Genomic DNA, 144,179 nt, shown 5'->3' on the forward strand with positions numbered 1-144,179 from the left:
TCTGCTTGTTGCATCATCTGCGCAGGCCGTCAGCTCTCCGTGGACACGGGCCAGCTTTCCTTTACAAGGAGGCCCCTGGATGTGAACCCAGGGCCTCCCATATGGTAGATGGGAGCCTAACTGATTGAGCCTCAGCTGGTTCCTCACAATTGGTTTTTTAAAATAACGTCTATTTCTTTTCTGAAACTTCCTATTTTTCATTTGTTTCAAGAGAATTTGTAGTTGTTTTTAGAATTATTTCTGTGATGGATGCTTTAAAATCCAGGCCAGATAATTCTGACCTCTACTTCATACAAGAATTAGCATCAATCCATTGTCCTCTTTGTTAAAAAAATTACTCTTTAATCATATATACATAAGGGGAATAAAGGGAAGCATCAGGCTGACTGGTGAAGGGAGCAAGATGTTCTCCCTCTGTCCCAGGGTCTGTTTGGCACGGTTCTTGAGATCACACATACAAGTGGAGGCAGGATGGGAAGTAGAATAAGAGAGAAGACTGAAAAGACAAAGGCAAAGGGGAAGAGACAAGGGCTTGCAGTAATCTCAGTTGATTGACTCCAACACAGACACAACACTCAGCATAAGGTCCCAGGAGTGTTCGGTCCCGTTGCTTATTGAAATGCTCCTGAGCCATATTTTCTGTAGGGCACTTTTTGAACTTCAACTACCCAAAGCTACAGTCTTTCACTGTTCCCTCCCAGACTAGTACATGTTTTTTGGTTTTCTTCACAGCTTCCTCATCAGATTTATCATCATCACCTCCTTTTGCATTAGGGGTCTGTTCATCCAACTTTATCCGATGCAGCTTAAGACACTTAAATTTCTTCTGGGCCTTGGGACCCCCTTCCAATACTACCAGGTTGACATCTGTGTGCAGTACCACCACCCCTGTCAGGTACAGTTGCCCAACTACTTTGTCGTACTGGTCAAACTTTGAACTCTATATACAGATATGCGTATCCCCCTGTGAAATATCTTTAAGCTTTTAAATTTTCTTGACCTTTCTCTCTTCTGCTCTAAGTTTTCAGGCAGCATTGGCTTCTTCGTGTGTTTTCTGTCTCTTTGTCATCTAAGCTCTGTCATGGGTTTCTACCTTCGTGGGGTCCTGAACAGCTTCTGTTCCTAATACATTCAGTTGGAAATCCTCACTTTGGGTTCTGAAGGAGGCTCCAGCCCCAGTCTGACTTTCTCCCGTAGAACCTTCTATGCTTCCCTCCTTCCTTGCCTATAAAGTTTGTTCTGTTACTTCTTGGTAAGATATAGCCCCAGAGTAACTGGAGTATTATTGTCAATTGGAGGATTGAGTTGGGCTGAATGTTCAAGATTTGCGATTCCAAAATAATCTTCCCTTTTGGGGTTTTCTTCTGTAAGGTCAAAATCATTTAGGATGGTATAAGAGTCCTGTCACTCAATTTCAGGGATATCACCTTCCTTTAACTTCTTTTTACGCACATGAAGGCCAGTTTATTTGAAGTATGGATATCTGTTTTTCAAGGTGCCTGTGATATCTCTGTCTACAACTTTTCCATTTGAGCCTGTCCATAATCATTGGGCAATATTCTCAAATTCGCATTTGCCATGGGATTTAAAAGTGTGTCTCTGGCTCTGGGAAGGGGCAACTGAGACTCAGGGGTCAAAAAAGGTATTGGATTCCATGTCTTCTGATGGCTTTTCTGTTAGCTGTTGTATGAACTGTTCCTTCTGCACAGCAGGAATACTGGTCTTCAGAGTAAGCATACAGTGTGTCAATTCAATCTCCTTGTCTGCTGCATCTATAGTGTGACCCTGCTCATCTAGGATCAGTGGCATAGGTTTAGTTTGAGCTTTTAACTCCACATTTGGGGGAGTAATGCCCATGGCATGGAGATTGGCCAGGCCCATCCTATTGGCCTTACCAATGAGCGCTGGTTTCTACGACAGCTGGGCTAGGATGTGGGCTTGTAATTCAGCTTCTTTCCTTGCCTTATCAGTTGTATCATTCATGAAAGTGACAACCTAGGGAAGCGGACTTGGCCCAGTGGTTAGGGCGTCCGTCTACCACATGGGAGGTCCGCAGTTCAAACCCCGGTCCTCCTTGACCCATGTGGAGCTGGCCCATGCGCAGTGCTGATGTGCGCAAGGAGTGCCATGCCACGCAGGGGTGTCCCCGCGTAGGGGAGCCCCACGCACAAGGAGTGCACCCCGTAAGGAGAGCCGCCCGGCGCGAAAGAAAGTGCAACCTGCCCAGGAATGGTGCCGCACACATGGAGAGCTGACACCACAAGATGATGCAACAAAAAGAAACACAGATTCCCGTGCCGTTGATGACAACAGAAGCAGACAAAGAAGACGCAGCAAATAGACACAGAGAACAGATAACCGGGGTGTGGGGGAGGAAGGGGAGAAAAATAAATAAATAAATAAATAAATCTTTAAAAAAAATAAGAAAGTGGCAACCTAAAAGGAATGAACATTGTTTCCAATTGGAAATCACACTGATTGAGAGGAAGGAGACTTAGGCTGAGGCATAGGGGATAGCTAATGAAGCTTAGCTGTTTTATCTTCTCCTGGATTTGCTGTGTTACTGCCTCCATCATCTGTTTGATCTGGAGCTTTGTCAGCATGCCAGAGCTCTTTGATGGAGGCTTAGGGATCACCTCTTGCTCCTCTTCCACCTTCTCAAAATGGAGTATCCATCATTTCTCTACTCCTGATGATTCCTTGGAGATCTCAGAGTCATCACCAAACACTTCCGTTAGCACTCGCTTTCTACTCCTGCCACTGCTAGACGTAGAAGGCCTAGAGCTTTGGTCTTTCCCCACAGCCTCAGTTTGTCCACAAACTGGAGATTAGAATCATCACGGGAAGATTTCAGGTGATCAGCTGCCTTCTTCTTGTCCATACCCTTCCCCACACAGTTCAGTGCTTTGGTTACTACTGTGGGCTCTGAGAAACCCAGCACCCTCTTCACTGTCTTTTCTATCCATGGTTTCAGCTCATCCAGCTCCCTCGTAGACAGTGACATTCTTTGAGAAAAGGAGAAGGATAGATGAAATAGAACTTGATACTGCACCTCACAAACTTCAACCCCTGAGATGGAACCCAAACATTACAGCAGGACTAGAAACACTCTGACCGCTCTACAGCCTGCTACTACTTACTGCCACCCAGTTGCTTGACCTCTCATTCAAAATTGTGACTTTCTTGGTTCCTTGTATGTTGGATAATTTTCCTTTGTATCTTGCACATTTTAGCTATTATGTTAGGAGACATTGATCCTGTTTAAATTTTTTATTTTAGCATGCATTAACTTTAAGTTTGGCATGCAAGCCCTGGCTTTTTATTATGGGCTGTGATTCTAATAACTCTAATTTTCGAAGCCTATGAGGTGCTATTTTTAAAGATTTTTTTTTAGTTTTAGATATACAGAAAAATCATGCAGAAGGTGCATAGTTCGCATATACCCCTGTGGTGGCTTGGAGTTATGTACCCCCGAAAAACATGTTCTTAAACTTAATCCATTCCTGTGGGTGTGAACCAATTGTAGATAGAATCTTTTGATGAGGTTATTTTAGTCAGATGTGGCCAACTGAATCAGGATGTGTCTTAATCCTATTACTGGAGATCTTATAGATAAGGTCACAGAGAGAAGCCACAGGAAGAAGCCAGAAGCAGGCAGTCAATGGAACCTGGAAAAGAAAGGACAAGATGCTTTCATGTGCACTGCCATGTGACAGAACAGCCAAGGACCAGGGATCACTGGCAGCCATCCCCAGAATGCCACAATCTTCCAGGACAAAGCACTGTCTTGCTGATACCTCTATTTTTGACTTCTAGCCTCAAAACCATGAGTCAATAAATTACCATTGTTTAAGCCAACCAATATTATGGGATTTTTTTTAGCAGCCAGGAAAGTAAAACAACCTGCCTCTCACACACATAGGTTTACCTATTTTTAACATTTTGCATTACTGCTCTAACTTTGTTTCAGCTGAGGAAACATTATTATTATAATTATACTATTACCTCTATCCCATAATTTACATTAGGATTCACTCTTTGTGTTGCAGAGTTCTATGACCTTTCTCTGGTAATATATGCAACCCAAAATTTCCTAATTTATCCATATCAAATATACAATTCAGTAGTGTTGATTACATTCAAATCTTGTGCCTCCATCACCATCATCCATTGTCAACACTTTTCCATCACCCCAAAAAGAAACTCCATACCAACTAAACATTAACACTCCATTCCCTATTCCCACTCGAGCCCTGGTAATGTGTATCCTAGTTGCTAAATTTATGAATTTGCGTATTCTGCTTATTTCATACAACTGAAGTCATACAACATTTGTCCTTTTATGTCTGGCTTATTTCACTCAACGTGATGTCTTCAAGGTTCATCTGTGTTGTAGCATGCATCATTCTTTTCATGGTTGACTAATATTCTACTGTATGTATATGCCACATTTTATTTATCCTTTTATTGATTAGTGGACACTTGTGTTGCTTCCACCTTTTAGCAATAGTGAATAATGTCACTATGAACATCAGTGTACAAATCACTGCCTGAGTCCCTGCTTTCAATTCTTTTGGGTATATACCTAGAAGTGGGATTGTCAGATCACATGGTAGTTTTATACTTAACTTTCTGAGCAATCGTCAAACTGTTTTCTACAGTGACTGCCCCATTATACATTCCCACCAACAATGAATGAGTATCCCTATTTCTCCACAGCCCATCCAACACTTACTTTTCATTTTTGAAATAGCTACTCTAGTGGGTGTGAAATGGTATCTCATTGTGTTTTTTGCATGCATTTTCTCAATGGCTAGTGACATTGAGCATCTTTTCATGTCTTTATTGGCCATTTGTGTATCTTCTATGGAGAAATGTCTATTTAAATCTATTCACCATTTAAAAAAATGTTTTGTTAATCTTTTTGTTGTGGAGTTCTTTATATATTCTGGATATTGAACCCATATTGGTTTCCAAATATTTTCTCCATTCTGTAGGTTGTCCTTTTACTTTCTTAATAAATTCCTTTGATGCACAAAAGTTATAAATTTTGCCCAAGTCTCATTTATCATTTTTTTCTTTTGTTGCTCATGCTTTTGGTGTAGTCTTAAACAAACATTGTCTAACACAGGTCCTAAAGAGGTTTCACTATGTTTTGACCTAGGGTGTTTATATATTGTGGTTTTTATATTTAGGTCTTTGATCCATTTTGAGTTAAATTTTGTATATGATGTGAGGAAGGGGTCCACCTTCATTCTTTTGCATACAGCTATCAAGTTCTTCCAGCCTCATTTGTTGATTTGTTGAAGTGACTTTTCTTTCTCCAATGAGTGGACTTGGCACCCTTATCAATAATCAGTTGGTCATAGATGTGAGGGTTTATTTCTGACCTCTCAATTTGATTCCATTGGTATATAGTCTGTTCTTGTGCCAGTATATATATATATATATATATATAGTCATTATGTATTTTTGGAGAGCCCTAAATAGTACACTGGGATAAATCCTGTTTGGTCATGTAGTAATACTTTTTACATATTGCTGGATTCAGCTTTGCTAGTATTTTATTGAGGATTTTTGTGTACACATTCAGATACAATATGGGTCTGTACTTTTCTTTTGATTTGTTCTTGTTTTGGTACCTCAAAATCCTGGCTTCATAAAATGAGTTGGAAAATGTTCCCTCCTCTTCTATTTTTTAGAAGACTTTGTGAAGAATTGCTATTATTTTTCTTGAAATATTTTGGTAGAATTCAGCAGTAAAGCCAATAGGACCTGTGCTTTTCTTTGTGGATAGTCTTTTTAAAATTATTATTACTAATTGAATCTCTTCATTCATTGTAGGTCTGTTTTTGTTTCCTAATCTGTTCAAGCAAATACCATGAAATGGTTTGACTTAAACAATGGGAAGTTATTTCCTCATATTTTGAGACTGGGAAAATGTCCAAATCAAGGCAACATTAAGGCAGTGCTTTCTCCCCAAAGACTTACATTCTGGGGTGGGCTGCTGAAGATCCTTGGTTCCTCTATCACATGGCAAGGCACATGGCAGTATCTCCTGATTTTTTTCCTGCTTTTTTATGCTCTTTTTCAGGTTTTTGCTTCTTGTGGCATACTCTCTAACTGAATTTAATTCTCTTGTAAAACACTCCAGAAATAGGATTATGACCCATCCTGATTGATGAGGTACACTCTTTAACTGAAGTAACATCATCACAAGTTCTATTTAGAATGGGTTTACAACCATAGGCATGAATTAAATTTTAAGGGCATGTTTTTCGGGGATACATACAACTTCAAACCACCACAAGGTCTATTTCTTTATTCTTGAGTTCGTTTTGGTATTTTGTGTCTTTTGAGGAATTTTTCTATTTCATATAAATTGTATTATTTGTTCACATTCAATTGTCTATAGTATTTCTTTATATTTATCATAAATTTTTGTAATGTTGGGAGTAATGTCCCCTCCTTCATTTCTGTATCTAGGATTTCAGTCTTCTCTCTCTTTTTTTTTTTTTTTTTTTTTTGTTAGACTAGCTAAGGTCTTTCAATTTTGTTGATCTTTTAAAAGAATCAACTTTTGGTTTCATTGATTTTCTATATTGTTGTCCTGTTCTCTATTTCAATAATTTCTAATCTAATCATTATTATTTACTTCTTTCTGATTAAGTATAGTTTGCTCTTTCTTTTTCTGTTTTAAGTTGTGAGATTATATTAATGATTGGAGATCTTTTTCCTTTGTCATAATTAGGCAATTACAGTTAGAATTTTTCCTCTAAGCATTGCAAATGCTACATCCTACAAGTTTTGGTATACTGTGTATACAATTTAATTCATCTCAAAATATTTTCTGATTCACTTTTTAAAATATATTTTTATTAGAGAGGTTGTGAACTTACAAAACAATCATGTACATGTGTTAAATTCCCACACAACAGCCCTCCACCAACATTTTACATAGTTGTGGAACATTAGTTACAGATTATGAGATAATATCAGAATATTATCAATAACTATGATCTCTAGCATACCTTTGGTATATTTTTCCCACATCCCCCTATTATTTACACAGCACATCTTTAGCATTGAAGGAAGAATATTAAAACATTGTTAATTAAAGACCATAGGTTACATTAGTTGTATTTTTCCTGTGCTTCTCCACATTCTTAACAACATGCACATAGTGATGTACATTTGTTCTAGATCATAGAAGGACATTTTTTACTTGTACTATTAAACACAATTCTCATTCATCTCTGGGCTCACTATGCTATTGAAACCCTAGATTATTCTCTAGCTTTCTTTCAATTGACATTTACATCCCTACACTACCCTTTTCGGGAACAATCCCATTTATAAACAAACTGCATTAATTCTACTGACTATAATGTGTTACTATCAACTCTATCCATTTCCATATTTTTGCAGACAAGTTAATTAAAACTTCTACATATATTAAGCATCAGTATACCTTCACTTCCCTCCTCTTATCGCCTAATAATCTATACTCTAGGTTTTAACTCCATGCATTTATTCTTCATATTTAGTACTTATTAAGGAGACCAAGCAATATTTGCCCTTTTGTGCCTGGCTTATTTTATATAGCATAATGACTTCTTCCATGTTATTAAATAAGTCTTAATTTCAGTTCTTACTGCAGCATATATTCCATCATATGTCTATACCATATTTTTTTACAATTTTTAAAATATTTTTAAAAAGATTCTTAGATTACACAAATGTTACATAAAAAATAAAAGGGATTCCCATATGCACTGTTCCCCACACCTCCCACACCTTCCCACATCAACAACATCCTTCATTGGTGTGATACATTCATTACAATTGATGAACACATTTTGGAGCACTGGCATTAAGCATGGACTATAGTTTACATTGTAGTTTACATGCTCTCACATATGATTTTGTAGGTTATGGAAAGATACATAGTGGACTGTATCTGTCATTGCAAGGTCATTCAGGATAATTTCCAAGTCCCAGAAATGCCCCCATATTACATCTGTTTTTCCCTCTTGCTCCCCTCAGAGCCTCTGTGGCCACTGCCTCCACATCAATGATATAAGTTCTTATACTGCTAGAATCACAATACGTCTATAGATTACCAGTAAGACCATTCTAGTAAATAGTTCATTTCCCAATCCTGAGGATTCTGGGACAGTGAGGCCCACTCCACCTCTAAGTGAGAGGGGGCTTCAATCCCATAGGATGGATGAATGGGACTTTTTTGCTTGCAGTTGTAGACTCTCGGTTCCTTGGGATGGTCATTGTCGATCATCACCTCTTTTTTAGTTGTCCTGGGCGAGACCAATGAACTGGAGAGTAGGTGTTGCAACTCTGTTGAGATTCAGGGCCCAGCTGGTACATGGACAGCCCAAAGATTTAAGTCTCTTGGATGTATACCTATCAACTCTAGTACTAATTATAGGTTCAAATACAAGGGTCAGAAGAGCCATGTGTAAGGAAACCACAACTGAGTCCAACTTGGTCACACTGGGAAGCATAAATTCCAAAGTAGGACCACTGGAAGGTTGACAAACTCCTGAGCCATCTGCCCTGACTCTAGTGTCTGGATGCCTCCAGAGACCTCAGGAGCCCTGCTATTTGAGGTAGTATTAACTTGAAAGTCAATGAGATCCTGCTAAGACGTGCATAAGCGTAACCTCTAGAATGACCTCCTGACTCACTTTAAAGTCTCTTAGCCATATAAATTCATTTGCCTTTACCTTTTCCCCCCTTTGGTCAAGGTCTTTCTCAAATTACATTGCTAGTTGGTGCTTGGTAGTAATCCCCTGGTGCCAGGGAGGCACATCCCCAGGAGTTATGTCCCATGTTGGGGGGAAGGTAATTCATTTATATGCTGAGTTTGGCTCAGAGAGAGATCACATTTGAGCAACAGGGAGGCTCTCAAGAGGTAACTCTTAGACACCCTATAATACTAGGCTAAGTTTCAGTTTCAAAAGTAAAAGTTCATAAGTAAAGTCTTCAATATCTATGACCCGTCAATGGACTATCCTCCTTCACTTGTCATTGCCCCTATACTCAGGGGTTTCTGACTGTTCCATTAGAGAATGTGACAGAGCTCCCCAGGAAGGGAATTCAATATTCTTTTGGTCATTGTGTGAATCTCCACCCAATGCTGCATGAACACTTGAAAACATTTATATGCCTTATATGTATTCCCCAGGTGAACCTTCTTCTATTTATCCCCCATCAATGACAACCACACACCAATGATCCTCTCCTGTTATAGATGTAACCCTTCTGTGATTCAAAACTTCTTAAAAAATGAAGCTAAAAAAATAACCAAATACAATTAATAAGAAAATGAAATAATAATGATAGTTTTAAAAATAAGAAATAAAATACAAAAAATTTAAAATTTTGGAACAATAAAAAAGAATGAAAAAATATTTTAAAATTTTTGACATTATGTCTTTCATCACTGTAAGATTTCTTGTCTTGTGTGTGCAGTGATATTTTCTTCCATTTATTCCTCCAGTGTCTTACTTTTTTCATTTTGTGTTCAAAGAAGTTTTAAGTTACAGAAAAGTCACATAGAGAATATAGAGAATTCCCATTTACCCAACATCTTTCCCCCTTTCCTCTTTCCCCTATTAATATGTGGATTTTACATTTGTTGCAATTGATGTACAAATATTGAAACACAGCTTCTAACCATCATCAATGGTTTACATTATGGTTTACATTTGGACCATACACTTTTATAAATTTTTATGAAATTTAACATGGCTTGTATCCATCATTGCAAGATCATTCAGAATACTTCCATTGCCCCCAAAATGTCCCATGTTCCATCTATTCTATTCCTCCCCCCTTACCTTGGGGCCCATGGCAAACACCAGGCTTCACTCCTTGAACAAGATTCATAGATATTTGCAACAACATTGAGGGATGACTTACTGGTCTATCCTCTTATATTAGGCACTGCCTATGCTCTTGAGGGACTTCTGCCCCTCTATATGAGAACAAAGCAGGACTCCCCAGGATGGGAGTCCAACACTTTCCTACTCATTATGTGGCTCTCCACCAACTGATACAACACACTATGATAAGATTAACACTTACACACTCCCTAGAACCCTGCCCAGGTAAGCCCAGTCCAAAATGCCTCCCACATCCAACACACTCAACAAGTAACCCTCCCCTACCATATTGCCAAAAGAACATTCACAACATTGTAGTTTCAACGACATCCCCGCAAATCCCCAGTGTTCACCTGTTTCCTCCCCCAACCCTCCCCCTAGTTCCATGGACTACTCACACTCCCCACCCTGGACCCCTGACAAACCTACACCACCCAAACTAATAATATCATTGCACCACTGTCATGCTCCTCCACTGCACAACTATGCACTTCCACCTTATCATAGATTTTGCCCATATGGCCAATGGTTCACAAACTTCTCCCTTGCTATCTTCTGTAATCCTATCTTCCAGCTTCTAGCTCTGTGAGTTTGCTCAATTTGCTTAATTCATATCAGTGAGGTCATGTATTATTTGTCCTTCAGTGCCTGGTTTGCTTCACTCAACATGAGGCCCTCAAATTCATCCATGTTATCCCAAGTGTTAATGCTGAATTCTTTCTTACAGGTGAATAATATTTCATTGTATGTTTATACCACAATGTGTTTATCCAGTCATCTGTTGATGGGCATTTGGGTTGTTTCCAACTTTTGGCAATAGTGAATGACGCTGCTATGAACATTGTTGTACATATATCTGTTCATGTCCTTGCTTTCAATTCTTCTGGGTATATACCCAGCAGTGGAATTGCTGGATCATATGGCATTTATATAGTTAGTTTCCTGAGGACCCGTGAAATAGTCCTCCACAATGGCTGCAGCAATCTGCTTTCCTATCAGCAGTGAATGTGGGTTCCCATTCCTCTACGTCCTCTCCAACACTTACAGTCCTCTGTTTTTTTAATAGCCACCAGTTAATGGGTGTAAAATGATATCTCATCGGAGTTTTGATTTGCATTTCCCTAATAGCTAGCAATGTTCAGCATTTTTTCATGTGCTTTTTATCCATTTGTATTTCTTCTTTGGAGAAATGCCTATTCAAATCACTTGCCATTTTTAAAAAGGTTGTCTTTTTATTTTCAAGATATAGGATTTCTTTATGTATGCTGGATATTAGACCCCTGTCAGATATATGGTTATCAAATATATTCTCCCATTGAGTAAGCTACCATTTCATTTTCTTGACAAACACCTCTGAGATACAAAAGATTTTAATTTAGAAGGTCCCATTTATCTATTTTTTTCATTGCTCATATTTTGAGTATAAAGTTCATGAAACTATTTCCTAATACAAGAAGCTGTAGATGCTTCCCTACATTTTCTTCCGAGATTTTTATGGTCTTGGTTCTTATATTAAGGTCTTTGATCTATCTTGAGTTGATTTTTGTATGAGGTGTGAGATGGTGATCCTCTCTCATTTTTTTGGATATGGATATCCAGTTGTCCAAGCACCATTTGTTGAAGAAGCCATTCTTTCTCAGTTGAGTGGGCTTGGTAGCCTTGTCAACTATCGGATGACTTTATATGTGAGGATCTATATAAAAACTGTCATTTGGTTCCATTGGCCAGTATGTCTATCTTTGTGTCAATACCATGCTGTTTGACCATTGTAGGCTTGTAGTTTTTTAAAAAATTTTATTCCCTTCCCCCACAGCTTGCTTGCTATCTGCTCTCTGTGTCCATTCACTGTGTGCTCTTCTGTGTTTTTGCTTATCTCCCTTTCTATTGTGTCACCTTGCTGAGTCAGCTCTCTGGCACTTATGGTCTGGCGGCTCTCCAAAGCACTTGTGGGCCAGTGGCACTCTGTGGCGCTTGAGGACCAGCAGCACTCCTCAGTGTGCTGGTGAGCCTGCCTTCACAAGGAGGCCCTGGGACACAAACCCAGCATCTCCCATATGGTAAACAAGAGTCCAAATGATAGAGCCACAGCTGCTTCCTTGTAGTATGTTTTGAAGTCAGGTAGTGATTCCTCCAATTTAATTTTTCGTTTTCAATATCTCTTTGGCTATTTGGGGCCTCTTGCCCCTCCAAATAAATTTCATAGTTAGCTTTTCCAATTCAGTAAAAAAAAAAAAATCCTGTGGTAATTTTTATTGGGATTGCATTAAATCTGTGAATCAGTTTGGTTAGTGTAGCCGTTTGATATTATTGATGAATTCCAAACAGAAATATTGGATTATATTTGTAAACTGAACTTTTCCTCTAGCATATTAGATTATATTGGACTCATAGGGTTACTTGATTAAGTAATTATGTAAACCTCTTGTGCCAATAGGGCATTGACAAAAGGCATGGCAAAGGACAGAGTTAATGGTTTTTGATGTTGGAGTTCTGATGTTGGAGTTTGATGCTGAAGCCTAAAACTGGAGTCCCAGGAAGTAAGCACACAGGAAAGAGAAGCAAGCCCCAGGAAGGGAAGAACCCAGGAAGCCTGAACTCTCACAGTGGTTGGCAGCCATCTTGCTCCAACACATGGAAATAGACTTTGGTGAGGGAAGTAACTTATGGTTATGGCCTGATATCTGTAAGCTCCTACCCCAAATAAATATCCTTTATAAAAACCAACCAATTTCTGGCATTTTGCATCAGCACCCTTTTGGCTGACTAATACGTTGGAAACTGAGGCACAGTGGTCTGACAAGGAGAGGTGATGTTTCCATGGCTATGCTTGCACCCTAAGGAATATGGTAATTAAGAGTTCCTGGCAAAGAGGATGAAGCTGTTAAAGGCTGAAAGAAAAGATGAGCACATACCTTTTGTAGTAAATAGAACACTTAGACTTTGTACCTTGAGATAAGATTTTTTTAGTTCCTTAGTAATGCTAATAGTTAACTGCATGTTGCTGCTTGTTGTCTTGTAGACTAGGGTATATAGAGAGCCCCTTGTAAACAATAAAGTTGTCTGAGGAGTCTCTACTCACAGACCCCCTGATCCCAACTCTCTTGTTCCTTCTCTCCTTCTCTCTTTTGCTCTCCTTTTTCTCTTTCTTTCATTCCTGATACCCTTCGGGCCCAAATCTCCAACATCTGGCACCCAATGTGGGACCCAAAGAAGTCAGTGAGTCTTCCAAATCAGTATTGGGAACTGCGGAAAAGATCTCGTCGAGAGTCGTGTGTGACATCCAAAGCAGTGCTACTTCCTTAGATCCTGTACAATCAGAGGAAGATGACGAAGAAGAAATCACTATGTTTTCAAAACCCATAGACAAACAGAAAATGGAGGGCCATTTGAAAGAACTAAATTCTGAACCAAAAGACTGAGGAGAATCTCCTGGCTTTATGTCTAATCCTAGTACTAATCCTTTTATAGATAAAAAGACAACTGTCTGCTCTAATGAAATATCCAATCTCCATATATCTCATCCAGGCACTTATCCTAGCTTATATCCAGTTCAGCCTATTGTGCCTGATGAGCCACTGCTATGGCTGCCCCGACCTCAGCACCCGGAATTTTTTCAGATATGGCAGATGCTTTACCCTATGTTAAAAATATAGTTGTTTCCAACCCCAGTCCTCAGACACCCTTGATGCGCTATTTATTGCAAGCATCTTGAGAAGGGGATCCAGAGGCCATGCAATTCTTATCAGCTTTTCTGGTTTTATCACGACCAACCCCATCAGATGCTAATAGTCCTCAAGGAGGTGCTGAGCTCCATCATGAACCAATACCTTTTAAACTATTGAAAGATTTAAAACAGGCTTGCGTGCAGTATGGGGTTAATTCTCCATATACGTTTGGCTTAGTTCAAGGCATGGCTCAGGTAGATAGGTTGATTCCTTGGGACTGGAAATGTTAGCCCGTCCTGTTCTTAGCCCCGCTGAATTTCTGCAATTTAAAACTTGGTGGACCGATGAGGCTAATATGACTGCCCGGCGAAATGCTAATCAAGACCCTCCGGTGCTTATATCGGCAGAACAGCTATTGGGAATAGGAGCTTGGGCAGGAGTTGGCAGACAAATGCAGTATGATGATGTAGCAACAGTTCAGGTTAGAATGTCCTGCTTAGCAGCTTGGAGAAAAATTTCAGCCCCTGGGAAACCTGTACAATCCTTTGCTAAAGTTATTCAAGGTGTAAATGAGCCATATGTAGAGTTTGTAGCTAGGCTATCAGATATTATTCAAAAAACGATAGAAATTCTGGATGCTAGAGACTTGATTTTATTAACTCTCACATTTGATCAAGCAAATAGTGAATGCTAAAAAGCTATTAGACCCGTTAAGGCAGCGGGATGGTCAATGCAAGACTATATTAAAGTTTGCCAGGACATAGGTTACATTACCCACCAGATGGCAATATTAGCTGTGGCAATAAGGGGCAATCAGAGACCCCAGACTAAAAGAGGAAGTTGTTTTAAATGTGGGAAATCTGGTCATTTTCAAAAGGATTGCAAAGCAAATTTCACTCAGCCACAAAATAATGGGGAAGGAAAATCCCCTTCTAAACTGTGCCCTGTATGTCAAAAGGGCTTTCATTAGGCTAATAAATGTAAATCTAGATTTCATAAAATTGGCTCTCCCACTTCACAGTCGGGAAACTGCTTTGCGGCCTAGCTCAAGGTCCTCAGACAAACAATATGAGCCTACAGGAAAGATACCCAGTCAGCAATGGCCAGCAGCATGCATCCCAGTTTCTGAATTACGGGCAGCTACTTGAGGGAGTGCTGCTGTTGATTTATCTTCTACAGAAACTAAACTTACTACTCCTGCTATGGGTATGCAAACTACTTACAGGCATAAAAGGCCCATTACCTCCTCAAACTGTTGGCCTAATTGTAGGTAGGAGTAGTTTAACTATGAAAGGACTGCTGGTACAAATTGGCATTATAGATAGTGATTATAAAGAAGACATTAAGGTTATGGTGCAAGCTGTTAGTCTGATGTGGGCTATGGGTGGGAGGCTCTTTGTCTCTTCAGAGATAACCTTAACCTAAGCTGTCTGTGACTTGTGGGTGTGGGATGGTAAGAGGCTGCAATCCTGCCCTTGGTAACCATGGCAACGACTCCAGTCCCAGGAAACAGTTTAGCAATGCAAACTCTATAAACTGTAAATATTCAGGAAAAATGCAAACCGAATGTGCTAAAAGCTTATCTAGAATATATGAAGTCCATGCTAAAGGCTTACCTAGGATGTGGAAGATATATGCTAATTCAAGGCTATTGAGAACTGAAACAAAAGAACCATTTGACCCTTCCTCTCTGTATAAAAGAAACTCAAAATTCTTGTTCAGGGTTCGGTTTTCAACAAAAAGCTCCTGAGTCCGACCGGCCATCAATAAACGATTTTTCCTTCTCAAAATCATTCCTGAATCCTAGCCTTTCTATACACAAATAATTGAACCTAGTATCAAATTCTACAACAATTCAAATACAAGTTACTTTGGGGCAACATATAGCTCAAATATTATTCCTGTCCTATCACAAATCTTGCACTCTTCCTTTTGCTAGAAATGGGGGATTTGGGTCTACGGGGAATGAGATTTATTGGCAAACTTTTGTAGGCAATGATCAGCCTGAAGTTACTATTACTCTTAATGGAAAAGTGTTTTTGGGATTAATAGACACAGGAACTGATGTGTCCATCATTGCTAAACGATATTGGCCTCAATCATGGACATTACAAAAAGTCCCAACAGTCTTTACTGGAATTGGCACTATAACAGATATTTATCAGAGTAACTCTATTTTTGATGTATTAGGACCTGATGGGCAAAAATCTATGCTACAACTGTTGTAGAATTGGAGAGAGGTTCAATTATTTGCGTATAGAAAGGCCAGGACTCAGGAATGATTTTGAGAAGGAAAAATGGTTTATTGACAGCCGGAGGACTCAGGAGCTTTTTGTTTCAAACCCGAGCCTTGGGCAAGATTTTCAAGTTCCTTTTATATGGGTAAGGGCTAAATCGTTCTTTGTTTCAGTGCTCAATAGGCTTGAATTAGCATATATCTTCCACATTCTAGATAAACTTTTAGCACATTTGGTTTGCATTTTTCCTGAATATTTAAAGTTTATAGAGTTTATATTGCTAAACTGTTTCCTGGGACTGGAGTCGTTGCCATGGTTACCAAGGGCAGGGCTGCAGCCTCTTACTATTCCACACCCACAAGTCAGGATTTAGGTTATCTACGAAGGGTCGAACAGCCTCCCACCCATAGCACACATCACAACCGTATGTGGCTGATGTTGGACTTAATTTATGGGGCCGTGATTTACTTAGTCAGTGGGGAGCTTTTTTTCACATTCCTACATTATCTGAGCGTGCAAAAGCTTTATTTGTGGATATGCAGTATAACCCTAACATACGTCAAAAAGGGGATCATAGAGGACTTGGTTCTGTTACACTGAGACAGGATTCAGAGACGCAAAATTTAACATAGGGGCCATTGCAATAGAGGGCATTACTATTCCCATAACCTGGCTTACAGAAGCACCAGTGTGGGTTGATCAATGGCGCCTGCCTGTGAAAAAACTCAATGTCCTTCATAGTTTAGTAAAAGAACAACTATCTCAGAAACATATTGAGCCCTCCAATAGTCCTTGGAATTCTCCAGTATTTGTAATAAAAAAAGAAATCTGGAACATGGTGAATGGTAACTGATCTAAGAGGTGTTAATAAGGTTCTGAGCCCTATGGGGGCACCACAACCAGGAGTTCCACAGTCCTCTATGATTCCTAAGAATTGGTCTTTGATTATTATAGATTTGAAAGACTGTTTCTTTACTATTCCTTTGCATCCTGCTGATAAAGAGAAATTCGCCTTTTCTGTTCCTGCTATAAATAATCAATCCCGTATGCAGAGGTATCAGTGGTGTGTGTTGCCTCAGGGCATGATGAACAGTCCTACCATGTGCCAATTATGCATTCATCAGCCTCTACAGGTGCTAAGAAAAAGATTTCCAAAAGCCATGATTATTCATTATATGGATGATATATTACTTGCACATTCTTCAGACAACAAGTTACAGCAATTGTTTCAGTATGCTCAAAAGGTGTTTCCTGAGTATAGGTTACAGATTGCCACTGAGAAAGTTCAGCAGAATGCCCCCTATTGTTATCTGGGTATGCAATTGGCAAACGGATGCATACGCCCACAGAAAATACAATTGAGACGTGATAATTGAAAAACCTTAAATGACTTTCAAAAACTTCTGGGGGATATTAATTGGATTTGTCCTACTCTAGGCATTCCTAACTACATGTTGCAGCACCTTTTTCAAACTTCAGAGGGAAATCCTGCCCTCTTGAGTCTGAGGAAATTATCCTCAGAGGCAGAAAAAGAATTAAATCTCATTGAAGAACAAATTTCACAGGGACAATTGACTCAAACAGATCCTGACAAAACCATAGACTTGGTGATTTCTTCTACCCTGCAATCTCCTATGGCCCTGTTCTGGCAAGATGGCATATTAGAATGGGTATTTATCCCCAATAATAAACAAAAAAGATTGCAAACATATTTACAAAAAAAAGGTCAATTATGGCTCATGCAACTTAAAGGGACTGATCCTGATCTAATAATATGTAGTCTGTCTAATGATGAAATTAAACATCTTTACACTACAAATACACAATGGCAAGTTGCTATTAGTGATTTTCAGGGAATTATTGATAACCGTTACCCCAATTCTAAGCTGTTAACGTTCTTACGGAGAACAGCTTGGATTTTACCAAAAATAGTTAAGTCATTTCCAATTGAAAAAGCACTTACCATTTTTACAGACGGCAGTAGCAATGGTAAAGCAGCTTATGTCACTCCTTTTACAGAAAAGGTTTGGCAAACACTACATACTTCTGCACAACGTACAGAATTATCAGCTGTTCTCATGGTCCTACAAACTTTTAAAGAGCTTCTCAATATTATTTCTCATTCTGAATATGTTTGCTTAACCATTGCTAAAATTGAAACTGCTAATATCTCTGTAACTGATGAGCTTTCTCAAATGTTCCTGCAATTGCAGGCACTCATTCGTCAACGAGTAAATTATCTGTACATTACCCATATTCGATCACATTCTGCTTTACCTGGCCCCTTATCCACACATAATGCGCAAGCTGATATTCTGGTAGGGTCTATACAGGATGCTGCCAAATATCATGCTCTAATTCATATCAATACTAAGGGATTGTGACATAAATTTCCATCTTTAACAAAATTACAAGCACAAGATATTATAAAACATATTTCTACCCGTGGCCTCTCGTGTCAGCACCATTTGATAAAGGCACTAATCCCCGAGGGTTGGCTCTAAATCAAATATGGCAAATGGATGTCACACATGTTCCAACTTTTGGTAAATTGCAATATGTTCATGTTTGTATTGATACTTATTCTCACTTTCTCTGGGCTACAGTGCACAGTGGGGAAAGATTTTGTCATATTCATTCACATTTGTGGTCTACCTTTGCAGTTATGGGATGCCCTGCAGAAATCAAAACTGATAATGGTCCAGCTTATTCTGGCAAACAGTTTGCAACATTTTGCTCTAAATATTCCACTGCTCATGTCACAGGAATTCCTTATAATCCTACAGGTTAAGCCATAGCTGAATGGTCGCATCATACCCTTAAGCAAATGTTATTAAAACAAAAAGGGGGAGATGATGGCATTATAGTACCAAAGGACCAATTGGAAAAAACTTTAACTTTAAATTTCCTTAATGTATATGATTCAATAACACCTGCTGAATGGCATTATGCATTGAATAAGAATAAAGAAAAGGTATTGTGTGACTCAGCTGAATATCAGCCAATATATTGGAAAGATGTACTAACTAACACTTGGAAAAAGGGAAAGGTTAAATTATGGGGGCGAGGATATGCTCTTGTCGTTACAGAAGACAGGGCACAAATTTGGCTGCCAGCTCGACGGATTAAACCACAGATAGAGGAGAAGAAAGAGAATTTTGATGATGATTTCTCCTCTCCTGGTCATGTTAATGGTAACTCTGGGTCATGCAGGGGAAAATCATACTTCTTGGGCATATATTCCTAATGCACCTCTAGTACCTGCTCTCACATGGAGAGACCCATCATTTCCTGTATTTTTTAATAAAACACATGTTTTTCCTGGGCCTATAGATGACAGATTACCCTTAAAACCTGATGAAGAAGGGAAAGAAATATATAATCTTATCCTTTGTTTTTATCAAAAACCATTATGTATTGGAAAAAGTCCTCCTTGCATGCAAACAAAAAAATCAGACTGTGGTTATCATGAAAAGTAATGTTACCAAATTATTAATAAATTTGTTTCCCTCATATGATTCTTTGGTAACTAAAAAGCAAAATTATAATTGTCCTCCCAAAAACCTGAAAGAGGGATGGCAGGAATGCCATATAGGAAGAGGATCTGTCATTTTTAATGATTCCTATGGAATAGTGTGGGAAAGTGCTCCTATGGAGACCCCCAAAGAATATAATGGCAGATTTATATGGTATGCCCTTAACAACAAGGGTTAACGAGTTACTAATATGCAGTATCCTTTTTCAGAATCTCTATTCTTGAGTGAATAAGTGGTATATACTAACAATTTTACTATTTGGAAATGTAAAGGAAAATGGTTACCAACCCCTTGGATTAATGACACCTATAATCTTAATATACATAAAAACTTGTAGAAAGTATTTCTTGGAATTGCCCCTACTTATGAATGGATTGGTAATTACAGTCAAACAGGTCAATATCTACAATTAAATCAAACCTATCAATTGAAAGCATGTGTCAGGGATCCTTTTGTATTCATTACTGGAAAAATAACTATAAAAGATAATGCCTTGTTTTATAAAAATGGTGCCTTGTATGCATGTCTGTCAGAAAGTGTGTTGCAGGATGGAGACACTGTCACAATAGACAGAAGACAACGAGGTATATGGATTCCCGTCCAAATGAACTGAATATGGCAGTCATCATCTGAAAGTCAGCTATTGCCTCACATGGCACAAGAAACCATGAAACAGACAAAAAGGTTTGTTGGACTCCTAATAATTAGTATAATGGTACTAATTAGAATCATAGCAGCTGCTGCAACCGCTGCTGTCGCTTTGCATGAGACTGTTCAGACTCAACAATATGTGCATGATTGGCATAAAAATGCTAGTGATTTGTGGCATAGCCAAGAGCACATTGATGAACAGTTAAATAATCGGGTTAATGATTTAGAATCAGCTGTTTTGCATATTGGAGATCAATTGTATAATTTAAAATTGTTAAGGGGATTGAAATGTCATTGGAATGAAAGCAACTTTTATATTACTCCTCTTGCCTATAATTCATACAATATAGAATGGAGAAAAATTAAGAATCATTTGCTAGGCCATGAAAGTAATATCTCTCTGGAAATAATTGAATTGCAAAGGAAAATATTAGAAATGTCTCAAAACAAATTCATGTAGCCAATGATAAGGATATTTTCTCAGATATGATTTCACATACTACAAAATTTAACCCAGTTAATTGGTGGAAATCACAACATTTCCTGTCAGCCTTAGGAATAGGGCTAATCATATTTGTTCTGTTGCTCATGATTCTTGCCTGTGCCGGACAGTGCTTTTGAAGAAAATTGTAAAGAGTAACAGCCATGGGACATGCGAATAATCTGGTGCTAGCAAAAGCACTTCAATAACTTCCCCTAGTCAAAGAGCTTGACTGATAGTCAATGACAGGTAAGACTCTTGAAAGGAGGGCAAACTAAGACAGGCACGGTCACCTCGACTAAAACAAAAAGGGGGAAATGTTGGAAACTGAGGCACAGTGGTCTCACAAGGAGAGATATGCTGTTTCCATCGCTATGCTTGCACCCTAAGGAATGTGGTAATTAAGAGTTCCAGGCAAACAGGATGAAGCTGTTAAAGGCTGAAAGAAAAGATGAGCACAGACCTTTTGTAGTAAATAGATCACTTAGACTTTGTACCTTGAGGTAAGATTTTTTTAGTTCCTTAGTAATGCCAATAGTTAACTGCATGTTGCTGCTTGTTGTCACATAGACTACATGTTGCTGCTTGTTGTCACATAGACAGGGGTATATAGAGAGCCCCTTGTAAACAATAAAGTTGTCTGAGGAATCTCTACTTGCAGACCCCCTGATCCCAGCTCTCTCGTTCTTTCTTTTTTTTTTTTCTTTCTCTTTCACTCTCCTTTTTCTCTTTCTTTCATTCCTGATACTCTTTGTGCCCAAATCTCCAACACTAATACAGTTAGGATAGTCATCTTAATGATGTTTAATCTACTTATCCATGAACAGGAAATATTCTTCCATTCATTTAGGTCTTTTATGATTTCCTTTAATAGTTTTGTGTGGCTTTCTTCATACAAGTCATTTACATCTTTAGTTAAATTTATTCCTAAGTATTTGATTCTTGTGGCTGCTATTGTAAATGGGATTTTTTTTCTTGATATCCTGATCAGATTACTCATTATTGGTATACAGAAATGCTATTGATATTTGCACATTAATATTATAACCTGCCACTTTACTGAACTCATTTATAAGCTCTAGAAACTTTGATGCAGATTTCTCAGGGCTTTCAAGATATAGTATCATATTATCTACAAAGAGTGAAATTTTTATGTCTTCCTTTCCAGTTTGGATGCCTTTTATATTTTTTTCTTGCCTAAATGCTCGAGGAAGTACTTCTCACACAATGTAAAATAAGAGCAGTGACAGTGGGCATCCTTGTCTTCTTCCAGAACTTAGAGGGAAAGCTTTTAGAATTTCATCATTGACTATAATGTTAGCTGTGGGCTTTTAATATATACCCTTTATCATGTTGAAGAAATTTCTTTCTATCCCTATCTTTTGAAATGTTTTTATCAGGAAAGGGTGCTGTATATTCTTTAATGATTTTTCTGTTTCTGTAGAGAAGAACATGTGATTTTTTTCTTTCAATCTGTTTATGTGGCGTATTACATTGATTTTCTTATATTGAAACATCCTTGCATACCAGGTATGAAATCCACTGGTCATGGTGTATACTTCGTTTGATGTGTTGTTGAATACAATTAGCAAGTACTCTGTTGAGGATTTTAGCATCTAGGTTCATTAGAGAGATTGGTCTATAGCTTTCCTTTCTCGTGGCATCTTTGGCTTTGGTATTAGGGTGATATTGGCATCATAGAATGAGTTTGGCAATGTACCCTCCACTTCTATTTTTTTTTCAAGTGTATAAGCAGAATTGGTGTTCTTTCCAGAATGTTTAGTATAATTCACCTGTGATGCAATCTGGTCCTGGGCTCTTCTTAGTTGGGTAGGTTTTTGATGACTAATTCAATCTCATAACTTGAGATTGGTTTGTTGAGTTCATCAATTTCTTCTTTCATCAAAGTAGACTGTGTGTTTCTAGGAATTTGTTCATTTCCTCTAAATTATCCATCCTGTTGGCATACAATTTTTTTAAAGTATATTCTTATAATACTCTTTATTTAAATGAGGTCAGTGATGATAACCCATTCCTTGTTTCTTATTTTATGTATTTGCATCTCTCTCATTTTTCTTTGCTGGTCTACCTAAGGGTTTGTTAATTATTTAATCCTCTCAAAGAACCAGCTTTTGGTTTTGTTTATTTTTTCTAGTGCTTTCTTATTTTCAATTTCATTTAGCTCTGCTCTAAATTATTTCCTTCTTTCTACTTCATTTGGGTTTAGTTTGTTGTTATTTTTCTAATTCCTCCAGGTATGCAGTTAGATCTTTGATTTTAGCTCTTTCTTCATTTTTAATACAGGCATTTATTGCTATGAATTTCCCCTTCAACAACGTTTCCTGCATCCCATAGGTTTTGATAAACTGTGTTGTCATTTTAATTCATTTCAAGGTAGTTATGATTTCTGTTGAAATTTCCTCCTTGAACCACTGATTGTCTAAGAGTGTGTTTTTTAACTTCCTTATCTTTGTGCCTAATCTGCTTCTCTACTCCTTAGTGATTTCCAGCTTCATTCCATTGTGGTCAGAGAAATTACTTCATATAATTTCAGGTATTTTGAATTCATTGAGAGTTGTTCTATTGTCTAGCATGTGGTCTATCCTGAGGAATGAGCCATGTGTGCTTTAGAAGAATGTATATTCCTTTGTATTTGGGTGTAATGTTCTGTATATGTCTATTAGGCCCAGATCCTCTAATGTATTATTCACGCTCTTTGTTTTTTTACTCTTCCCTTTTGAGATGTTCTGTCTATTGATGATAATGGTGTATTAAAGTCCTCCACTATAATTGTAGAGACATCTATTTCTCCACTTAGTTTTTCCAGTGTTGCCTCATATATTTTGAGGTGCTCTGGTTTGGTGCATAAATGTCTATGATTGTTCTTTCTTCTTGATAGATTATCCCTTTTATTAGTATATAGTGGCCTTCTTTGTCCCTTACAATAGTTTTCCATTTAAAGTCTATTTTGTCCAATATTAGTATAACTACTCCTGCTATTTTTTTGTTAATGTTTGCATGTAAAATTGTTTTCCAACCATTCACTTTCAGCCTCATTGAGTCCCTGAGTATGAGGTGAGTTTCTTGTAAACTGTATATAGATGAATGATATATACTTATACATTTGGCCAATCTGTGTCTCTTGACTGGAGAATTTGATCCATTAACATTCAATGTCATTACTGTCAAGGAATTACTTATATTAGCCATATTTTCTTTAGGTTTTTGCATGCCATAAATAAGAAATAAAAACAACATATGTGTATTGTTTTTATTTCTCTTTTTATCTTTTTAGTTGTTCTTAAACTTTCCTCCAACTCTCTCCCTCCTGTCTTTTTTTTCCTTTCAACCTGCAGAACTCCCTTTAGTATTTCTTGAAGGGCAGGTTTGTTATTGACAAACTCTCTTAATTTCTGTTTATCTGTGAATATTTTGAACTCTCCCTCATTTTTTCAATCCAAGCTTTGCTGGATAGAGAATTCTTGGTTGGAAGTTTATTCTTTTAACACCTTAACTATGTCATACCATTGCCTTCTTGCCTCCATGGTTTCAGATGAGAAACCAGCATTTAATCTCATCAAGCTTCCCTTGTAAGGATGGATCTCTTTTCCCTTGCTGCTTTCAATATTCTCTCTTTGTCTTGAGCATTGGACAATTTGACAAGTATGTCTTGGAGTAGGTCTATTAGGATTTATACTGTTTGGGTGTGCTGCATTTCCTGAATATGTACTTCTATGTTCCTCAATCGGATTGGGAACTTTTCAGCCATTATTTCCAACACACCTTCTGTCCCCTTTCCTTTCTCTTCTCCCTCTGGGATGCCTATAGTGTGTATGTTTGTGCATTTTGTGTTGTCATTCATATCCCCAAACCCCGCTGAATTCTTTTAATTTTTTATGTATCTATTCTACTATCTGTTTGATTTCAGTTCTACTGTCTTCCACATCACTGATTACTTCTTCTGCCTGTTCAAATTTGCTGTTATTATGTGCTTCCAATGTATTTTTTATTTCTTGCATTGTGCCATTAATCACCATCATATCTGCAATATTTTTATGAATGTTTACTACTTCTTCAGTGTGTTCTCGCTGTGTCTTCTTTTTTTAAAATTTTTATTTATTTTTATTATCTTTTTTAAAGACCCGTAGATCACACAGAATGGCCATGATGTGGACCATTGACCATGAGGTGCAGAGGTGCCCAAAGATGTACTTACCAAATGCAATGGATGTGTCATGATGATGGGAACAAGTGTTGCTGGGGGGTGGGGTTGAATGGGACCTCATATATATATTTTTTAATGTAATATTATTACAAAGTCAATAAAAAATATAAGAGGTTCCTATATACCCCACCTCCTCATTCCTCCCCCACTCCTCCCACATCAACATCCTCTTTCATCAGTGTGGTACATTCATTGCGTTTGATGAATATATTTCAGAGCACTGCCACACAGCATGGATTATAGTATACACTGTAGTTTATAATCTCTCCCAGTCCATTCAGTGGGTTATGGAAGGATATATAATGTCCTGCATCTGTCCCTGAAATTTCCTTCAGGACAACTCCAAGTCCCAAAAGTGTCCCCCTATCACAACTCTTCTTCCTTCTCCCTGCCCTCACTAACTCCTGGCCACTGTCTCCACAGCAATGATAGTTTCATCCATTGCTATAGTCACAATAATTCTATAGTAGAATACCAGTTACGTCCATTCTAATCCATATTTTATTCCTCCATCCTGAGGACCCTGGGATGGTGATGTCAACTCTACCTCTAAATTGAGAAGGGGCTTAGATCCCACATGGCCAATGGATGGGATTCTCCTGATTGCAGTTGTAGACTCTCTTGGTTCCATGGTGTGGTGGTTGACTATCCTCACCTCCCTGGGAGCTGACCTGGGTTATTTCAAAAAACCAGAGAATAGGATTTGCAACTCTGCTGAGGCTCAGAGCCCAGCTGGCACATGGACAATCCAGAGATTCCAGTCACATGAGCATACACCAACCCCAGCACCAACTTCAGGTTCAGTAAAAGTAACAAAAGAGGCATGTGTAGAGAGGTTACATCTGAGTCCATCTCCATCACACTTAGGAGCACAAATTCCAAAGTAGGGCCCACTGGCAAGGCACTGAAATCCAGAACCATCTGTCCTCAATCTCTTCTTTCACTTAATTAAGTTGATCCATAATATTTGTTTGGACATCCCTGGTTAGTTTTTTCATGCTCTGTATCTCTTCCTGCTTTTTAATTTGTTCATTGGACTGGGCCATGTCTTCCTGTTTCTTAGTATGGGTTGTGATTTTTTCTTGGTGTCTAGGTATCAGTTTATCTTGATGGGTTTATTCAGTTGATTAGCTTCTCTTTCTACTCTAGAGTTTTATTTTGTTATTGTTGTGTGTGGTAAGTTTTCACTTTGACACCTTGTTACCCTTATTCTATGCCCTTGCTCTTGTCTATGTTCCCTTGAGAAAAAAAAATATGTCCAGAGAAAAGGAGAGGTAAGAACCGAAAAAGAGAATGTTAGCTAATAGTAAAATGTTCATAGCAGCATTGTTCACTATTGCCAAAAGTTGGAATCAACCCAAATGCCCATCAACAGAGGAGTGGATCAATAAAATGTGGTATATACACACAATGGAATACTACTCGGCTGTAAGAACAAATACACTACAAACACACGTGATAACATGGATGAATCTTGAGAACCTTATGTTGAGTGAAGCAACCCAGGCATTGAAGGACAAATACTACATGACCTCAATGATATGAAATAAGCAAGCTGCCTCAGAGAGCAAGAGACTGAACGATAGGCTTACAGGAAATCGGGGGGTGGAGGAAGGATGTGAGCCAACGTCTGCAGGGGTGGAATTTATGACGAGCTGGTGGTAAGTATGAACACAAAGAAGAGATAAAATGGAGGCAAGGGGTTGCCCCAGCTTGCGGGACGGCAACGGAGACCTGAAACCTGCCGAGAAAGAATGGTGGGACAAGAGACACAAAGAATGACAGCAAGACAGGGTTCTGATCAAACTGCAACTTTATTAAAGGGGGCAAAGTATATATACCCTCGGGTGGGGGAGGAGCAGGGAGTGAGGTAGTAGAGGCTAAGGATTGGTTGTTGCTGTCGCCGGGGTGGGACGCAGACCTTAGTTTCGGCCTTGCACCTGCGCACTATCTTATCAGTCTGGGCAGTGGCGGGAAACTGAGAACAAAGGAGCAGGGAAGGAGAACAAGGAAGTGGGCTCTGCTCTGGTGGCCATGTTGCCGGCATTGCTGAACTCAGTGTATACTCGTATTGACCGCTCCCAACAAGGGGTTGCCTTTGGGGGGGGCTTTGTGGGTTTGAGTGTGGCTGGGGATGGGCGGATGGGTAATATTGCCCAAAAGTGGGGGGAGGGAGGGGTAGCATACGAACATAGGAGAGTGTCAGGTGTTGGGTGGAGAGTAAAATGTCGAGAAAATTGTATCAAAATATAATTAAGAGGGTTATCTGTTTAGAATGCTCAGAGGGGATGGTCCGATGCGGGACAGGCTCCTGGGGAATGTCTGAATGCTCATTTTGCCAGAGTGGGTGGCACCATTGGGTAGAGACCCAAGTAGTGAGAGTGGGGGTGGACCCACATCCTGGGGAGGACTAATGCCATCAAATAGAGGGAACTGTATCTCTCGAGAGAAAGGGTGGCTCCCAGGGCATTGGGGCAGTTGAGCAAGTTAGGCCCTGAACACTATTCCAACTATCTCTGGACGTGGCTCCTTGGGAAACGGAGGTTGGCTGTCACTGTGGGCACCAAGGTGGATGGGAAAATGGATGTTAAATGTGTGGAACCAAGGTAAATGGGGGGTAAGAGAGGAGTTTCGCGAGAGTACACAAGGATGGATATAAAACATGTAATATTACACCATAACATATAGGAGACGACAGACTGATAATGTAAACCATAATGTAAAGCATAGGATAACTAAAAAATTAGAAAACTGTGTATCCTAAAGTATGCACCACAATGTAAGCACAGATGTCACCTTGTTTGAAAGCTATTGTCTCAGACTCTGTACATCACTTTAAGTAAATATGATGTGAATAGGGTGTAAGAGTATCGCTGTGGAAGGGAAAAGGTTTTGTGGTGGATGCGTGGGAGTGCTGTATATTATATATATACATTGCTGTGGTCTAGGGCTCTTGTTAAGAGAAGTTCAATAATTAGGGGGAAAAAAAAGAAAAAGATAGGATGTAGAATTTTTTCCAAGTCAACACGTATTCTATATCTAACCTTTAAACCCATCGCTATATGCCATTTTGCTAGTAAGGGATCCTGACATTATATTGGGCTTCAATTTTCAGGAAGTTCTGGATCACAGAGTGGTTCAACAATGGCAACGGAGGAATACTGGTATAGGATAGTATTGAAAGGTGATATATGGCTGACAGGGAGCTATACAGGACATATGTCCAGGGTGCATGGTAATGTTTGGATATACTCATAGTGGCAACAATTAAAAACTACAGCTGGGGGGGGGTACTGGGTTCCTGGCCAGTGGTGCTCTGTCGTGGTCCCTAGGGGAGCAGCGACAGTCTCCCAGGTGCAGCGGCAAGGACCAGGAAGGAATGAGGGTCCAACAGTGAGCCCCTGACGCCAATGACTATGCTTGTGAGCCGATATGCCTGAAATAAGAACAAGGCCTAGAGCAGCATTGTGCCTGGGAATTTCCTCCTGACAGCCTTCATGTTACTCAAATGTGGCCAGTCTCGAAGCCAAACTCAGCATGTAAATGCAATGCCTTCCCCCCAGCGTGGGACATGACACCCGGGGATGAACCTACCTGGCACCGAGGGATCACTATCAACTACCAACTGATGATGCAACTGGAAAATGACCTTGAATGGAAGGTTCAATGTGGATCAGCAGAATATCCCTGTCTACATAAAATAACATGACTTTAAAATGCTGTTTGACCTAATGTAAGGGGGAAATGGAAAGGAGAAATGAGTTTATATGGCTACGAGTCTCTAAAAAAGAGTCTGGAGGTTGTCAGAAGGATTGCCCTTATGCACAATTGAGCAGAGTCTAAGAGACAGATAAAGTAGATACAACCACCAGGTATTGGTTCCTTTGAGGGCTAAAGAGACCCATGGGTGCTATGGTCATGGCAGATGGGGTTAATTGCCATGTCAGATGGCCCTTCTTTGGAGCTGGTGTTTATGCGTGATGAATCTGGACTCAGATGGGATCTCTCTTCATAAGACTTTCATGCTACTGTGCTGGAGTTGTAGTTGGTGTTGGGGTTTAAGATATATTTAGGGGATCTGAATCTCTGGACTGACAATGTGATAGCCAGGCCCTGAGCCTCAACAGACTCCAGCACCTACAATCTGATTTATTGGACTCACCTCACTCAGCTAAGATGGAGTTGAAGAAGGACAACCACCACACCATGGAGCCTAGAGTGCCTACAACTGAAAGCGGGAGGATTGCATCCAGTATCCATGTGGAATCTGAGCCTCCTCTTGACATAGAGGTGCAATGGACACAACCAATCCAATGTCCACAGAGAAAAGGTGGCATTGGAGTGGGAAAAGTGGACATGGTGGCTAATGGGTATGGGGAATGGCAGGAAGAGACGAGATGTGGAGGTGTCTTTGGGACTTGAAGCTGCCCTGGATGGTGCTTCAGGGGCAATCACCGGACATTGTAAATCCTCACAGGGCCCACTGGATGGAATGGGGGAGAGTATGGGCCATGATGTGGACCATTGACCATGAGGTGCAGAGGTGCCCAGAGATGTACTTACCAAATGCAATGGATGTGTCATGATGATGGGAATGAGTGTTGCTGAGGGGGGGGAGTGGTGGCGTGGGGGTGGTGGGGTTGAATGGGTCCTCATATATATTTTTTTAATGTAATATTTTTACAAAATCAATTTAAAAAATTAAAAAATAAAAAATAAATTTAAAAAAATGTAGAAGAGGAACCATATAAGACCTTGGAAAATGAATAACTAAGTAAATAGTGCAGAGCAATAAGAATTTTAAAAGTGGAATGGAAACAATGAAAAGAGAAAACAGAATAGAGAAAAATATATAGAATTATATAAAAATATATATAATTAATTAAAATGCCAGTGTGATAAGACTGAAAGAGAAAAAAAAGAAAAAGAATTAAAAAGTTAAAAAAGCATTAAAACAGAGAAAAAAGAAAAAAGAGAAACAAGAAAAAATTGAAGACCAAACAAAAAGAGGTGAAATGAAAGAACAAGAGCATACAGAAGATAGAAAGATGAAAGCAATTAAAGAAATAGTGTAGGTAGACAAAATCAGTAAATGAAAGAACAGGGAAACAAAGGAAGGGAAAACACAAGAAACAAGATAGCAGCATCTAATTTGAAAAAATAAAGGCGAAAAAGAAGAAAAAACCAAACAAAAAAAAAAGAGAGAGAAGGAAAAACAGCCTTATATCTTAGGTCCCTAATGAGCTTCTCAGTCTGTTGGTGTTCATCAGTAAAGCACCTTGCAGGCTGCATTCTGCAGGCTTTGAACCAGGTTTAAGTGAGTAAACTAAGTTAAATTCTAAAAAGCAACCTTTTTAGGGAAGCAGACATGGCTCAACTGACAGTGCATCTGCCTACCATATAGGAGGTCCAGTTTTCAATACCCAGGGCCTCCTGACCCGTGTGGTAAGCTGGCCCATGTGCAGTGCTGCTGCACACAAGGAGTGCTGTGCCACGCAGGGGCACATTGAGAGCTGATGCAGCAAGATGATTCAACAAAGAAGAGACAGAGTTTCCCGGTGATGCCTGATAATGCAAGTGGACACAGAAGAACACACAGTGAATAGACACAGAGAGCAAACAATGGGGGGAAGGGGAGAGAAATAAATAAATAAAATCTTTTTTTTTAAAGCAACCTTTTTAAAGAAAATTGGGAGATCCAAGGAAAGCTAATACAAAGAAATGTCTATATATTTCCTGTCATAAAGTATCAGCTGGATGTCTGATAACCTGGTGGATTGCTTCTCTAGAAAGAGCCAGGAATTGAACCAGGGACCTCATATGTTCAAGGTAGGAATTCCTCCACTGAACTAAACTTTCTCCCTAGGTTAGTTAGCCTTTCAGAAAGCTATCCACCCACTTTCCTCATGCAGATTTGACTCAGCAGTTTGCCAGAATCCTGCTGATTAGGCGCCTTTCTCTCCCTTCTCCCTCTCTGTTCTATTTTTTATTTTATTTTATTTTTTTAACCCCAAATAATAAATTTTAATAGACAGAAAGAAAAAAAACACGTGTTAAGTAATTTTCCCTCTTCTTCAATTTTTTGGAAGAGTTTAAACAGGATTGGTGTTGATTCTTCTCGAAATGCAATGTATAATTCACCTGTGAAGACTTCGGTCCTGAACTTTTCTTTGTTGGAAGATTTTTGATAATTGAATCAATTTCTTTAAATGTGATTAGTTTGTTGTGTTCCTGTATTTATTGTATAGTTGATATAAGTTGTTGTGCTCCCTCTCTATTCTAATTGCTTTCTTTCCCAGGGTGGAGGCAGTTCTGGCAAAAGGTGGGAAGTGGGTTCTTTTCTGTAGATTTGGACACCTGAGCCCCTTTTGAAGCTCAGGGAGGGTACCAGCCAGCACTGAGGTAGCCCTCAGGAGAGGGGAGAGGGGAATCTGCTCAGGCAGCCTGTTACACCTAGCCATCCTGGAGAGAGGAACTTGGGAAGGGAGGGGGCAGAGACAGACAGCTAACTAGTCTAGCAGCTGAAAACTATTAAAATTCCAACTCTCCTAAGCTTTCAAAACCCCATTTAGGGTTCTGTGGGAGGAAGAGGGTCAAGAGTGTTTTCTTTGCAGTGAGTTTGGTCAGCTGAGCCCCATCTGAATCTCAGAAAGGAAACCACTTCCCACCCATCACCAGAACCCTCCTCCTCCCAGAGAATTCTCCCTCCCACTCACTGGTTGGTGAGTCAGTGGGTCCAAGGAGGCTATCCGCCTTGACGGTGGTGCTTAGCCACCCACTGTTTCCAGCCACAGGGGCGAGCAACTCATTGTTTTCCCTTGGGTTCTCTATCTCTTTGTTCAGTTCCCTCCAGATCAATGCCCTGAAGCCTCCTATTCTGTGGATTCCCAAAACATCTCACTCAGAAAAGATTTTGCCCCTTCTCATCCATTTTTTGTGACAGCTGGTGAGTGCCCACCTACAATGACACCATCTTCCCAGAACAGTTATACTACATTTTATTTATCCATTCATTGGTTGCTGGACACTTGGGTTGTTTCCATCTTTTGGCAATTGTTAATAAAGCTGCTATGAACATTGTTGTGCAGATGTGTGCTCATGTCACAGTTTTCAGTTCTTCTGGATATATTCACTGTAGAGGAACTGCTGGATCATATCACAGTTCTATATTTAGCCTCCTGCGGAACTACCAAATTGTCTTCCACAGAGGCTGCTCCATCCCACCAACAGTGAAGGAATGTTCCTATTTCTCCAAATACTCTCCAGCACTTATTGTTATGCACTGCTACACCACATGGACAGTGGCCCACATTGTAGTCCACACTACATCAGCAGCCGCTGTGGCCACCCTCTCCACATCACTACTACAATTTCTTCCCTTATTAATCACAATAGTTCCCCAGCCGAACACCAGTAAGTCCACTCTAATATAAACTCTATTCCTCCATCTTGTGGACCCTGGGGTGGTTATGTCCACTCCACCTCTATATCGAGAGGGGGCTTAGATTCCACATGGATGATGGATGTAATCCTCCTGCTTGCATTTGTAGGCACTCTTGGCTCCCTGGTGTGGTGGTTGACCCTCTTCACCTCCCTGTCAGCTGGCCAGGGTAAGTCCAAGAAACCAGAGGGTAGGAGCCCCAAGTCTGCAGAGGTCCAGGGCCTGACCATCACATGGACTGTTCAGAGATTCAGGTCTCCTGAGTATACACCAACCCAAACGCCAACCACAGGTCCAGTAAAAGTAACAGAAGTGGCAAGTGTAGAAAGGTTATATCTGAGTCCATCTCCATCACACTCAGGAACATAAACTTCAAAGTAGGGCCAACTCACAAGGCCCTGAAATCCAGAGCCATCTGTAAAATGGTCATTATTTTTAAAAAATCATGAAACAATCAGTGCTGGAAAGGATGAAGAAAAATAGGAATTCTCTTTCACTCTTGGTGGGAATGTAGAATGGTGCAGCCTCTGTGGAAGACAGTTTGGTGATTCCTTAGGAAGTTAAATACAAAACTGCCATACAATCCAGTAACTCCTTTACTAGGAACATATCCAGAAAAACTGAAAACTGACATAAACAGACATTTGCACACCAATGTTCATAGCAGTGTTATTCACTATTGCCAAAGGACGGAAACAACCCAACTGTCCATCAATTGGGGAATGAATAAAATGTGGTACATACATATGATGGAATAGTAGGCTGTTGTAAGAAGAAATGAAATTGGGACTCATATGATAACATGGATGAATCTTGTAGACATTATGCTAAGTGAGGTAAGCCAGACACAAAAGGACAAATATTGCATGGTCTCATTAATATGAACTAAATAAGAGGAATAAACACATGGAGTTAAAACCTAGAGTATAGGTTATTAGGAGATAGGGGGAGGGCTGAAAAGGTATATTGATGCTTAATGTATGTAAATGTTTTAATCAACTTGACTGTAAAGTGTGAAAATGGATAGAGTTGATGGTAACACACCATAGTCATTAGAACAAACACAGATGGTATATAAATGTAATTGTGGGTGTAAAGGGTGGTCTAAGGATGTAAATGTCTATTGAAGGAAAGCTAGAGAATAATCTAAGGACTGAATAATAGAACTAACCCAGTAGTGGATGAAAATTGTGGTTAATAGTACGAATAAAGAATGTCCTTCTCTGATCTAGAACAGATGGACCACTATTACAAAGTGGTAAGAATGTGGGCAAGCATGGGAAAAATACAATTAATGTAACCTATGGACTATAGTTAACAGCAATTCAGTAATATTCTTGCATCAATGCTAAGGAAGTACTGTGGTAATAATAGGGGGTATGGAAAAAATATACCAAATGTATGGTGTAGACCATAGTTAGTGTTAACAGCTGATGATATTATCTCATAATCCGTAACAAAATTTCCACTACTAAACTCATTCTATGACGCCAATATCACCCTAATAACAAAGCCAGATAAAGATAGTAAGAAAAAAGAAATTTACAGACTAATTTCCCTAATGAATATAGAGGCAAAAATCCTTAAGAAAATACACACTAATTGAATATAACAACGCATTAAAAGAATTATTCATGACAATCATGTGGGTTTTATCCCCAGCATGCCAAGGGTGGTTCAGCACAAGAAAATCAAACAGTTTTAATATATCACATTAATAAATTGAAGAAGAAATATCACATGATCATCTTGATTGATGTAGAAAAGGCATTTGACAAGATACAGCATCTTTCTTGGTAAAAACACTCTGAAAGACAAGAATTGAAGAAATTTCATCAACATGATGCAGGGCTATATGAAAAACTGAAAAGTAGCATTGTACTCAATAGGGAAAAAACAAAGCTTTCCCATTGACTGGGAACAAGACCAGGATACCCACTGTCACAACTGTTTTTCAGTATAATGCTGGAAGTTCTAGCTAGAGCAATCAGGTAGAAAAAAAGTAATAAAATGTGTCCAAATTGGAAAGGTAGTAAAACTTTCACTATTCGCAGATGATAACGAGCCTAAACCTACAATGTCCTACAATTAACCTACTGGAGCCAATAAATGAGACCAGCAGAGTGGCAGGATACAAGATTAATACTCAAAAATCAGTAGTGTTTCTATACACGTGTAATGAGCAGTGTGAGGAGGAAGTCAGGGAAAAAATTCCATATACAATTGTGACTAAAAGAATTAAGTATTTAGGAATAAACTTAACCAAGGATGTAAAGGACCTGCACTTATAAAACTACAATGCATTGCCAAAGGAAATCAAAGAAGTCCTAAATAAATGGAAGGACATTCTGTGTTCCTGGACCAGAAAACTAAATATCATTAAGCTGCCAATACTACCCAAACATCTACTGATGCAACGCAATCCCAATAAAAATCACAATGGCCTTTTTTCTTTTGCAGAAATGGAAAAGCCAATTATCAAAATTATTTGTTAGGTTAAGGAGCCCCAAATAGCCAAAAATGTCTTTAAAAAGAAGAATGACATCGGAGGACTCTCAATTCTGAACTTTAAATCATCTTACCTAGCTACAGTAGTAAAAACTGCATGGTACTGTCAAAAAGATAGACATAGAGACCAATGGATCTGAACCGAATGTAAAGGAGGTGTGGGATTTTTTTCTATTGGACTAAGAAAAAAGTTTGAAAATTCACTGAAGCTATGAATACACAACTCTGTGATGAAAGTGAGAGCCACTGAGTGTACACTTGGATGGATTGTATAGGCATGGGACTGTAGAGCACAGTGAACAAGTGGTTGATGATGCACTATGGTTAACAGTTCAAATATCAGGGCATTCTCTCATGAACTATAACAAATGTACAATACTAATACATGGTATTAATAATAGGGGGTTGTATTAAAAATACACCAAATGTAAGCTATAGACCACAGTTAGTAGTAACTTTTGATGATGTTCTTTCATAATCTGTAACAAATGTTCCACAAAATTCAACACGTTTGAGGGTGATATATGGGAATTCTTCACATTGTTTATGATTGTTTTGTAAACTCGAAACTTCTCTAATAAAAAGTATATTTTAAAAATGTAATGATGTATCCTGTATACTTTGCTATATTATGTCAGGAGATAATCTACCAACCAATAAGATTATTGAGTTCTTCTCTTTGACAAAAAAAAAAAAATTTAGGTACTAGGGACTGGACAGTGAACTTGGGACCTCGTATACTGGAAGCCGATGCTCAACCACTGAGTCACAACAGATCCCGAGTTGACTTTTTCATTTGTTTTGCTTATAGTTGTTGTTTTTGTTTTTCATAAGGTGCAGTGAACCAAACCTGGGACCTCCCATGTGGGAAGCAGGTGCACAACCGCTTGAGCCACATCTGCACCATGACAAATAATATATTATAGAATTGAATTATCCTACAGAAAACTTTAGCATGTGTCCCTGTAGTGACTTGGGGTAACTTGTGATTTTTTTTCCTGTTAAAAATAACATGGAAGCAGAGGGGTTGGAAACTGGCAGCAATTCTGTACAATTTTTTTTTCTTGTAGCTAGATCTCATCTAGACTAATTTTGCAGAGATAGCCTCTCCATGTTGGCAAGTTAAATTCCCAACAGACATCCATCTGTGTCAGAATAATTTCAGTCTCTCCATCAACAAATAATTATTGAATACCTACTTTGAATCAAGCACTAGAAATTAAAATATAAGCAAATTATACAAGGTATTTGACCTTATGAAGTTTATTGTCCAACTGAGAGGGAAAAAAATAAACAACAATTACAAAAAATGTAATTCAGTGAATTATAAAGTTTCAACGGGGCAAACATTTTCAACTTAGGAAGACTTCAGTTCATCTTTTCAGAATTCATCTGGATCATGGTACAGTGCTGGATAGGAATGGATAGAGCCATTCCATTATCTAGCTACAGATGCATCTAGGATAAGCAAAACAAAACAGGGGAGTTAGTGTCTCCTGCAAGGAAGGGCTAGAATAATACTAACAGGAACAAATTCACAGCAGAGATGACTGGCATTTCTTTTCCTAATGTTGTTTTTCAAGTTGCAGTTATATTTACATATTTTAGATATGCAAAGAAAATATATCAGACCATAAAAGATTTTTATAGGAAAGAGCTGCTGGGACTAATGTGAAAGAGGGCAATCGAAGCTTAGGAAATAGGAAGTGTTAAGTAATCGAGATCAGGGCCAGCTGTCCTGAAGCTGCAGCCTGGTTCGTGTGCTGAAGCCTGGCCCTGCTTCTCAATGTGAGACTGAGAATGTTTTACAGGGAATAGGGTGAAGAATGTATGTAAACATATGTACAGACCACCAAAGAATGTGTTCTATACATACATGAACATGCACACACACACACACACTCACACTTTCCCTTTTTTCACATCTTATCAGGAAGGGGACAAGGCTGTGAAATTTTGTTTGAGACCTGTTTCTTCACAGCTTCTACAACCGGCTCATCCATAGAGAAGAATGAAAAGGAAACACTCACTTTTTGCAAAGACTGCAGTTCAGGAGGTAAATCACATCCTATGTAAACACCATTTGTAACACTATATTCCAATAAAGCACTAAAACAGGGTTCCTGTTTAAAAAGAATGGAAAGAAAATGAAAAGAACGAAGAGGAAAAAGAAGGCTGGCCACAAATTACACAAAAGCACTTGAGTTTAAAGTTAGAAAAAGGGGTCTGCATACCCCTTTCATACCAGATACTCTGGTGTGTGTCTTCATGAATGCTTATTAAAGAGAAGTCAATGCAAAGACAAGGTCTATGATTAGGCAGGTGATTCAGACTATTTACACTCCCACTGTGGTCTTTCTTGGGCTGAGGTCTCAAGTCCAGAATGACACAAGTCACAGAGAGATCAGGCCAAGCTGACCAGACTCAGCTTACACAGCACTTATTTCCTTCTAAAACCCTCCCTTCTCAATGAAAGAAAAAGGACCGACAACATCATGAAAACTCACTTGGATGAGAATGTGAGGGTTTCCCACCACAATCAGCAAAGCCTTAGTTCTGGTTATTGCAACATTAAATCTTTTTGAGCTGGCCAAGAACCCCAAAAACTGCTTATTGTCTTGAAAAGTGTCTTCACTTGATCGTACCTATAAAAATGAACAAAAAAACAAATGAAAAGAATCATGTTAAGATTCCTGTTGGCATCGAATGAGGTTCTCAATATATGAAATAGTTAATAAGGCCATGAATAATTATGCCAGTTTTGAGTAAAAAACAGCAAAAACAAAATTTATTATAAATTTGTATATATACCCAGAGAAAAATATCCAGGAATAAGCACTTCAAAATGCTGAGTTACTCTTGTTGGCAGGGTTATGGATGACTTGTTTTCTTTTTATCAGATGTTTTAACTTAACCCACAATTAACATGTACTATGAGATTAATAAAAAGAACTTACAAGGCTCATTGCTGTTATTTTACTTTTTTCCCCTTTGATTCCCAACTCCTTCTATAAACACTGTGGTTACCTTTCTTACAACATCTTGTACCTCCTTACCCAATACATTTACCAACTTTTCTTGAATTCCTTTCCTTTACTCTATTGTAATCTGAACTTTGAATTTTAAAAAAAATTCCACAATTACTGCTTTAGGAATCTTCATACTGCCACTGAAGCAAGCCCAAACTTCTTGTCTAGGTTACTGTTCAGTCTCTGATTTCTATGCTTGAATGTAATGAATCTATAGTCAATAGAACTCAAAATGACTTCAAAATCTAGTGTTTATCTCTACTAAAAACAGGCTTGCATACAGTTGAAATGATGATAGCCATATATTCTTGTCCTTGAAACTCCTCTACCGATCCAACTTTTATATCCATCAAATCAATGCTTCGTAAAAGAATTCTGATTTTCTCCACCTTTATAATAGAAAAAAAATGAGATTACAATGTTTTACAAATCTAATCACTTAATTTTACATAATATAGTATAAAGCAAATATTAACAAATGTGCCATGTCATTTAACAATTCTATACCACACTCCATTAAATCTTAAATGTCACTGATTGTAATACAAACCTTGAATTCGGATATGTTACTTTGAAGGGGAAAGTAGATCAATGCATATCAGGATAATAATATTTCATAGAGAAAAATACTTCATTCACCCCCACCCCCCACCCCCCCAAGTCCAAAGCAATAATAGAGGGGCTATAAATTATAAAGAAATAAAGAAAGAAGCATCCCTGCCTAAAAATGAAATAACTATCTCCATGGGCCAATAGGGATATGAGCAGAGGGAAAGGGAGAGCTACAGCCAGAGTCTGTTAGGTTTCAGGACTAAAAGCAAACTACTAGAGCCAGAAATGCACTTATAAAAGATCTTGGAGCAGGGACATGACTAGGTTCACCCACAGGAGGCAGAAGCAGTGGCTGTGCTTCCATTGTTTCCGCTGCTGAGGGCAGCCATGGAGGCATTTGTTTCCTGTGGCACAGTTACCATAGGTTCAACACTAAAAGCAACCCTATTGTTTATGGCTAAGATTTTGTGAAGTAAGTATAATATAAAATTGTGACTTGAAACATCATGACAACAGTTGCTTTGAGGGCGGAAAGGCAGTGAATCGGACTGAAGAAGGGCATGAAGGTTACTTAAAATTCATCTGAAATGTTCTGATTATATTAAACTGAATTTTGAAAGCCAAATCAATCCAACAAAAACTTATAAGTAACCTATAATATGAAAGGTGCTATTCTTTCATTACTAATACTACTTGATCTTCCACATATCTTCAAGTTCATTCTAATTCAATAATTTAACCCAACACTTGTTTTCTAAGCCGGTACTGTCTGTCAGGATCTGTGCTGTATGCTGGGGACATAATGGAGAATGAGGCAGCTGTGGAGAGAAATAAGGAAATAGACACAATGGAATGAATGGAGTAAGTATTAAGCCAAAAGGTGCACAAAAGAGCAGAATCAAAAAACCCAGAAGCACTGGTCAGGAAGAATGGCAGTCTAGACTGATATTTGAAGGACCTGTCTGTCCATCCATCCATCCATCCATCCATCCATCCATCTATCCATGCATTCATGCATCCATGCATCCTCCAACAAATGCCTTCGATATACTAAGGCCTTTGCTCCTGGTGCAGGGTCCAGACAAGTGACAAAGACACAATTCCTGTTCACTCTGAACATACATCATGGATAGGAGAGTCAGAATATAAGTGATCAAACATGTAGGAAAATGGAATTTCAATAGTAATAAGTACTTTGAGGAAAAATGAAGCAGGGAGAGGGTACACCGTGTGACTGGGAGAAGGGAGGCTTTCTTAGGATTGTCAGGGAAGGCATCTCTGGGGTGAGTTAGGAGCGGAGATTTGAGTAAAGAGGAGTGAATCATGCCAAGGATGGGCAGAGCACAGCCAGGCTTTGTAACTCACTGGTTATATGACTATGGCCAAGGGGCTCACCACCTCTAAGCCACAGTTTGTGCTCATCATGGAGACCACTGTATCCCCATCACAACCAACCAACTGATACATGCTGGGCATTTAATAAGTATCCTATCAATAATTTGTAAATTCAAAGCCACCAAAATGCTGACCTCAAAGGGATGTTAAAGTGCCTGGCAGACTCATCTCTAGCTGGCTGTTGAGAGAACTGTATTCCACAGGTTTCAAAGAGATAAATAAAAGCTAAAATCAACAAACCCTCTCTAATGTCCTCCTCCATGGTACCTTTAATCTTGTACAGGAGGCTCTTTCTTCCCCATCTTTTGGATGAAATCCTGGGCAGTTCCCAAAATTTAGCTCCTATTAGATAAAATGTCTTCTTGTCACTTTCAGCCTCCACTTTAGTCTCAGCTGAGTAATCAAACTTCAAACTTCACTGGAAGTTAAGCTACCCCCTCTTCTGGTTCAGTGTTGGGAAGCCTTCAGAAGGGATGGGAGTTTGGTTGACTGTTCTATTCCCCCTCCCTTATGCTTCTCTCCTCTTCCGCCACCATCCCATGCCACAGCTTCTTATTGCTGTAGTTTCTTTCTCACACCTTCCGGTTTAGATCTGGGTGGATGGTGGGGTAAGGGGAGCGGAAGGGGAGGGGAAGGGAGGGAGAAGGATCTGTTGGGCTGGTTCTATGGTGGGACAGGTTCTGGTGCACTTACGCCTGGCAGACAAAGCAGATTTTGCTCCCTTGAAGCCTCCTTAGAGAGGTTCTCATTGAGAACATCAGGTCTCAGAGCCACAGGCATGGGTAATGCCCCCGTCCCAGACAGCTCCTGGCTTCTGCTGCTGATAGCCTCCCTCCACTTCTTTCTGGTGAGGCCATCTTATCCCTGACAGGATGTAGTCTTGGACAGTCCTTTGTAAATGCCCCCAAAGAGGCTTCTGCTGTCAGTTTCTCTTGAATAGAATCTACTCCCTCGCAAGCAGAAAAAAAAAAAAAAGGCTTCTACCACTGTTTTGCTGCCAGACAGGCAGCTTCTAACGACTGCCATTTAACTTTTGCATTTGTAGGCATGGATGAAATACCAGTTCCCTTGCTGCTCATACTCCAGGGACAAATAAAAACCCTCATAGAAGTGCTCTCAGAAGGCTGGAGTTCAGGGGAAACAAGCAAATCATGGGGTTACAGTCGGGAAATTGGGGGTTGGGGGAGGAAGTAAAGCATACCAAACACTTTGTCCAAAGAAATTCTCTCCCTCCTCCCCTCCCAATGCAATCCTCGATATCTTACAGTGGTTGAATGGGTAAGACCCGAAAAACAAGCTATAAGGCACCTGCCCAATTTTGAGTCATGCACAGGTGGAGGGGCACCTCACTATACAATGGGAGGATACTTGTTACTCACTGATTTTGTTCTTGACCTTTTAGCCTTAGCCAAAACCGAGATGGTAAGAGTCCCATTTTAACAGCCTGTTATATGATGTAGAGGAAGTGATATAAAAGGCATTCAGGGTGCAAAGAGTCTCTTACAGAGGCCTGAGAAGAGGAACACAAAGTGGCTGGAGGGAAAGCTACAGTGCTGGGCAGAGGCGAGATAATGATGGTGCAATAATCATATGATGTAGCTGGAGCCACCTCCTGCAGCAAGAAGAAGCCAATAAAGATTTTTTTTTTTAGCTGAAAAGAAGAGTGAGATCTGCATTTCCAAAATATCACTTGGATTCCTGGATGGGGTTTAGAGATGAGATGTGAGGCAGAAGACCAGTGAGGAGGCTGCGGATAAGACAAAAAATAGACTGGTGGTTTTGTAGGTGGAGAGGAAGGGAAGGATTTGATAGTAATTTTGGAGGCAGAATCTGCCGTACTCAATGACTGAATGGACATGGTGGGTATGGTACACGGATCTCGGTCCTGAGCACCTGAGGTTGGGAGGCTGGGGGAACAGCTCATGGAAAGGAAATGAGGGCCATTTTAATTTTACTTCCTCACTTATAGGTCCATGGTTACCCATTTTAACTCATTAGTTAATCCTATTTTTGCCCATTTTAACTCACTAACCGATCCTATCATCTCTTAACTCTCTGCTTGACTCTCAACCTTGGTCTAATGTGATTCATTCAGTAATAATCTTAGATAATATGATAAGTCCTTGGAAGAGAAAAGTGAGTATGGCAGAGACCTGGTCCTCAAGGAAAATCGTAATACAGTGAGAGAACACTAAAGGATAAGAAGATAATTATATGCCAAAATGGTAAAGTGCAACCATTTTAATAGAGATTAATATGATTAGTATGGAAGCAGGGCTCAGGGATCTGCAAAGACTTCAGGAGTCATGTGTGAACCTTAAAGGATTGGGAGATGGAAATCTGGTAAACAGGGCAACATTGTTTGAGTCCTAACACAATTGCATCTGAGGCCAGCTCCCATCCTACCTTTTACCATCATGGGAGGTAGATTACATGAGCTATTATCAGTTAATTCTCTTGTTATATGCAATTGAAAGCCTCTCTATTAAAACAATTCCCAACCTTTCCCTAAATGAGGTAGGCATACAGGGAAGGTAGATAGACCTGAGTGGGAAGAAGGGAAATTCAAAGCTGGCAAATAAGGACAGACTGTGCCAGTGCAGGGTGGGAAGACAAGCCTAAGAAGGAGTTTCCAGCCAGTGCATGAATCACATAGCAACCTGGTAAGTTTGAAGGACTGACCACATACATAAAGGTCAAGGCCATGAAAGTTAAGGAAAGACTGAGAAATTGTTCCATAGTCAAAAAGTGTTAGGCCAGGGGTCCTTACCTTTTTTGTTCAAAGGACCCTCGGCCAGTCAGGTGAAAACCATGGACCCCTTACTAAGCCCACACTATACTATGTGTTATATATTATATAATATCACTCCCATACCAATGCATCCTCACAAGAATTTTTTTTTGAATTTCAATTCAAGCTCATGGACCCCTTGTTAAGAACCCCTGGTCTAGGCAGTTATAACGATTTGGTGAAATGCATGATCCTGAATCAGATCCTTTTCTATAAAACATGTTCCTGGCCAAATAAGGAAACTTGAAGGGGTTCTCTAAAAGTACTTTTGTGTAGTTTTTGAAATTACTTGAAATAAAAATAAATTGTCTCTGTGAGGAAGAATACAAATTATACACACACACACACAAGTCTCTAAAAACATGTTCTATTACATTATTAAATAAGTATCTCAGGATTGTAGAATTTTGTTTTTTAAAAAAAGCAACTATATTTTTAACTTTCCATAATGAAAAACAACATTATTTGCGTGACAAAATACTTAACAAAACTTTTTAAAAGCAAACCAAATCTCCACGTGTATTCAAAAATTCTTCCCATAGGAAGGCATCTTTAGAAAAGGCAACTCTGAACGCAAATCTTCCAAAATGAAACCCAGCAGCTAGCAGTGTATCTGGTATTTATTTAGTACAAGGTAGCCACTGCAATTATCTCCTACTGTGACTCTCCAGCCCCATCTAAGTTCCACTACAGGTTTCATGAGGCTGTGCCTCTCCAGGGCTGCCCTTTGGGCCTGAGAATTCTCACTCCTCTTTCAAATTTTCATTCCCATATCACCAATTCCAAGCAGTCTTCCCTGATTCTCCTGGTCAATGTGCTATTGGGTTCTAAGTCTCCCTAAAGGTAGTTTCTCCTCAGTACCATTGATTGTGAGTTCCCTGAAGGTGGTCTCTGTGTTGCTTGTTTATATAGACCCAGGGGCATAGTCCATTATCTGGCACATGACAAATATCTGCTATTATTTTTAATGAATAACCATTTTTCAAACTGTATTTTCCATCTTTCTTCTAGAGTCTACCTATATTCCTTAATCTGGTCCTTCTAAAATCCAACTCTAAAAATTACTTCCTTCTCAATTGCTCATTCATTCTGCAAATATTTATTGTATGCTACTCTGAGCTAGGTGTTGGTAACAGGCACAGGATCAGACCTTTTAAGCCTTAGTCTATTGGGAAGATGCAAAGAACTCATCTGTCAATTAAAATGTGGGTTCTAAAGTAACATAAAGGAAGGTCTGAAGCCCATGTGGGTGGTCTGGGAAGGAAGTAGAAAGATAAATTCCCAGAAACATTACTTGATAAGTGCAAAAGAATCGATTTAAGGGTGAAATCTAGAGCCTGGCTATTCTTTCCACACACTTTCATGCAACGACACATTGGAAGTGTCCAACTGCAAGGTTTCTTCCAAGGTTTTGAAAAGTAAAGGGAAGGAGGCAGGCCTCTGATAATAAAATACAAGGTCCATGTGTAGTGTGTCACTGCAGAGACCTCTAATCTCTGAGGGGAGTGAGCTCAGTCTCTTGCCCGACCAAAGACAACAACATACAGTATCACACAACAGGGGGATGGTCTGGGCATGGACTCCTAATCAGAGAAGCATTAGGAAGATGAGTTACAACTGCCACCCTCCCCCTAGCACCCCAGCGGAGACACCTACTGCCCATCATGAATGTCACTCAGTTTCTACATGAGATGAACATATGGACTCATGGAACCTGTTGCTTTTACATACGTCCATCCTTAGCTCACCCCTTCTCTTTCCTGGTCCACCTGCTAGTGACAGTTCTTATGAGAAAGTAGAAAAGCATGACTCCCATCTGTAGACTTGAACCTTTTTGAATCTAGTTGAGTAAATGCCACCAGTACAATCAGGTCAAAATGCCAACCAGAATGAGGTCCTACTCTTTAAATGAAAACCATACTTGAGTTCCTCCAGGGAAGTGGAAATGGCATTTTCAGCAGGTCAAGTATTCATTATGCAGTACTGACCCACGCATTTTAGGATGTTTAGTGTCCTCATGCAGTACTGACCCACGCATTTTAGGATGTTTAGTGTCCTCATGCTGCTCGTTAAATGCCAAAAGTAATCCTTAGTTATGTATGTATGGGCAACCTAAAGGACCCTCCCAACTTAGAAATGTTACCTGAGGGAGTGGAATCACCTCAGGCTGACAGTCACTGCTCTAGGCAGTGGCACATTCACCAGGGTAACACTGCTTTGCAGTAGGCCACTAGACCAGTCTTCTAGGGAACCTTCTGACCTAGATGAATAACACTTCAGGCTTCTCAATCTGCACATTATCTATAACTGTCATATCTTCAGTACAATGAGAGATAAGTCAATGGTTGCTTAAACCAAATATGAAGTGGGTTTTTGGTTTTCTGCTTATTTACTACAGTATGTAAGAAAAATTTTCTACCATGAGTTAGTTTCAACTAAAAGGAATTTTTAATAATGATTATGATCTACAAAAAAAAAAAGGAGTAAGAGAAGCAAGGGAGATGGATGGATTGGGCAATTTCAGAAATACTAAATATAGAAAATTAATTTAACAAATAATGAGAGTTAAGACCTGTTGGAAACTGAGGCATAGTGGTCTCATAAAGGGAGACATGCTATTTCCATGGCTACGCTTTTAACATAGGAATGCAGCAATTAAGCCTTTAGGGTCAACAGGACAAAGTTGTCCAGGGCAGGGAGAAATATGAGGAAACACACTTTGCAGTTTGAAAGGAATACTAAATCTTTGTACTCCAAGTTATTTAATTTACGAGTATTGTTAATGTGTAGCTACACTGCTCGTGCTCATGATAGCTTGAGTATATATAATGCCACTTGTAGAAAATAAATTTGTCTGAGGAGTCTCTACTCGCAGTGATGTGGGCTATGGGTGGGAGGCTCTTTGTCTCTTCAGAGATAACCTTAACCTAGGCTGTCTGTCCTGACTTGTGGGTGTGGGATGGTGAGAGGCTGTAGCCCTGCCCTTGGTAACCATGGCAACGACTCCAGTCCCAGGAAACAGTTTATCAATGCAAACCAAATGTGCTAAAGGCTTATCTAGAATGTATGAAGTCCATGCTAAAAGCTTACCTAGGATGTGGAAGATATATATGCTATTTCTAACCTATTGAGCACTGAAACAAAGAACGATTTAGCATAAAAGGAACTCAAAATTCTTGTTTGGGGCTCGGGTTTGAAACAGAAAGCTCCCGAGTCCAGCAGGCCATCAATAAACCATTTTTCCTTCTCAAAATCATTCCTGAATCCTTTCTATATGTAAATAATTGAACCTCTCTCAACTGCTACAACAGCAGACCCCCTGATCCCAGCTCTCTCTCTCTTACTTTCTCTCTTTGTTTCCCTCTCCCTTTCCTTTCTTTCGTTCCCAATACCCTTCGGTATTTCCAACAAAGACCCAAATAAGTGATGGTCTTGAATATGTGTAAACTCAGTTTCTCAGAGCCTATACTGGTGCATGTGAAGAAATAATACTGGATAATTATTCTATAGCTTACATGGGAAAGAGCAAATATTTTTGTATTCATTAATCTGGCAAAGTAGTGTGGCACATGGTCCTAAAATATAATGTATAAGAGACAGGACTCTGACTTTGAATTCTGGTTTCAACACTAACAAGCTATTATGATGCTTAGCAAATTACTTTCATTTTTTGAGCCTTTGTAATCTCATCTTTATAAATATGAGAACTAAGTACCTAACCCATAGAGAACCCTATATATAGGAAAATAACACAATGTCTTTGAAGGCTTAGCATAATTCATGGCACAGTAACATGTACTTGTTCTTAGAACCTGGGGTTCAGGGAATATTCTTGTCCTATAATAAAATGAAACAGCTTCTCAAGTGAAGATTTTTCCCATCCAAAATAACAATAGTTATTTGTAGACCCCTTTTGAAAAACAGATTTTTTTTCATTTAAAATTACCTTATTACTACCAACCACAGCACTCTATGAGTGACCAAAGAAGCAAGTTTGTGATGACACCATAAAATGAGGGTCCCCGTAAAGCAGCTACATACCTGCTTCCGGTAGGGGGTGATCACACCAATATTATTCACTGACAATTCTCTTGTGACACACTTGGTAAGAAGGCAGCAATAACGCATGACTTGAACAGCTTCTGCTGGATTGAACCATGATGTGCTTTTTCCTTCACGCATTTCACTACTCTGTGAAAGGAGACGGGAAACAAGAGGATAAATTACTTAATAACTGTTTATTAAGGGCCTGTCTATAGTAACTGGTTTAGGTGTAAGGAATACAGCAATAAATAAGAAAAGAGCCTTACTCTTAGGGATCTCACGTCACAGCAGGGAAGATAGGCATAAAGTGCATAAGAAATAACAATTACTATATTATTAATTCTTGTTAATAACAAGAATACATAATTTGGATAAATGACAACATCAGAGTGGAAGTAGCGGGGAGGTGAGGGAAGGATTCCTTTATGAAAGGGAGACTTGAGCTAACTCTGAAAGTTAAATAGGGATTCAAATATGGGAAAGATCATGGCATGTTAAGAAAAGTAAAAGAAGGCTAATGGGGCTAAAAATCTCAGAAAGAAAAGCAAGATTAGAAATGATGGCACTGAGGAGGTAGGCAGGTATCACTCTCTATCAGTACATTTAGGCAGCAATGAAGACCCTCTCAAAGGCCAAACTTATCCCTGCAAATTGACTCAATGATCCCTTCTCTCCACCACAAGTAATTTGCTCTATCAGCCATCCCCTTGTCAACAACTATACCATGTAATCTCCCAAATCAGTGTGATCAGAAAAGAAAACATGCTGTATTTTTCATCTTGAAAAAACCTTCCCTGAATTATTAATGTAATGGAAAATTACAGTAGAGCTTCTCAACTGATGGGGAAAATCATTTAATAGCAACTCATAAAACTATGAAAATCAAGAAGAAAGCCAATGTGGGAAGAACAATAAATTATTAAGAACAAAGTAAGATTAAAGAATAAGATTAAATAATTATAGAGTGTGCTGAAGATGTCATTACAACAGAGAATCTCAGATTGGATGAAATAAAAATCCAGACTTGATGAAAAGCAGCACTCTAAATACACTAGGAGTTCGATGTTTCCAAACAGGATAAAGAGAGAGCCTCACCCAGAAACATCATTGTCAAAATGTCAAAAGACAAAGGAAAATAGAAAATCTTGAAAGTAGCAAGAGAAAAACAATTTATCCCATACAGCACTTCACCTTAAGAAAACAGAAGACAGAGTGAAATAAACTCAAAGAAAGCAAAAACAAGGGAAATAATAAAGACTTGAGCAAAACTGAATGGAACGGAGAAAAGAAAATCAATAAAGAAAATTAATGAACCAAATTTGGTTCTTTGACTAGATCAACAAAATCAAAAACCTTTAACTAGACTGGCCAAGTAAAGATAGAGAAGACTCAAATTACTATAATCAACAATGAAAGAATGGATATTACTACTGACCATACAGAAAGTAAAAGGATGATAAGGGAATACTATAAAAGCTGTAGCCACAATATTAGATAACAAATGGAATGGACAGATGTCTAGAGAAAGACACAAAATACAAAAACTGGTTCAAGGGGAGTGGGTGTAGCTCAGTGACTGAGCAACTGCTTCACATGTATGAGGTTCAATCCCCGGTACCTCCTAAAAACACCAAAACAACAACAACAAAAAAACCAGGTCAAGACAAAATAGAAAACCAGAATGGAATTATAACAATAAAGAGATTGAATTAGTAAAACTAATTGCTTATAAATCTTTGGAAATGAATAGAAATGGTGAAAGCACATTATAGTGTTGATAACTAGCAGAGTATGGGTATGATAGTAGTTGAAAGAGTAAGTCTAAAGTCATATATATTACTAAAGAAAAGCTAAAAATATAACATGGGACTGTATAACATAGTGAAATCTCATGTAAAATACAAATATGGGTGATACTGCATATATAATACTTTTTACAAAATATAAATAAAAATAAACTAAAGAGACAGAAACAGAATAGTGGCTATGTACAGCAGGGGAAGTACAAAGAGACTGAGAGTTGATGTATGGTTTTTTTTTGTTTGCTTGTTTATTACTATTAATGGAATAGTGAAAATTGTCTAAAAATCACTGAGGTGATGAATGCTCAACTATATGATTATACCAAATACCACTGATTGTACACTCTGGATAGATTTCTGCTTTATTAATATGTATGAATAAAATTTATTTGCTAGGGAAGTGGCTGTGGCTCAATCAGCTGGGCTCCCGTCTACCATATCAGAGGACTTGGGTTCACGTCCCAGGGTCTCCTTGTGAAGGCAGGATTCCCCGCATGCTGCAGCGAGCTGCCAGACCAGGTGCCATGGAGTGTCGCCGGCCCACAAACGCTGTGGAGTGCCGCCCAGCCCACAAGTGTGTGGAGTGCCGCCGGTCCACAAGCGCTGCTGAGAGCCAACTCAGCAAAGTGACGCAACAAAACAGGGAGACAAGCAAAAACACAGAAGAGAGCAGCAAAAGGACACACAGCTGACAGCAAGAAAGCCGCAAGGGGGAGGGAATAAAAATAATAATTATAATTAAAAAAATAAAGATACAGAAGAATGCACAGCAAATGGACACAGAGAGCAGAGGGCAAGCAAAAAAGCCATGGGGGGGGGTAACAAAAATTGATTTGTTAAAAAAAAAAACTTCCCACAAAGAAATGCTCAGGGGGAAATGGACTTTGGCCCAGTGGTTAGGGCGTCCGTCTACCACATGGGAGGTCCGCGGTTCAAGCCCCGGGCCCCTTTGACCCGTGTGGAGCTGGCCCATGCGCAGTGCTGATGCGCGCATGGAGTGCCGTGCCACACAGGGGTGTCCCCCGCGTAGGGGAGCCCCACGCGCAAGGAGTGCGCCCATAAGGAGAGCCGCCCAGCGCGAAGGAGGGAGCAGCCTGCCGAGGAATGGCGCCGCCCACACTTCCTGTGCCGCTGACGACAACGGAAGCGGACAAAGAAACAAGACGCAGCAAAAAGACACAGAAAACAGACAACCGGGGGAGGGGAGGGGAATTAAATAAATAAAAATAAATCTAAAAAACAAAACAAAACAAAACAAAGAAATGCTCAGGTCCACACGGCTTGAATGGTGAATTTGACAAACATTTGAATAATAATTAATGTCAATCCTTGACAAGTTCTTACAAAAAGAATAGAGCACGTCCTAACTCATTCTATGAAGCCAGTATTACTCTGCTACGAAAAAAAAAAAAGAAATCACAGTGCAGAAAATACTATGGCACATAATATCCCTTATGAATATAAACACACACATCTTCAATAAAGTACTAGAAAATGGAATCCAGGAACATTTAAAAAGGTTCATCCATCGTGACCAAGTGGGATTTATCCCAGGAATGTAATGTTGATTTACAAAAGCCAAATCCATCCAATATAATCTACTCTATTTATAGAATAAATGAAAACCACATGATCATATGGACAGATTCAGAAAAAGCATGTCTTAAAAGTACACTCAGCAAACTAGGCACAGCAGGGAACTTCCACAACTTGATAATGTTATCTATCAAAATCCCACAGCTATTATTATATTTTACTCAATAGTGAAAGACTGAATTCTTTCCCCCTAAGATTAGGAACAAGACAAGGATGTCTATACTTACTGCTTCTATTGAACATTTTATTGGAAGTTCTAGCCAGTGCAATTGGGCAAGAAAAGGAAATAAAAGGCATACAGACTGGAAAAGAAAAATAAAACTATTCCTATTTGTAGATGGCATGATCTTGTATTAGAAAATACTAAAAAATCCACGGATAATCAATTAGAATTAAGAAATTCTTTCAGCAACATTAATATACAAAAGTCAATTGTATTTTTATGCATTAGCAATTAAAATTACAAAAAAGACATCAAAAAAGTAATACCATTGGGAAGCGGACTTGACCCAGTGGATAGGGCTTCTGTCTACCATATGGGAGGTCCGCAGTTCAAACCCCGGGCCTCCTTGACCTGTGTGGAGCTGGCCCATGCGCAGTGCTGATGCGTGCAAGAACTGCCATGCCATGCAGGGGTGTCCCCCACATAGGGGAGCCCCATGCACAAGGAGTGCGCCACATAAGGAGAGCCACCCAGCGTGAAAGAAAGTGCAGCCTGCCCAGGAATGGTGCCGCACACACGGAGAGTTGACGCAGCAAGATGACGTAACAAAAAAAGAAACACAGATTCCCATGCTGCTGACAACAGAAGTGGACAAAAAAAAAGAACACGCAGCAAATGGATACAAAGAACAGACAACTGGGGCGGGGGGGCAGACAACTTGGTGAAAGCAAGAAGTTCAGGGGGTCAGTCACTCCCACTGAACACCCTGAGATGGGCAGAGGTGAGAAAATATTTGATAGTGGTGGTGGGTGTCCTGTTACCCAACTTCCATCAATTCTGCCTATTTCTCAGCCTTCTAGTCAATTTTGTAGTTCTTCAATATTCTTCTGATAGATTCCTTTATAGCACAGTTTAAATAGGCTGTTTCTATTGTTCATCACCAGGAAATCTTTCTGATACAAGCATCTAAGTATAGATAATATTTGAGTGGCTACTATATACCGGGTCATTTTCTAAACCATATATATATATAAAAATTTATTTAATCTGAGAAATATATTAATTTATTTAATTGGTTTACCTAAGCCTCCCTAAAAGTTGAAAATATCCTGGAAGGTAAAAGACCCTTTTTTATTTTTCTCATTCCCATGGAGTAGCACAGTATCTGCCACGTAGCAGGCACTCATTAAATAAATAACCAACTCACACTACACTCGCACACACACACACACACACCACATAAACTATAATCTATTTAAATAAAATAGTATGGTCAATTTTCTTATTCTGTAGCTAGTGGCCTGAATTGACTCATTTCCTAATATTCTCATCTTACTTGACAAAAAAAAAAAACAAAACATACCCTCACTCCATGAAAAATGAGAGGAAAACCTTTCTTAGGCAATTTCTCCCAACCGAGCAAAGAGTTCACTATTTTAGGGTCTGCACACACTTCGAGTTCTTTATTATAAAAGAGTTTAGATGGCAATGCAAGCAAAGTCGAGTGGGATCTGTAGTTCTTCACAAGCTTTGTAACCTAGGAGGAGAAAAATATAACAATTTGATAGGGTGATCTATATACAATATACAATCCACAGGTTTGTCAAAGGAACGAAGTTTCTTCATAAAAAATGCCAAGAGCCAGATCAAGTTCCACCCTCACTGTGCAAATTCCCTTCTTCTGTGAGCACTTGCATGTTGTCCTCATTTCAAAATGAAAATGTTGTTTTGGGAGAGCTCTTGCCACTACACTAAACTCCTCAAATAACTTATTTGAATGTACAGTCTATCTGTAATAGAAATTTGACTTGCAGAAATAAAGAGAGGCAAATATTTACAAAGACTCTCTTTGGCCCTCTCTTAGATCTGGACTTCAGAATGTCTACACACAGCTGGGGGAAGTCAAGGTTATTGTTAGGAGGGGGAAGCTGGCTCTGCCACATGCAACCAGAAAGCAAGGCAAGCTTTACAAGGACCAAGGCTGAAAGAAGATGGAGGATAAATATTTTATATGTCAGTTACATGTCCTGCAGCACGCTATTCTCTTGATTGATTGGCTTTTTACCCCAAAGCCTTGAAATAAGGCCCAATTTAAGCCTCCTCTCAGTTCTGCTGCAGAGAAGTAAGCAATTCAGGATTACTAAAGCCAGGATGGTTATGGAGATGATGATAGCCTAGAGCATGGTCTGTAAATGGTGGTTGTGAGAGATTTCCATCCACAGCCAACCTTGCAAGGATCTGGTTGTGATTGTATTGAGGGCATCAATAATGATGAGGATGAGAACATCACCAGTATGTCAAAGAGCAGTATAGCAATACTGGTTCAGAGCAAAGTAATTTTGTACTATACCAATTTAAAGGTTAATGGTACTCGGCCAGTACTAAGGATTGATGTTACCAATTCAGGATTCTCAATCATTAGTGTTCAGAGGAGCTTCTGAAAAATGCAGATTCCAAAGCCCATTGCCCAGATTCTGACTGAGATCTCTTGCTAACTGAGGAATCTGCATGTTAATAAGCACCTCAGATAATTCAATTCTGATGCAACTATGAAAAGAAACATTGTGCTAGCTTCTTTCTTTAGCTGTTTACTTTTTTTAGGTCTAGCTAAATAAGTTATTTTCAATTTTTACTATGTTAACAGAGTAAGACAGCCTACCATTCTTTTTCGAATATCTACCTAGTTGGAACTCTGCCATCCACAGGAAAATATCTCAAAGTTCAGTGTCTTTGTGACAAAAGAGTAAGTCCAGTCAGTGGTGATGATGTGGACTATGGGTGGGAGGCTCTTTGTCTCTTAAGAGATAACCTAAGCTGTCTGTGACTTGTGGGTGTGGGACGGTAAGAGGCTGCAGTCCTGCCCCTGGTGACCATGGCAATGACTCCAGTCCCGGGAGGCCATTTAGCCATGCAAACTCTATATACATACCTGTCAGTCCAGGAAAACTCTGATGGTAGTGATGCCAAAACGTAAGGGAACTTGGACTTGGCTGCGAATGGGAAATATAACATAGCCTGTGCATAAATTCAAAATCATCTAATTCTGTATCCAAGTGTGCCTAGTCTCTAGAAATCTGTTAAGTGATATGGGCTTCGAATGTTTAGAAAGGATGTAAGACTAAATGTGTATTCAAAGTTGCATCCAGACGGAATGTGGGCAAGATGCTAATTCAAGCTCACCTGAGATGTGGGCGATATGTTAATTCAAAACCAACATGTTAATTCAAAACCTATCTGGTACTCAAGCAAAGACTTAACTAACGTAGAAAGTAGTTTTCTTTGATAAAAGCACCATTTGACTCCCCACCCTGTATAAAAGGAACTTGAAAGTCTTGTTCGAGACTCGGGTTTGAAACAGAAAGCTCCCGAGTCCGGCTGGCTGTCAATAAACCATTTTTCCTTCTGAAAATCATTTCTGAGTCCTGGCCTTTCTATATGCAAATGATTGAACCTCTCTAACTGCTACAACAATGAGTGTAAAGGAGTAAGAGTTGGTATTCCCCATAGACTTTCTGCAGTCACACTTCTGAATGAGTTTTTCTCAAGTAAGAGTATTTGGGTTCCTTAAAGTGGAAAGGGGTGAGAGGAATTGAAAGAGCGTTTTCTAATTGGTGGCTAGAAATCATACACTCTCTCCCTTCTTGGCACTACCAAAAACTTGCACTATTAAGTGTGACTTTGTGTGGACAAAGAAATAATTAGATGTAAAACATACTGCACTGTTATAAGGTGCCAAAGAATTGTTAATTTATGAGTCAAGGACCATCCATTTACATCTGTGTGGTTATTATTTGTTGTAATACAATTTCACTTACTCTTAAGTTGAACAAAAAAAAGGTGAGTATGTTAACTTACTAACAAAGGATTGTATGCACCAGAATCACCAAAAGCCTTTTCATCTCTTTGATAAGCTGGTCGAGACATCAGTCTTTCCAACAGGGACACATTCAGTCCATAAGCCTTAGCAAGTTTGGATTTAACGACTGGTCCAAGCTGCATGGGATCTCCAGCAAGCACAATCTATGGCACACACACACACACAAATAAAAAAACAATTAATACCTAGACATTTTTACTCTAAAAAATCTCAGATTTTATGTGAACATAAATAAAATATTAAGTTACCATAGAGAAGGCATAAACAGAAATGTAGCTTTCTTTACCACAGAAGCTTGAGTTACGTTCAATGGAAAGGCAAAGTGTTATCATGGTTATGCATAATTTATTGCATAAAATTTCATGACATTCCAAAAGGGTAGGTCCTACCAGCTCTAAAATACAGATAAAGAAACTGAGATTTAGATGGTCATGACTGAGATTATTAGCTCATACATGGCCCAGGCAGGACTTGAACCTAGGCCTGGCTCTAAAGGTGCATGTTTTCCCTATTGTCATTTCCCTGACATTTACTGAGTGTCTCCTACATGCCAGACTATGCTCAACACCCCATAAATAAATTCACTACAGACTTTATGTCTCATCAAGTGACTCGACCTCTGGGATAATCAATATCATCCTGACTCTCTCATCTCCGTCCCTTTGTCCAAGGTACACATTTTTATGTTTACTTAACTTTACTTTTCCCTTAATTCTTTTTCTTCTTTCTTTTCTTCCAAATCTTTTTATTGAGTTACATTCATACAGAAAAGTGCACAACACAGAAATGTATAGCTCAATGAATTATTACAAGGCAAACATTCATGTAACTATCACCTAGGTCAAGAAATGAAAACATTCCCAGTACCCCAGAAACAATCCCAATGCCATATCCCAATAATCAGCCACCTTCTCCACAACAGCAACCAAAATCTTTCCTTCTTTAGCTTAAGTTTATTAAAACTGTTTCTTAACTTTATATAAATGGATAAAACAGTATGTATTCTTTTGAGTTGGCTTCATCTCAATATGTTGATGAGGTTCATCTATCTTGTGGCATCATGTTATAATTTGTTTCCGGTACTGTATAGTGTTCTGCTGTATGAATATGCTTCAATTTAGTTTTATTTCACTGCAGATATATGAGTTATTTTCAAGTTTTGACTATCACAGATAATGCTACTATAAATAGTGGTCAGACCACTCAGGAATACATTTCTGTTGAGATAGACCTAGGAGTGGTTTTGCTGGATCATAAAATATGGATATGCTAAACTGTAGAAGATAATTAGATTATAAATAGATTATTAGGGAAACAGACTTTGGCCCAGTGGTTAGGGCGTCCGTCTACCACATGGGAGGTCCGCGGTTCAAGCCCCGGGCCTCCTTGACCCGTGTGGAGCTGGCCCATGCGCAGTGCTGATGCACGCAAGGAGTGCCGTGCCACACAGGGGTGTCCCCCGCATAGGGGAGCCCCACGCGCAAGGAATGCACCCATAAGGAGAGCCGCCCAGTGCGAAGGAGGGAGCGGCCTGCCCAGGAATGGCGCCGCCCACACTTCCTGTGCCGCTGACAACAACAGAAGCGGACAAAGAAACAAGACGCAGCAAAAAGACACAGAAAACAGACAACCGGGGGAGGGGAGGGGAATTAAATAAATAAATAAATAATAGATTATTAGTCCTCTCAATAAACTTCTAGCTTTATTGTTCATTTCTGTTGTAGCACTGTGTTTTCCTTCATTAAATTAGACTCTCATTCTTATTACTTCCTTGCTTAGACATTCTTTTGCCCATGTTGAACTATTTTGAACTTCTTTAGATAATGCTTAGGCCATAGATTTTAAGTTTTCCTTCTTACTAAAGGATCCTTAAGGCTATAAATTCTCCCTAACCATGGCTTTACCTTAATTCTACAAATTTCAATATGTAGTACTTCCTTTAACACTAACTTAAAATAAATTATTTATTTCAATTGTGATTTTCTTTTTGCCTTTGACCCATGGGTTATATAGTGGTATATGTACTTCTGCCAAATATATATATATATATATGTACATATACATACATATACACATACATATTTTCCATTCGTTTTTAGGTTAATGTCACAGAGTTGAAGACATGAATCTGGGAGTTCTGGAAGGCCAAGGCAGCTAGAGTTTATAGAGTGGATTTCCACAGAAGAGAGAGCAAATCTACAGAGGACTCAACTCCATGTCTTCAGCTAAGTACTGGTCTGAGTATGAGGAAACTACCTGAGGTTAGGGAAAGAACCACATGAAAGGAGCAGAGTATGCAATCCCCAACATGTACAAAGAACCAGTAGTAGTTTATATTCCCACCAGCAACAATGAAACTTAAAATTCAGGAAGTATCAGGTAGACTAGTAAAAAGGTATTGCCTAAGGGTAGGAAAAATTTGCCCTGGTATAGTTTCTTTGATGCTACCTGATAAAACTAAAAGCCAGGTCTTGAAAGGATCCAGCTGTAAGAAACTTTACTATATCTTAGAACAAAGTATGAGAATATTTTTTAAAAACATAAAAATGTTTACCATTGAACATGGTAAATTAATGATCTCTGACATCAACAAAAATTATCAAACATGCAAAGAAGCAAGAATCTATCACCCATAAAGGTGGAAAATTAATTGAAAACAGAGAAATAACACAGATGAAACATTTCGCAGAAAAGGACATAAAATAATTATAACTTCTAGTATATAGACGTGTAGGACTCCCATCCTGGGGAGTCCTGCTATGTTCTCAAATAGAGGGGCAGGAGCCTCTCAAGAGCGTAGGCAGTCCTAAGAGGAGAGCACAGGCCAGTATGTCAAGCACTCAGTGTTGCTGAAAGTAACTATGAATCTTATTCTTCAAGGAGTGAAGCCTGGTGGTTGCTGTGGACCCTCAGGTGAAGGGGAGGGAGGAATAGAATAGATGGAACATGGGGCATTTTGGGGGCAATGGAAGTGTTCTACATGATCTTGCATTGATGGATAGACTATGCTAAATTTCATCAAAATTTACAAAAGTGTATGATCCAAAATGTAAACCATAATATAAACCATGGACGATGGTTAGGAGCTATGTTTCCATATTTGTACATCAATTTTAACAAATGTACCATCCATATAAAATGCTATTAATAGGGGAAAGGGGAAAAGGGCGAGGATGTTGGGTATATGGGAATCCCATATATTCTGTATGTGACTTTTCTGTAACCTAAAACTCCTTTGAAGACAAAATGAAAAAATTAAAACATGGGGAATAAAAACGGAAGAAAATGCCACTGCACATACAAGACAACAGATCTTACAGTGATAAAAGACATAATGTCAAAATTTTAAAAAATATTTTTTCATTATTTTTTATCCCAAAATTTTTAAATTTTTAATATTTATTTTTGAAACTATCATTATTTTATTTTATTATTAATTGTATTTGGTTATTTTCTTAGTTTCATTTTTGAAGAAGTTTTGGATCACAGAAGGGTTACAACTATGACAGGGGAGGATCATTGGTGTGGGGTGACAGTGATGGGGGATACATGGAAGAAGGTTCACCTGGGCATACATATAAGGCATATAAATGTGTTCAAATGTTCAGGGGGCATTGTCACGGTGAGTGGAGAGTCACACAATAACCGAAAAAAATTGAATCCCCATCCTGGGGCTCTCTGCCACATTCTCTGATGAAACAGCAAGAATCCTGAGGACAGGGGCAATGACTAGTGAAGGAGGATGGTCCACTGATGGGACTTTGATATTGATGACTGTACTTATGAACCTTTACTTTTGAAATTTAAACCTAGGCTAGTATCATAGGATACCTAAGAGTTACCTCCTGATGAAGTCTATGACAAGCTGGAGGTTAAGTATTTGTAAAGAAAGGAATAAGATGGGGGCATAGGGATAACTTTGAGTGGGGCTTTGTGGGCTTGAGGGGACTAGGGTTGGGAGGATGGGTCAGATGACCCACAGAGTTGGGGGAAGAGCTGGGGGGAACCATTGAATATGGGAGAATGTCAGGTATATGGTTCAAACTATACTGTTGAGAAAACTCTTTAGAAAATATAATAAGGAAGGATCACATGTTTAATAAGGGGGGGGCATCTGGTACAGGGGCACACTTCTAGGGAGTATGTGAGTGATCATTTTGTGAGAGTGTGTTATATTATTGGGTGGAGACCCATACAATGAGTGTGAAGGTGTACCCACATCCTGGGGAGACCCGATGTTCCCAAAGAGAGGGAATTGTGTCTCTTGAGGGGATTGCTGGCACCCAATTAGTTAGGGCAGGCTAGTATGTCAAGCCCTCTGCATTGTTGCAGTATCTGTAAATCTGGTTCCTCAAGTAGTGACGACTGAGTGTCATGGTGTGCCCTGAGGGGAGGGGGAGAGAGGTATAGCATGGATGGAAGCAGGACAACTGGGGGGCAATGGAAGTGCTCCACAAGATCATGCAGTGATGGACATGTCAACTTACATCTAAAGTGTATAAAAGTCTATAAGCTAAAATGTAAACTATAATGTAAAACATAAGGAAACAAAAAATTTAGAAATTTGTACAGTCTAAAATATAAACAATAATGTAAACCAAAATGGAACCATGTTTGATAGCTATGTTTGAAAATTTGTACATCAGGTGTAGCAAATATAACATGAACATGTAAAGAGTTCATTGCTGGGGAAAGAGGAAAAGGTTTCATGTTGGATATCTGGGAGTCCCCTATACTGTATATGTGAATTAGTGTGATCTAAAACTTTTTTGAAGAAAAAATTAAAAATTAGGGAAAAAAAAGGATGTAGACACTGAAGAAGAAATGAAAATGTCTTGCCACTGTACATACAGGACAACACCTATTACAGTGATGAAAGGCAAAACGTTAGAAACAAAGCTTTATAATATTTTTCATTTTATTAATACACCAATTTATTTTTACTTTATTTTAGTATTTCTAAATTACTATATATTCTATTTCTAAACTTTAAACCCATTACTGTATTTCAATTTCCTATTAATTGAATTTGGCAATATATTAGGATTCATTGTTGAAGAAGTTTTGGACCACAGAGAGGTTCAGCTATGGCAGGGGAGGAAGGCTGGTGTGGGGTGTTATTGATGAAGAACACATGGGTGGGGAGTTCTCCAGGGCAAGTATACAGGGAACATAAATATGTTAGGATGTATGTTGGATATTTTTATAGTAGTTACAGTTATAAATGTCAACTGAGGGAGTGCTGAGTTCCCACCCAGGGGAGCTCTGTCACATTCCCCAATGGAACAGCAACAATCCCCCAAGTGCAAAAGCAAAGATCAACAAGGAAGGATGGTCCAGTAATGAGCCCTTGATACTGATGAATATGCTTAGGAGCCTGTGTGCCCAGAAAATGAACTAGGTCTAAAGCTGTAGGGTGCCTAACAGTTACCTCCTGAGAGCCTCCATGTTGCTCAAATGTGGCCACTCTCTAAGCCAAGCTCAGTGTGTAAATGCATTACCTTCCACCCAACGTGGGACATGACTCCTGGGGATAAGTCTTCCTAGCGCCGAGGGATTACTACCAATCACTAACTGGAGAAGCAACTAGAAAGAGACCTCGAATAAAAGGTCAACTCAGACCAGCAGAATATCTCAGCCTACATGTTCGATCAAGTGTTAAAAATGGCTCTTGGATCTTGAATAAAAGGGGGAAATGGCAAAGACAAATACGTTGATATGGCTAAGGGTCTCCCAAAAAGAGTCAGGAGGTCATCAGAGGGGTTGTGCTTATGCACACCTCAGCATGACCCCAGAAAAGGCCGAAATAGATACAACTCTAGGTACTGGTTCTCCTAAAGGCTATGGAGATCCACAGCGTATATAATCATGGCAGATGGATTTTGAGCTCTGTGCCATGTCAGAGGGCCCTACTTGGGAATCTGTACTTCTGAGTGTGACAGAGCTGGATTCAGATGTGACTTTTCTACACATGGTTCTTCTGTCACTTTTACTGAACCTGTGGTTGGTGCTAGGGATGGTCCATACTCAGGAGACTTGAATCTCTGGACTGCCCATGTGCCAGCTGGGCCCTGAGCCTCAGCAGAGTGGCAACTCCTACTCTCTGGTTCGTTGGTGTTACCCAGGTCAGCTAACAGGGAGGTGAAGATGGTCAACCACCACACCAGGGAATCAAGAGGGCCTACAACTGTAAGCAAAGGAATTGCATCCATTATCCATGTGGAATCTAAGCTCCCGCTTGATCGAGAGGTAGAGGGGACATTGCCATCCCAGGGTCCACAGAATGGAGGAGTAAAATATGGACTAGAGTGGACTTACTGATATTCCTACTATAAAATTTTTGTGACGAGTAATAGAAGAAATTTTAGCATCAAGGTGGAGAAAGTGGCCACAGTAGTTGCTGAGGGCATGGAAAGGGTAGAAGAGATGTGATGTGGGGGCATTTTTGGGATTTTGAATTGCCTTAATGATATTGCAGGGTCAGATGCTGGACTTTATATATCCTGCCATAACCCACTGAATGTACTGGGGGAGAGTGCGAACTACAGGGTAAACTATTATCTGTGTAGTGCAGCGGTGCCCCAAAATGTGTTCACTGAGTGCGATGAGGGTGCCGCAATGATGAGGGAGGTTGTTGGTGTGGGCGGAGTGGGGTGGGGGAGTGAGGGGTATACAGGAACCTCTTATATTTTCTGGTGTAACAGTTTTTTTTGTGATGTATATATCTTCAAAAAAATAAAATTTATAAAAATGATGTGGTGGGGATCTGAAGACTGAATACTGTTAAGATATCAATTACCCAATCAAAACCTTCACAGGTTTTCTTGGTAGAAATTGAAAAATTGATTCAGAAATTGATATGGGAATTCGAAGGTCTTAGAATATCCCAAACAACTTTGAAAAAGAAGAACAAAGTGGAGGACTAACACCACCTGTTTTCAAGATGTTATGTTAAAACTAGAGTAATAAAAAAAAATGGTGTTTACATAAAGATCAATGAGACAAAAGAGTGTTCAGAAACAGATACACACACATATAGTCAACGGATTCTTGACAAAGGCGTATAGGTGATTCCCCAGAGAAAGAAGTACTTTCAGCAACTGGTGCTAGAAAAAGTGGACATCCATATGCAAAAAAAATTAACTTTAATCCACATTCCATGCCACATACAAAAGTTAACTCAAAATAGATCAGAGTCCTGAATATAAAACTTAAAACTATACAAATTCTAGAGGAAAACAGAGAAAAAAACTCTTTCTGACCTTGGGATACGTGATGATTTTGTAGATACATCAAAGGCATGATACAGAAAGGGAAAATAACCAAACTGGTCATCAGCAAAATTAACTTGTGCTCTTCAGAAGACATCAGTAAGAGAATGAAAAGACAAGCCATTTACTGGGAAAAATATTTCCAAGTCATATACATGGCATAGTTCTTTTTGATCCAGAATAAAAATATTTCTTAAAACTAAATAATAAGAAAAAAACAATCTACTAAAAAATTGACAAAACATTTTAATAGACCCTTACAGATGGCATATGAGCAAATGGAAAGATGTTCAACATAGACAGCTGTTATTGAAATGCAAATGCAGCTATAATGAGATATAAGTTCACACCTTTCACAATGGCTAAAACGAAAAATTCTGACCCTATCAAGTGTTGGCATGGATGATGAAAAACTGGAACTCTCATATATACTTCTAGTAGGAATATATGAGAACCTAGAAAACTATTTAGCAGTTTCTTAAAATATTAAGCACATAACTCTCATGTGTTCTAGGTATTCATCTTCTAAGATACAAGAAACTCCACATCTATATAAAGACTTGTGCATGAATGCTGATAGCACATTCATTTGTAATAGGGAAAAACAAGTTAAATGTCCATAAATATGTGAATGATAAAACAAATCATGGTATATCCAAATGGAACACTATCACAACAACAAAAAGAAATGAACTGTTGAAAACAGAACACCATGGATGAGTTCCAAAATAATTATGTTGCCTAAAAGAAACAAGACAAGAGTATATATAGTATTAACAGCATGGTACGGGCATAAAGATAGTACATAGTCCAATGGAATTGAATTGATGGTTCCGAAACAGAACCATAGCTAAAAGAAGGAAAAGGACCCCTCCCTCATACCTTACACCAAAATTAACACCAAATGGATCAAAGACCTAAATATGAAAGCTAGAACCATAAAGCTCCTAGAGGAAAATGTGGAGAAACATCTTCAAGAATTGGTGGTATGTGGTAGTTTTAAACCTTACACAGAAAGTATGAGCAATGAAAGAAAATATGAATAAATGGGACCTGCTCAAACTTAAACACTTTTGTGACTCAAAGGACTTTGCGAAGAAGGTGAAGAAACAGCCCATTCAATGGGAGAAAATATATGGAAACCATATATCCAATACAGGTTTGATTTCCATTTTATATAAAGAGATCATACAACTCAACAGAAAAAGAGCAAGAAATCCAATTTTGAAACCTCAACAAAAAAAGAGCAAGCAATCCAATTAAAAACTAAATACTTCTCCAAACAGAAAATAGAAAGAGCCAAAAAGCACATGAAAAAATGTTCAATAATGTTAGCTATTAGGGAAATGCAAATCAAAACAACAATGAGATATCAACACACTGAATAGAATGACCATTATTAAAAGAACAGAAAATATTAAGTGCTGGAGAGGAGGTGGGGAAATAGGAACACTCCTTTACTGTTGGTGGGATTGTGAAATGGTGCAGCTCTTGTGAAAGACAGTTTAGTGGTTCCTCAGGAACCTAAAATAGAACTGCCATATGATCCAGCAATTTCTCTACTAGGAATATATCCAGAAGAACTGAAAACTGTGATGTGAACAGACATTTGCACAATGATATTCATAGAGGCTTTAGTCACATTTGCCAAAAGATGGTAACAACCCAAGTGTCCATCAACTGGTGAACGAATAAACAAAATGTGGTATACAGATATGATGGAATACTATGGTACAGTAAGAACAAATGAAATTGGGACACAAATGATAACATGGATGAATCATGAAGACATTATGCTAAGTGAAATAAGCCAGATGCAAAAGGACAAATATTGCATGGTCTCACTAATATAAACTAAATACAAAGAATTCAAAGCATGGAGTTAAAACCTACAATATAGATTATTATGAGATAATAGGGGGCTATGAATTAGTATTGATGCTTAATGTACATAGAAGTTTCACTTAACTTGACTGTAAAAGTGTGGATAAGTTGATAGTAACACATTACAGTGAGTAGCAACTGGTTTATAAATGGGATTGTGGCTGAAAAGGGTAGTCTAGGGATGTATATGACAATGGAAAGAAAGCTAGAGAATAATCTAAAGATGAATAATATAGTGAACTCAGAGGTGAATGAGGATTGTGGTTAATAATACAAATTAAAGAATGTCCTTCTGTGAACTAGTTGGATATATATCACTATGGCAAGGTGGTGGGAATGTGGAGAAGCATGGCAAAAATACAAATAATGTAACCTGTGGACTACAGTTAACAGCAATACTATAATGTTCTTGCATCAAAGCCAAAAATGTACTGTTAACAATGGGGGGTATGAAAAAAATATGCCAAATGTATGCTGTGGACCATAGTTAGTGTTATCAGTCTGATGATATTATCTCATAATCTGCAACAAATGTTTGAAAACTGTGTGGTGTGTTGGTGAAGGGATGTTGTATGGGAATTCCACACATGTGCATGATTGTAAGTTCACAACTTCTCTAATAAAAACATATTTTAAAAAATGGGCAAAAGACTTAGACATTTCTCCAAAGAGGAAATACAAAGGGCCAAAAAGCATATGAAAAAAATATTCAATAACACTAGCTATTAGGGAAATGGACAATGAGATATTATCTCACAATGCAGAGAATGGTCATTATTAAAAAAAAACAAACAGAAAACAGTAAGGACTGATGAAGATGTGGGGGAAATAGGAATATGCCTTCACTGTTGGTGGGAATGTAAAATGGTGTAGCCTCTGTGGAAGACATTTGGTGGTTCCTCAGGAAGCTAAATACAAAATTGCCATATGACCCAGCAATCTGCTACTAGGAATTTATGTAGAAGAACTGAAAACTGTGGTAAGAACAGACATTTGCACACCATTGTTCATAGCGGCATTATTCACCATTGCCAAAAGATGGAAACAACCCAAGTGTCTGCCAACCAATGAATGCATAAACAAAATGTGGTATATACATACACAGAATACTATGCTGCTGTAAGAAGAAATTAAATTGGGACACATGATAATGTGGATGAATGATGAAGACATTTTGCTAAGGAAAATAAGCCAGACACAAAAGGACAAATACTGCATGGTCTCACTAATATCAACTAAATACAAAGTATAAATGCATGAAATTAACACCTACAGTATAGGTTATTTGGAGATAAGAGGAGGACTGAGAAGGACTACTGATGCTTCATGTTTGCAGAACTCCTAACTAACTTGACTGTAACTGTGTGGGAATGGATAGTGTTGATGATGACACATTATACTGAGTAGAACTAGCACAGCTGGTTTATAAATGGACTGGGGCTGAAGACAGTAGTCTAGGGATGTAAATGTTGGTTGAAGGAAACCTGGAAAGTGATCTGAGGACTGAATAACATGAATACCCTTCTATGAAATAGAACAAATGTGCATCACTATTGCAAGGTGGTAGGAATATGGAGAGGCATGGGAAAAATATAAATTAATGTCACCTCTAGACTGGGGTCGACAGCAATACTATAATATTCTTGCATCAATGCCAAAGATGTACTGTGCTAATAATGAGGGGATATGGAAAAATTATACCATATGTACACTATAGACCAAAGTTAGTGGTAATAGTCTGATGACATTAACTCATAATTTGTAATAAATGTTCCACAACAACGTAGTGTGTTGGTGGAGGGGTATTGTATGGGAAATCTACACATTTCCATGACTGTGCTGTACGTTCACAATTTCTATAATAAAATTATATTAAAAAATAATAATAGGGTGGGTTGGGGGGAAAATACACCAAATATAAGATATGGACTATAGTTAATAGTAATATTTTGACAATGCTCTTGCATAGTTTGCAACAAATGTTTCACAAAAAAGCGAGGTGTTGGTAGAAGGGTGACATATGGTACCCCTGTATGTTGTTATGCATGTTATTTTGTAAAGTTCAAAATTTTTACTATACATTTATTATTTATGTATCTTCATTTTTGAATGATATACTTCAATAAAAAACATATTAAAATACAATCCAGCAATTGTACTAAGTTTATGCACAAATAAAAGGAAAACTTATGTTCACACAAAAATCTGTACACAAGCATTCTATTACTAATCTTTAATCCTATAATTACTATTTCATTTTCCTACTAATTGAATTTGACAATATATCAGGCTTCATTTTTGAGGAAGTTATGGATCACCGAGGGGTTCAACAATGGCAAGGAAGGAGCACTGGTGTGGGATGTTATTGATGGGGGACACATGGTTGGGAGGGAGTTCTCCAGGGCATGTATATAAAGTATATAAAAATGTTTGGATAATCGTTGTGTATTGTCATAGTAGGCAGAGTTACAAATGACAGTTGAGGGAGTGTTGTGTTCCTATCCCGGGGAGCTCTGTCACATTTCCCAATGGAAGAACAACAATCCCCCAAGTGCAAGGTCAAAGACCAGTGAAGAAGGATGGCCCAATGATGGGTCCTTCATAGTGATGACTATACTTATGAGCCTATGTGCCTGAAATTTCAGCTAGGCCTAGAGCTGCAGGGTGCCAAAGAGTTACCTCCTGAGAGCCTCCATGTTGCACAAAAGTGGCCACTCTCTAAGCAAAATTTACCATGTAAATGCATTACCTTTCCCCCAGCGTGGGACATGACTCCTGGGGATGAGCTTCCCTGGCACTGAGGGATTACTACAAATCACCAGCTGGTGATGCAACTATAAAAAGATCATGAATAAAAGGGGGAAATGGTAAAGACAAATGAGTTTACATGGCTAAGAGACTTAAAAATGAGTCAGGGGTCATCAGAGGGGTTGTGCTTATGCACGTCTTAACAGGATTCCAGAGACAGCCAGGTACTGGTGTTACTGAGGGCTACAGAGACACACAGGTTCTACAGCCATGTCACATGGTTCTGGAGTTCAGTGTCTTGTCATTGGGCCCTACTTTGGAATCTGTGCTCCTGAGTGTGATGGAGTTGAACTCAGATGAGACCTTTCTACACATGCCACTTCTGTCACTTTTACTGAACCTGTGGTTGGTCCTGGGGTTGGTGCATACACAAGAGACTTGAATCTATGGACTGCCCATGTGCCAGCTGGGCCCTGAGCCTCAGCAGAGTTGTAACTCCTACTCTCCAGTTCGTTGGAATTATCCAGGTCATCTAACAGGGAGGTGAAGATGGTCAACCACCACACCAGGGAATCGAGAGTGCCTACAACTCCAAGCAGGAGATTCACACCCATCAACCATGTGGGTCTAAGCCTCCTATCAATACAGAAGTGGAGTGGGCATCACCATCCCAGGGTCCACAGGATTGAGGAATAAAATATGGATTAGAGTGGACTTACTGCTATTCTACTATAGAACTACTGTGACTCTAGAAATGGAAGAAATTGTGTCATTGATGTGGAGACAGTGCCCATGCGAGTTGCTGAAGGCAGGGAGAGGGAAGAAGATTTGTGATGTACAAGCATTTTGGGGACTTGGAGTTGTCTTAAATGATATTGCAGGGACAGATGCTGGGTCATTACATATCCTACCATAACCCACTGAATGGACTGGGGAGAGTGTACACTACAATGGAAACTATAATCCATGCGGGGCAGGAGTGCTACAAAATGTATTCACCAAATACAATGAACGTGCCACAATGATGAAAGCGGTTGTTGATGTGGGAGGAGTTGGGGGGGTGGTGTGTGGGGTGTATGAGAACCTCTTAATTTTTAATGTAACTTTTTTTGTGATTTATGTATCTTTAAAAAAAGAAGACAAGTAAAAAAAGAAAAGAAAAGAAATAGTACATGAGAAATTATAGTGACTTTGTGATTGGCCCCAACTGAAAACAATCCAAATATCTTTTAATTGGTGAACAGAGTAACTGTGGCAAAACTGGAGTTCTATGCAGCAGTAAAAAGGATGAACATTTATTCACACAAAAACATGGATGAAAGCCAGACTCAAAATGCTATATACTACATTACCTTATTCTTATGGTATTCTGTAAAAGGCCAAATTATAGTGACATAGAACAGATCAGTGGTTGTCAAGGGCTGGGGGTGGGAGGAGAGATTGAGTATTAACAGACAGCGAGAGGGAATTTTGGGAAATGATGGAACAGTCGTATATCTTAACTGAGGTGGCAGTTTTATGACTATAGGCATCTTTCAAACGCATTCTGCAAATGTCAGAGTTGTATATGGAAGAGAGGTGAATTTTGAGTAGGGAAATAATACTGTAATTTTTTTAAAACTGAAAGAAAAAACCAATAATAGAACCAAAAATGAACAAACAAAAAAAAATTAAAATACAAACAAGCCTTACCTGGCCATTGGTATCTGAAATATATCCCAGAGGAATTAGGCATTCTGGCTCACGTGCTTGTCCTGCTTCATCCACAAATACGTGTGTAAAATGTCCAGTTCTAGAATCAAATATTTTTATATTTTAATATTGAGGAAAGCATTAATAGTCAAAATATCTTAGGCAATAAATGACATTTTATACACTGGTCACCCATTTTGAATTTTTCCAAATAGAATGAGTGCTCACTAATGTAGGATCATAACAGAGGTAACAGAGAATACTATTTAATACCATGAACTTTTAGTGTGACCTTGGTGCATAATAATAACCACTTTGATTGGGCTATTATGAGTTTTAAATGACAGATATCATTAAAATGCTCAAAACAATACTGGGCCGATTGTCAGGGACATATAAGTGTTCATTCAGTAGAACCAAGCAAGAAGGGGTGAAAATGAACCAATTATTGAATGCTTACTGTATGCAATCACAGTGCTAGAAGGTTCATATTTTATATCTTGCATTCATTACCCTCTATATATGACTCCTGCTGATTAGGTATACTGGTGCTGAAGTCAAATGGGTTTGAATCCTGGCTTTCCCCACCTACTGGCTAGGTGTCCCTAGGCAAGATTAACCTCTTTGATCTTCAGTTTGTTAACCTGTACTATGGGTATACAAATATTATGTCCTCCTTTAGAAGGTATGGGTGAGAATGAAATGAGTTATTAAATATGAAGTACTTTAACAGAGTCTGACACATAGCAAGGGTTCAAAAATGTTACCAATATTATGGTTTTTGTTTTATCTTAAGTCTTTGAATCAGGTACAAGGTATGCTCTCATCTTCACAAATGTAGAAATTGAGGTGTGGTGAAATCGATGGACTTGAAAATGTGATACAATAATAATTCATATTTTTGAACATTTAGTATGTATCAGGCACTGTGATAAGCATTATTCATGCATTCTCATTTAATCCCCACACATTATGATCACATAAAGTAGGTATCAGAAATATATTCTAACATATCAGGAAACATAAATTGGAGCAGATAAATAAATCACCCATGTCACAAAGCTAAGAAGTGACAAGAGCTTGGCTGAATCCCAGATCTATCAGACAGCAGAGTCTGAGCTCTTCACCAGTGACTTTATTTCCCCTCCGACTCCCTATACTAGAAAGAACCTCAGTTCTTTAAATACAAAAAGAAAGGCAACTATTGTGATAGGTTTCTCAGAGGGTTCAAAGCAACTTCAAGTCCCAGCACACGCAGTGCTCAGGAAGTGGAAATTCATTCTTGTTGTTTTCCAGCTCATTTTAAATTGTACTGGGTGTTGGTTCCTATCTCAGAAAGCATGCACAGGGAGAAGGGGCAAGATGGCAGAAGAGTAGAGACCTACAAGATTTAGTTCATATTACAGGGCAGATAGTAATCACCCAGAGCTATCAAAATCACCTGTTTGGGGGCTTAGGAGACTAGAAGAGAATCCTGTAATAACCTTGGAAGAATGGAAGGAGGACACTGCCCATCTATAGAGAATACTCGTGAGTAGAACACTCCACACTCTGGAGGCCAGTGCCTATCCCACACTGATGGGACAAGATGCCTCGGAAGCTATTTGCTTGCTGGAGTTGGAAGCTCTATGTCCAAAAAAAGGCAGGAAGAGACCATAGTGCAGACTTCAGCTACTGATGAGAAAATTCGACTGGTTAAAGTCCAATCCTAAGAACAGCTAACGGTTGAACCTGTCTAAGTTGGGAAGAAGCCAGTAGCTTCCATTTCAACTCTGCCCATGGCATGAGGAGCAGGGCTGATGGAAAATCACAGTAACAGCAGGGACAGGCTTCGTTCCACCCAGGTCAGACTGCTGCCCTAGCCTGGGCTCTAGCCCAGCTTCTGGAAGGAATGAAGCCCAGGGGACCTGCACAAGCCTCTCTGGGCAACTGTAGTCGCTTTCAGCCCACATGCAACTATATTGTTGGGCACTCATGTGGCAACATTTCCATGCCCAAAAGGACAGGAGGAGGCAGGTGATGTTTCCTCAGCCTCTCTGGGCAACTGCAGGCAATTTTGGGCCACATGGACAACCATGGCTCCATTCCCACCCGACAGGGTAGGAGAAGGGACAGTGCTGCCTCTGCAACTGCAGCTGATTTTAGCCCACAGGGACTAGACTGTTGGACACACCTGTGGCTACATCCCTGCACCCACCCTATAGGATAAGAGAGGGGGCAGTGATTCCCCAGCCTCTCCAGACAAATGCAGACATTTTCCACCAGCACAGACAAGATTGTTGGGGACACATGTAGCTCCATCCCTGCCCCTGACAGGACAGAAGGAAAGACAGTGCTCCCTTAGGCTCTCAGGGCAATTGTAGGCACTTTTGGCCATATATCAAAACCCCACAGTTAACACTATGCTCAATGGTGAAAGACTAAAACTTTGCTGTTGAGACAGGAACAGAAGGATGCCGACTATCAACGCTGTTGGTTAATGTAGTACTAGATGTTCTAACTAGAGTAATCAGGCAAGAAAAAGAAATAAAAGGCATCCAAGTGGGAAAGGAAGAAATAAAACTTTCACTTTTGCAGATGATATGATCCTACACCTACAACACCCTGAAAAATCTACAACAAATCTCCTAGAGCTAATAAACGAGTTTACCAGAGTGGCAGGATACAGGATTAATATGCAAAAATCAGTACTGTTTCTTATACACTAGTATTGAGCAATCTGAGGAGGAAGTCAGGGAAAAAAAATCCATTTACAAACAAAAGTGACTAAAAGAACCAAATATTTAGGTATAAACTTAACCAAAGACGTATAGGACCTGTATTCAGAAAACTATAATGCATTGCTAAAAGAAAACAAGGAAGGTCTAAATTAACAGAAGAACATCCATGTTCATGGATTTGAAGACTAACTACCATTATGATGTCAATTCTACACAAATCGATTTATAGATTAAATGCAAACACGATAAAAATTTGAATGCCCTTTTTAAAAAATAATAGAAAAGCCAATTATCAAGTATATTTGGAAAGGTAAGGGGCCCTGAATAGCCAGAAACATCTTAAAAAGGAAGAATGAAGTTGAAGGACTCTCTCTTTTACACTTTAAATCATATTAGCTTCAGTGATAAAATCAACACGGTACTAGCATAAGGATAGACGTATAGACCAATGGAACCAAACTGATGGTTCAGAAACAAACCTTCACATCTATGGTCAAGTGATTTACAACAAGGTTATCAAGACAACCCAGCTGGAGCAGAAGTCTATTCAACAAATGGTGCTGGGAGAACTGGATATCCATAGCCAAAAGAAAGAAAGAGGACCCCCACCTCATACTTTATACAAAAATTAACTCAAAGTGGATCAAAAACCTAAATATAAAAGCTAGAACCATAAAATCTGTAGAAGAAAATGTAGAGTTACATCTACAAGACCTGGTGGTAGTTGGTAGATTCATAAACCTTACACCAAAGCATAAGCAACAAAAGAAAACATGGATAAATGGGAACTCCTCAAACTTAAACTATTTTGTGCTTCAAATAACTTCTTCAAGAAGGTGAAATGTCAGCTCACTCAATGGAATAAAATATTTGGAAAGCAGACAGGCAATAAGGGTTTGATTTACAAGATATATAAAGAAATCATACAATTCAATGATAAAAGGATAAGCAATCCAATTAAAAAGTGAGTAAAACACTTAAACAGACATTTTTCCTAAGAGGGAATACAAATGGCAAAAAAAAAACATGGAAAAATGTTCAATATTACTAGATTTTAGGGAAATGCAAATCAAAACAACGAGATATATTCTCATACTTCATAGAATGGCCGTTATGCTTTTTTTAAAAATGGAAGAATATAAGTGCTGTAGAGGATGTGGAAAAACAAGAATACTCCTTCACTGTAGGTGGGAATGTAAAATGGTACAAGTGCTGTGGAAGCCAGCTCCTCAGGAAGCTATACAGAACTGCCATATTATCCGCCAATCCCTCTACTAGGAATATATCCAGAAGAACTGGAACCAGTGTTACAAACCAATATTGGCGCACTGATGTTCATAGCAGCATTATTCACAATTGCCAAAAGATGGAAACAACCAAAGTGTCCATCAACCAATGAATGAATTAACAAAATGTGGTATATTCGTACAATGGAATACTAGGCTGCTGTAAGAAGAAATGAAATTGGGACACATATGATAACATGATGAACCCTGAAGACATTATGTTAAGTGAAATAAACCAGACCCAAAAAGACAAATATTCCATTGTCTCACTAATATGAACTAAATACAAAAAATAAATGCATGGAGTTAAAACCTAGAGTATAGGTTATTAGGAGATAAGAGGAGGGATTAGAGGGAGTACTGATGCTTAATAATAGAGAAGTTTTAATTACCTTGAATGTAAAAGTGTAGAAATTGATAGAGTTGGTAGTAACACATTATATTGAGTCTAACATGGCCGGTATATAAATGAGATTGTGACTGAAAGGGGTAGTCTAGGGCGTAAATGTCAATGGAAAGAAAGCTAGACAATAATCTAGGGACTGAAAAACATAGTGAACCTGGTGACACATGAAGATTGCAGTTAACAGTACAAATACAAGAATATTCTTCTATGAACTAGAACAAATGAACGTCACTATTACAAGGTGAGAAAAAATATGGTGATGCATGGGAAAAATACAATTAATGTAACTTATAGACTACAGTTAACAAAAGACTATTGTAATATTCTTGCATCAATGTCAAAGAAGGTACTATATCAATGCTAAGGGTCAACAGTAGGGGGGTATGAGATTTTTTCTTTTGGATTTAGGGAAACGTCTAAAAATTTACTGAGGTGATGATGGCAGAACTCTGATAAAAGTGAGAGCCACTTCAGATGGAGTGTACAAGTCTTAGGACTGTCATGTGGTGGATGATAGATTGTGATTAACAGTTCAAATATGACAGTGTTCTCTCATGAACTATAACAAATGTACAATACTAATACATGGTGTTACTATTAGGGGTGTATGGAAAAAATATACCAAATGTAAGCTAAGGACCATAGTTATTAGTGATATTTTGATGATGTTCTTTCATAATCTGTAACAAATGTTCCACAACAATGCAAGGTGTTAGTGAGGGGTGAAATATGAGAGTTCTGTACATTATGCATGATTTGTTTTATAAGCTCACAACTTCTATAATAACATAAAAATATACTACTGAAAAATCATGCACAGATCTAAGAGTCTCAAGCTATTGACTTCATAAAGGATTCCTTCAGATCCCTCCCCGTGAAAGATGAATACATCATCCATTTCCATTTTCAAGATACTGCCAGAGTATTAATGACTACAGAGAAAGGAGGAGAGCTCAGGTCAGTAAATGATTAGTACTCACCAGAGAAGAATAATCAAGAACTTAATGAATGATTGGGTTGATTACTGTTGATTACTGTTTCAGATTGTAGAATAGATCCTTAATCTAGGTAGAATCAAGGATCCGAGGACCTATTCCCTAATCTTGCTGAGTTGGTATCTGAGGAGATTCATTGTTAAATTAAATTGCTATTCTAACTAATAGTCTATTATTTTCCAAAATGACATTTTCTTTGTTTAAAAAAAGAATCTAGTTTTTATATGTAAGGTAACAAAGAACATTTATCCTGTGCCTACCTGATATTCAATTTTTACTCCTGTATTTCCCTCCCCCTCTTGTTAAGTTGGCAAGTTAGGGCAAAGCTCAAAGCTTTCCAATCATACAACTTTTGATTAAAATTAAATCAGAAAAAGAAAAAGATACTGTCAGGATCTAAGCCCCCTGGGAAGCCTCCATAGGTCCAAAACATAACCTAAAACCTCTTCTCTATGCATGCCTGCATCCTCTACAACATACGGGGATTAGGGTCCCAGAATCCACCACAGCACTAGGCACACATGCCATGAAATGGGTTACTTTTCTTTGCAGAGTCTCACCCTAGAACACCCTGCTCATTTAATAATCCAGCTCACCTTACAGTGTAATCTCCCACTAAAGTAGAGATGAAATCTCCTTTTCTACCAGGCCCTATGTGAGAATGTTTTGCTCTCCTACCTCACCTCATGCCATTTTTTCCTATTCTGCTCCAACCACAGTGTCGTCTCCCCCCCCCCCTCCACTTTGGGTTCTTTAACATGTGAAGATCTTTCTGACCTCAGAATCTCTGCTCATACTATTCCATCTGCCAGGGAAGCTCTTCTCTCTGTCCTTCCTGGTTTTGAGTCCTTGTCCTCTTCCATGTCTCAGCTCAAATGTCACTTCCTTAGAGGCATCCCTGACCACAATATACAAGTATCTGCCTATTTTCACACCAGTTCTTTTTATCACATGACCCTGGGTGTGGCAAAGCAATATACACCATAATTATCCTGCTTATTAATTTACCTGCTTGTTTGTCAGGCTCCCCACAAATGTAAGTTTTTAGAGGGCAGAGAACCTTAAATGAATGGTCTATCATGATTCCCAGTGTCCCCCAAAAATGCCTAGCACACATTTGGAGCTGTACAAACATTTTAAATACCTTATTCCTAATTGGTAAAAAAGCCCTGATGTGCTGCATGTTGCAAGTATTATCTTGAATTGTGCAGCTTTCCGAAGGTCTTCTCCATCTCTGCAATATGGCTTAATTGTATCACTGATTGTCTGGGGGGAAAGCCAGTTAATTTTTAAAATTATTAAGCATGTATTTCTTTGGACAGAATCAAACAGCTGAAAGAAATTCTAAAAGAAAATCTTGGCCATTTGCCACTGCTGGAATTTTTTCCCTAGTAAAATATATATTTAAATCTTAAAATAAGCTCATTTCATGTTTTGAGGACTCTAGTGCAACAGACATGACATACAACCTGCAGTTCCCTCCCCAATACTACCTTTTCAATTCATTTTTTGGATAGTGTTTTTAAGCACTACTTTATTTTATAAGGAAATAAGGAACTTACAATTTTCTGAAGAGGTACTTAATAAGCAAAACAAGAAGAACAGAACAAAAAAGAGGCAATATTCAGGAATAATGAAAGAGGAGCATTTAGAATCCCATAAAATGAATAAGGACCATAATAAGATGATAATTCATAGGAAAAGCAAGTAAATATAATTAAATATTAAGAATTGAAGATATCATATTTAATGAGTTATTTCATAGACAAGAGGAAATATTTGGCTATGGATTTTCTTTGGATGACTACTTAACAAATTTCATGTCTCTTCATCTTATCTTATGAGGGCACCCTTCTTTGATCCTTGCTGACATCCTGTAGCTCACCTCCTCACATCTATAAGTAGCATTCACTCGGACCATGGCCCCAGGTGTCAGCACTTTGGTCTCATGCAACCGTAAACATATGAGGTCCGTTGCACTGTTGGATGGTGCACAGATTAAAATCCGACTGTCAGGAAAAGTGGAATGCACCTTTGTCAAAGATATAAAAAATAGAAATAATCACATCTATAATAGGGAAACGTAATAATTTGCACCATGTTCATTTAAATGGATTTATTCTGGTCTAGAGGACAGGATAATTACAGCAAAGGAAAGTTGACTTTATTTTTTAATTTATTGCATCTTTTCAAATGAACTTTGGTATAAATCACTTAACCTCTCTGAGATTCAGGGTAAATGCAAAATAGAAATAATTGCTCTGCCTTTTAGGAAAGGCTGAAACGACAAGAGAATCATGTGAAAGTTCTTTTAGCTCTTTAGGAGGACAAATAACTCTTCAAACCCAGAAATTATTTCATATTTATTTCTATGCACCCAGCACAAAGTACCATACTAGGATAAGAGTACGTGCTCAAAAAATGCTGATCTGAACCACTGAATGGCATCACCATACTAAATACTCAAGAGTCTATAAATTTGATTCTAAATATAAATGGTGACATCTGAGACTTCTGCAGAGTGGTGGTTTTCATTCTGGTAAATGTAACATCTCTTCTGCAACAAACTTTCACGACAGAGACTTCTTTCCTAGCCCTAGGAACTAAGCTTATTAAATTTTACTTATTCGTACAAAACAAATATAACCGAATAGAATTTGAAATAGCTAGATGTCAAGCTTCTCACAACTTTGTGATTCTGTAATGGAAACTAACAATTCTTGATGAATTAAACACAATAAATGAATAAAGACTACAGGACACCAGTTTATTATTAACCACTTAACAATGGTTAAGATAGTGCCATTCCACGTAATGCTGCACTTTTAGAACTTCATGCACAACAGCACATTTAGAACTTCAGAAATGTGCTGAATCTAATGTCTCACAGTGTGCTACCTATCATTACCTGTAAAATAGCTTCTATTAATGTAACTGTCTTTCCAGTTCCAGGTGGGCCAAAAAGGATATATGGTATTGGTCGGCAGTCACCATTCAGTATCCTTATAACTGCTAATTTCTGATTTTCATTCAGCAGTGGATTGAAAAATTTCTTATCTTTTTCTTTGGCTATTCAATGTAGAAACATAAAATTAAAGTTACAAATAGAAAACTTGGAGTATCAGTTAAAGACTACTATTATTTAGGTAAGTTGTTAATGCTTCAGACTGCCATGAAGGCTAAACTGAAGCCATGAAGGAAAAACTCTTTATTTTACCATTTGTAAAACAATAGAATGAGGCATACTCCCTCTAAGAAACTATTTGTGCCATCTTTAAGCATAGCCTGGAATATTAACCTAGTTTTTAAAAAGAGAGAAACTCAGTCATACAATCCCTATTTCTGCTTATATATCCAGTGGAAGCAAAAATATTAGAGACATGATTTTCAAGTGAGAACTTAAGACCACATGTCAAGAATAACGCACAATTGTAAACCTTTTTAAAAAAATCTAAACTAAAATATTTACTCTTTACCAGTGTTCAGTAAAGAAAAGATAAATGTTACTCATTCTGGATAATACAATTTTCAGTTTAAAAATTTCCCCCATTCTTTTCTTTTTTCTAGCTAAGAGCATTTTTCTTGGTACCTAGTTTCCAGGCAAGAATCATCTTAGTTGCTCTACTGCAAACTTTAATTTAGCAAACTCATTAAAAACACACTCCCACATTACCTGTCTCTGCAGCAAACGTCACCATGCCTGGCATATCCACGGAGCTGCCACACCTCTGCTTTGACATACCTTTAGTCTGGGCCTTCATGGTTTCTCTATTCTACAAAAAATCATACAGAAAAAGTCTTAGGAAAAAAATGCTGAGGAAGACCACCTTTGTGTCCATATTGGCTTAGTTCGGTTTACTACATCTTGCAATGTTCTACATATTAGATTAATAATTAGATTAATATCTCCTTTGATATATTAATACATAATGCTAATACAGAATGAAAAGTGACAAAACAGTTTTTAAAAGGTTTATGTTTCTTTATGGATCCCGTTTTAAAATAAATATTAACACACCAACTTTTGTGATGAATAAATATTCGAACCAAAGTATTAAATTTTATCTGACTAAAATATGTGTTAACAGTAAATCCTTCTACTTTTCAAGGATCATGATCAACGTCAGTGTTGAAAATGATGATCTATTTTGGGTTTTTTTCCTTGTTTATTTTAATTTTTTTTGTATTTTTAAAGATTATACAAATGCCACATAAAAAATATAGGAGATTCCCATATGCCCTGCTCCCTACACCTCCCACATTTCCCCACATTCACAACATCTTTCATTAGTGAGGTACATTCACTGCAATTAATGAACACATTTTGGAGCATTGCCAGTAAGTGTGGATTAAAGTTTGCACTGTAGTTTATTTACACTCTCTCCCACCCAATTTGGTAGGTTATGGCAAAATTTATAAAGGTCTGTATCTGTTGTTGCAATGTCGTTCAGGACAATTCCCAAGTCCCAAAGATGCCCCTGTGTTATACCTGTTTTTCCCTCTCCCTGCCCTGATGATATATTTTGAAGTATGGGTAGAATGAAAAGTTCACTGATGTTACTTTTATCTCTCATGAACTTAGTGTACCAAACAACCTGAAAATTTTAAAAGCTTTACATTGTTTAATTAATTTCTAAAGAAGTGTAATTCTTATTTTATTTTGTTGAAGTCTATTTTATTTTATGGGGGGTTGGGAAAAGCAGGGTTGATTGAAAAATAGGATAAGTAATAAAGTATCCAGGCCCTAGAAGGACATGGTGTCAGGCAGTGAAAGGTGGAGTCAGGTTTGGAATACTAAACTGAAGGGAAGCAAAGCAACTAAAATGTCATGTGCAGGAATAAGAGTTCAAGGGGGAAGAGATATCATGTGATAGAGGTCGGGGAATTATTCTCAAAACGGTCCCCAGTCCCTCATGAGGCACATAGTGGTATACCCATTATTGTTCAAGAACAAAGCACATGAATTGAGGACCAACAAATACGAAACATTCTAGGGACCGGACACATTAGTAAATACTGGGATTACATGAATCAAAACAAACTAAAAAAATAGCCATATTTTTTGTCATGAAAGAAATTACATTCTAGCAGACTTCATCCTCCTTGGCCTATCTGAACATTTGATATACACAGTCACTCTTTCCTTCTAAAAACATTTCTATTTACATCCAGGATGCCCCATTCTCTGTTCCTACTCAATCTCTTATTCTCGGTTCTCCTTTTTAACCCAATTTTAAAGTCAAGTGTCCAAGAGCTCAATCCTTAGACCCCACCCTCTAGGTTAGCTCTTACAATCATTGGGCTTTAAATATAAATGATATGCTAATGAGCTCAGCATTTACAAAAAACAATCTTTCTCCATCTGTTCACTTAAATTGCACATGTATATAAACTGCTAAGTGGTATCTCTACTTGATCTTGAAGATTAAACACCTGATCTTCCCTACCCCCCAAAATTGCTCCACTCATAGTTTTCCTCATCTTAATGCCAACACCATTCTTCCAGGTGCTCAGGTAAAATAATCAGAGTGTCATTCTTGACAACTCTCTTTCTTTTGTATCTGACTCATATCCAATCCACCAGATAATATACCTGAAGAAATATATTCTTGAAAACATAACCAAAATCTGACCTTGTCTCATCAACTCTACTAGTACCAACTTGGATCAAGCCAAAGTCATATCTTCTGTAGGCTTCAGTTTTTGTCCATTCAGTCATGATTGAGTGCCTACAAAGATCTGGGAGTTTAGTTGACATGAAAGGAACCTACAAACCATTTCCTGGCTCTAAGACATATGGCACATGGAAGAATCAAGTATCCTACACACACATGAAGCAATAACCTCAGAAAAGATCCATGCTTCCATAATAGTTACCAACCCTGGCTATGCATTAAAATAAAATACTCATGCATAGGTCCTCCACAGATCAATGAAATCAGACTCTCTGAGAACTGATCTACACAAAATGGTCTCCACAGTCTATATTTTATTTTCACTACATCCGCCAGAGTGAGTCTGTCAAAAGTCAATGAATACTTCTACTTCTAGGTAGTTAAGTACTACAGTTGCTCTCAAAACATTAAAATAAATCAGAATCACCTGAAGGGTTGTTAAAATACAGATGACCAAAACCCACACCTAGCATTGTTTATTCAGCAGGTCTAGGATAGGGCCTGATACAATGCATTTCTAACTAGTTTCAAGGCTATTGGACTGGGAAACACTCTTTGAGAACCACTTAAGGAGTAGGTAAAGATAATCCAATACTCCTGTTGTAATTGTAACTGAAAGAATACCCAGATAAATTGCAAAAACCATTATTTTTTTAAAGACCAAGACAAATGTAAAAGCAGACATTTAATAAACTGAAATTCCAGAGAAGGAAGAACTCTGGCCTGAGGGTCAAGCGTGACCCAAGCAGAGGGATTCAATGATTAAAAGAAAACAGATCAGAGCTTTTGGTCATCAGGCCCAGATGGAACAACAAATTGGAATACAGAGAAGCCCAAAACAAAAAGCTGATCTTCCCCATGTGATATGTGATGAGTTCTGAAGAGGTACAGGACTGTAGGGATAGGCTAGAAAGTCAGAGTAAAATCTTCCATGGTCTCACAATAGATAGGAAAAGACCTGCTACATTGAAAGTACCTACAACAAACGCATGACCATATTCTCAAATATTGAGAAATATATCCAGATTTTAAATCTGCAAGGGGTAGCAGGCTAATGTGCTAAACCTGAAAATTGATGAAGGGCAGAACTCATCCAAGGCTGAGGAGTCAGACGCCCACCATACTTACTTAGTAGCTCAGGAGGGGCATGCCAGCCTAACAGTGGTGGACTAAGTCTCATTAAATCTCTAAACCAATTTCTGCCCCCAAGAAAGTGGCTGAGTGAGATGATAAAGGGCTACACGTCCTCACAGAAGCTTTGAACAACAAGCATGAACAAGAAGAAACATCTTTCTCAAAATTCTGAACAACAGTTAAAGGGATGCAATATGACGGGGAGTGCCTAATCAAGAAAAAAGCAACTTGAAAATGGTAGGGAAATGTCCCGTGAGGCCCTTGCTGGCCCCACCCCAACTGCCACACCGGCATGATGTAGAGCTAGCCTGTACTCCCAGAGCAGGTCCTTGCTCCCAGTTCCATAGAAAACACAGTAACATTTGTGTGCATACTGGCTGCAGGTATGACTGTGCCGCTCTCACTGGTAGTGGCCTAAGGGACTGAACCAGGACATTCGTCAGATGCTTGCCAGCTCAGAATTTGTTCTGCATGCAGAAGGCAGCTAAGAGAGCTCTCCCAGAGAACTCTGTAGCAAAACCATCAAATCACAGTCACCTGGGGTAAAGGTTTGCTAGCTGTGGGACACAGGGAACAGCGCCTCAGACAGCGAAGCAACACTGTTGCCTAGGGGAAACTGGGTCCTTTTCTATCAATCTAAATGGGGGATTTCCTAAGGCCATGCCCACAAGTCCAAGACAAGACACATGCACAGAAAGGACCAAGAAGAACCTTAAAAATTTTGCCTACACCTATTCCCTAACCTCATATGGTTAAGCTCTGAAGGAGAGAACTGGCCTAGGCCAATGTACAAAGATTGGGAAAGGTGTTTTCTTTTTTCCTTCTTCTCTTTTTTTGTTAACTCCTGGCAGTCAAAGATATCTCTGTCATAACACTAATTGGATGCAAACCTAAGGAAAAGATGCCTCCAACTCTAAATTCCAGCAATAATATACTCAAATATCAAAATGTCTACATTTCAGCAAAAGACTACAAAATAATCCACAAAACAGAAGTGATGGCCTGTGCAAAGGAGAAGATTAAAGAATTAGAAACCATCAATGAGGAGGTTCAGACTTGGGACATTGCAGGCAAAGACTTTTTTTTAAAAAATGATCCTAAATATGCTCAAAGAACTAAAAGAAAATATGGACAAAGAACTAAAGGAAATTAGGAAAATAACAGAAGAACACACTGAGAATATCAATAGAGATAAAAATCTTGAAAAGGAATCAGAATTGAAGATCACAGTAACAAAAATAGAAAATTCTCTATAGGAATTCAACAGCAGACTGGAGCTGAAGGAAGAAAGAATCAGTTGAACTTAAATATGTGATAATTGAAATCATTCCATCTGAGGAGCAGAAAGCAAAAAATAATAAAGAAAATTGAACAGAGCCTGAGAGATCTGTGGGACACCATCCAGCACATATGCATTGTGGAAGTTCCAGAAGGAGAAGAAAAAAAGAAAGGGGCTGAGAGAATATTAAAATAAATGATGGCTGTAAACTTAACGAATTTAAAGGAAGATATGCATGTACACACCCAAGAATGTCAATGAATTCCAAACACAAGAAACCCAAATACACACACACTGAGACAAATAACAATCAAACTTTTGAATGCCAAAAATAAAGAGAGAATTCTGAAAGCTGCAAGAAACAAGCTGTGTGTCACAAGCAATGGAGCCTCAATTAGATCAAGAGTTGATGTCTCATCAGAAACCATGGAAGCAGTGGGATGACATATTTAAGGTGATGAAAGCAAAACCTTGCCAACCAAGAATTCTATACCTGGCAAAACTGTCTTCCAAAAATGAGGCAGAGTAAGGCATTCCCAGATAAACAAGTGCTGAGGGAGTTCACCACCACTAAAACAGTCCTACAAGAAAGGATACAGAGTTCTGCAAGTTGAAAAGAAAGGACACTAGACAATAGATCAAAGATGCATGAAGAAAGAGTTATCTCTGGTAAAGGTAACAACACAGGTAAATACAAATAACAATAATATTGTATTTTTGATTTATAACCCCACTTTTTAATTCCTGCAAACCTAAAATGCAAATGTATAAAAAGTATGATAAATTAATGGTTTTGGATTCATATCACGTAAGTATGTAATTTGTGACAAGAACTACATAAAGGTAGAAGGATGAAAGTGTATAGGAGCTCAGTTTGTGTATGCTATTAAATTTAAGTTGGTATCAAACCAAACATGATTCTTAGAGATTTAGGATGTTGAATTTAAGCCCCATGGCAACCAGAAAGAATCAGAGAACTTGCAAACTCACAGAGACAGAAAGTACAGTACAGTTTACTAGTGGTGGAAGGCAGGAGGAATGGGGAGTTAATGCAAAATAGGTATAAGGTTTCTGATTAGGGTAATGGGAAAGCTCTAGTAATAGATGGTAGTGAGAGCACCATAAAATTCTGTATATGATTAATCCCACTGAATGGTATGCTTGGGAGTTGTTAAAATAGGCAAGTTTTTGTTGTACATATGTTTCCAAAATGAGAGAGAAGAGAGAGAGCATGCACACAACCAAAGAGACAATGACAATTAAATGCAGTACTTGATCCAAGATAGGGTGTAATAATGGAAGAGAAAACATTCAAAAGGACATCATTGGAACATATGAAAAAATTGGAATATACACTAGAAGTTTGTATCAAAGTTAAATTTCTTGAACTTGATATCTGTACTTAATATGGTTATAAAGGTGAATATCCTTGTTCTTAGGAAATGTACACAGAAGTAAGAAGTATTCAAGGAGCATGATGCATAAAATCTACTCTTAAATGTTCAGAAAATAGATCAATAAATAGATGATAGATAGCTAGGCAGACAGATAGAATGATACAACAAATGTTGCAAAATGTTAAAATTGCTGGAACTGGGTGATGGAGTTATGATGGAGTTCTCTGTATGGAGGTTGTATTATTTTTGCAACTCTCCTGGAAATTTGGAATTATTTCAAAATAAAAAGTTTTTAAAAAATGTAGGCAAAGGATCTGAAATATACATTTATTTCCAAATAGGATATACAAATGACCATGAAGGACATGAAAAGATTCTCAACATCATTAATTATCATGGAAATGCAAATAAAAAACACAATGAGACACTACATCATACCCAGTAGGATGGATATTATTAAAAAATCAGAAAATAAGAAGTATTGGTAAGTGTGTGGAGAAAATGGAATCCTTGGGCATTGCTTGTACAATGTAAAATGATACAGTCAATGTAGAAAAGAGTTTGGCAGTTCCTCACAAAGTTAAAAATAGGATTACCATATGACTCAGCAATTTATTCCTAGGGATATACCCCAAAAGAATACTTGTACACCAGTGTTCATAGAAGCATTATGCCAATAGCCAAAAGATGGAAACCATTCAAGTGTTCATCACCAGGTGAAAGGATAAACAAAAGGTGGCATAGCCAAACAATGGAATATTATTCAGACATAAAAAGGAATGAATTTATGTTACATTCTATAACACGCAAAAGCCTTGAAAATAGGTAAAATAAATCAAACACAAAAGGAAAATATTCTATGATTACACTTCTATGAAATATCTAGAATAAGGAAATTCACAGAGACTGAAAGTAGTTTAGAGGTTACCACTTTCTGGGGAGAGGAGAAATGGGGATTTACTGTTTAACAGGTAGAGAGTTTCTGTCTTAGTAATGAAAACGTTTTGGTAATAGATGGTGGAAATGGTAGCATAAAATTTTTATTTTTATTTTTTTTTCTTTTTATTTTTTTTTACTATTTTTTTAAATTGATTTTGTAAAAATATTACATTAAAAAAATATGAGGTCCCATTCGACCCCACCTCCCCCACCGCACCCCTCCCCCCCCCAACAACACTCACTCCCATCATCATGACACATCCATTGCATTTGGTAAGTACATCTCTGGGCATCTCTGCACCTCATGGTCATTGGTCCACATCATGGCCCACACTCTTCCCCATTCCATCCAGTGAGCCCTGGGAGGATTAACAATGTCCAGTGATGGTAGCATAAAATTTTTAATGCAGTTAATGTCACTAAATTCTAAGCTTAAAAATGGCTAAAATGGCAAATTTCTTAAAAATAAGAAAGAAACAGAGAAAAATCTCATGTAAATAATAGAAACCTCCACCTCAGCAACCCAGAAAAACAATAAATAAATCCAAGAAAGAAGGAAAGAAACAACAAAAATAGAAGCACAATAAATTTGAAAATATAGAAAAGAGACAAAAATCAAGGAAACAGAAAGCAGATTCTATGAAAACACTAGTAAAACTCATAAATCTCTAGCAAGACCGCCAAAGTAAAATGAGAGAAGAGACAAATTACCAGAATCAAGATTGCAAGAGAAGAAAGCCTGCATATATCAAAAGAAGAATATGGGAATAGTATGAACACTCTACACACATAAATTTGAGAATTTTAATGAAATGGAACAATTCCTCAAAAAGAACAAACTTCAACTTGCTTATTATGAAATAGATCATTTGGATAGCCCTATCGCTATTAAGAAAATTTAGCTTTAACTTAAAAACTCCCAAAACAGAAATCTGCAAACCTGGTTAGTATAACTGTAGAAATCTAAGAAAATGTTAGATTGAACCCAGTTCCTCCAAATACTAAATGGGAGCTCAATTGCTTGAGCCACAGCCACCTCCTTCTAACAAAATGTTTTAAGAAGAAATGTCATTAATTCTACATAAGCTCATACACAAATTAAGAGAGGATACTACTTAACTCATTTTATGAGGCCAGCATTACCCTGATACCAAAACAAGACAAGAAGTGTACACACACACACAAAAGAAAACGACAGACCAACATCACCCATGTAAATAGACACAAAACTTCATATCAAAACATTAAGAAATACGGGAAACGGACTTTGGCCCAGTGGTTAGGGCGTCCGCCTACCATATGGGAGGTCGGCGGTTCAAACCCCGGCCTCCTTGACCCGTGTGGAGCTGGCCATGCGCAGTGCTGATGCGCGCAAGGAGTGCCCTGCCACGCAAGGGTGTCCCCCGCGTGGGGGAGCCCCAGCGCAAGGAGTGCGCCCGTGAGGAGAGCCGCCCAGTGCAAAAAGAAAGAGCAGCCTGCCCAGGAATGGCGCCGCCCACACTTCCCGTGCCGCTGACGACAACAGAAGCGGACAAAGAAACAAGACGCAGCAAACAGACACCAAGAACAGACAAACGGGGGGGGGGGGGAGGAATTAAATAAATAAATAAATCTTTAAAAAAAAAAACAAAACATTAAGAAATAGATTTCTGCAATATATAAAAATAATTACACACCAGGATCAAGTAGGGGTTTACTCCAGGGATGCAAGGCAGATACAATTTTCAAAAATCAATCAATGTATTGATAGAGTAAAGAAGAAAACACATGTGATAATAGGAATTGCTTCTCAGAAGCATTTGACAAATTCAGCATGCATTCAAGATAAAAATTCCTGGAAAACTAGGAATAGAGAGGAACATAGTCAACTTGGCAAAGATTATCTAATAAAACCTAAAGTTAACATATTTAATGGTCAAATATTCATTGCTTTCCCCCTAAAGCCAGGTACAAACAAGGATGTTCTCTCTCACCATTCATATTTAAATAAAATTGCAAGGTCTCACCAACTCAGTAAGACTAAAACGGGAAGTAAATACTAGACAGATAAAAAAGAAATACAGAAAACTGTCTCTGTTTGCAGTGGTATGATAGTCTATGTAGAAAATCCCAATAAACCTACCAAAAAAGTCCTGAAATGCAATAACTTTCTGCAGGAATGTCACAGGATACAAGATTTTCATCCAAACATCAATTGTGTTTCATTATTATAGCTTTCTTGGAATGATAAAACTATAGCGATGGAATACAGATTAGGTGGTTGTCAGGGGTTAGGAATGGTGGGATTACAGGGTTGGGCATGACTGTAAAGGTGGCAGCACAAGGGAGATTTGATGGTGAAGGAATAGTTCTGTAGTCTGAATGAGATGGTGGTTACAGGAATCTACACAAGTGATAAAAGGGCATAGAATGACACATACGCTTTATATTAATGTTCATTTCCTGATTTTTATATTATACTACAGTTATATAAGATATAAGCAAAGGGGTAAACTAGCTGAAGGGTACATGGGACTTCTCTGTAGTATCTTTGCAATTTCCTTTAAATGTAGAATTATTTCAAAATAAAAAGTTTTAGAAAAGCATCAATTTCTACAGATTTGTATTTTGTTTTCTCACATATTATAGCACTATTAGTACTACTTAAATTTTAGGTAAATTTACATTAAATCTATTTTATGGTATATTTGAATTGGTTTTAATCTCTGGTTTTGGTTTCCTACTGACTTACCCTCCCCTAATAGTCCAGTATTCGGGAGATATTATATCTGCAATGATTTCACAATCTACCTAAAAATATCAAAGTAATTACAATATTACCATAGTGAGAGACTGTTCACCAGAAGTGTTATCTTCTGTATGGTTCCAATTCTTTGCAACTTGAAGAGACTTTAAGATTATAGGGTCTGGAAATAGTACTTTAAAATGAAAGAAGATGAGAGGATATATATTACTGACAAGGATAGTGAAGAAATAAAGCAATGTCTATTTTTTATGACCATCTCTATCAAAAGTAACACAGTGGGTAGTCTACTCCCTTCCTTTCTCTACCCTATTGCAATGTTTCCATATTATAACATAGACACAAGTACCGGATATTCTTTGCATCAAAGCCATTTGTCTAATCATAAGGAAAAAGTAAACACATTAAAGTGAGAGGAAAAACAGAACCTCTTATATTTTTAATGTAACATTTTTGTGATCTATGTATCTTTAAAAAACTACAATAAAAAATAAATGCTAAAAAAAAGCAGAAAACACAAAAGTCCCTCAATACAAAGTTCAAAATACTTGCAAATCTTATAACTTTATTTTCAATATATGATTCAACACAGTTTTATTTAACACGTTACATTAAGATTCTATAAATAGACCAAAGAAAATGGAACTTCATAAACTTCCACAAAAATAATACCTTTTGCATCTAAATGTCTGACTTGTTCAACTGCAAAGTGACATCGTCTACTTGGAGTCCTGTCAAAAAGAGACCAGAAAATAACTCACTTTAAGTCAAAAAAAAAGTTAAGACTCAAAAGGTGCTGGGATGAGTATATAATCTTTACATTACAAAGGTTCCTCTACGAAATCTGAAGGACTAAGGCATCCTAAATATTTATGTAAACTCTTCTTATAATAGAATTATCTAAGACGTAAGTAGAGCATAGACACCCTCTTATTTTCTGGGAGTATTTCTATTTTAATGTATAAATTGCACAAGAAGAAAAGTAAAAAACCATCTATGAATGTTGACCATTTTGAGTCAGTTGAAAAGTCATTTCGATTGTGAAAGGATCAGTCATTTAAAATTAACTGTGAATGACAAATCAATGGAGACTAAAACTCCATCTTCAAAAAACAAGGCATGATAAAGACTCCAAAAGAGAAAGAAGAAAGAATATCTAGGACAAAACAAGCAAGGATGCAAGAGCTGAGAAATACTTTCTAAAAACTGGGGATAAAAACAGATTTCTCTAAAAATCCAGGTTTGAGGTCATGAAAAGCCCATCTAACAATTCTTCAATAAGAACACTGAACAAAAAAGGACACAGACATAGAAGCAAAAACATTACTGTGAGTTCTATAATACAGAATTGTGTTTGTGTGTATATTTGAACCTTGAAAAAGAAAAACCTAGACAATCCCTCTGTACTAACTGCCAGTGGGTTTCCCAGAGCCAATAAGGATAATCATCACCTAACTATTACATGATTAAGTCTCTAGCACGAAGGTCTGTTATATACATCCCTTTTCCAAATCCACTCCCCAAGAGAATTTTACATGAGGGCTTTCTAAGGAATGAAGCAAATGAGGCCCACTCTGTCCTCTCAAATATATGCTTCAACCAAGAGTTGGGCTGGGATACCATGAACTTCATTCAAATACAAATAATAAGCAAAAAGGAATCATCCTGGGACTAACCAAATTGCCTTGAAGAAAATAAAAAAACTTAAAACAGCAATTACTAAGCAAGCAAATTGACTTAAATTTTGGTCCCTTCCAGCCCAGATGTCTTTCACAAGTACAGTCTCAAGTCCTCAAGAAATGGATAAACTGATGCTATGTAAACTCTTCCATAGGAGTGAGAAAGGCAGAAAACTTCTAAACTTTTCAAAGATATCGCAATAAAGACACCAAAGCCTGGAAAAGATACCGAGAAACAAGAACAACTTATAGACCATAAATTTACTCCTAAATATTGATTGAAAATATGAATAAAACATTACTCAATGAGTTCCTGAAGCACACTAAAAGACACAAAAATCAAGTAATACCAAGGTTTTCATTCCAGGTGGTATACAAGGCAGGTTTAATGTTACATGGTTAATTATTTAAAAATATATAAAAGGAAAAACATGATTATTTTTATAAATTTTGAATAGGCACTGAATGAAAATATAACACCTAGACCTTTAAATAATAATCTTAAGGGATCAGTATTAATAGATAATTCCTAAACTAGATTAACCCAAAAGACAACAGGATGTTTTATTTAGTAATTCTGGTATGAGGCCAAGAATCTAAATTAAAAGCACATTCCTGGGAAGCAGATGTGGCTCAAGTCGTTGGGCACCTGCCTCCCATGTTGGGAGGTCTGGGTTCAGTTCCTGATGCCTCCTAAAGAAGACAAGAAAGACAGCAAGCTGACATAACAAGATGATGCAATGAGAAGACCCCCGAGGAAACACAATGAGAGACACAATAAGCAGGGAACAGAGGTGGCTCAACTAATAGGGCAGCTCCCTCCTACATGGGAGGTCACCAGGTTTGGTTTCTGATACTTCCAAAAAAAAAAAAAAGAAGACCAGCAGACACATAGAGAGCAGAGAGTGAGTGCACAAACAACAGGGGGTGGGGGGAGAAATAAATAAAATAAATCTTTAGGAAAAATAATAGCACATTCCAAGATAATATGATGTTACTGCTCTGGGCTTTGGGAACCACTACTCTAGACTTTCTCATCTGAGAAAACAAAGAAACAGCTTCCCATATATCCATTCACTGTTCTATCTCACTTTCTCCTTTTACCTAACATCTTGAAAAAGATTCATGTACATTCACTGTGTCTCTTTCTCTTTTTTTTAAAGATTTATTTATATACTTATTTATTTCTCTCCCCTCCCCCCCACCCTGGTTGTTTGTTCTTTGTGTCTCTTTGCTGCGTCTTCTTTGTCCACTTCTGTTGTTGTCAGCAGCACGGGAATCTGTGTTTCTTTTGTTGCATCATCTTGTTGTGTCAGCTCTCCATGTGTGCGGTGCCATTCCTGGGCAGGCTGCACTTTCTTTCGCGCTGGGCGGTTCCCCTTACGGGGTGCACTCCTTGCACGTGGGGCTCCCCTACGTGGGGGACACCCCTGCGTGGCACAGCACTCCTTGCGTGCATCAGCACTGCACATGGGCCAGCTGCACACGGGTCAAGGAGGCCTGGGGTTTGAACCACGGACCTCCCATGTGGCAGACGGACGCCCTAACCACTGGGCCAAGTCCGCTGCCATGTGTCTCTTTCTTTACAACACATTCACATTCAACATACTCCAACCTGTCTCTAAGTCAACCACATTATCAAAAATGCCAGAATATAACAGTTGACATAACCAGTAATAAACATCCTTATTTTTTCCTTTCATACAAACACTGAAGCAAGTAATCTCTGGTGATAGAATGGAGGTATATCCCTGGACATGGGAGGTGGAGGAAGTAGGGTCAGGAGGAAGGAATTACAAAGTGGCATGAAGAATCTTTTGGGGGTTATATGTATCTTCATTATTTTGATTGAGGTGATGGTTTCACCACACATAATATAACAAAATTATCTTATTCTACACTTCACATATGTACAGTTTATAATGTCAATTTTACCTCAAATCAAGCTGGTTAAAACTAAATAAAAATGATTAGTAATGAAGTTATAAATGTCTAGTATGGAAATTGGTTTATGGAGCCCACTTAGGATTTCTAAAGTATAAAATCTTTCAATACATGTCTGACAACATTACTGGAATACCAAAGAATATACTTTTTTTTTTTTTTTTTTAATTTTTTATTTTTTATTGACTTTGTAATAATATTACATTAAAAATATATATGTGAGGTCCCATTCAACCCCACCCCCCCACCCCCCCCTCTCCCCCCCCCCCCCAACAACACTCGTTCCCATCATCATGACACATCCATTGGATTTGGTAAGTACATCTTTGGGCACCTCTGCACCTCATATACATTGGTTCACATCATGGCCCATACTCTCCTCTATTCCATCATGTAGGCCCTGTGAGGATTTACAATGTCCGGTGATTACCTCTGAAGCACCATCCAGGGCAGCTCCATGTCCCGAAGACGCCTCCACCTCTCATCTCTTCCTGCCTTTCCCCATACCCTTTGTCCATTATGTCCACTTTTCCCAATCCAATGCCACCTCTTCTATGTGGACACTGGATTGGTTGTGTCCATTGCACCTTTATGTCAAGAGGAGGCTCAGATTCCACCTGGATGCTGGATGCAATCCTCCCATTATCAGTTGTAATCACTCTAGGCTCCATGGTGTGGTGGTTGTCCTTCATCTCCATCTTAGCTGAGTGTGGTAAGTCCAATAAATCAGATTGTAGGTGCTGGAGTCTGTTGAGGCTCAGGATCTGGCTATCACATTGTCAGTCCAGAGATTCAAATCCCCTAAATATATCTTAAACCCCAACATTAACTGCACCTCCAGCACATTAGCATGAAAGTCTTATGAAGGGAGATCTGAGTCCAGATTCATCACACATAAACTCCATTTCCAAAGAGGGGCCATCTGCCCTGGTAGTTAACCCCATCGGCCATGACCATAACTCCCATGGGTCTCTTTAGCCCTCAAAGGGACCAATATCTGGGGGTTGTATCTGCTTTATCTGTCTCTCTGACTCTGCTCAGTTGTGCATGAGGGCAAACCTTCTGCCAGCCTCCAGACTCTTTTTTAGAAACTCGTAGCCATATAAACTCATTTCTCCTTTCCATTTCCCCCTTACTTTAGGTCAAACAGCAAAGAATATACTTTAAATCCTAAACAGAATATTGGTACTAACCACGAAGAAAAACAAGTTTTTACAAAATTCATTAAAAGACTTACCTATTAAATATGAATTCTACATCCATAGGTTCAAATTTATATGTTTCATGAAATTCTGGATTAATTGTAAAAGTTATCTCGTCTTGATGAATCTGAAAAGGCAACACGCAATTTAATATTCTAAACTGTAATTAATTGATTTAATGTAAACAGCAATATTTTACAGATTTCATTCCACATATATGAGCTAAAATTTAATTTTTAGATATCTGAAAAACTAACTGAAAATAATAAATCACTATGCATTACATTAAATAAACAGGAGGAAATGATCAATGTAGACATCCTTCTCAACAAATACCTGCTGAAATTCTATTTACCAGGCCACGTTTACCAAGTGAGGAAGAGACAGGCTACTGACCCTGAGGAGATGTATAAACAAATACTTACCATACAAAGTGATACTTGCTATGTGAAAGCCTAGATTAAAAGTCATTACTGAACTTCCCCTTCTAGCAATATAGAGGAATAAATATTCTGGGAAGCCTTCCAACTATAACTAGATCAAATTTTTGTTCTTCTCCTGGACCAGCAGGAAATTTGTGAGGGCACATTGGAAGAGAAATAGGAAGTAAGGAAGCAAACCTCTGAGTTGAATATGGAACTGAAATGTAAAGCAGTGAGCATATACACTCAAGAAAGGTTTCCTGGGGAAACAGATGTGGCTCAAACAATTGGGCGCCTGCCTACTACATGGGAGGTCCTGGGTTCGTTTCCCAAGGTGACTCCTAGAAAGGATGAGGGGGACAGTGAGCCAATTTGATGGGCTGGTGCGGTGAGCTGATGCAAAAAGATGGCACAATGAGGAAACACAATGAGAGCCACAACAATCAGGAAGATGATGTGGCTCAAGTGATTGGGCACCTCCCTCCCACATGGGAGGTCCTGCGTTCCATTCCCAGTGCTTCCTAAAAAACAAAGATGACTAGCAGACACAGAAGGCACACAACAAGCAGATGCAGAGTGCGGAGCACAAAAATTAAGGGGTGGGGAGTAAATAAATAAATAAAATAAAATCTTAAAAAAAAAAGATTCCTGGACTTCAGGTGCATTCAAAAGTAATAGACTAAGAAACTGTGACTTAAACATGTGGTGAGAAAAATCAGCTGATCCTGAGATTACTTGATCAACAAACGTACTGGGAAAGCATAGGAGTTGTCCCAAGCCAGCGCCATATGATCCAGCAATTCTTCTACTAGGAATATATCCAGAAGAAATGAAATCTGTAATGTGAACAGACATTTGCACACACAGATGTTCACAGCGGTGTTATTCCCAATTGCCAAAAGAGGAAACAACCCAAGTATCCACCAAGTGATGAACGGATTAACAAAATGTGGTATATCCATAGGACGCAATACTATGCTACTGTAAGAAGAAATGAAATTGGGACACATACGATTTTGAAGACATTATGCTAAGTGAAATAAGGCAGACACAAAAGATAAATATTGCATGGTATCACAAATAGGAATAAAATATGAAGAATAAATGCACGGAGCTAAAATCTAGAGTATAGGTTATTAGAAGATAGGAGGAGGGCTTAGGAGAGGTACTGATGCTTAATGTATGTAGAAATTTTAATTAGCTTGACTATAAAAGTGTGGTAATGGATAGAGTTGGTTACATATTATAGTGTGTACAACAAACGCAGCTGGTTTGTAAATGGGATTGTTGCATTAAAGGTTGTTATAGGGATGTAAATGTCAATTGAAGGAAAGCTAGAGAATAATCTAGACACTGAATAACATAGTGAACCCAGAGATGGATGAGAATTGTGGTTAATAGTACAAATACAAGAATGTCCTTCTATGAACTAAGACAAATGTACATTACTATTGCAAGGTTGTAAGAATGCAGAGAAGCATGGGAAAAATACAATTAATGTAACCTATGGAATATAGTTAACAATACTGTAATATTCTTGCATCAGTGCCAAAGATGCCTGTGTTAATAATAGGGGGTATAGAAAAAATATACCAAAATTATGCTGAAGACCATAGATAGTGGTACTAGTCTGATGATATTATCTCATAATCTGTAACAAATGTTCTACAACAATTTAGTACGTTGGTGGAAGGGTGTTATATGGAAATTCTACACATGTAAATGATTGTTTTGTAAGTTAATAACTTCTCTATTAAAATGTATATATTTTTAAAAAGGATAAGGGAGGGCTGAGGAAGGAGCTCCAAGAGTCAGTTTGTCCTATGGGGCAGTTGGTAATCACCCAGAGCTATTGAAATCACCTGTTTAAGGGGTCAAGGAGCCCAGAAGAACATCCTGCAACATCTTTGAATGGAAGGAGGACACTGCCCATAAGTAGTGAAGATTCACAGTCTCTATGCCAGGGAGTCCAGTGCCCAACCTCTAGTGGCAGTACACTGCTTCAGGAGCTAATCCATGGGTGGAGTTGAAAGCTCCATTTCCCAAAAACAGGGGAGGAAGAGATGGCTAGACACCAACATCAGCTACTGATTAGTAAGTTTAGCTGGCTAAAGGATAATTCTAAGAACAGTTAAAGTTTGAAGTTATCTAAGTTTGAAAGAGGAAGGTAGCTGTCACTTTAACCTCACCCCCCAGGATGAAGGGAAGCAGGGCTGACTGAAAATCAGAGTGACAGTAAGGACTGGCCTCTTTCCTCCCAGATTGGACTGCTATCCTACTTCGGGCTCTAGACCAAATTACAGCAGGGAAGAAGCTGTGGGGACCTCAATCAGCCTCTCTGGGCAACTGCAGTACTTTCAGCCAGCACAGACAAGACAATTGGACAAGTGGGACTCTGTGCCCAACCCTTAGCAGGATAGGAGGAAGCTGTGTTTCCTTAGTCTCACTGGGCAACTCCAAGTGCTTCCAGCCCACATGGACTGGTTGGTTGAGCACCTTCAATTCTATCCCCAACCCCCCACAGGCTAGGCTAGGCTGGTTTACCTTCAGCCTTTCTGGGCATCTGCAGGCACTTTTGGCCTGCACAAACTGCACTGCTAGGTGCCAGTGGCTCCACCCCCAACCATAATGGGACAAGAGGGGCGTGGTGTTTCCCAGGCTGTCTTGGCAAGTGCAGGTGCTTCCAGCCAACACAGACTGAAGAGTTGGATACTGTCACCACATTCCCACCTCCCAATAGCATAGGAGGAGATCTGTGTTTCCTCACCCTCTCTGGGCAATGGCAGGTACTTTCAGCCTCCATGGACTGAACTGGTGGGCAATTGTAGATCCACCCTCACCCCCAATAGGATAGGAGGGGGCTGGTGTTTCTTCAGCCTTTCTGACTGAAGAAACACATACTGACTAGAATGTCAAAACCAAGGACAAAGAAAGAATTATGAGAGCAGCAAGAGAATTGGTAGGCATTTTCAGCCTGTAGGGACTGGACTGTTGGGTGTCTATGGCTCAACACCCCCCCCCCCCCAGTAGAATAGGAGGGGAGGTGTGTTTCCTCAGCCTCTCAGGGCAACTGCAGGTGTTTTTGGTCCACACAGACTGGTTTGTGAGTACCTGTATTTCCATCCCAAACTCTTAAGTGGCAGAAGAGACAGTGTTCCCTCAGCATCTCAGGGCAACACAGATTGGATTGTTCAGCACTCCAGAGGGTCCACTACCACACCTGGAAGGTGCTATATCAGTTGGCCTGGGCAATTGCAATCAGTACTGAACTACACAGCTTAGTTTTTGCCCACACCGGCAGAACCATTGCACCCCAGACAGGGGAGAAAGGGGCATGAAGTCTCATCAGTCTCTACAGACAACTACAGATGGTCTTGGCCTTCACAGCTTGGATTATTACACATGGCTACATGGATCCATTGCTAACCCTGGCAAAGGAAAACAATGGGAAAAGTTTCATCAATTCCTGGGGCAACACAGGCAGCTTCAGCCTCCACAGCTGACAGTACAAACTACATCCTCAGATCCTAACACACAACCAGCAAGAGAGAATAGATGAGAAAGCCCTAAACTAAAGAGAGAAACTACCCTTAAAATAAATGTATCTAGTAAGCCAGATACCAGTACACCACAAAAAATTACAATCCATACCAAGAAATGAGAAGATATGGCCCAGTCAAAGAAACAAGATAAGACCCCAGATAGCATAAAGTTGAGAAAACTAATCACAGATGTTCAAACAAATCTTCTTAATAAATTCAAAGAGATTGCTAAAGAGATTAAAGATATTAAGGAGTCAGTGGGTAAGAACAAAGAAGAATTTTAAAGCATACTAAGAAAAATAGCAGCTCTTATCAGATAAAGCAAAACGAATGGAATTAAAAATACACTGGAGACATATAACAGGAGAGTTGAAGAGGCAGAAGAAAGGATCAATGAGCTTAAAGACATGGCCTGAGATAGCAAACACACAAAAGAACAGATAAAGAAAAGAATGGAAAAAATTGAACAGGGTGTCAGGGAACTAACTGATGGGAAAAGACATGAAGTATATGTGGCAGAAGAAGAGGAGGGGAAAGGGGCAGAAGGAATATATGAAGAAATAATAGTAGAAAATTTCCCAACCCTATTGAAGGACATAGAAGCACAATCTACTCCCATCTGAATAAACCCAAATACACCTACACTGAAACACATACTGACTGGAATGTCAAAAGCCAAGGACAAAGAGAGAATTATGAGAGCAGCAAGAGAAAAGCAATGCATAAAATAGAGGGATACCCAATAAGATTAAGTGCCAATTTCTCATCAGAAACCATGGAGGAAAGAAGACATTGGTATGCTATATATATAAGGTACTGCAAGAGAAAAACTTCCAGCTAAGAATCTCATATCTGGCAAGACTGTCTTTCAGAAATGAGGGCGAGTTTAAAATACTCACAAATAAAGGTGTGCTACAGTTTGAAAAAACATGAGAGAAAGGCTTGGAAGAGAGTCTAGAAATGCACATTATATAAGTAAAAGTAACTAAAAATCTCAAAAGAGTTGTGAAAATAAAATATGACAGATAAAACACAAAGGTCAAAATGGGTGAAATAAGAACTGCCTTTACAGTAAAACACTGAATGCTAATGGATTAAACTTCCCAATCAAAAGACAGAGACTGGTGGAATGGATAAGAAAATATGAGCCATCTATATTCTATCTGCAAGAGACTCACCTTAGACCCAAGGATACCAATAGATTCAAAGTGCAAGTCTGGAAAAACATATTACACGCAAAAAAAAAGAAAAAAAGAAAAAAAGCCAGAGTAGCTGTACTTACATCAGCTGAAATAGACTTTAAAAGACAGCAATAATGCACAATCTGAGGAGGAAGTCAGGAAAAATAATTCCATTTACAATAGTGACTAAAAGAATCAAACATTTAGGAATAAACTTAACCAAGGATGTAAAACACTTGTATTCAGAAAACTATAATGCATTGTTAAAAGAAAATTAAAAAGACCTAAATCAGTGGAAGAACATTCCATGCTCATGGATTGGAAGATTAAATATCATTAAGATGTCTATTCTACCCCAACTGATATACAGATGCAATGTAATCCCGATAAAAATTCCATCGGCATCTTTTCAACAAATGGAAAATACAATTACCAAATTTATTTGGAAGTGTAAGGGCTCCCAAATACCCAGAAACATCTTAAGAAGGAAAAACAAAGTTCGAGGACTCTTACTTCTGTACTTTAACTCATATTACCTAGCTATAGGGGTAAAAACAGCATGGTAAAGACAGACACATAGAACAATGGAACCTAATTGATGGCTCAGAAATAGACCTTCACATCTATGGTCAAGTGATTTTTTGACAAGCCTGTCAAACCCACCCAGCTTGTAAAGAACAGTCCATTCAACAAATGGTGCTGAAAGAACTGCATATCCATAGCCAAAAGAAGGAAAGAGGACCCCTATCTCACACCTTATACAAAAACTAACTCAAAATGGTTCAAAAACCTAAAAATAAAAGAGCCATAAAGCTTCTAGAAGAAATTGTAAGAAAATATCTACAAGCCCTGGTGGTAAAGGATTCTTAAAGGAGAAAAGAGGAGGACTGAGACTACTGATGTTTGATGTATATAAAAGTTTTTTTTTAATTCTCCCCCCATGCAGCTTGTTTTTGCTGTCTGTTCTCTGTGTCCATTTACTGTGGGTTTTTCTATGTCTGCTTGTCTCCCTTTGTTACGTCATCTTGCTACACCAGCTCTCCACACTGCGCTGACCATCAGCACTCTGACACGCACAGGCCATCAGCTCTCCGTGGTGCGTGGGCTGTCAGCTCTCTGTGGCGTGCAGGTCAGCTTGCCTTCACAAGGAGTCCCTGGGATGTGAACCCAGGGCCTCCCAATGGTAGACAGGAGACCATGTGATTGAGCCACAGCCGCTGTAGAAGCGTGGTAATGTATAGAGTGGATGGTAACAAATAGTGAGCAACATCTAGTTTATAAATGGGTATGTGGCTGAAAATGGAAGTCTAGGTATGTAAATACCAGTTGAAAGAATGATAGAGAATAATCCAGGAACTGAATAGCACAGTAAATCAAGAGGTAAATGAGAATTGTGGTTTGGGTACAGATGCAAGAGTGTCCTTTGTGAGCTAAAGCAAATGCATATCACTACGGCAGGATGTTGGGAATGCATGGGAAAAATAAACTGGAATGACCTATGGACTGTGATTAGCAGTAGTAATATAATATTCTTACATCTATGCCAAAGGTATATTGTGTTGATAATGGGGCAGTATGGAGCATGTGTGCCAAATGTACGTTATGGATGTGGTAACAATCAGATGATATTATTTTTTCTATAACAAATGTTCCACCACATGAAGTGTGTTGACAGATGGATGTTGTTTGGGAATTCTGCATATGTGCATGACTGATTTATAAGTTTACAACTTCTGTCATAAAAAATATATTTTAAAAATACACCAGGGAAACGGACTTTGGCCCAGTGGTTAGGGCGTCCGTCTACCATATGGGAGGTCCGCGGTTCAAACCCCGGGCCTCCTTGACCCGTGTGGAGCTGGCCATGCGCAGTGCTGATGCGCGCAAGGAGTGCTGTGCCATGCAAGGGTGTCCCCCGCGTGGGGGAGCCCCACGCGCAAGGAGTGCACCCCGTAAGGAGAGCCGCCCAGCGCGAAAGAAAGTGCAGCTTGCCCAGGAATGGCGCCGCCCACACTTCCCGTGCCGCTGATGACAACAGAAACGGACAAAGAAACAAGACGCAGCAAATAGACACCAAGAACAAGACAACCAGGGGAGGGGGGGAATTAAATAAATAAATAAATCTTTAAAAAAAAAAACCACCAAATGTAAGATAAGGATTATAATAAGTAGTAAGATTTTGACAATATTCTTTCATAATCTGTAACAAATATCTCATGACAATGGAAGGTGTTGGTGGAGGGTTGATGTATGGGACCCCTGTGTAATGTTATGTATGTTTGCTTTGTAAGTCTACAACTTTTACTAAACACTTATTGCTTATGTATGTTCATATGTAAATGATATAAACATAATAATAATAATAGGGTGGGTTGGGGGAAAATACTTTGCTTGTAGTAATATTTTGACAATGCTCTTTAATCATTAATTAAAATGTTTAACAACAATACAAGGTATTGGTGGTAGGGCCAGTTATGAGAGTCCTGTATGATACTATGAATGTTTGTTTTGTAGGTTCACAACTATTACAATACACTTACTATTTATGTATGCTCATGTATGAGTGATACACTAAAAATAAATAAATTTTTTTTTAAAAAACATACTGCCCCAATCAAGATGGTAAAGGGAGATGATTCAGAGCTCTGTCCCCACATGGGAGTTTCAAACCACCAAAGCAAGAGCTGGCAGAAACATCATTTTCAAAGCTCCAGAAAACACTTAAAGGACTGCAGTAACAAGATGAGCGCCAAATCAAGAAAAAGGCTACGTAAAAGCAGTAGGAATCTCCTGGTGCCAGACTGCCCTTCCCCCTACACCAGCTTATCATGGAGTTGGCCCAGGCTTCCAGTACATGGATGCCAGGTCCCAGGTCTGGAGAGAGCAGAGTAACCCCGGTGTACATATTGGGAGTTATATATGTTGCCTCTGTTTGGTGGTAGGTTGGGGAATTTACTGTACCAGTTCTTGCTGTGTAGATGGTGGCTTACCAAGCTTTCAAACAGAATGTTGTTGGAAAACAGTCAAATAGCTGTCTGAGGAAAGGGACTGTGGGCCGTAGGACATACAGTGCAGTGCCTGTGGCTGTGAGGAAACTGTTTCTAGGGAAGAGGGTACATTTGTAACCGTGTAAAGGAGGAATTCCCAGAGTCATGCAAGCGTGCCCAAGACAAGAAGCAAGTGCAGAAAGCATCAGGGAAGTGCTATACTTTGGTCTGGAACTATTCTCTAAATGCATTGTATGGGTAGCGGACATGGCTCAACTGATAGAGTGTCTGCCTACAATGTGGAGGGTCCAGGGTTCATACCCAGGGCCTCCTGAACTGTGTGGTAAGCTGGCCCATGCACACTGATGCCGCGTACAAGGAGTGACCTGCCACGCAGGAGCGCTCCAGCGGAAGGGAGCCCCACATGCAAGGAGTATACCCCGCAAGGAGAGCCACCCCACGTGAAAAAATCGCAGCTGGCCCAGGAGTGGCACTGCACACACGAAGAGCTGATGCAGCAAGATGATGCAACAAAAAAGAGACGCAGTTTTCTGGTGCCACCTGGTAATAAAAGCGGACACAGAAGATCACACAGCGAATGGACACAGAGAGCAGACAATGGCAGGGAAGAGGACAGAAATAAATAAAATAAATCTTTAAAAAATAAATAACTAAATGCATTGTATGAATGAGCCCTAAAGGAAAGCACTTGCACAGGCCAATCTGCAAAGGCTGGGAAAGGTCTTTTATCTGTCCTTTTTTTTTTTAGATCCTGGCATTCAAGAAAAGCTCTGTCATAATCTAGCTGCACACAAGCTTAAGGGACAGATGCCTCAAGAGTCTAAATTCCAACGATAATATATTAAATTATCAAAATGCTCAATTTCAACAAAAGACTGCAAAACACAAAATGAAAGTAGAAGCGATGACCCAGGCAAAGAAAAAGACTTAGAAACCATCAGTGAGGAGGGCCATCAAACTAAAGGAAATGAGGAAAACAATAGATGAACTTACAATAACACAAGTCACAAATTAAAGATGAATCTTTGGCTAAACCAAAGATTTAGTTAATTAGTAAGTGATTTACTAATTTTGGTTAGAGTTTACCTAAACTTCTATTACTTTACTGATGACATTAGCCAGCAACATTCCTACATAAAATGTAGGATTGCAAAAAAGTATAAAATGACCTGTTAAACTGAATGGAATTACAATTCTAATAAGCACTTTTATATCAGTAGTATTTATTTCCTATAGTCTGTCAACTTAAAACATAATTTTCAAGATCCTTAGGTTGAAAATCTTACACTAATATTAAATTGAGTTAATGGGATACCTGGAAAAAATATTAGAACGCCAAAACGTCAGCCATCAAATAATTTAAATCAACATATTCCCTAGCCACTCATTTTTTTAATGTTACACAGGGCCTCTGTCTTTCGGTCATGTTAATGGATGTGTTTATTTTTTCACTAAAATTCATGTAAAAATGATGTAGGGGTTTATATCACGTATGCTTGTGAGTTCAGCAAATCAGCTATAAATGCTTGTGTATGACTGACAATTCTCAATGACCTATTTTCAGTTTTCTCTGTGAAACATAATTAGTTATAGTGGCTAAAATTTATAATGAGTATGGATGGATGATACTGGGAATAATGGTGGCAGAGAAATTTAACTGTGTATGCCAGATAATGTCTATGTGGTTTTGTTTTTTCAAAGGAAAAGGGGAGTAGTTTTCTCCTAATAAAGTATGAGTTTTTTCCAGAAAATGAAAGAGCATAAATCAAGGACAAAACTTGACTATTTATAGCACATTGCAGAAAGGTTAATGGATTCAAATTTATTTCCCCTGTCATATTATACTTGTGTAGGACAAGTCTGAAAAGAAGGGAAATATGCTAAAATTTTGCCAAAATTGGGTCCGTTTTGATGGGTTTATTCATTTGAAAACAGTTTTGTGAATCCTTTACTGTCAAATGTTATATTAAAGCAAGTCTAGAATATGAATTTTTCACTCTGTTAAAATGGTATGGTATTCCATCTTTATCCCTAAATAACAGGGATTCTATATCTTTCTGTGCTTTGTGCTGACTCTGTTAGGATCTTGATTGTTAAAAACAAACAACAAAAACTTCTCATTTTTCAAAGAGCTAAGACAATTATGTTACTTTCTTCTATGTTCACTTAAAAATGCTGAATTTTCATTTTCATTAATAGGTTAAGCTACAACCATTCATTGTTCCTATGATCCTATCTTAATCAAGTGATCAATTTGCCAGCTCTTTCGATTTGCCTTCTTTATTAGTTTCCTATAGCTGCAGCAAGAAATTACCACAAACGTAGTGTTTTTAAAATACACAAATTGTCTTATGGTTCTGGAGGTTAGAAGTCCAAAATGAGGCTCACTGGGCAAAGTCAAGGTGTTGGCAAGGCCATGATCCTTCTGGAGGCTCTAGGGAGAATCCTTTTCCTTGCCTTTTCCATGTATTACTGCCCACATGACTTGACTTGCGTTCCACACTACTCTGACCTCTATACTTTTGGTACCACTTCTCTTTCTTGTCTCCCTCTTTTCCTTATAAGATTCCTTGTGACTACATACAGTCCACAAAGATTATCCAAGATAACCTCCCCATCTAAATATCCTTAAATTACTCAAAGCCTGCAAAGTACTTTCTGCTGAGTACATCTTCCCAAGATCATGTTCTAAATCCAGATAAATAACATCTTGAGATAGCTTTTATATGCAAAATTGTTTTGAAATTGCCAGAAACCCCATGAAAGTTTAAAAAAAACTGTTCTTTAATCTTTTCTAAAATAGAGGGATAACAGAAATGTTTAGGTTTGTTTAGTAGGCTCCATAATTCTCAAATAACTCAACCCTATAAGCCACACGTGGAAAGTTGTCAACTCAAATGAGAAGCTCAGCCTTCACTAGATTAATTCTATATAGGTAAAATGTTCTTGATGTGAATATTTCAGATGATTCACTTTACAGGATAAATTGCAAGTCCCTAGAGATTTGTTAATGCCCTGACTGCCCTAAATACATTTCTATCTTCAGGGAAATCAGTGATCAAACCATTAAGAAATTACTATGCATTGCACCCCAAAAGAGAATTGTACTCTCCTCCATTCTGGGACTATGGGTTACTGTAACAAATTAATCACAATTCAGGAACCTTATGTCCAGGTGATTTCTGCTGTTCTTTGATGCTTGCTTGTAAGTTTGCTCAAGCTACAGATTCAACAAATGAGGACATCATCAGTCTTGTGGAAAGGATTATACCAGACACTTTAAAAATATATATATTTTTATTATTGAAGTAGTGAACTTACAAAACAATCATGCACATATGTACAATTCCCATACAACAACCCTTCACAACACACCACACCACACTGTTGTGGAACGTTTGTTGCAGATTATGAGATACCATCATCAGACTACTACCACTAACTGTGGACAATAGCATGCATTTGGCATATTTTTCCATACCCCCTATTATTTTTTTTTTTAATTTTTTTATTTTTTATTGACTTTGTAATAATATTACATTAAAAATATATATGTGAGGTCCCATTCAACCCCACCCCCCCCACCCCCCCTCTCCCCCCCCCAACAACACTCGTTCCCATCATCATGACACATCCATTGGATTTGGTAAGTACATCTTTGGGCACCTCTGCACCTCATATACATTGGTTCACATCATGGCCCATACTCTCCTCTATTCCATCATGTAGGCCCTGTGAGGATTTACAATGTCCGGTGATTACCTCTGAAGCACCATCCAGGGCAGCTCCATGTCCCGAAGACGCCTCCACCTCTCATCTCTTCCTGCCTTTCCCCATACCCTTTGTCCATTATGTCCACTTTTCCCAATCCAATGCCACCTCTTCTATGTGGACACTGGATTGGTTGTGTCCATTGCACCTTTATGTCAAGAGGAGGCTCAGATTCCACCTGGATGCTGGATGCAATCCTCCCATTTTCAGTTGTAATCACTCTAGGCTCCATGGTGTGGTGGTTGTCCTTCTTCACCTCCATCTTAGCTGAGTGTGGTAAGTCCAATAAATCAGATTGTAGGTGCTGGAGTCTGTTGAGGCTCAGGATCTGGCTATCACATTGTCAGTCCAGAGATTCAAATCCCCTAAATATATCTTAAACCCCAACATTAACTGTACCTCCAGCACATTAGCATGAAAGTCTTATGAAGGGAGATCCCATCTGAGTCCAGATTCATCACACATAAACACCATTTCCAAAGAGGGGCCATCTGCCCTGGTAGTTAACCCCATCGGCCATGACCATAACTCCCATGGGTCTCTTTAGCCCTCAAAGGAACCAACATACCCCCTATTATTAACACAGTACATCTTTGGCAGCAATACAAGAATATTACAGTATTGGTGGGTTTGTTTGTTTTTTTAAAGATTTATTTATTTCTCTCCCCTTTCCCCCCACCCCAGTTGTCTATTCTCTGTGTCTATTTGCTGCGTCTTCTTTGTCCGCTTCTGTTGTTGTCAGCAGCACGGGAATCTGTGTTTCTTTTTGCTGCATCACCTTGTGTCATTTCTCCGTGTGGGCGGCGCCATTCTTAGGCAGGCTGCACTTTCTTTCGTGCTGGGTGGCTCTCCTTACGGGGTACACTCCTTGCGTGTGGGGCTCCCCTACGCGGGGACACCCCTCGTGGCAGGGCACTCCTTGCGCGCATCAGCACTGTGCATGGGCCAGCTCCACATGGGTCAAGGAGGCCCGGGGTTTGAACTGCGGACCTCCCATGTGGTAAACGGACGCCCTAACCACAGTGCCAAGTCCACTGCCTATTGGTGTTAACTATAGTTCAGAGCTTACATTAATTGTGTTTTCCCATGCTTTTCTACATTTCCTCCACCCTGCAATAGGGATGCACATCTGTTCTAGTTAACAGAAGGACATTCTTGCATTTGTACTATTAACAATTCTCATCCACCTCTGAGTTCACCATGGTATTCAGTCCCTAGGTTATTCTCTAGCTTTCTTTCAATTGATGATTCATCCCTAGACTACCCTGTTCAGCCACAATCCCATTTATAAACCAGCAGCTATTCACTATAATGTGTTACCATAAACTCTATCCATTTCCACATTTTGCACTCAGGTTAATTAAAACTTTATACCCTATACTTTTAACTACTGATATTCGAAGGACTAGACCCATAAGTTCAGGGTTTAGAGCTTAAAACTGACAAACTTTGAAAATTGTAAGACCATTAAAAGTGCACTGAATCTGAATATCTAGGACTCTTCGTGATAGCAGACAATTGACACAAAACTCAACAAAATAAGCAGTAATAACAAAGGATTGGACGAACTGAAGAGAGAAATTTAATTAAAGTTATTTATTTTTGGAATATTGTTGCTATTGTTTTTTAAATCTATTTTCTAATTGGTGAATGAGAAATTCCTTGTTCTTTCTTCTCATTATACCTTTATCCCTCAATTTAGTTGACTATGCTTTAGCAACTAAAAATGAAAATTTTTAAGTGGTGTCTAATTCTCACTGATCCCTCAGAATTCTGAAACAGCTATTTTTACTGTGTTTCATGACTTTTCATGGAAAGATAGTTATTTATATAAATTTAATAAAATCTAACTTCCTCCTTGCTAGGATATAACCAGACAAACTGACTGTGAAACCAAGTCCCAATTATTTTCTCGTAGCTATTTACACAAATTAAATGAAATCATTTGTCCACATAAAGACCTCTACAGAAATATTCATAGAAGCTTAATTTTTAATAATCAAAAAATAAAAGTAACCCAATATCCATCAACAAGAGCATAGATATACAAATTTCTTATATTCATCTATGGAACACTACTCAGCAATAAAAATGAAATAACTATTCACATATAAACAATATGGATGAATCTCAAAATTATAATAAAAACAAAGTACATATAATAGGATTTTTTTTTTGAGGTATTGGGGCAATGGGTTGAACCTGAGACGTCATACGCTGGAAGCCAGCACTCAAACACTGAGCTACCTCAGCTCCTCTGAGTTGGTTTATTTCTTGGTTTGCTTGTTATTGTTGTTGTTTGCCTTTTTTTGGAGGCACTGGACATCGAACCCAGGACCTCCCACGTGTGAACCATGTGCTCAACTGCTTGAGCCACATCTGTTCCCCACAATAGATTTATAGAAAATTCTAGAAGATGCAAACTAATTTATAATAACACAAAGCAGATTAGTGGTTGCCTGGGAATAGGAGAAGAGAGGAGAATGTATTTCAAGGGATTCAGGGAAACTACTGGAGGTGACAGCTGTTTGTAGGAATGGTTTTATGGGTATACACATATGTCAAAACTGATCAAATGGTACGCTTTAAATATGAGCTCTTTATTGTACTTTAATTATACCTCAATATTTTAAAATATGAATCTGTTTTTGTAGGATTTCTTATCTATCAAATTCCCTTTATGTATGAATATTATTCAAACTTTTACTTTACATCAACGTTTTCCAAAAGAGGCCAATACCTAAGGGGAGCACACTTATTTTTGCTATATCTGTGAGCCTAGACATACAAAACTAGCAACATTTTCCCCTACACCATGCAACTTTCAACAGAAAAAAAGTTAACATGATTTCTCACTGTTTTATTACCCATGATGACTTAAGTGCAACTACATTATTAATAGAATATTTGCTTACCTCATGAACATAGACATTGTACTCAATCACATGTTCACTGTACTCCCGACTTCTTAAAATCACTTTATCACCTAATTTAAAAATATCACATGTAAAATGATTGCAAAATCTCATATTCTGCTATTGTACAAAATCAAACATTTTGAAGGAATGGAATGAGATAAAAATTTGGGATCAACTGCTTAAATATAAATGTAACAAGAGAATTATGCTGAAAATTTTTAAGTGAAATTATAACCAAATAGAAGAAAAATATTGTGAATTTAGTGCTTCCAGATTTTAAATATAAATGTTGTATCTGTAATACAATTTCTGCTAGTCTATCTAATAAATTAAAATGTGACAAGTAACAAACATACCCGGATACAAAGATGGTCTATTTTCACTCAATCCTGGGACTTCCAAAATCAAGAAATTCCCATTCTTTTTCAAAATCACTCCACTCATATTGAACTCCTTCATTTCAGTTTCTTCTTGAATCTCCTCAAGCCATAGCAAAGTTGAAAATCTCTCATTGTAATTCAATATGCTCAAATGCTGAAAACATAACATCAGGAAGTCAGTGAAAGTAAAATAATGTCAATTATATGCCATATTTACTAAGTATGCAGTTCCAAAAAAAGAAATGTTAAAATACTTCATTTGTTATATATAATCCCCATCTACCATCACTAAATGAGGCAATTTATGATAATAATTTTTGAATTTAATTATAAAATTTCTCTACTATGCCATAATTGAATGGCTCCAGGAACTATGGGGATATGAAAACTCTGTCTTATATGTGTAAGGTGCCCCACACCCCACAAGTTTGGAGGTTTATTTTTTTTCTCTAACCTTAAATGGCCAGACATACCTTTTTCTATCACTGGTCCCTGTGCCCCTCTTTCCCCACTATCTCATTTCTGGTTGCCCAAGCTCACTCAGAAAGGGGTAAGGTTGGCTTTTACAGGAATCCATAAAAAAGAACAGTCGCACATGACCTGCATACCTCACAGGGTGGTTACGTGAATTAAATGGGTAACGAAGGTGGAATTACTTTGGAAACTTAAGTTTTATACTAGCATTCCGTTGTTTTAAAAATATCATCAGTATTACTGCTAGGCAAGGACTACATTTGTTTCCTCTAGTTAACTCTACCAGTATGAGACGTCAGTGATTTCTACGTTCATGAAGAAAGATCTTTCAATCATCATCATCATCATCACTCAAAATCATCATCTTTATTATTATCACAGTAGTTAACATTTACTGAGTGCTTACTCAGGGCCAGGCACATGTTAACTCAGGGAGTAATTAATATTAACATCCCTATTTTATAGGTAAGGAGAGACACAATTGACCTTAGAGATATTTACCGATAGTCTTCTGCTGTGGCCTTAGATCAGGTTCTAAAATACCTCCTCAAGTCTATTGGAAGAACTTTTATCAAGTGTCTCTACCACGAGATGTGCCTGGCCCTCCCCCATCCATTCTCCATACTGCTGCCTTCCCCAACAGTGATTCTTCCACCATAAAAATAGGACAGCGCTAATATCCTAGGAAATGAAGGGTCTGAAACACATTCAAACTCCTGTGTGTTGTGTCCAGGCTCCTTAAAGATCTGGCTGATTCCATCTTTCCAGTCTCACCTCCTGCCAGCTGTATGATTTTATATTTGTATCCAATCTGCCCACACACTACTTTTAGTTCCCCAAAACATCATTTCCTTCCATACCTCTTTATTTATCTCTACATGATATTTCATTTGCATACAACATAGTTTACCCTCTTAATCTCATTGGTCAACTTCTATTCATTCTTCAAGAATGACAAGCCTTGGGGAGCTGATCCCTTCCTTTATTCCTTTAGTCCCTGCTGTTATAGTACCTCTCACAACATATAGCACCCTGTTCCCCACCACCCCAACATCCTTTGAGAACCAATGTTGGCTCTCGGTCTTTCATCTCTGTAACAACAAGTGTATGTCAGGATATGGAGAATCTAGAACACTCATACGTTGCTGGTGGTAATGTAAAATTGGATAGCTACTTGCTTAGTTCGGCAGTTTCTATCATGAAGCTGAGCAATTCTACTTCTAAGTTTTCTATCTAGGAGAAATTAAAACACATGGGCACAAAGACTTGCCATAAGAGCCAAAAAGTGGAAGCAACTCAAATTTCCATCAACTGCTAAATGGATACATAAAATTGGGCATAAAATAAAAAGGAACTACTGATATATGCTATAACATGGATGAACGTCAAAAACTTTATGCTAAGTGAAAGAAGCCCGGCACAAACGACTACATATTATAGGATTCCTCCTATGCAAATGTCGACTAAAGGCAAATCTATAGAGATAGAAAGGACACTACAGATTATATGGAGCTAAGGACAGGAATGTAAATTGAATACAAATGGCCATGAGGGATCTCTGTGCGGTGATGGAAATGTTTCAAAATGGGATTGTGGTGATGGCTGCATACTCTGCAAATTTACTGAAAGTCAGGGAATTGTTCACCTAAACCAGCTGGATTTAATGTTATATAAATTATTTATCAATATAACTCAAATGATTTCCTGGTCTAGGTGAGAGTGACCAGACTGAAAGCAAAAGATACCTCTACTTTTTCCCTCTATCATCAATCTTTAAAAGACCCGATGAAATGAACTATTCAGGGTCACTGATGACACCCATCTTCTGGAATGGCTGCAGACTAGAGCAGAATGAATCGCACGTGAGCATGTAATTTCAAAGGCATACACAAACTCCTTTTGTCAGTTTTTACTTCTCTTTTTCCTCGAATTCCTCATCATAAAAATAAACCAAACAAGGTGTCTACTTTTGAAAGAGTCTAGAAAACAAGACTTAAAAAGAGAGTTCAAATATTTCATTCACACACAATCATTTTTCTTACCTCTGCAAGTAATGGCTGAAAAGTCAGTATGTCAAAGTTTTGTTTCACACACTTTCTAAGTATCTCTGGGATAGGATAATGTGGAAGGAAATTTGGAAGTGCTCGTCTTGAATATCTTTAAACAATAAACAAACAAAGTTCAAAACAACTCTCAATTGTCAAGAACTAGACTTTGATAGCTGACAATTTTACTTAAACATCTTTTCCATGCTTGAAATAGACTCACGTTTATTCACTAAACAAAAAATTAACTAATACATATCAACTACTGACCTAACTTAGTACTATTGGAAGTTTTATTTTACTTTGGGAAAAATCTTTCAGACAAGATATTATCTGGCACTCTAATACTACATAAAGCAGATAAAGGCAGCGCCAATCTGGTTGCAGTAAGTAGGAGAACGGGGCTAGAATTTCTAGGTCCCTCATGGAACCATGAGTTAGCAAACTGTCTTCAAGCTGCTAATTAACTAAATTCCTAGCATAGCATATTGAAAAATGACAGAAGATGATCAGAAATTATACCCATATTGCCAATGCAAACAAGAACATATTTAATAAAGTTACTTCTGCTTAGGCCCTGCCTTCCCATTTGCTTGTCAGCCTCCATTTTTCTAAGAAATTTCAGAGTTTCAAACACAAGATTCTGGGCCATCCCTAGAAAGGACTGTGGCAGAAATCTGCAACGACTCTACCACCATCAAGATAAAGAACATCATATGTAAAAAGCTGAGGGCACAACATGAATAAATGCAAAGATGACTGCCACACACACATCTGGTTAGCTGGCGTGAATATACAACCTTACTGTGTGGTACTTAAAAAATGCAAAACCCAAATATCTCAGTGAAACACGTCTGACTGCTTATGGCTTAGAATGGCAGGCTCAGATCCTGGCATAAGGAGGGTGTTCAATAAATATTTGCTAAATGAATAGACGATACATTTTAGAAGAAGGCAGCAAAGACAGGGAGATGCTGTTGACTGGGGCTGGATGGTCACAATATCAGGACCCATTAAGGGTGGTACTATGGTAGGAATGCCAGCATGCTTAGATCACCAAAGTCCAGAATCTTGGCTTGGTAGGTTCAGAAACTGTGTTTTACATATATTCTAAGGAAACTAGGATCAGGTGTTTGGGTTCAAGAAATGGATTAGCAGGAAGCAAATGGCTCTTCTTTTAGACAGACCCACAGGGTGACAATGTATTAATCGTCAAAGGGAAATGGCTGACAATAGGGAATAAAATACTTGTAGATTGTTCTCCCTCCCCCTATTAAGCCAGGTGAAAACTAGGAATTTCTCAGTATGCCACCTAAGCAGAAACAGGGCAGTTATTTAAAGGCTCACTCACAATAGCCTCCTGGCCTTCCACTACCTTACAATTCATGATTCCCTTTTCTAGGCTCCATACTAACCATCCCCTTTTCTAGCCTCCATACTGACTATCCCCCTTCCTTAATATCAACAGTGGTTAATACTATTTATTAAGTACTTACTGTGCCACAAATTTGCTAAGTATTTTATATATTTCATCTCATCTTTACAAGTACCATATGAGGTAGGAATTTTTTTTTTTACATTTTAGAAAAGAGGATACTGAGGCTCAGAGAAATTAAAGAAAACTTTCTCAGTGTTAAACTGCTAACTAATGGAAGCACTGTGATTCAAACTGGAAAGCTTTACTCTAAACCCATGACAAAAGCGACTCCTTTCTGATAATGGCTTTTTCCTACAGACTGAAACCGAGTACAGGTCCACAAACTCTTATACAAACTACTGGGGAAAGATGTATTATAGAATCCAAAATTTTAGAAAAGTAGTACATAACACTCTAAATGAGTTGTGAGGCACAATCCCACAAACTTATCAATATTAATGCAACCAATGCATGGATTTTCTCATGCTAAATGGAATAAATCATGGATATAGATACCGTCAAATCCTTTCATATAAGGTTTTTCTCCCCAATGTTAGCACCAAAATTAAGGGAAAAATCTGTTTTCCAATGGCTTTGAGTTTCACAATTGTATATGAGGAAAAGTGACCTTTCCGGAAACTACATTCCAAGAAAAAGCCAGATGGTCCCCAAATTCCCAAGTCACTATCTGGTTACATCACCAATAGGTTTTGTCTAAAATAATTGTACCTTTCAAAAATTTTCACTTTTAAAGGGTAAATGTGTTTTTATAAATTACATTCTTAATGGGTAAACATATCTTCAAATAAACTTCCACAACCAAGACTTGTTCTTCTTCTGAACAAAAGGTGAAATAAAAACGTCTCATGTCTGATCACTTAAGACAAAGCTGCTAGTGTGTCATGTATGCAACATTTATTGAGTTCCTACTGTGTACCAGGCACTACATTAGATGGGATACAAAGACGAGTAAGAGATATTCCCTTCTCTCAGAAAAGACAAGCTAGTTTTAGAATGCATGAATAGGTGTGGCAAGAGATAAGGACTTGTGTCACTTTCTATCACTCTGGTCTCTAGCAATATCAACACTTGTACTGGCCAATCACACTGTGATTTGACAAGAAAGAGGTGGCTTGGTGGAGTCTAGGGCTTAGTCTAACTTCAGGCTCATTCCACTGTCTTAACAACTGGCTTGTAGGAATGTCTTATTCTACACAATCTCTAACATAGTGCCTGGAAGATATGGGCATTTAATAAATTATATGTCAGAGAATATTCACAAGGAAAAGTGAGCAATAACAGAAAAGAGATTCAAATCCCAGTTCCATCATGTTTTGCCTTAAGGTATTTGGCTTTTTAACCAAGTGTTGGGTAATAATGGGTGAAGGCAGAGCCCGATGTCCACCATGGGTCAAATGCTCATTACAGTTCATTTTTTTTAATAACAAAATAGCCAATTAAACAGATGACATACCAATTAACATACACTCTGATTTTACATCGACTGTCTTATTTTAGTTACAATACCTTCTCATTCTGGTCCCAAATACAACATATTTTGCAGGAAGTAATGCTTGGGTGCTTTCAGATCTTTTCCAAGAATATGGTTCTGTGACAGCTATGAGTGATTCCTCAGCACTTATTACATTTACTTCAATGTATCGACCAATTGTAAAAGTAGAAAAACGAAGCAAAAGAAGCTCCTTGCAGTGGCCAAGATTCCTTAGAAAAGCAAAGGAATAAAATTTCTTTAATCATAAGTAAAATAGAGTCAACATAATTTCACTTAGGAAGATCCAGGAAAAGTCACATAGCTAACAAACAGTGATTATGAGTAGTATTTGAGCATTCACTTTATATGGGGGGAGAAACAGACTTTGCTAAATAAGCAATTAATTTTTCCCAAGATAAAATTAGGTACCTAAAGTTTTCTTTTCTGTAATTCAAAAACATAGGAACAAAATAAAAACAGCTTCATTATCCCCAAGTCTAGAATTCTATAGCCTGATGAAAAACTACAGCACAACTCCTTTTACTTTTTCCCAATTTCTTGCTTTTGCTTTAACTATGACTCTGCAGTACATACAATTGTCTGTTTTTCTTTTTTTCTTACCTCAAAAAGTATGTTTTTATGCTGTCTTAAAGTTTTTAAACTAACATTAACTTACTAAATCCCCCATGAACCAGATATCATGTCCCCTTTGATCCTCATGTCAAGCTGTACTGGAATTGCTGACTGAGCAGTCTGCCTTCCCTCTTCCCTAAGAGTTCCCGGAAGACCAGTTCTATGCCCTCCACCTCTGTGTATAAGGGTCTAGAGTTTAGTAGATAACTGACAATCATATGCCCCAAAGCTTTCTCCACTGACTTTCTGAGAATCTTGTTGGAATACTGCTCTAGTATCTCTTATCTCATGAAATTTCAAGCTCCCCTTCCTTTCACTCTGTAAGCTCATTCATGTTTCCCAACTATCTACTCTGTCCAATGTCAGGGGTGTAAACGTAAACAGTACACCACTCCCTCCTGTGATCAATGAGCTCACAGTGCTCAGACAAGAATACGTACAAGGTATCGAGGAGTAAGAAAGCAGGGCCTAGATACCCCAATCCCAAGTCCGCACACTTCCCTAATCACAGCCTTTATCACACTGTAATCATAAAGGCCTGCTTAGGTGGTTGGACAGTCGGATGCATGCATGTATTGGTGGGTGATTGGATGGGTGGACAGGGGAGTGGGTGAATGGAATAAAAGTACAAGGAATGAGTCAGTCATCAATGAGCTATAAGAAACTTAAGGAAGCAGTGAAAACAGTCAGAGGCAAGTAATTTCAAGGGTGGAAGATGTGAAACGCATGCACTTCATACCTGAACATCTACTTTCTTCGTAAAGTAGGAACTTAGATCAGCTGCTTAGAATGAAATGTGTAGGGTCACAAGTTGTTAAAATCTTGAGGATCCATTGCCTCAAGTAGGTAAAATTTATGTTAGCCAAATATTTAAGGGAGTATCTGGAACAATGCGTTTTCATATGATTTACATTTAATTATCAAAATATTAAATGAACACTTTTAATAACATATAGTCTAAATGTATCATAAATGAAACTTAAAAAGAAAAATGTACAAATGCCCCCCAAAAAAACTCAGTCCAAATCCTCCTAGTCACATACCTGGCGTCACAGGTAACAATAATGAAAGTTTTTCCACCTGGAGGGATTAATCCTTGTTCACTAGTTTCAGCCTCTATAATAGGACTCCTGGACACAGTGTTTTGCTTTTGTCTGTTTTCTCCTTGAGTGGTGCATTCATCTAATCCAATAAAACTTAAGCTCAAAATTAGACCGAAGGGATTGCAACAGTGGTGGCATTCTTCATAGAAACAAATACCCACATACATACAAATTTTCAGATACAAAAACAAGCACTGACTAGAGCATCAGGATAGTAGCCCATAAAAAATGTCAATATCGGTTCCTTTGAGGGCTAAAGAGACCCATGGGAGTTATGGTCATGGCCGATGGGGTTAACTACCAGGTCAGATAGCCCCTCTTTGGAACTGGTGTTTATGTGTGATGAATCTGGACTCAGATGGGATCTCTCTTCATAAGACTTTCATGCTAATGTGCTGGAGGTGCAGTTAGTGTCGGGGTTTAAGATATATTTAGGGGATTTGAATCTCTGGACTGACAATGTGATAGCCAGGTCCTGAGCCTCAACAGACTCCAGCACCTACAATCTGACTTATTGGGCTCACCACACTCAGCTAAGATGGAGTTGAAGAAGGACAACCACCACACCATGGAGCCTAGAGTGATTACAACTGAAAGTGGGAGGATTGCATCCAGCATCCATGTGGAATCTGAGCCTCCTCTTGACATAGAGGTGCAATGGACACAACCAATCCAATGTCCACAAAGAAAAGGTGGCATTGGATTGAGAAAAGTGGACATGATGGCTGATGGGTATGGGGAAAGGCAGGAAGAGATGAGAGGTGGAGGCGTCTTTGGGACATAGAGCTGCCCTGGATGGTGCTTCAGGGGCAATCACCGGACATTGTAAATCCTCACAGGGCCCACTGGATGGAATGGGGGAGAGTGTGGGCCATGGTGTGGACCGTTGACCATGGGGTGCGGGGGTGCCCAGAGATGTACTTGCCAAATGCAATGGATGTGTCATGATGATGGGAGGGAGTGTTGCTGGGGGGGGAGAGGTGGGGTGGGGGTGGTAGGGTTCAATGGGACCTCATATATATATATTTTTAATGTAATATAATTACAAAGTCAATAAAAAAAATGTCAATAAGAAACAAGAACATGGGAAACGGACTTTGGCCCAGCGGTTAGGGCGTCCGTCTACCATATGGGAGGTCCGCGGTTCAAACCCCGGGCCTACTTGACCCGTGTGGAGCTGGCCATGCGCAGTGCTGATGCGCACAAGGAGTGCCGTGCCACGCAAGGGTGTCCCCCGCGTGGGGGAGCCCCACGCGCAAGGAGTGCGCCCGTGAGGAGAGCAGCCCAGCATGAAAAGAAAGAGCAGCCTGCCCAGGAATGGCGCCGCCCACACTTCCCGTGCCGCTGACGACAACAGAAGCGGACAAAGAAACAAGACGCAGCAAATAGACACCAAGAACAGACAACCAGGGGAGGGGGGGAAATTAAATAAATAAATAAATCTTTAAAAAAAAAAAAAAGAAACAAGAACAGAGTATAACTACAGAAATCTTCCACATCACTGGGGGACAAGAAAAAATAACAACATGATGACAACCTGAACACCCCGTGGCATCCTTCTCTCAATTACAAGCACTCTTAAGACTGTCAAAATCAGAAGCAATTCTTGGAAGGGGTCAAGCTATTTCAGTGTCTCCCAAAGATATTAAGAGGGGTAGGGTGGGAATAATGGGTCTTCAAAAATAGTACAGAGCATAAAGAGCAAAAATAGCTGGCCTTGATCTGGCACACTGCTACATACCACCACCATACACACACAAGCACACACAAACTGAAGACGAGGAGCTTCTGATATGGTGTTCTATTTAAGAGAACAAACCAAAGTGAAGTCTTACAAGGGAACAGTAATTGCTATGAATCAAACTGTGACCCCACAAAATATAGGCTGAAGTCTGAATACCTGGTACCTCAGGATGTGTTCTTGTTTCACATCTTTAAAGATGTTGTTATAGACACCAAACTTAATTAGGGTGGGACCCTAATCCCAAAAAACTGATGTCTCATGGAGAGGAAATTTAGACACATTTCATAGGAGACACCTCCATGTGACAGAGGCAGAGACGAAGTTGGACCACAACCTAAGGAATGCCATGGATTACTGGCTACCTACCAGAAACCAGGAGAGAGGCATGGAACATATTATCCCCTTTAAGAGGAAGCATGACCATTGATTTTGGACTTCCAACCTCCAGAACTATGAGACAATAAATTTCTGTGTTTTAAAACGACTCTGAGGTATTTTGTTATAGCAGCCCTGGGAAACTGAGACAGGCATCAAACCAAAACTCAATTATAAATTATAATGTAAGAGTTTAAATGCGTACCCAGAGAGAATTCACTGTTGTCTGCCGAACTGATATCCAGTGCTTGCGAGGTCATGTCTTTTCTGTCGCTATATGATCTAATATTCCCCTTTAAAAATTGCTTCTCCTTCCTAGGACCAGCAGGACCATGAAGTAATGGAGGGTGTTTTGGGATTTTGTCAGACATGCGCAGAGTGAATTGTTTAGTTTTTTCCCAGCTAGCAAAATTGCATCTGACTAACTTTTGAGGAAATTTTCCTTTATTCCTGGAAAATGAGAATTAATAATAAATACAGGTAGTATATTTAACTCTAAGACATTTAATTACCATGAATCAGGGGCATATCACTTAGAATTCTAACTAATGAATGGTGATCTGAAATGCTTAAATAAACATAGAGGGAAAGACTACTTTTAGTATAAAAAATTAAAAGGATTTCTATAAAGGGGAAAAGAACAAATGGACAAAGTAAACTTACTTGTGCAGAAACTTTTAAATTATGGTTCAAAGACTGTTAATGTAATTCTTTTTAAAATGTTTATGTCACAAACTTACTCAATCCAGATAACTATACTTTTACTTTCTCCCTCATTTAAGGTCCCAAAATTTGTCATCCTTGAAACCTCAATATTGCCTTTGTTTTCCAGTAACAGGGCTCCAACTGATTCATCAATATGTTCAGTAGAGGTAGAAGAATCTCTGAGGAAAGCAACCAAATAAAGTAAATTATCATTTTACTAAAAACATTCCTATAGCGATACTACTTCCTTAGATTTTCACTCTTTTTCTTATTCACCTGGACAACCACTAGATGATCTGGATTACAAAGAAACAAGCCCTCTACTCCGTGAAATAGAAAGGGACCTATTCCACGGCTCAACCCAGGGCCTCCTTGACCCATGTGGAGCTGGCCCATGCGCAGTGCTGATGAGCGCAAGGAGTGCCATGCCACACAGCAGTGTCCCCCGCGTAGGGGAGCCCCACGCGCAAGTAGTGCGCCTCATAAGGACAGCCACCCAGCATGAAAAAAGTGCAGCCTGCCCAGGAGTGGCACTGTACACAAGGAGAGCTGACGCAGCATGATGATGCAACAAAAAAGAGACACAGATTCCTGATGCTGCTGACAGGAATAGAAGCAGACATAGAACACAAAGTGAATGGACACAGAGAACAGACAACTGGGGTGGGGAGGGGGAAGGCGAGAGAAATTTAAAAAATAAAAAAATAAATCTTTAAAAAAAAAAAAAGAAAGAGACCTATCCAACAGCATCAAGAAAATAGGGGTTTTCAAGAAATATGCACCCTTAAACTCCTGGCTCCCTGTCCAAAGACGTATCAACATTCTCATCCTCACCAGTGAGTCTCCCATGCCCTGAAGTTCAACCATTCCCCTTCTCAACCAGCTCATGCCCATACTCCATATACATCCTCAAATTCCTCCTGTCCTATAACATCTTCCCTCTTCCAAGATTTACCACCTTTTCCTCCATTTCTCCCCTCCCAATCATTCCTAAACACACTTCATTGTTGCATGCTCTCTCTATATATCCAACCTTTATTAGATATGTTAAACCATACTAATATCAGTAACAATGGGACAAAGAAACATTGTGCAAGAGCCCACAGGATGCGATGAGAAGAACACGGCATTACTTCTCTGATATTTGAGGCACACATATATAACCTAGGTCTGTCTAGTCATGAAGAAACCCTGGAAAAACACAAAGCAAGGGACATTCTGCAAATTTACTGGCCTGTAGCCTTGAAAACTGGCAAGGTGAGGAGCATCAAGCAAAGGCTGAGGAAGTCTTCAAAACTGAAGGAGACTAGTGAGACATGACATCTGTGCCTAATGTATGATAGTGGACTAGAACCTTGGGTTGGATTCCTTTTATTACTAAGGGTATTACCAGGCCCATCAAAAAAAATTGAATGCAACTGTCTATGAGTGAAGAGTACATGGGAGTTCTTTGTTCTGTTCTTCCAACATTTTTTGTATAATTGAAATGTCTTGAAAAATAGGTTTTAAAAATTAAATACCTAGTTGTAGGCTTACAAAACTGAATACAGATATTATCAACAACACTGCTTGTAGCCTGACGTTAATAAGCAAAAAAGTCAGCATAGGCTAGAAAAATGAAAGTGACAACATGAATAAAGAAATCAGACTCAGAAACACTAGACAACTCTCAAGGAATTTCTGCTACACTACAGAGACAGGAAATGTGACAGGAGCAGAAGAGGAAAGAGATCTCAAGAGAGGGCTGTTTTTTGTTTGTTTGATTGGTTGGTTTTAAGAAGGGAGATATTCTACCGTGTCTGTATAATGATGGGAAGGATACAGTGGAGGAAAATACAGGGAAATTGTCAATACTACTACAACTACTTATATATGTAATATGTAAGTACATTTTTTAAAAGATTTATTTATTTCTTTATTTATCCCCCCACCCCCCACAATATGCACTTGCTGTCTGCTCTCTCAGTCCAATAGTTGTGCGCTCAGTCTTCTTTTTAGGAGGTACCGAGAAACCAACCTGGGACCTCCCATGTGGGAAAGAGGCGCCCATTGGCTTGAGCCACCTCCAACTCCCTGTAAGTACATTTTTTAAAAGTTTAAGGGCAACAAACACAAGATGGACAGATAATTTTCAAAAATATCATGTGGAGAAAATATATGCATTTAGAAAACTCATTCAATCCAATAAAAATCTGTAGAGGGGGAAGACATAACCAAGGAAGCATAACAGGTCAAAAATATAAAGTGTCATGAAAGGACTAAGTGAAAACACAAAAGAAATCATCACAATCACCACTGTGAATTGGTTATATTCCTCTACTTAAAGGATTAAGACTGGGGTAAATAAAAAGACTGATGCAATTTAAAAGATTTACAGCTAAATAAGACAAAACAATACCGAAAATAAAGAAAAGGTAAAATATTCAGAATGATGCTAATTAAAAGAAAGCAAATGCCATTTTAGACAAGTCAGATCAAGGACTCATACATTAAGCATGACAGAGGGATTGTTTATACTGACAAGAGATATATAATAATTAAGTACCCAGCAACACAGCAAGGAAATAAACAAAACAGAACATATTAGAAATACAAAGAGAAATGGACAGAGCTACCACCATGATAATGATGATGATGACAGTATGTACCATGGATGAGGCCCTAAGTCCCAGGTACTTCACTAGAACTTCATTTTTTGTGAATCAGTTCAATGAATATTAACAACAACCTTGAGATTTTGATACTATTTCTACTAGACTATGACAGACCTCCTTAAGTACAAAGGCACAAACTAAAAGTATTCAAACCTAAGGAAAGCACTATAGTTCAAAGTATGAACTTGAGCTGAAGAATCTGAAGCAAGCTTCCCCCATTAACAGAAACACCCTCAAAAAAAAAAAAAGTCTTTACTCTCAATATCCAAGATTATAGTCATCTTTAAAACCAGAGTAAATTACCATCAAGGTAAATAATTGGTCATCAAGAAATGTTCCATAGAATTGAAAAATTACTGCAAAATTAAAACCTGAGCAGGCAGAACCCAAGTTGTCGTTACCCATCCTTTACTCTAGTTAGTCTCTCAACCTGGAACATTCTTCCTCCAAATTTCTGCCTCCTTGACATCACTTCGATCTCAGCTCTAATGGTATAATCTCAAAAAAGCCTTCCCTGAGCACCTTGGTAAAATAATGCACCCCTACAAACAATTACTCCCAAGTCTAGACAACTGCTACACAAGATGTGCTCTGTAAACCACAGCTTCTTCATCGACACAATGTTTACTGGAAATACAGAGTCTGGGTCTACATTCCAAACCTACAAAAACAGAATCTTCATTTCAACAAGATCCACAGGAGATTCATACGAATGTTAAAGTCTGTGTTACACTGCCTAAGAGTTTACAAACTCTTTCTATAAAGGGCCAGAGAGTCAACATTTTCAGATTTGCAGGCCTTATGGTCTCTGTTAAACCTACTCATTTTGCCACTGTAGTGCTAATGAAGCCACAGAAAACAACTATGCGGTGAGCATGGCTGTGTTCCAATAATATTTAGAAAAACAGGCAAAAGAAATAGGGAATGACGGTTAATGAAGTAGTGGGTTCCTTTGATGTGAGACGAAATTTTTTTACTATTTAGATTGTGGTGACAGCTGCATGGTACGGTGAAAGTACTAAAAAAATCATTGAATTATATACTTTAAATTAGTGAATTTCATGTTATATGAATTATAACTAAATTTTTAAAAACCTGCTAAAAAGTAAAAAAAAAAAAAAATCCAGCAGGCCATATTTGGACCAAGGGCCACAAATTGCCAGTCCTGTCCTATGAGGAATGGGAATTTTACGGCTTTCTGCCCCACCTCTCTTAGGAAACAAATTTTACTTTTTTTCTCCGAGGGGCTATGGCTTACAACCAGGCCTAGGGTACCAGTCTATTAACCAATTAGGATTCTTGGTTATAATAAAGAAATTTAGCATGTAGGCTCCTAAGGAGCTCAAAAAATTTTACATGGGGGGGGGGGTGGGTAAGATGGGAGCAGAGTAAGAAGCTCCAAGAATCAACTCATCCTACAGGGCAGTTAGTAATCACCCAGAGCTATTGAAAGCCACTGTTTGGGGGACCCAGGAGACCAGAAGAGCATCCTGCAACATCCTTGAAAAAATGGAAGGAGGAGACAGTCAATCTGCAGTGAAGATTTGTGAATAGAGAACTCCACACCGCTGAGGCTGGTGCCCATACTCCACTAGCAGCGCAAGCTGCCTCAGGAATTATTCTGTAGCTGGAGTGGGAAGATCTACTTCCCAAAAAAGGGGGAGGAAGAGATGGTGTGGCACTGATTCAGCTAATGATTAGTAAACACAGCTGGCTAAAGTATAATCTTAAGAACAGCTAAAGTTTGAACCTGTCCAAGTCAGAAAGAGGCTAGTAGCCACCATTTTACCTCTGCCCCGGCATGATTTTCAGAGCTGACTGAAAATCAGTGACAGTAGGGACTGCCTTCTTTCCACCCAGATCAGATCACAGCTCTAGAACAAGTTCCTATGCCACCTTCAGCAGGGAAGAAGCTGGGGAGAACTATACCACCCTCTCTGGGCAATTCCAGGTGCTTTCAGCCTGTACAGTCGATCGCCTTCGATTTCATCCCTGCCTCCACCCTCGAGATAGAAGGGGAGCTGAGTCCCCTCAGCCAATCTGGGCAACTGCAGGTGCTTTCACCCAGTACAGTCTCGGACACCTAGAGTACCATCTCTGTCTCCAATAGGATAGGAGGGGAGTGGTGTTCTCTCAACCTCTCTGGGTAAATGCAGGTAATTTCTGGCCTGCATGAACTAGACTTCTGGATGCCTGTGGTTCCACCCCATTCCCCAATAAATCAAGAGGGAGGCGGTGTCTCCCCAGTCCCTCTGGGTAACTGCAGGCACACTCAGACTACACGGACTGAACTGTTAGGTGTCTGTGGCTCCACTCCCACCCCCCAATAGGAGAGAACGGGATCTGTGTTTCCTCAGCCTCTCTGAGAGACAGCAGGTGCTTTCAGCAGAGATGAAACTGGGCACCTGTGGTTCCATCCCCACCATTTAAATGGCATAAGGGGCAGTATTCCACGGCCTCTCAAGGCAACTGCATGTGATTTTAGCCCACACAGATTAGACTGCTGGGCAACCTGGAGGGTCCACCTCCACCCCAGGCAGGGGAGGAGGGGGGCCATTTCTACATCACTGCAGTCAGTTCTGACCCCATGGCTTAGTTTACTGCCTACAAAGAAGCTCCATCCGCATCCCAGGCAGGGGAGGAAGGGGCATGAAGCTTCATCAATCTCTCTGGGCAACTACAAATGGTCTTGGCCTGCACAGCTTGGATTATTACACACAGCTGCACCTTCACCCCTATACCTGGCAGTGGAGAAAGGTGGGAAAAGCATCATTGGTTCCTGGGGCACTGTGGGCTGCATCAGCCTCCAGAGCTTACAGGACCAACCACAACCTCAGCTCCTACTATACAACAAGCGAGGGAGAAAAAGCAAGAAAGCCCTAAACCAAAGACAGAAACTGCACCCAATGGAACCAACTGATGGTTCAAAAAAAGACCTTCTTATCTTTGGTGAAGTGATTTTGACAAGCTTGTCAAACCCACCCAGCTGGTAAGAACGGTTTGTTCAACAAATGGTGCTGGGAGAACTGGATATCCATACCAAAAGAAAGAGGACCCCTAACTCACACCTTGCACAAAAATTAACTCAAAATGGATCAAAGACCTAAATAGAAAAGCTAGAATCATAAAAACTCCTGGAGGAAAGTTTAGGGAAAACATCTTCAAGACCTGGTGTTAGGTGGTGGGTTCTTAAACCTTACACTGAAAGAATGAACAATGAAAGAAAACATGGATAAATGGGACCTCCTCAAAATTAAACTCTTCTGTGCTTCAAATGACTTTTCAAAAGGTGAAAAGTCAGCCCACTCAAAGGGAGAAAATATTTGGAAATCACATATCCTAAAAGGGTTGGATTTCAAAGCTACATAACTAGATCATACAACTCAACAATGAAAGAGCAACAATCCAATTAAAAAATGGGCAATAAGACTTAAGTAGACATTTCTCCAAACAGGAAATACAAATGGCAAAAAGCCCATGACAAAAATGTTCAATATCACTAGCTACTAGGGAAATGCAAATCAAAAGGAAAATGTAATATCATGCACTGCATAGAATGGCCATTATTAAAAAAACAGGAAACAGTTAGTGCCAGAGAGGATGTGGAGAAATAGGAACACTCCTTCATTGTTGGCGAGATTGTAGGACAGTGCAGCCTCTGTGGGAGGCACTTCTGGGTTTCCTCAGGAATCTAAATATAGAATTGCCATGCAATCCAGCAATTCCTCTACTAGGAATATATCCAGAAGAACTGAAAACTGTGACGTGAACAGACATTTGCACACCCATGTTCATAACGGCATTATTCACAATTGCTGAGAGACGGAAGCAACCACGTGTCCATCAACCAATGAATGGATAAATAAAATGTGGTACATACATACAATGGAATACTAGGCTTCTGTAAGAATAAAATTGGGACACATATAATAACACGGATGACCCGACCCCTGAAGACATTATGTTAAGTCAGAAAAGCCAGACAGAAAAGAACAAATACTGTATGGTCTCACTAATATGAACTAAATACAAAGAATAAACGCATGGAATTAAAATTGTTGGACACAGATTACTAGGAGATAAGAGAGGGCTAAAAAGGTATACTGATGCTTAATGTATACAGAAGAGTTAATTAATTTAACTGAAAAAGTGTGGAAATGGACAGAGTTGTTGGTACACAGTATAATGAGTAGAACTAATGCAGCTGGTTTATAAATGGGATTGTGGCTGAAAGGTCTAGGGATGTAAATGTCAAATGAAAGAAAGCTAGGGACTGAATAATGTAATGAATCCAGAGATGGAGAACTGTGGTTAACAGTAAAAATATAAGAATGTCCTTCTATGAACTAGAACAAATGTACATAGCTATTGCAAGGTGTTAAGATGTGGAGAAGCATGGTAAAAATACAATTAATGTAACCTATGTACTATACTTAACAGCAATACTATAATATTCTTGTATCAATGCCAAAGATGTACTGTTTTAATAATAGGGGAGTATGTAAAAATATACCAAATATACATTATAGACCATAGTTATTTGTAATAGTCTGATGATATTAACTCATAATCTGTAACAAATGTTCCGCAATGTAGTGTCTTGGTGGAGGAGTGCTGTATAAGAATTCCACACATGTGTATGATTGTTTCATAAAGTTCACAACCTCTCTTACAAAAATATATTTTAAAAAATGATCTGAAGCCTAGAGAGCCAGACTTGTTTTCAGGGTGGAGCTACTCAACTGCTGTGGTACAGACACTGGTATCAATAAATTCTAGCCATAATCTATTCTTGTATTTACACTTGTAAATCAAAGACCTAGAGGAGAATCTGAGTAGGTTAAAATTAGATCACATGCTTAGCTCTTGGATAAACCAGTATGGTAGGAGAAAGTGTCTGAAGACTACAATTTACTGTGACTCCCAAGACTATATGCCATGGGTACAGGGGATCCCCAACATGAATTGAGGGTCTAAACAGTAAACAAGATGCCTGATGGCTAAGGGAACATAAAATTCTATTACAGTGAGATAAAATTGAATATTCTAGCATAAAAGACCTCATCACACGTTTTTCTATCAAGTACTTTTTTGCTTCAGCAATGCCTAACTACTTCTGGTGCCCACCCATACCAACAAAGTTCTACAATGTTGAACTAGCTAGTTTAGCCCTTTGAATCTGCTCTCTCCCCCACAAAACAGGGATAAATAATAAAATCTACTGTTTTGTTCCTTACTGTTCTTGACACATACTAATCATTTCAGTCATATCAGCTTACTACATGCCAGGCACAGAAATACAATAGGAGATGGAAGAAAGAAAGTTCCTTCCCTCATGGAACTTATTTTATTATGAGGACATTAGGAGAGAGAGATAAAAAGAAAACAAAGGAAAATATATAACATACTAGATGGTGCTAGTTCATAAATGCTATGAAGAAAAAAAATAAGCAGCAGACAGTGAGCAGCATGGATGAAGGATGGCAATGTTAAATGCAACTGTCAGATAATATTTGATAATCATTTTAAAACACCTGGGCAGGGAGCAGTTCATCACTTGGGTCCAGAAAAAACAACACTGAGAAAGGAAATCCAAGAATTTTAAGAACCCGTGATGTGCAATGTGTTCTTAAAAATATACCAAGAGGGAAAAAAAACACAGTGAATGTTAATTTTTAAAAGGATCCACTAAAATATGAATAGCAAAAGTATTAGAAAGGATTAAGAGGACAATCTCATTAATCCACATTTAAATGGTTAACAGCCTCCACATAACACTATCTTTTTAGAAATAACTGTTTTACTAAGCTAAGCTTTTCTAAACAAATTTAAACTAGAACCTTGTGTGCCAAGAGACAAATGCTACATGGGGAATAAAATGTTGTTTTCTAATTACCACCTTTTCACTAGGGTCATAGAAATCGCTCTCCAAAGATAGCATGACTGCCTGCTCTCCACCACAACCGCATTGATGACATCAGATCTTTGAGGTATGTATCCAATGGGAAGTTTCAGATAATCCAAGGTGAAAAAGATGCTACCATCTATCACCCCATTTCTTCCACACAGGCTAGTAATGCAGACCTGGAAATATTCAAATGAAAATATTTATTTAAAATCACACATTGTCACAAGATGTGCACCCCTCACCCTGAAGATCACTTCAAAGTAGTGATTCCCAATCTGGCTTGTATATCTGGAACACCAAGGGTACTGTGTAAAATACCCATGCTAGACTCCATACCTCAGACCAATTAAATCAGATCCTCTGTGGATGAAGTCCAGGTCTCAGATAAGGAAAAGTTCTTTATTACACAAAACGTGAATTAACCTCTAGTGCTAAGGTTTAAAGAAGGAACGGGTTTAAGTAAAAAAGGAATGCAGTGTTAAGTTAACCATTATTTTTCCCCAACTCCCTGTCACATTCCAAGCTCATTCTGTCATATGTACTCTTTGTGAAAACTGAATTTTCTACTCATTTTCAGTTACCACCTCTCAAATCATACCCAGCTTTTACTGGTATTCTCAAGTTCCACAACTCATTTAATTCATTCTTTCCGAACAACTCTCAGCCACATGAATTGTTTTTATTCCTCTTCTCAGAACATTCTAATACTTCCCAAATATACTACATAACTTAGAATTTAATTATGTCTGTTCTATAGCATTCTCTAATTATTTCCTTTCGGAAGTCTGTTCTATAGCATTCTCTAATTATTTCCTTTCGGAAGTACAGGACTTTCAGTAAAATTAGGCTCCTCTATGGCAAAGTGTATTTCCTCTTATTTTCATAGATTACCCAGCACACCCAACAGAACCCTGGATGGTGAAAATAATCATTAATGGACAGTTTAGTAGAAACAAATGACAAGTACAATGTATAAATGAATTACCTCATCCACGTGCTTACACTTCATGGGCTTCACTGACATTGCCTTAATCTTTGATGTGTCTTTCTGAACAGAATACTCAACTTCTACCCAGTCTCCCCTGTAAGGCTCAAAACCTAAAACAGCCACGGAGAAAAACTGAGTTATAATCATGTTAATTTTGGCAATATTATATTTCAGGAGTCAATTTGAAGTGGCAATACAGTAAAATAATTTCTATTAGGTGTAAGATACATTTTGAACATTTTTAAAAAAATGTATACTATAAGCATTCCTGTCAGAAAGGAAGTTTATGATCCTTTAGACACTGATTCTCCTCCTCTACTGATTTCACAAAGCTGAATGGGGGTAAATTGCACCTTTATATTCACAGGCAAATCATTTGGGGAGCAGCACAGGATTTATTAAACCATTGGTCACATTCACAATCCTTCAGGAGAGGCAGTAAAGCACACAGCTAAGAGTTCAAGTTTGATGCTGGTTGCCTGCATTCAAATCTTGATACAGTCACATAGTTTACAGCCTTGGTCAAGATACTTAAACTTTCTGTGACTAGGTTTCTTCATGTATAAAACAAGAAGCACAATAACAGTTCTTACCACATAGACTTGCAGGGATACATAATCAACACCCATAAAACTCATGGAATAATATCTGGCACATAATTAAAACTACCATCAAATAAATGTTGATTGCTATTAGTGGAGCAGTGACATTGAAAAATGTTATCACAGTAATAATAAACCAATTTCCCTAGGTTTTTTGGTCAGCTGATAAACTCTAAGATATAAATATCACATTTTACAGTTATGAACAGATAGTACAAAACAGGTTTTCACAGTAAGTTAAAAGTAAGTCACAAAATACAGAGGTACCAATAAGGATTTGGAACAACAAGAAACCTCAAACACTGCAGGTGGGAGTACAAATTAGGGCAATCACCTAGGAAACTGGCACTATCTCCTAAATGTAAATATTTGTTTACCCTAGGGCCCAGCATTTCCTAGTTCTTCCACAGTCCTTTCCCTGTTTCTCCTCATTTCATTACAACTAAATTTCAGAATGATACAAGTCACAGACCTTGAACCTCTTCTCCTCTCTCTCCCATATATATCATTGTAGATTTATATAATATTCATAGGTGATAACTCCAAAATACATATACATCTAGCTCTAAACAACTTCAGATTCAAATACCCAATCACCTATTCAAATTTAACATGTCTAAAGCTCAGCTCCTGCTCTTCTTCCCATGTACCCAATTTTGATCCTTTGAGTCTTATACATCTCAAAATTGACAGCCCCACCCATATCATTGCTCAAATCAGAACTTTAGAGTAATCCTTGTTACCTCTTTACTTCACACCAAAGGTCCGATTTATCAGCCATACATTTATCTTTACCTTCAAACTGTACCCAGAATCAAACCACTTCTGAAAGCCTCCACCTCTACTACCCTTATCCATCATCTCTCACCAGGACTACACAATGAAATCTTAAGTGATTTTCCTGATTCCACTCTTGTTCCACACAGTCTCTTCTCAACAAAGCAGACAGAGTGAATACCTTAAAACATAAGTCAGGTCCAAGACCTGGCTATCTCTCCATGAAACATAAAATAGCAAGCAGTCTGGTAGGGATGAGCTAATTTCCCCTTTCATACTCAAGCTAGCTACATGACAGTCAAATTTAACTCAAAGAGAATAAACAAGTTGTGTACAATATATTATATGGATATTAGTGACCTCATCCAACAAATGAACACAATAAATTAAATGACAACATGAGTTTTTAAAAACATTATGTGCTTGTCCCTATCCTGTAAATATTTTCAACTCCAAAGGTCTACCAAAAATAAAGAGCCACTAAGTGAAGCAGAGTACATTGTAGAAATAGTTCTAGTACTAAAATCTTCTCAAAAAAATTAGCATGCCTTAACTTGACCCCTGAAATAATGCCAGTAATCATCTGGCATTTGTAAAGTTTGGTAAAATTTTAAAAGATAGGTAAAAACCTATTTTCAAATTTTAAAAAATATAAATCATACCTTTACAAACAATGTCTAGAGAGAAATAAACAGTTTTGTTGATGTAGCCACCGTCTTTCACTAGAGATGTAATAGTACCAAATAAAAGACTGGTACCAGAGTCTGACTGTCTATTACCATCATGACTATCAGAGAAAACATTCACCTGTAAGATAAAAAAAAAACCAAACAGTTGCTTTAAACATTAAAGCTTAAATATGGGAAAACATTTAAATCATTGTTATTCAAGAAATGATTTATACTCAGCAATAGTGAATATATTTTAGATGACAAATACATATAGACATGAGATGACATGAAAATTTATGCCTGAATTTCACATATACTCATGCATCTGAAAACATCACTTGTGCATGACGTTTTATGTACTGACAGTATTCGATTCAATGATAAAAGATATAATGTTTCTGTCTACTGGAAATTCACAATTAAATGAGGGCAAAAGCTAAAATTAACTAATGCAAAGTAAGCTGTGATAAATAACATAAGTCAAAATTTAAAATTGGCTCCTGGGAATCCCAGGAGGGGAACAATTTCATAGTGGAAAACTACAGGAAAATTTCTTAGAGGAAGTAGGATTAAATATAGGCTATGAAACGACAGAAAAGGTTTTTTTAGCAGCAATGAGAGTAGGAAGTGCAGGGAGACGAAAACAGGGAGGAGGAAAAACACAAGTTAAAGGAAGAGGGAGAAAAACCATTAAGATTCATGATCAGAATTCCAGGGGACAGAAGCATGAGATAGATTCAGAAAAATAATCTTAAAGAGCAGAGGGTTCTAAAAAAAGACAAGGCAAATTGGGGCTTTAATTTATCTATAATAGGATAGCACCAAAATCTTGTTTACTTTAAGTGTAATGGATTTTATTTTCTGTTTTTTTCTTTCATTATATAAATGTTGGGGGCTGAATCAAGAACCCCACAAAGAGCATGTTCAGGTCCCAAGCCCTGTTCCTGTGGGTGTGAATCTATTTGTATATATGACCTTTGAAGATTTTATTAGTTAAGGTGTGCCCAAAATGAATCCGAATGGGTCTTAATCCTATTTACCACAGGCTGCATAAAGAAGACCACAGAGGGAAAAATTCATGAGGAGCAGCCAGAAGCTGGAAATTAACAGAACCCAGAGGAGAAAGGAGAAGACGCCAGTATGTGCACTGACGCGTGATGAAAAAGACAAGTAACCCCAAAGTCTGCCAAACAACCAGAAGATACTACCTGGGAGGAAGCAAGACTTCTAGCCTCTGAAATCAGGAGCCAATAAATTCCCACTCTTACACCATCCCACTGTATGGTATTTGTCTTAGCAACTAGGAAGCTAAAACAGTTTTGGGTTTTTTTTTTTTTTTTTGGACCAGAAAGTAAAGTGCTGCTATGACAAATACATCAAGTGTACTTTGGGAAAATTGAAACTCCCTACCCTAATCTACAGGGCTCTACAATTTTTTTTTTCTTCTCTGTCCTCATTTCTTGACACTTTCCCACTACCTCATTATGCTCTAGCATCTCATACCTTTATTCTGCCCCTCAAACATGACTATCTTTTCAGAATCTAACTAATGTCAAAACCATATCCTCTGTATCTAAGAGCCCTGACTTTTAATACTCAGACACAGAACATCAAGCCATTCAAGTGGAATAAGGAGCAGCACCTGGAGCACTCCTCTGTTTAATCACATTTCCGGAAAAATTATTTATGCATCCCTGAGGCAAGGGTAATTTGGGGTTCATGGTGGGTAGGTAGATGAAGAATTCAGACACGGCAGGAAAGACTGACGTCAGTATAATTCTATCTAAATTAAGTCTATAAACTCAAGGTCAGCCCAACAGAAAATCTCAACAGGTTTTGTTACAATTCTGGGGTCAGAAAACTTAACAGAATGATACAAAATTTCATCCAGAAAAATCAGTATGTGAGAATGGCCAGAAAAAGGCCAAAAATATTAAATAACATAAACAAAAATTTGACAGGTGAAACTAGGCTATGAAACACTGAAAGGTGTAATCATGTTTCAGTAATTCAAACCTTTTGATCATACCACCAAAGTAAGACAATCAATGGACTACAATAGGTAGTCCCAATAAATTAAAACACTTCTGAGTCATAATATAGATATGCCATTTAAACTCAGTAGGGGAAAAGTAGATTATTTAATTAATGAAATGGGGGACACTTGTAGCCAGTAGCAAAACAAACTCTGGATCCTTCAGTCCATCTGTATACCTAAATTAATTCCAGGCTGATTGAATTATTAGATGTGAACAAGCAACTTTCAGATGAAAACTTAAGTGAATATTTGTGTGAATTTTAAAGTTGAATATGCCTCCCTAAGGAATCTTACTGAATCCCAAAGCCACGTAGTCAAGATGGATATAATTATAGTATATAAAATTACACTCATAAAACATTCAGAAAATGGTTTTAAAGGAAATACTTGGAAAACTGACATAGGATAATTTTCCTTAAAAAGCTCTAATTTTATTTCTAATGTCCCTAAGATAGGAAATGCTCTAATAATGAAAAGAAAAAGTTTCTCTACCCTAGCAGTACAGAAATGCAAAATAAAATTATAAGACTGCTTTTCACTTTTCAGATTGGAAAGATTACAAAGACTGACAATCAATATAACCATTTTTTCCAGTATTGGCAAACAGGCAGTCTCACAACCTGCTGCAGAAACTATAAATAAGTACAATATTTTTTAAAATGTGTAAAAAAGAAAAAAGACAAAAAAAAATTAAAATTAACAAAATTTTTAAGAAACAAATTAAAAAGAAAAAGGAAAGCAAAAAATAAAATAACAAAAAGAAAAAATAAAAATAAAAACAAAAAATTGCTAAAGTGGGTTAGCTCAGTGATTGAGAGCAGGCTTTGTCCCAGGTTCAATCTCTGGTATCACCTTAAAAAAATTTTTTTTAAGTAAAAAAATCCCAAAAACTGGGGAGTGGATGTACCTCAAGTGGTTGAGCACGTGCTTTCCATGTATAAGGTTCCAGGTTCAATCCCTAGTACCTCCTAAAAACAAAAAAAAAACAAAAAAAAAACCAACTCTCACTGGAGAACAGATGTAGCTTAGTGGTTGAGTGCCTGCTTCCCACATATGAGGTTCTGGACTAATCCTTGGTACCTCCTTAAAAAATAAATGAATAAATAATTTTTGAAAACAAAAAGGAAAAAGTACAACTGTAGGATAACTGGATGATACCCATTCAAATGATAAATATCTGGACTGAGGTGATGGTTGCACTGCCCAGTAAATTTAAGAAAGTCATTGAATTATACTCTTAAAGCAGGAAAATTTTATGGTGTGTAAATTATACCACCATACGGGAAGCAGATTTGGCTCAACTGATAGAGCCTCCACCCACCATATAGAAGGTCCATGGTTCAAACCCAGGGCCTCCTGACCCGTGTGGTGAGCTGTCCCTAGTGCAATGCTGATGCGCGCAAGGAGTGCCGTGCCATGCAGGGGTGTCCCCCATGTAGGGAAGCCCCAACATGCAAGAAGTGTGCCCTGCAAGGAAAGCCACCCCACACAAAAAAAGCACAGGCTGCCCAGGAGTGGCACCGCACACACGGAGAGCCGATGCAGCAAGATGATGCAGCAAAAAGAGACACAGATTCCCAGTGCTACTGACAAGAATGCAAGCAGACACAGAAGAACTCATGGCAAATGGACACAGAGCAGACAACCGGGGGCGGGGAGGGGAAAGAAATAAATAAACAATAAAAAATCTTAAAAAAAAGTATACCACCCTGAAACTGTTTTTAAAAATGCTTAAGGGAGGGGATATGGCTCAAGTAGTTGAGCACCCAGCTCCCACATGGGAGGTCCGAGATTCAGTTCCCATTGACCCCTAAAGAAGACAAACAACAAGCAGACAACGAGCAGACATGAGCAAAAACAAGCAGACAATGAGCAAAAACAAACAAGCAGGGTGTGGAAGTGGTTCAAACAGTTGAGCACCTGCCTCTCACATGGGAAGTTCTGAGTTCTGTTCCCCATGCGTCCTGAGAAAGACAAACAATGAGCAGACAGTGAGCAGACACTGAGCAAAAACAATGGGCAAACAAACATGAGAACCATCACAGGGGGGCAAAAAATATTTAAAACACATACCCTTTGATGTACCAGTTCCACTTTCATGTATGCATAGCACAGAAATTCATTTATGTTAAAGAGGAATTTATATGACAAAAGAGTTCAATAATTATATTGTGAACCATTTTTTAAATGCTAGAAGATATACAATTTATACTTTTATTTTTTTATTCACAGAAGGCTACAGAGATAAGAACAAAAGCACTGCACTATCAAGAGAATAGGACTTCCCGTTCCACTCTACATCCGCTATATCAGGTCACATCAGAGAGGCTGAACGAATACAAGAAAATCAAGTGCTCGCTTCGGCAGCACATATGCTAAAATTGGAACGATACAGAGAAGATTAGCATGGCCCCTGTGCAAGGATGACAGGCAAATTCGTGAAGCGTTCCATATTTTTTCAGAGATGTATTCAACAAATGCAATGAATGTCTCATGATGATTGAGGACGTTGGTGTTATGGGGGGATGAGTGGCATTAGGGGGGTGGGGGATATATGGGGACCTCATATTTTTTTAATGTAACATTAAAAAATAAATAAAAACAAAAAGAAAATCAAGACTTGAAGCACACCAGGAATACTGTCCCCAAATTCATGCAAAGCTTACTTTGACTGCTTTCATTCCACGAGAGGTTTTGTCTTCTTCCACAAGTGCAGTCACTTTTTGTCCAACTTTCAGAAGCGCATTGCCAGTCACGACATCACTACTGAAGTAGATCAACTCATTAATCAAGCCATAATCACTACAGAACCTTGTCACAACTCCATGCACAGTTTTCAAGTTGGTGCCACCTATGAGATGGATAAACAAAAGGTTACATTAATTAATCTCCAATGCAAACACACTACAAATAAGTCCTATGACAGGAAAATGTGGCAGACAATTATCTAAATCTAGAAATAAATGGGCTAAGTTTAAGACACAGATGACACTGAGGACAGCATAGTGATTAAGTGTGCAGGATTCTGGAGGCAGAATGCTCGGGTTCAAATACTGGTTCTACCATTTCTCTTTATAACGCAGTGGCTCCATGCCCAAAGCAGTGGAACACCATAGTTAAGTGCACTGAGTCCAGAGTCAGACTGTCTGAGTTTCAATCCCAGCCCTCCAATTACCAAATGTGCAGCCACTGGCATATTTCTTAAACTCTCTGAACCCTTTTCATCCATAAAACCAGGACAATAAGAATGTCTGCCTAATTGGGTTGTATGAAAATTAGCTGACATACCTGACATACCTGTAAATTGTTTAGAACTGTAAGGGCCTTATACAAGTTAAAACGAAAATGTTCCTTGCTGTTGTTTTCAACCTATCTACAACTGGAGAGTCTTTAAGCATCCAGTATTGTTATATTACTTCATCACTATCATCAATAGCATCAGCAGCAATGTCTGGAGATTCTTAAACATTTCACCAAAGCACTAAAAGAGATCTGGGGAGTAAAGTCTAGGCTCAAGCTGCATCAGAATCACACAGGAAGTTTTGCTTCCAAATAAGCTCAGCTACTAAGGGACAGTTTGAGATCTGAACCCAGACAGGTCTTTGGAAATCAAGTGGGCAGGTGTCACCTTGGTAGCCTGAAAGCCTACATTAGAGTCTGGTACCAAGAGGATGTTCAGTGGCTACTTTGGGCGGGAGTCTGTGAACACGTTACAAGGTTTTCTTGAGCGAATATTTTCCCAGCTTTGAATAGCACTAATATCTGATATGTGTTAAGTGCTTTTATTTGCCAAGCACTGGACCAAGGGTAAAGTCACCTCCCTAATGACTTGGGCAAATTGACAGGACAGCTGAGAGAAATCTTGATTATATGTTGGAATCAGAAACTAACAAAATCCTGTCAAAGTGAAAAAAAAAGGGTAATATTTGTTAGTTGAAATCATATCACAGAAAAAGTATAAGGGACAAGATAGAGAACTGTCCCTTAGACACATGAAAACCTGTCAAAGACTCTTCTGTGGGTCTCCTTAGTAAAAACTGGGCAAGTTAGTAGATGCTATAATGAGAGATTTCAGCTAAAACCTCAACAGCCTTTGAAGATAAAGCTGTGCTAAGAGCCAGGCAGCTCTGGAGAGGGTTCTAACTCAGCTGACAGAGAACCTGAAGGGAGATTCAAGCAGTAGGAAGGCAGATGCCCCAGAGGAAATGTTGACCAAAGGGTCACCTCTTCTAAAGTACCACCCTGAATTCACTGTGAAATTAAACTCATAGAAGAAACTGCCTCCAGAGGCTGGGGAGCATAAAGGTTAAGAATATGGCCATAGGAAGTGGACTTGGCCCAGTGGTTAGGGCGTCCGTCTACCACATGGGAGGTCCACGGTTCAAACCCCGGGTCTCCTTGACCCGTGTGCAGCTGGCCCATGCACAGTGCTGATGCGCGCAAGGAGTGTCGTGCCACACAGGGGTGTCCCCCGCGTAGGGGAGCCCCACGCACAAGGAGTGCGCCCCATAAGGAGAGCCGCCCAGCGCCAAAGAAAGTGCAGCCTGCCCAGGAATGGCGCCGCCCACACAGAGAGCTGACACAACAAGATGATGCGACATAAAGAAACACAGATTCCCATGCCGCTGACAACAACAGAAGCGGACAAAGAAGAACAGGCAACAAATAGACACAGAACAGATAACTGGGGCGGGGGGGGGGGGGGGAGGGAAGGGGAGAGAAATAAATAAATAAAAAATTTTTTTTAAAAAGAATATGGATGCTTCCCTCTCAATTAGCGGCAGAGTGGACATCACCATCCCCAAATTCGCAAGACTGGGAAATGAACAACGGACTGAAGTAGACTTACTATTATTCTGCTATAGACTTACTGTTATTCTAGCAATGAAAGAACCTTTATCATTGATGTGGCAGCAGTGGCCACTGAAGGCTCTGAGGAGAGGGAGAGGGAAATATAGGTGTAACATGGGGGCATTTTTGGGAACTGGAATTGTCCTGCATGACATTACAATGATGGATACAGGCCATTATATATTTTGTCATAACTTTCAAAATTCCACAGGACAGAATGCAAACTGTTAATGTAAACTATAATCCAGAGTTAATAGCTAAGCTTCAATATGGGTTCATCAATTGTTACAAACGTACCACACTAATAAAGGATGTTGTTAATGTGGGAAAGTGTGGGAGGGGGAGGGAGTGGGGCATATGGGAATCCCCTATATTTTTTATGTAACATTTATGTAATCTAAAAATTCTTTAAAATAAATAAATAAATTCCCAAAACAATTTTTTTTAAAGTATATGGATGCTGTCTTTCTCATCACATTACTCTGGAGACACAATTTTGTATGGTTGGCATATGAGGCTGCCTAAATGGGATTTTTTTAAAATACATAATTTTTTCCAAGATAAAAAGAAAAGAATACGGATGCTGGACCTGATAGCCTGGGTGTGAATTCTGCTCTGCCACATACTGTGTGCCCTCCTTCACCTGGCTGTGTCTCCCTGATTCAGCTGAAAATGAACCTGACAATACTCCTTCCTTCACTGGGCTTTTTTGTGAGGATTTATGCCCAGAAGGTCCTTAGCCCAGGGCTGGCAAATAAAAGCACTCAACACATACCAGTGGTATTCAAAGCTGTTAAATGATCCACTGGAAAAAACCTTGTCACGCTTTGACGGACTCCCGCCAAAAGTAGCCAATGAGCATCCACTTGGTGCAAGACTCTAAGGTAGGCTTTTAGGATATCAAGGTGACCCCTGCCCCTTGACTTCCAAAGACCTGTCCCTTTCAAAAACAAGATCAAGCTGTCCCTCAATTCAGGGAGATCCACAATCAGTGAAACTAAAAACAGGCATTTTGTACACGTTCGCCTGGTATCTGCACAAGTGAAGTTCCAAAAAGATTTGGAGAAAGTCAGGAGTAGGGCCCAGCACATCAGGGGTCTTCTCTGACACCATCGCCACTGTGGACAGGAGACTTCATGGAGTGGGTTGACGCGGCAGATGTTGGGGAAACTTGGTAACTAGGGGACACCCCACCTCGCTACAAAATGGCGCCGCCCGGTTCCTGGCATCAAAAAAGCGCCCACCCTGACCATCAGGGCCTGTCCGAGCTCTCACCGCCCAATCGGGAGTAGGGAGTACCTCTCTGGGAAGGTCCCGGGAGGTGGAGAGGGGAGGCTGTACCTTCCGACTGGTCCGGCTGTTGTGACCGATTCTGCGAAAAGGCAACCCTCCTCCATAAGAAGGCCAGAGTCCTAGTCACCCAGTGGAGCATGGTCGTGTCTGCAGGGCCGGCCTGGACACAGTGCGAGACTGAGGCGTGGGGCCACTTCAGTCAGAGCTGCCTCTTCCCGGCCGCACTCTGATCACAGAGGCTGTTCTGGGAACTCCTCGTGCTTCTTGGCCTTGGCCTCGCACAGCTCAAGCTCTAGTCAGCAGCCCTCACAGGAACCACCGCTGCAGCTCCCCGAGCAGCAGGCAGTGTCGCGCTCCCGCGAGAGAGAGCGTGAGCTCGCGCCTGCCTCCTGACACCGTCCAGCCAATGGGAGAGCAGCACGTGAAGCAGTGGCCACTGAGACGTGGTGAGCTAGTGGGCGGGGCGTCGTGGCTCCTCCCACTACAGGCGAGGGCTGAAATGTGGAGGCTACCAGGAAAGCTCTACCAGTAGAAACACTTGTGTTCCTCTCAGGGGTAAATCGGCTTTTCTGTGGGGTTGCACCTGAGGACTCGGTGCCAGGCCTGGAAGAGAGGGGATCAGCAATCTGCCCCAGGGCGGGAGGCAGTGCTAGATCCTGGGTTGCAGATGTTCCGCTCCCACAGCTCGCCCCCTTGGGGTCCTTTTCCCTCCTATTCCCTGGGGTCGCCCTCCTCTTCAGCACAGAGGTTCAGGGGTCACAGAAAGCAAGGAATGTCTATGTAGTGTTAGATACCAGCATAGATATCATGAAAAATCCAAATTGTCACATCCACTATGGCCTCTGAAACACAGGCTGGGCCTGGTTCTGCTGGAAGCACAGACCTACTGTGGCTTTATAGCAAAGCACTCCTTGTGATCCTGAGTTAAGTATGACCTATCTAAGCCAGGTCAAAATACACATTTATTCATCAAATTGATCTGGAGATGAGGGTGTAGAGGTAAACAGGTTCACATGATGCAGCACCACAGAGTTTGGATTGTGTGGCATGTTTTCTTTGGGGACTTGAACTTTCTATATGCAGACATAGTCACATTAAGAACATTAAATGATGATTTTGGTGTCTTTCATGAGACACCAAAAATACGTTTCTAAAACATTAATGTAGCTTTAAGAATCCCCATGTCAGGCCATTTAAATGAGACTCTCTGGTGTAACTTCAATGTGACTTCAATGTGCCACCAAGATAGAAAAACTATCTTGGAAGCAAGGAACCCTGCAATTTAGTGGGTACTATTCTAGAGTTGAGTTCTTGATTTGAAAGTTCTCCCCATCTTCTTGTGACCTAATACAGACCCCTGAATCAGCCTTTCTGCCCCCTTCATTACACAGGCACCCACCTTGCATCCCTGGTGGCTTCCTAGTCCTTAGCTTCCCTTCTGGACCTCAAGTCCCACCAAGCACCAGCCCAGCTCCCATACACCCACCTTGGGCACAGCCTAGGCTCTCTCTGGACAGCTCTGTCCAGCCCTGGGCTCCTGACCCTGGGAGGTGTCCTGGGGGTGAAAACCTTTACCCATCTGTGAATCCCATCCTCTGAAGCCCAGACCCTGCAGCTTTGTTCCCTCACCCTCCATTTCAAGGGTGTGTTCACAGCTGGTTCCTAGGGTCCCCTGTCTCTAGTGCCTCTCCTCCAGACCACCCTGACAGCAATGCTCAATCACAGCGTGGACAGCAAAGGGAACAGAGAGGAGGAGAAAGAGCACATAGTGGGGTTAAGTACTTCTACACAATAAAGAGCTGGAAAAGCCTGCGCTAAGGGGAGAGAGTAATAGCCCCTTAGATGGAGGTGGAAAAGAAACGACAGTATTGGTGTAAGAGAAATGCCATAATCAGTGTAAGTCTACAAGAAATTGGGGAGGAGAGGAAAGGGGACAAGAGAAGAATTGCTGGGAGTTTCATTTTGGAAGTCCCTTTAAAAGACAAGAAAAATGTTTGGAATTTGTGACTCATGCATATTTCATCTTATTTTAACTTGATCTCTTTTTATTTAAAGATTTATTTAATTTCTTTCTCTCCCCTTCGCCCTCCCCCCCCCCCTTGTTGTCTGCTCCTTTGTGTCCATTCACTGAGTGTTCTTCTGTGTCCGCTGGCATTCTCAGTAGCACCAGGAATCTGCGTCTCTTTTTTGTTGTATCCTCTTGCTGCGTCAGCTCTTCGTGTGTGCGGCACCACTTCTGGATGGGCTGTACTTTTCAAGCTGGGTGGCTCTCCTTGCAGGACGCACTCCTTGTGCATGGGGCTCCCCTACGCAGGGGACACCCCTGCGTGTCATGGCACTACTTGCACGCAGCAACACTGCACGTGGGTCAGCTCACCACAAGGGCCAGGAGGCCCTGGGTTTGAACCCCAGAACTCCTATATGGTAGGTGGACACTCTATAAGTTGAGCCACATCTGCTTCCCTCAACTTAATCTCACAGTGTTAGCTTACTCATATCCCCTCATGTCATGACCCTTGACTCTCTTGTCTGATTGTTTTAACTCTCATTTCTGAATGTCCAATTTTGTACATAATTCCCAGTTCAAATTTCTTGGAGTGGGTATCTGACTTTCCCAGCATGTTCCTTTGGGAGAGCTTTTTTAGTGGAAGTCATCTCACAAATCTAAGTGATGTTAATAGGTTGACATCCCTTCAGTCAAATGAATTCTTCTGTTCCATCAGCTATGGCATGAATAGGTTGATTTCACATACAGAAAAAAATGGAGACCTGGAGATTGCACATTTTGGGCAAAGAGCAGGGCAATTACTTTAAGAATACCACGTGGGCATGATGTCCCCAATATTAAAATGCCTTGTGCTCTGATTTTTTTTTTGAGGTATTGGGGGTCGAGGATTGAACTGGGGACCTCGTGTGTGAGTAGCCGGCCCTCAACCACAGAGCCACATTGGCTTCCCTGAGTTGATTTTTTCATTTTAGTTTTGCCTGTTGTTTTGTTTTTGTTTTTTCCAGGAAGTACTGGGAACTGAACCCAGCACCTCCCACATGGGAGGCAGGCACTCAACCACTTGAGCCACATCTGCTCCCTCTGATATTTTTATATTAAATATAGCCAACACAAAACAACAAAACTACAAAGCTACAGCAAAAACACAATGCTGTAGCTTCTGAATGGTGCTCCCTATGTCATCAGCATAACAAGGTATCCTAAATTCCCCACCTAACTCATGGACTGCTCTTACTTAAATAATGACTTCTAAACAGGGTAAGAAATTAGGTTTTAGAGGGCAACGCAATGGATCTTTCTCCAAAATGGCTAGAGAGAGGAGTTTGGGGTCCTTGAATGGTCATGTACCATAAATAACTATTCCCTCACATTTTTTTCCAGAGTAATGTTGGGAGAGCTCTGATATGCAGCATGATCCGACCATCTCTGAGAGCTCCTGCATAGAATGTTCAGAATGAATAGACTCTACTGTCCAGTGTCACCTAACAAGGCCATGTCAGCAAAAACATATCGAGCCAAAATGAGTGAAAACACAGCTTCTATTTTTCAAACAGAAGAGGAGTTTATTGTTCTAAACCCTTATTTGTTGGCTTTTTCTTAATTCCAGCCAGGCCAACCCATACGCATGATGTTTTGGTGAAGGCCAACTCCACCCTGGTGTTGCTCCTATCAAGGTCCACAACCACTTAGTCAGGTTTACATTATTTCTCTGTCTCCCAGTTTCCTGCCAAGTAAAATGTTTAGGATGTGTTTGGAGGTCAGGTTGAGTTTTGAGTACTCATCTGCCTTTCTCTTCATGCCCGTGTGGATATGCTGGGACTGACTTCAGAATGTCTCTTACCCATGATTGGGTGACTCCACAGAAGGCTTCAGGAAGACAGCACATCAAAGATAGTCTGAAAACTAGAATGAAATCCAGATAATCAGATGGACCCAGGGGCCTCTTCCTCATTCCACAGCTCTGCTACACACACTTACTCACACATACACTTGTTACTAGCAGTAGTCAGAAGAGTCTGCTTTGGGGTGTCAGCTGCTCTGAAACGCTAATGTTATCATTTCTTTGATTCTGTCATATACATGGGTCTATGTCTAGAATCTCTACTCTGTTCCACTGACATATTTTTAATATCTGTTTCAATTGCTAAATCTAGGGTGTAGTTTTCCATACCTTGAGGCAAAAACTCCCTCTCATGTATATCCCCACATATGTTCCCTTCTGATTGATTGAATAAACACCTCATTTTGTTTCATGACAAAATCCCATTAAGGTTCATGACTGAAATTGCACCAAATTAATATATTAATTTGGGGAAGAACTGATACAATTAGAACAATTAAATTTTCTATCCAGAAAAAATGGCATTTTAGTGTTGAAACGGGAAACTCATAAAAATGTTTCAAGTGTATTTCCCTCTTTTTAAAAATTCATATTCAAATATTTTGTGGCCAATGTGAACTGGATATATTATCTATACTATTTCATAATTTATTATTAAATGATAATTTATTATTATATTATTATATCTTCTTTCAAGTGTTTACCTGTGTCCATCTTACTTTTTTTCAAACAGTGAAGTGATTGACTTGGTTTTCCTAAAGAGACAATCACTTAGGAAGACAAATGCAATATTTTCCAACTTCCTTATGCTAGTAAATGATGGTACATCAATATGAAATAGAAGGCAGGTATGGAAAAAGATAAAGGAATTCTCTGTTTACTGACATGGAAAGGAATAAAAAGTAATAAAATTTTCAGAGCCTGGGCATAACTGGTTCAAGAGATTAAGGAAAAAGTAAAGAATCCTACCTGGAACTGAGTTACTGTACATACTTCACTGGATGATTGGATCTGGAGGCCAAAATCTCTGACCATTGCCCAGTGGAACTGCTGAAATGCAAGGGACATCGTTAGGAAATTTTTGGTAACTCCTTCAACAGGGTAAGTTTTAGTGGAAAGATATTGTACTAGCCAGGAAAAAGCTCTCAGGACAAGATAGCTAAGTATAGCAGTTTGATGTAGTTATGAATTCCAAAAATAGATACTGGATTTTGTTTGTAAACTGGTCTGTACCTGGGCATGATTAAATTAGGATTAAGGCTTTGATTGGGCCATATCAGTAGGGTGTTGAGTCTCCACCCCTTGGTGGGTAGAGACTCACAGATAAAAGACATGGCAAAGGACAGAGTTGGAGATTTTGATATTGGAGTTTTTCTGTTGGAGGTGTGATGCTGGAGTCTTGAGCTAGAGCCCCAGGAAGTAAGCACACAGAGGAGATTAATTGTGAGGAAAAAGAAAGCCCTGGGAAGAGAAGAACCCAGGAAGCCTTAACCCTGGCAGATGTCAGTAGCCATCTTGCTCCAACACATGGCAAAAGACTGGTGAGGGAAATAAATTATGCTTTATGACCTGGTAACTGTAAGCTCCTACCCCAAATAAATATGCTTTATAAAATCCGACCGATTTCTGGTATTTTGCATCAGCATCCATTTGGCTGGTTAATACACTAAGCATCCTGTGTATTACTGGATATATTACTTACCAATGAGTAATAGCTATGTATCTTCCCACATCTCCCACTCACCATATTCAGTCCTAAACAAGAATTAACCCAGGAGGTGGTAACCAGTATTTGAATACCACCATCAGTGTGGCCACACAGTTCTGAGGACTGTTGTGAGTCACCATGATCCCCCTTGGTGCTTAACCAATCAGGCCCTGGGACTCAGGGGAAGAGAGAAGGACAAGGGAGAGAGGGAATTTTTCCCCTCTCTCATTGCCCCTCCTTCCAGACCAATTACTAATCCTGCAGGGACTCTGGATGTTCATAGAAACTCCAGAGATTTGGGGGGTAAAACATCCAGATACAACGAGATAATATAGCATCCTTTTCTGCCATCACAGAATGAATTGACCTGATGAACCCCAACCCCACTGTATAATGGTGGTGTTGGGGACTGTCATTTGTCCAAATTAGTAGAACATTGCTGCATACAGAAGTAGTTAGGAACACAGATTCAAGAGACATGCTGTCTGGTTTCCAGTCCTAGCTCTGTGTGACATTGGGCAAGTCCCTTAACCTCTCTGATCCTCATCTTCCCTTCATAAAGTGGGGATAATAATAGCACCCCGCCTTGAGTGTTTGTGAGGATTAAATGATATGACACTACTAAAGCACTCAGAACAGTAGTTGGCATGCAGGGAGAGCTCAGATGATCTTAGAATTTATCACCATGATAATCTTAATAAACCTCTTCTCATTATCAGTAATCAATAATCTCAGCTGGAGATATATATTTAGTTACTTCAAAGTTCACCTCCCCAGTGAGGAGGTACTCCTTCTCTCCCTCCCATTTTCATAAATGACGGGTTGCGGTACAACCAAACACATGGTCCTCACCGTGTCAGAAGGGGCAGGCCCCGGAACCTCAAGCTGCTCTCTACACCAAGGCTGATGATCAGGTTGTTGGCTATGCAATCACATGTGTCCATTCAATTGTGGACATTCCAATTGTGACCCAGAAAGTCTTGCCAGCAACTTAGGAAAGTTAACTAAATGGCCCACATTCTCAGTCAAGCTGCTCCACTCATTCTTACATGGCAACTGAGAACACTGAGGCATGGAGGCCTATGAGATGATCCAGGTCACCCACTCCTTTACTTGAGTGGCAGAGAAGGCTCAATCATCCAGGTTTCCTTCTACCTCATATATAAACATGTAATAATACTCTGATACATTGTTCAGGTCCCCCCAAAATTGGAAAAGGATGAGGATTGTTGGCTTGCCTTCCATGAGGATCAACAGGAGGCATCATCATAAAGGGGTACAAGGCTAGGGGTCCAGAGTGAGAATAATTGGGTTCACATCCTGGCTCTGCCACATAGTAAATATGTGTGTAACCTTGGATAAGTTACATAACCTTCCTCTGCTTCAGTGCCCTGCCCTGAGAAAATGGGAATGTTAATGGTACCCACCTGCTAGTGCTGTTATGAGGCTAAATGAACTACTGTATGTAAAGCCCTTAGAGTAGTACCTGGTAGGCACACAGCCCTAAGCACAGGTCAAGTACTGCTGGTCCATTATTCTTATTATTACTGTATTTCTTGGAAAATGGGAAGAGGCCAAGGGGAGCTAAAAAGACCTGACAAATGGATGTCTTCTTTCTCTTCTGGATGAGAACTTCAGAAAGTCACATACAGCATAGTGCATTTTCACTGGCTAAGTCTGCTCTTTTGCCTAGAATGCCATTACCAGGTTCACTGTTTGTCTGGTTATTGTTTGTATGTATGCTTTGGGGTTTGGGTGCCCTTCCTCAGACCATCCTCCTGCCTTTTGCTCCAGTGACCATTCCTTGGAGAAAACAGACTGAGTGAGTGTGGGTCAGCTTGCCTTGGTGATTGTGCCTCATGTTGTCTCAAATCTATGCTTCTGAGAAATCTGGATTTATTTTAAAAACTTTTATGAAGTTGGCTTACATGCAGTTTTACATGCTGGATGTAGAAAATACAAGAATAACTTCTTCAGAAATACACCAGAACATTCCTCTCCCACCTGCCTTCCTATACCTCTAGAATGGTCCTAGGCAGTTGGCTGAAAATTCTTCCAGAACTTGTTTTATTTACTTTTATTCATATAGATGTGTCTGTGAAGAAACACAAATAGGACGGTGAGATGAATATTGATTTGCAACTGTTTTCTTCATTCACCATATCTTGGAGGACTCTTCTATGCCAGTACATAGAGAAGCACTTCATCTTTTTCAATGGCTGCATTTGTTTGTATGCACATACCATGATATGTTAACAAAAGTAAGTTGGAGAAATGGTCTTTGGCTTAAGTGATAGTCTCCCTTGAAAAACCAAGTGAGTCAACTAAGAAGAATGACAACAATTAAGGCAGATATGAGTTATTTAAAAGCTTTAAAAAATTTTATTACCGAGTTGCCTTACACACATTTTACGAGCTAGCTGTAAAAAATACCAGTAAGAATGTTGGTATAAAAGTTTTCATAAAACCCCTCATAAAAAATTGGAAAATGTAATAGAAATAAAACATACAAATCATGCTGGCTAAAATATTATGACACCTGTGAATATTTTTTAAATTGAGGGAAGTTCTACATAACACTAATTTATGAAAGTCATGTTTTCACATGAAAAATATTGGGTTTTTTTCCTGTATAGGAGAATAACTTTCAGAATAATAACAATTTCCCCCCAAATAAATCTATAAATTCGATGTTTGCCTCTCCCAGCCACTCTCCAGGGTTCCAGGGAGTCTTTCAAG

General features: G+C 39.0%; 1 protein-coding gene, 1 non-coding gene and 1 pseudogene across 2 annotated transcripts; 1 reads left to right on the forward strand and 2 right to left on the reverse strand.

Moving 5' to 3' along the window:
- Positions 1-543: 543 nt before the first annotated feature.
- On the reverse strand, positions 544-3,004 carry LOC101427600 (U4/U6 small nuclear ribonucleoprotein Prp3-like; annotated as a pseudogene).
- Positions 3,005-33,618: 30,614 nt separating this feature from the next.
- Positions 33,619-115,841, reverse strand: LOC101428028 (RNA helicase Mov10l1-like). Its single transcript, XM_058291138.2, has 21 exons — positions 115,603-115,841; positions 113,219-113,357; positions 111,578-111,772; positions 108,631-108,745; positions 106,091-106,268; positions 105,732-105,802; positions 90,928-91,019; positions 86,740-86,798; positions 86,145-86,242; positions 76,574-76,673; positions 75,809-75,969; positions 74,786-74,932; positions 74,045-74,166; positions 67,494-67,593; positions 53,877-54,041; positions 51,385-51,558; positions 46,458-46,607; positions 37,960-38,067; positions 37,157-37,294; positions 36,680-36,772; positions 33,619-33,642 (listed from the first exon to the last, which is right to left on the reverse strand). The coding sequence occupies exons 1-21, from the start codon at positions 115,766-115,768 to the stop codon at positions 33,619-33,621; spliced, it is 2,595 nt and encodes an 864-aa protein (XP_058147121.2). The 5' UTR covers positions 115,769-115,841.
- Positions 115,842-132,091: 16,250 nt separating this feature from the next.
- LOC111760792 (U6 spliceosomal RNA) lies at positions 132,092-132,198 on the forward strand. The gene has a single exon (XR_002794389.1). It is a non-coding gene; the product is annotated as a U6 spliceosomal RNA (small nuclear RNA).
- The last annotated feature ends 11,981 nt before the right edge of the window (positions 132,199-144,179 follow it).

The sequence above is a fragment of the Dasypus novemcinctus genome, chromosome X (genome assembly GCF_030445035.2).
Source record: "Dasypus novemcinctus isolate mDasNov1 chromosome X, mDasNov1.1.hap2, whole genome shotgun sequence".
Classification (NCBI taxonomy): domain Eukaryota; kingdom Metazoa; phylum Chordata; class Mammalia; order Cingulata; family Dasypodidae; genus Dasypus; species Dasypus novemcinctus.

Bases quoted from the DNA above. Each gene is read 5' to 3' on its own strand.
- LOC101428028 (XM_058291138.2), bottom strand. From the start codon at position 115,768: ATGTCTGACAAAATCCCAAAACACCCTCCATTACTTCATGGTCCTGCT. The intron at 86,243-86,739 runs GTATTATTTTTG...TTCATTTTAAAG, and splicing joins CAGACATTTAGATGCAAAAG to TACTATTTCCAGACCCTATA. The intron at 74,167-74,785 runs GTGAGCTACAGG...CTTTCCCCCCAG, and splicing joins CTACTTATAGATGTGAGGAG to ACAATCAGTGATACAATTAA.